The sequence below is a fragment of the Amblyraja radiata genome, chromosome 32 (genome assembly GCF_010909765.2).
Source record: "Amblyraja radiata isolate CabotCenter1 chromosome 32, sAmbRad1.1.pri, whole genome shotgun sequence".
NCBI classification, from domain to species: Eukaryota; Metazoa; Chordata; class Chondrichthyes; order Rajiformes; family Rajidae; genus Amblyraja; species Amblyraja radiata.
Genome location: NC_045987.1, coordinates 594,813 through 738,991, shown reverse-complemented (window position 1 = coordinate 738,991; position 144,179 = coordinate 594,813). Strand labels below are relative to the sequence as shown.

Here is a 144,179-nt window from a genome sequence, read left to right as displayed (position 1 = left end):
GTATCTGCGCCCTTGTTGAGGTGTTCCAGACCAGGACATCTGAGAGCACCTGGATAAAAGTCAGGCGGTCACAGGGAGAACATGCAAACTCCACATAGACAGCACCCGTGATCAGGATCAAACCCGAGTCTCTGGCGCTGTGAGGCAGCAGTTCTACCTGCTGCGTGCCATCCACAAAACACCAGGAAGAGCCCAAGCCTGCAGTCAAACTCACTGTGTACTCCCTACAGTCACACTCATCCTTAATATTACTGCTCCTCCTGGGTGGGAGATTGCAACCTTCATGTGGGCCGCCCTGTATCGACAAATGCAATCAACCCGGCGTGCATAATTAAATAAGATCAAATAGAACAAGTTGTCCCACAACTTTAGGCTGTGCACGCTGTACGCAAGAAGCAGACACGCTCCTCCCACCTCCTCTGCTCTAGTCCCATATGCCTGTGTCTAGGGGGCACAGCCTCACAATGAAAGGACATCCCTTTAGAAAGGAGATGAAGAGATGTTTCTTGAGTCAGACGGCAGTGAAACTGTGGAATTCATTGCCACAGACGGCGGTGGAGACTAAATCTTTGGATATTTTGAAAGCCGAGATTGATACGTTCTTGGTTAGCAAGGGTTAAGGTTACAGGGAGAATGCAGGAGAATGGGGTTGAGAAGGATAGATACTGTAGATCAGCCACGATCGAATGGTGGAGTAGACTTGATGGGCCGAATGGCCTAATTCTGTTCCTGCATTTAGTTTAAAGATACAGCGTGGAAACTCTGGTACAGCTCATCCAACCCAAAACGTCACCCATCCTGTTTCTCCAGGGATGCTGCCTGGCCCCTCTGGTACTCCAGCACTTGATGTCTATGTTTGGTATAAACTAACATCTCATAGAGTCATAGTCAAAGAGTCTTACAGCGTGGAAACAGGTCCTTCGGCCCAACCTGCCCACACCAACAACACTAGTCCCACCTGCCTGCGTTTGGCCCATATCCCTCTAAACCTGTCCTATTCATGCAGCTGTCTGGATGTTTCTTGAAGCAGCATCTGCAGTTGCTTGCTGGAGAGTGCTGGGGCTCTCTCTGGTGTCACTGCACTGGGCTGGGGTGTACAGCAGGGGGCAGTGTGGGACCAGAGAGAAAGACACTGCACCCAAGCACTGGGCCCAGCCCCGCTCTGCACACATTTAATAAAACAATTCACACTCTGGTGACATCCTCGTCAATCTACCCTGCACCCTTTCCAGCTTGACAACCTCTGTCCTATAACATAGTGCCTAAAACTGAACATAATACTCTAAATGTGGCCTCACCAACGCCTTATATAACTGCAACATGACAGCCCCCATCCTCAATACTGACTGATGAAGGCCAAAGTGCTGAAAGCTTTTTGACCACCTTATCTACCTGCGACTCCACCTTCAAGGAACTATGTACGGGCACTCCTAGATCCCTCTGCTCTCCATGTTCAAGCTACAAACAGCAAGGGTCCCGGTATATCACCCAGGACACCACACCCTCTGTGTTGTGTTGCCAAGTTATTTGTGGATCCACTTTGCCCACTTGTCCTGAACCCCATGAGCCCTAACCCTGTGGACCAGATTCCACAAGCAGGATCTGGTCAGATGTCTTGCTTCATTCAGTCCATGTAAAACACAGCTATTGTATCAGTATTGTGTTACCTCCAGAACCATTCAATCATTTGGTCAGATTACATCTGCCTTTGACAAGCAGGCAAGTCCCAGATTAGTCTGATTATTCCCTGACTGATCTTGAGTTTTCCCAATCATTTCCACACCTCTGAGACACCTCCCCCCTCCCCCCTCCCCCTCCCCCTCCACACTCTTCCTTTGAGCATTTAGTACCATTCCCATCCGCAGTTCAGTTGTTCACTCCACCGTCTCCAGAGACAACTTCACTTCTCTCGTTACTTTCCCGTGCAACCAGAAGGAGTCTTCAGGAAAGTCGGGCATTTTGAACAAGCTTACTCCAGAGTTTTGACAAGCTATGTGGGTGTAGACTCAAAACTGGTCCTAGAAGGGTCATTTTACTGATAATAGACATGCATTGTACATTCCACAGGAGATGCCACACTTGTCTTCTCACCTCCTCGCTTCCCACCATCCATGGACCACAACATCCTTCCAGGTGAAGCAGTGACTTGCTTGCACTTCCAGTGATGTTGGGAGCGTGGTGGTGAGCAGCCACCCCTCCCTGCCCAGTGACATTCCCACACGCACGGTCTCTCCATCCCATCACATCCTGGGGAAATTGGCCGGCCTGAGGGCACATTGGCACGTGACATACTTCTCCCCCCAGCCAACTTGTTGCCATCACAACACCAGTCTCACCCCAGGCTGCTTGCAACCAAACTCCCCCTCCCCTCCATCGGGCACTGAGACCCTGGAGAATGGGTGATGGACGGATATAATGGAGGTGTCGGTTGGACAATCAATAACTCTTGGAATGGGCGTTAGATCACCACGAGTTACTCAGGGATAGAGCACTGTGGTGCTGTGTTACTGTATCTGTACACTGTATCTACACTATACACTAACTATACACTGTATCTGTACACTGAACACACTGTATCTGCACACTGTATGCATTGTACACTGTATCTGTACACTGTATGCACTGTATCTGTACACTGCATACACTGTATCTGTACACTGTGTGGCTCGATTGTAATCATGTGTTGTCTTTCCGCAACAAAGGCTTTCCACTTGACCTTGGTCCACGTGCCTCCTATAACAGAGTGAGTGGCGGCGGTGTGAATGGTCTTGGGTGTGTTGTGTGTTGTGTGTTGTGTGTTGTGTGCTCTGGCAGGAAGGAGGGCGACAGGGCGGCCTGCCCGAGTTTTATACAAGTGGCACAGTAGTAACGTTTATTTCATTCAATATTAAAAACATTTGATACAAGAATTATAAAAATAATTTGGGCTCCCTTGGAGATGGGCTGGAGCTGGGGCACTGGCAGCCAGTGAGCCTGGGACTGACCAGGCACGAACCTGTGGGCACAGGCTGAAGCTGGAGTGACCGGTCAGTGCGGCACTTCCCCTGGCACTCGGTGTCTGCACAGGAACAGGACAGGGTCAACAAACACCCCCTGTGTACGCACACGCACACACACAGACATGTGCATATACACAGGTGTGTACACACGCACAGATGCGTGCACACATGTACACAGTGCCAAGCAGAGCCTTGCATACAGCAGGGTCAACAAACACCCTGCACACAGACAGACACACACACACATACAGTGTCTGCATGGGCACAGTGTTGGGTCTACACACACCATGCACGCATATACAGATACACACGCACAGACGCGTACATGCTCATCCCGCAGACATGTACAAACATGGACACACGTGTGCCAGAGATGCTGCCTGTCCCGCTGAGTTACTCCAGCACTTTTTTGTCTATCTTCGGTTTAAACCAGCATCTGCAGTTCTTTCCACAGACGCGCGCACACAAACGGGCACGGGCACGGGCACGGGCACACCCAGGCAAATGCGCGTGCACGTGTGCGGACGTCCAGCTCCGGCAGCGGCCGCTCGGCCCCTCACCAGTCGAGGCTGTGATTGGGCGCCGGGAAGCGGGGGCTGTTGTCGGTGTAGAATTGCGAGTACCAGCGGCGGTGGCGCACGATGGCCGAGTCCTCCTTCACCAGCAGCGGCCGCGGCATGTATGTCTTGTTGTTCCAGATCATCACGTCCCGCTCAAACTGTGGGGAGCGGGTCAATAACGTCAGTCCCACTGGCTCACCCCCCCCCACTCCACCACCCTCCACCTCCACCCTCCACCAACCTCCACCACCACCACCACCCCCTCCCTCCACCCTCCACCACCCCCCCCTCCCTCCACCCTCCACCACGCCCTCCCTCCACCCTCCACCATCCCCCACCACCCCACCACTCCCTCCCTCCACCACCACCCTCCACCTCCGCCACCCCCCCCACCCCACCACCCCCCCCACCCCACCACCACCCCACCCCACCACCACCGTCCACCACCGTCCACCACCCCCCCCTCCCCCCCCCCACCCCCCACCCCACCACCAACCACCCTCCCTCCTCCCTCCCCACACCCCCCCCCCCCCCTCCCTCCCCCCACCCCTCCACCCCCTACCACCCCACCACCACCCCCCCACCACCACCACCTCCACCACCCTCCACCACTCCCTCCCTCCACCCACCACCTCCCTCCCCACCACCTCCCCCCCTCCGCCACACCCTCCACCACTCCCCCCCCCACCACCCCACCACCTCCCCACCTCACCCCACCACCCCCCCCACCCACCACCCCCCACCACCCTCCACCACCCCCTCCCTCCCCACCCTCCCACCACTTCCACCACCACCCCTCCCCCTCCACCACCACCTCCCCTCCACCTCCACCACTCCCTCCCTCCACCACCACCACCACCCCCACCCTCCACCCCCACCACCCCTCCCTTCCCCCACCCACCACCTCCTCCCTCCCCCACCCCACCACCTCTCCCCCCCACCATCCACCCAGTAACCTGCCCCCACCACGTCTCGCTCGGATTGCACGGCCAATAACCCCGGTCTCCACTCCCTCCCCGGACTCTCAGGCTGATTGGACAGGGTAGATGCAGGAAACATGTTCCCCGATGTTGGGGGAGTCCAAAACCAGGGGTCACATTTTAAGAATAAGGGGTTGGCCATTTAGGATTGAGATGAGGAAAAACATCTTCACCCAGAGGGTTGTGAATCTGTGGAATTCTCTGTCACAGAAGATTCTCTGCCACATTAGAGGCCAATTCATTGGATGTTTTCAAGAGAGAGTTAGATTTAGCTCTTAGGGCTAACGGAATCAAGGGATATGGGGAGAAAGCAGGAACTGATTGTGGATGATCAGCCATGATCATATTGAATGGCGGTGCTGGCTCGAAGGGCCGAATGGCCTACTCCTGCCCCTATTTTATATGTTTCCAAGAAGGGTCAAGACTCGACCTGAAATGTCAATTATTCCTTTTCATAAGAAATGCTGCCTGTCCCGCTGTGTTACTCCAGCGTTTTGTGTCTATCTGCAGATGCTGGTTTGTACCGAAGATAGACAGAAAATACTAGAATAACTCAGCGGGTCAGAGAGCATCTCTGGAGAGAAGGATTCCCAATCACAGTCTGAAGAAGGTTTCCAGCCCAAAACGTCAACAATTACTTTTCTGAAGTGATGCTGCCTGACCCGCTGAGTTACTGCAGCATCGTGTGTGTCTCTCTCCGGTGTAAACCAGCATCCTACACATCATCCCCTTCATCATCACATCCTTCCTCAGATTTGGGGCCAAAACTGCTCACAATTAACCGCCCGGGAGCGCAGTGGTCATTGGGGTCAGCGTAGAGCCGGCGTGGTGGACACACTCACTCACCTGGATACACTCGCCCATGATGAGGGCCTTGGGGATGAGGGCGGGCATGTTGCTCTGGTAGTAGATGCAGTGGGTGACGCATTGGAGCAGCGGTTCCACCGGGGTCACGCAGTGTAGGATCACCCCACGGCCCAGGAAGGCATGGTTGAAGAGCATGTAGACCAGGCCCGGGCCCACCTGCAATGGCACGGAGCGGCTCACACACGGGACAGGACAGAGGGAGCAACAGGCCTGGAGGGGGGAGGTTGAGGGACGGGGGGGGGGGGGGGGGGTTGGAGGGGTGAGAGACGGGGTGGGGGGGCTGGAGGGTCACAGGGGGGGGGGGTTGGGGGGGCCACGGGGCATGTTAGGATGGAATTATATTGTATAACTATAAATTAAGTAAAAGGGTACAGAGAAAATTTACGAGGATGTTGCCGGGACTCGAGGGTGTGGGCTATAAGGAGAGGTTGAGTAGGCTGGGTCTCTATTCCTTGGAGTGCAGGAGGATGAGGGGTGATCTTATAGACGTGTATAAAATCATGAGAGGAATAGATCGGGTAGACGCACACAGTACTCTTGCCCAGAGTAGGGGAATCGAGAACCAGAGGACATAGGTTTAAGATAAGGAGGAAACGATTTAATAGGAACCTGAGGGGTAACCTCTTCACACAAAGGGTGGTGGGTGTATGGAACGAGCTGCCAGAGAAGGTAGTTGAGGCTGGGACTATCCTAACGACTATCCTAACAGGTAGACAGGTGAATGGATAGGACCAAACGCAGGCAGGTGCGACTAGTGTAGCTGGGACATGTTGGCCGGTGTGGGCAAGTTTTCACGTTGTATGACGCGAGGGCGTGGATGGGACATGTATTGGGTGGGACTGACCTGTCGGGCCACCACGTGTAGGTCGAGCAGCGGGCAATGCCAGCCCAGGATGTGCAGAGTGTGGTTCACCAGCATCCGCGAGCAATGTCTGTCCGGCACCGACTCCTCGCTCCACTGCACCTGCACCCATGTAGCTGCATTAGTGTAGCGCCGGGCCCACCCCCCTGCACCATCCCCCCTGCACCATCCCCCCTGCCCCATTCCTCTGCCACCCTCGTCCTTCTGCACCAGGGTACCTGCATTAGTGTAGCGCTGGGCCCATCCCCATCCCCCGCCAGCGCACCCCCCTCATCAGTATAGTAACCCGCTGCCCACGGACACACAGCGCCAGAGGTCACCCTGTGTGAGTGGGACCCTTTCCGCAATGAACCTCACCCACCCCCACCCCCACCCCTCCTCTCCCCCCACCCCGCCAAGGGTCAGATAATTGGCTTCTGTAAATTGTCTCTAGTGTGTAGGATAGTGCTAGTGGGCGAGGTGATCGCTGGTCAGCACGGACTCGTTGGGCCGAGGGGCATGTTTCTGTGCTGTATCTCTAAAGTAAACTAAACAAACGCTGCCTTATGTCGAAGCTCACCGCCCTTCAAGCCGCACAGACTCGCCCAATCCAGATCGCAGCAGCACCAAGGACAGAAACAGGAGACAATCCTCTGGAGATTCGACAAGTCAGGCAGCATCTGTGGAGCCTGTGGATGGGGGGGGGGGGGCTCATTGAAACTCAGAATCGTGAAAGGCCTGGATAGTGTGGATGTGGAGAGGATGTTTCCACTAGTGGGAGAGTCTAGGACCAGAGGTCACACTCAGAATTATAGGATGTTCCTTTAGGAAGGAGATGAGGAGGAATTTCTTTAGCCAGAGGCTGGTGAATCTGTGGAATCATTTGCCACAGAAGGCTGTGGAGGCAAAGTTAGGTGATATTTTTGTATGACAGACCTTGATTAGTACGGGTGTCAGGGGTTATGGGGAGATGACAGGAGAATGGGGTAAGGAGGGAGAGATAGATCAGCCATGATTGAATGGCAGGGTAGCCTTGATGGGCCGAATGGCCTAATTCTGTTCCTAGACCGTATGAACTTAATAATTCCTTACTTTCTTATCGACAAATACCTCATGCCTGATATTTGTGTGGGTGACAGTCATAGGCTGTAGAGGCCCCTCGGCCCCATGTCCATGCTGCACCCGTTGCCCATTCACACTAATGCCCCTCACTAGGACCGTAACCGTACAAGCTTCGCCTTGCCCCCCCCCCCCCCCCCCCCCCGGGCCCCTCACCTTCCAGTCGTGCCGCATGAAGCCCCAGCGGCGGCAGCGGGTGTTACGGAGGTCGGTGCCGCTCAGGATGGCCGGGCTGTGCAGGTGAGTGAGGTGTGCCACATCTGCCGCGTTCTCCGGGATCTCCTGCGGGCAAAAACGGTCAGTCTCAGCTCCCAGCGACCCCTCGGTCTCCTCCCCCCCTCAACCCCCCCCCCCTCCTCCTCCTCACCCTCACCCCCAACCCCCTTCACACCCAAACCCCCCTTCACCCACACCCTCACCCCCACCCCCTCAACCCCACCCCCACCCCCAACCCCCCCCTCCCCGCTTCACCCCCCCCCTCACCCCCAACCCCCCCACCTGGATGTGGCAGTTGATGAGGTGCTCGGTGTCTCCCCGGAAAACCCACTCTCCGGACTGGATCTCGTTCTGTACGGGAACGCTCCATCCCGGCTCCAGGCCGTCGCAGTGGAACCAGACGTACAGCGCCCCATTCACCTCGCACAGCGGCCAGCTCCGCACCCGGGCAAACTCCGGCACTGGGGGGGGGGGGGGAAGAGGGAGACCCCCACGTCACACACCCCATCACCAGGGTCACGTCTCCACCCTGACCCCAACCCCCACCCTGACCCCCACCCTCACCCTGAACCCCACTCTGACCCTGACCATCACCCTCACCCCCACCCTGACCCCGCCCCCCACCCCCACCCTGACCCCGCCCCCTGACCCCACCCCCCACCCTGACCCCGACCCTCACCCTGAACCCCACTCTGACCCTGACCCTCACCCCAACCCCCACCCTCACCCCAACCTCCTCACCCCCACCCTGAACCCCACTCTGACCCTGACCCTCACCCCCACCCCCACCCTGACCCCAGCAACCCCGGTCTCCGTTCCCCACTGACCCCAGTAACCCCGCTGTCACCTCTCTCGGCGTATGGGATGACCGTACACTTGCCGTCGTGGCCGCGGAACTGCCAGCCGTGGAAGGGGCACTCGATGCAATCGCCGATCACACGCCCGCCCACGGCCAGGTTGGCGCCCAGGTGAGGGCAGTAAGCGTCCACTGCGTATGCCCTGCCATCGTCGCCCCGGTACACGGCTAACTGCTCACCTGGCGCAGGTAGGGAGAGAGAGAGAGAGAGGTTATGTCACCCACTGACCCTGCCCCGCTGCCCGGCCCTGACTCTGGTGGGGGGTTGGGTTGGATGGGGTTAGTTTAGGTTTAAATTATTATTGTAACATATACCAAGATACAGTGAAAAGCATTTTTGTCGCTTGCTAACCAGTCAGCAGAAAGACTATACATGATTACAATCGAGCTGTCCACAGTGTACAGATACAGGATAAAGGGAATAATGTTTAGTGCAAGATAAAGACAGTAAAGTTTGATTTAAAATAGCCCAAGGGTTTCCAATGACGTCGATTGGAGGTCGGGACAGCTCTCTGATGGTTCAGCTGGGAAGAGATCGCTGTAGGAAGGAACTGCAGGTGCTGGTTTAAACTGAAGATAGACACAAAGTGCTGGAGTAACTGAGGGGGACAGGCAGCATCTCTGGAGAGAAGGAATGGGTGATGTTCCGGGTCAAGTGGGGATGGGGAATGTTTTGTTGTCTGGATGAATGAATAGAAACATAGATAATAGGTGCAGGAGTAGGTCATTTGGCCCTTCGAGCCAGCACCACCATTCAATATGATCATGGCTGATCATCCAAAATCAGTACCCCGTTCCTGCCTTCTCCCCGTATCCCTTGATTTTGTTAGCTCCAAGAGCTAAATCTAACTCTCTTGAATACATCCAATGAATTGGCCTCCACTGCCTTCTGTGGCAAAGAATTCCACAGATTCACAACTCTCTGGGTGCAAAGGTTTTTCCTCATCTCAGTCAGAAATGGCCTACCCCTTATTCTTAAACTATGACCCCTGCTTCTGGACTCCCCTAACATGGGGAACATTTTTCCTGCATCAAGCCTGTCCAATCCCTTAGGAATTTTAGACAAAAACGCTGGAAAAACTCAGCGGGTGAGGCAGCATCTATGGAGTGAAGGAAATAGGCAACGTTTCGGGTTGAGACCCTTCTTCAGACTGATGTGAGGGTGGGGGTGGGCCCCGGAAAGAAGAAAGGAAGAGGGGGAGACAGTGAACTGAGGGAGAGCTGGGAAGGGGAGGAGAAAGCCGGGACTACCTGAGATTGGAGAGGTCAATGTTCATACCGCTGGGGTGTAAACTGCCGAAGCGAAATAGGAGGTGCTGTTCCTCCAATTTACGATGGTCCTCACTCTACCTTCGATTTTCCAGCATCTGCAGTTCCTTCTTAAATCTTAAGAATTTTATGTTTCTATAAGAATCCTCTCATCCTTCTAAATTCCAGTGAATATAACCCCAGTCAATCCATTCTTTCACCATATGTCAGTCCCGCCATCCCGGGAATTAACCTGGTGAACCTACGTTGCACTCCCTCAATAGCAAGAATGTCCTTCCTCAAATTAGACCAAAACTGTACACAATACTCCAGGTGGGATCTCACCAGGGCCCTGTACAACTGCAGTAGGACCTCCTTGCTCCTAAACTCAAATCCTCTCGCTATGAAGGTTAACATGCCATTGGCTTTCTTCACTACCTGCTGTACCTGCATGCTTACTTTCAATACAATACAATATTATTTGTCATTTGAACCTCATTGAGGTCCAAATGAAATGTTGTTTCTGCAGTCATACAAACAAGAAAAAGACCCAAGACACAACACAATTTACACAGACATCCATCACAGTGAATCTCCTCCTCGCTGTGATGGAAGGCAAAAACTTATCCCTCCCCTGCACTCCCCATTCCCCTCCCAATGTCAGTCAAAGCCCCCGGCGGGCGATGGTAATTGTCCCGCGGCCATTTATGCCGCGCCGAGTGATGCAAGGCCGCACTCCGGGTCTTGGTGTTGGAGCCCCCGGCGGGCGCTAGCAAAGTCCAGTGGCCATTTAAAGCCGCGCTGGGCGGTGATGTAAGGCCCCACTCCAGGTACTCTTCAACCCCGCAACTCGGGCGGGAGAAGTCGCCGTTGCGCAAGCCCCAAAAAGCGGTCTCCCAGCAGGGACCCGCGGTGACTGATGTACAAGGACACCCAGGTCTCATTGCACCTCCCCTTTTCCGAATCTGACACCATTCAGATATTTGCCGCCTTGTTCTTGCCACCAATGTGGATAACCTCACATTTATCCACATTGTACTGCATCTGCCCACACACCCAACCTATCCAAGTCACCCTGCAGCCTCAGAGCATCCTCCTCGCAGCTCACACTGCCACCCAGCTTTGCGTCATCCACAAACTTGGAGATGATACATTTAATTCCCTCATCTAAATCGTTAATATATATTGTAAATAACTGGGGTCCCAGCACCAAGCCTTGCGCCACCCCACTAGTCACTACCTGCCATTCTGATAAGGACCCGTTAATTCCTACTCTTTGCCAACCAGTTCTCTACCCATCTCAATACCCGACCCCCAATACCATGTGCTCTAATTTTGCACACTCAATCTTGTGTGGAACCTTGTCAAAGACTTTTTGAAAGTCCAGATATACCACGTCCACTGGCTCTCCCTTATCCATTCTACTTGTTACATCCTCAAAAAATTCCAGAAGATTAATCAAGCATGATTTCCCCTTCATAAATCCACACTGACTTTGACCGATCCTGTCACTGCTTTCCAAATACACTGGATTTCTCACAACATGGTCATAAAGTCATGCAGCATGAAAACAGGCCATTCGGCCCATCATATCCCATCAACACTAGTCCCACCTGCCTGCGCTTGGTCCATATCCGCCTAAACTATTCCTATCCATGTACCAGTCCAAATGTTTTTTAAACGTTGCAATAGTACCTCCTCTAGCAGCTCGTTCCAGACACCCATCACCCGGTGTGAAAAAGTTGCCCCAAGGTTCCTATTCAATTTTTCCCCCCTCACCATTAACTAATGTTCTCTAGTTGTTAATTCCCCAACTCTGGGCAAGAGACTCTGTGCATCTACCCGATCTATTCCTCTCATTATCTTATACACTTCTATAAGATCATCCCTCATCCTCCTGCTCTTCAAGGAATAGAGTCCTAGCCTGCTCAACCTCTCCCTATAGCTCAGGCCCTTGAGTCCTGGCAACATGCTCGTGAATCCTCTCTGCACCCTTTCCAGCTTAAAAGCCCCAAGACAAGTGGTCTTGAACAGCCTTGCCTATTGTAGTTGATATTTGCAACATAAGGACATTTTTCACTGCAGTTCACACAAACCTCGCCAGGACGGAGGTAAGGAGCTCAGCAAATGTGGAAGCAGAACACAACTTGTGGAATTCCCATTCCAGTTCATACCCTGGAAATTAAATAGTGAACTGTCCTCTGGAATGCCTGAAACATTATTCCTCCCTTCATGTTACCTGCTATTCATGAACCTGTTTCTCCACATTCCTCTCTTGCACCCATTTCTGCAGGAATTCATTTCATTACACACACACACAAACACACACGTAGGCATTCATGGCCCTTAGAAATGCAGAAATCAAACAGCACCTAAGAACGAGATAACATTAAGTGCTGGAATAACTCAGCGGGTCAGCTTGTACGTTCTCTGTGACCGCGTGGGTTTTCTCTGGGTGCTCCGGTTTCCTCCCACACTCCAAAGATGAACAGATTTATAGGTTAATTGGCTTCTGTTAAATTGTAAAATGTTCCTTGTGTAGGATTGTGTTAGTGTGTGGAAATCGCTGGTTGGTGCGGACTCGGTGGCCTGAAGGGCCTGAATCTCTAAAGTCTATCTAGCCTCTCCTTGTAGTTAATACCCCTTAATGCCGTCAGCTTCCGCAGTACCTGCTCCAAAAATAGTGAGTGCGGGAATGAGGTGGATTGTAAGATCAGGAATACATCTTTGGCGTATGTGTGGTCCGTTCAAGAGTATAATAACAATGGGGTTCTGTTCTTGAAAGGCCACAAAGTGCTGGAGTAACTCAACGGGTCAGGCAGCGTCTCTGGAGAATACAGACAGTTGAACCTTCGGGTTGGGACCCTTTAGTCTGAAGAAAGGTCCCAACCCAAAAAATCACCTATCCATGTTCTCCACAGATGCTGCCTGACCCACTGAGTTACTCCAGCAGTTTGTATCATTTTTTGTAAACCAGCATCTGCAGTTCCTTGTTTTCCCATTTGAGACTTCATCAGAGTTCATTGTTCGGTCAAACTGTGGCAGAAACACAAATAGCCATGATTGGCCCTTTCGCCGACATGTCTGAAAATCAAAGAACTGTCGTAGCTAGGGCATCACGGTGGTAGCTCAGCGGTAGAGTTGCATCTCTAAACTAAGCTAAAACATTGCAGCCTCACAGCGCCAGAGACCCGGGTTCGATCCGGACCACGTGTTCTCCCTGTGACCTGCGTGGGTTGTCTCCGGGATCTCCAGTTTCCTCCCACACTTCCAAGACGTACAGGTTTGCAGGTTAATTGGCTTGGTATAAATGTAAATTGTCCCTAGTGTGTGTAGGATAGTGTTAGTGTGCGGGGATCGATGGTCGGCGCGGACTCAGTGGGCTGAAGAGCCTGTTTCCACTAGAAATCTGAAACAAATACAGAGAGTACTGCAAACACTCAGCAGGTCAAGCAGCATCTGTGGGAAGAGAAACGGCGTTAATGTTTCAGACTGATGATGCCAGATCTGCTGATTGCTTCAACGTTTTCTCCTTTAGTTCCACGTTGAGATGCCTGGTTTTCCCCGGCTGGTCACTGGGTGCTCGACATTCTGCAGCAAGTCCTGTGTCCGCTCTCTCGTGCCTGGCCTCCTCCCCCCCCCCGGATCACGGTCACACTGACCCATCTTCACCAGACCATCAGCCACGTGTCCTCATTCAGAGTTCGCCTGCGCACTGAACAAGGTTTTTCTTCTTCATTTCACTTCCATCCATCTCATTGGTGACCCTCGGACTATCTTTAATCAGACTTGACCTTGTACTAAACGTTATTCCCTTATCATGTATCTGTACACTGTGAATGGTTCGATTGTAATCACGTATTGTCTTTCTGCTGACTGGTTAGCACGCAACAAAAGCTTTTCACTGTACCTCGGTACATGTGACAAGAAACTAAACTGAAACTTTCCATAGACCTGGTGAGTATTTTCAGTTTTTATTTTGCCAACATTTGCAGCACTTTCTTAACGTTATTGTTTGTCATGAAATCAACGCCCCCCCCCCCCCCCCCGTGCTGTGTACGAGAGCAGCCGTTCGGCCCATCTGGATCACGTCATCTCCCAGCAGAGCGATCCCCATCAGTCCCATTCCCCTTACCCCGTCACCCCTGCATCTTAGACCCGCTCCCAAATGACAGTGACCCAGTCATTAGGACACGTGGGAAAACCAGAGCACGCGTGTGAGACAGTCACAGACACGGGAGAACATGCCAAGTCCACGCAGACTGAGCCCAGTCCCGGAGCAGAGGCAGTAGTTCCAGATGCCTGTGGCTGGCACAGCTGTAACCCGTGCTTGGAGACTGCGATGCTGCTAATCCGGAGACGGCCAGTTGTATCTGACTGCACGATATCCCAAACCTGCTCCCCATCTATGTGTTGCCGTCCCACCCAGCATCTGCATTCCGATTCCCCACGCCACATTCCTCTCACCAACAGCAGCATCCACTCCTGCAGACAGAGCTGTCACAGACCCACCCCCTCCCCGTCCACTGATTACCCATCTGAAGAAGGGTCTCCACCTGAAATGTCACCATCACTTCTCTCCACAGATGCTGCCTGACCCACTGAGTTACTCCAGCACTTTGTGTCTGCAGGCTATTGAACACTACAACTTCCAAATAATCTTCAAACTACATAGACCTGGGGGCACCAATCTAATCTAAGCGTTGCTTTTTATTATTGTTTTTCTGAATATACATTGAACATTTTTGATGGTGTTTACAGAGCACTATGTTTACATGTCTATTGTGCTGCTGCAAGTCAGGAATGTCATTGCTCTGTAGCGGACACGTGACAATAAACCACTCTCGCCTTGACCCAACCTCCTCACTCATCACAACCAAACCTGGCCACATCATTGATACGTGACCATCACTTCAATTAGTTAGTTACAGACACCAGGCCAGAACCTCACAGCCTACAGCCTTTGCAATTGACAAGATAAAGCTAGCACTCGGCAAGGTGCTGGTCAGATGCATCTTGTCAGCAGTTTTGGGCCCCATATCTCAGGAAGGATGTGCTGGCGTTGGAGAGTGTCCAGCGGCGATGTACAAGAATCATCCCAGGAATGAGTGGGTTAACATATGATGAGTGTTTGACAGCACTGGACCTGAACTCGCTGGAGTTCAGAAGGATGAGGGGGAACCTCATTGAAACTTACCGAATAGTGAAAGGCCTGGATAGAGTGGATGTGGAGAGTCTAGGACCAGAGGGCACAGCCTCAGAATAAAAGGATTTACCTTTAGAAAGAGACAAGGAAGAATTTCTTCAGAGGGTGGTGTATCTGTAGTTCATTCCACAGACAGCTGTGGCGACCAAATCAATGGATACAAGGTGGAGATAGATATAATTCTTTATTATTGCCCAGCACACTGATGCGCACACACACATCAGCGACTCTATTTCCTGTGAAGATTACGGAGATTCAGCATGTCAATGAGGATTTCCCTGAACTTCTACAGGTGCACAGTAGAGAGCATTGTGACTGGTTGCGTCGTGGCCTGGTTCGGCAACTTGAACGTCCAGGAGCGGAAATGACTGCAAAAAGTTGTGACCACTGCCCAGCCAATCACCGGCTTTGACCTCACCACCATCGAAGGGATCTATCGAAGTCACTGCCTGAAAAAGGCAGCCAACATCATCAAAGACCCACACCATCCTGGGCACACACTCATTTCACCATTGCCAACAAGAAGAAGGTACAGGAGCCTGAAAACTGTGTGGGGTTAGAGAATGTACCTTCTCTTAGTGTGCAGAAGGGAACTGCAGATGCTGGTTTAAACCGAAGACAGACACAAAAGGCTGGAGTAACTCAATGCGTCAGACAGCATTCTTTTCCTATTCCTTTTCTCCACAGATGCTGCATGACCCGCTGGGTTACTCCAGCATTTTGTATCTATCTTCGGTGTAAACCAGCGTCTGCAGTTCATTCCCACACTGAAGGAGGTTTACTTCACTTCTCAACAATGCAGAGTGATTGTGAAACCGAGTGCCGACGTGAGGTGCAGCAGGTGAGACACAGGCAGCTGCTGCTGTGGGTCCATGTAATCTGGCTTATCCACTCAGCCTGGAGCAGTGCCTGAGGGTGGAGAGCAACATCATGCCTCATGCTGACAGTCACAGCACACAAACTGGCCCTTCAGCCCGACTTACCCCTGCCCACCACACTGTAACACAGCTGGTATCATATGTCAACGATAGACACAAAACGCTGGAGTAACTCAGCGGGACAGGCAGCATCTCTGGAGAGAGGGAATGGGTGATGAGACCCTTCTTCAGACCATTTGCCTATGTTTGGCCCATCTCCCTTTACACTTTGCCTGTCCATATACTGTAAATGTCATCATCATTGTACCCATGTTTGTGGTATTCTCTGACAGCTTGGTCAATATATGCATCACCTTCTTGTAAAGAAATGGCAATGAGAGGGCGAGGTCACAGCAAAGTGACACAGGAACACATGGCCTTGTTCTCTAAACTAAAATCATAAGGCAACAGAAGAATTCAAAAAGTAACGGAAAATATAAGAAACACTGGGCAGGGTAGGCAGCATCTGTGGAAAGAGATGTTTCAGCATAGTTTATCGTGATTACACCTTCTCTCCAGAGATGCTGATGATGTGAACAGTATCTACTGTCTACAGAACTGATACACAACAGTAAATACGTGGAAAGTACCAGAGTTCTGTCCTACACTCGTGACAATTTATAGAAGCCAATTAACTAACAAACCCACACGTCTTTGGAATGTGGGAGGAAACCGGAGAAAACCCACGCGATCACAGGGAGAACGTACAAACTCCACACAGATAGCACCAGTAGTCAGGATCGAACCCGGGTCTCAGGCACTGTGAGGCAGCAAGTCTACTGTTGTGCCACCTTGCTGCCCTTTATAATCAATGTGCCAGAGCATGATGACCAGTAGAGAAGGCATTACTCTCAAGGTCCAGTTTACAGATGCCCCGTGTATCATGTGTTGTCTTTCTGCTGACTGGACAGCACACAACGCAAGCTTTTCACTGTACCTCGCTACACGTGACAAGAAACTAAACTAAACACAACCAAGCTGCTCACAAACTAAAGGAAGAGGTGCCATAGTTTAGGGGTTAGCATTTAAAGCATTCAGCCATCTGTTCTGCCTGAATGAAGTCAGTTTGGACACCACTTCCCGCAAGATCAACATGGTCTCTCAGAAATTAGGACAGGACTTGCACATTGGACAGCAACTCACAAACAGGAAAAATAACCAAAGGTACACAAAATTGCTGGAGAAACTCAGCGGGTGCAGCAGCATCTATGGAGCGAAGGAAATAGGCGACGTTTCGGGCCGAAACCCTTCTTCAGACTGATGGGGGGTGGGGGGGAGAAGGAAGGAAAGGGGGAGGAGGAGCCCGAGGGCAGGCGGATGGGAGGAGACAGCTAGAGGGTTGAGGAAGGGGAGGAGACAGCAAGGACTAGCAAAATTGGGAGAATTCAATGTTAATGCCATCCGGACGCAAGGTCCCCAGACGGAATATGAGGTGCTGTTCCTCCAATTTCCGCTGTTGCTCACTCTGGCAATGGAGGAGACCCAGGACAGAGAGGTCGGATTGGGAATGGGAGGGGGAGTTGAAGTGCTGAGCCACCAGGAGGTCAGGTTGGTTATTGCGGACTGAGCGGAGGTGTTCGGCGAAACGATCGCCCAACCTCCGCTTAGTCTCCCCGATGTAAATCAGCTGACATCTAGAGCAGCGGATGCAGTAGATGAGGTTGGAGGAGATACAGGTGAACCTTTGTCGCACCTGGAACGACTGCTTGGGTCCTTGAATGGAGTCGAGGGGGGAGGTGAAGGGACAGGTGTTGCATTTCTTGCGGTTGCAACGGAAAGTGCCCGGGGGGGGGGGTGGTGCGGGAGGGAAGGGAAGAATTGACGAGGGAGTTGCGGAGGGAGCGGTCTTTGCGGAAGGCAGACATGGGGGGAGATGGGAAGATGTGGCGAGTGGTGGGGTCACGTTGGAGGTGGCGGAAATGGCGGAGGATTATGTGTTGTATTTGCCGGCTGGTGGGGTGAAAGGTGAGGACCAGAGGGACTCTGCCCTTGTTGCGAGTGCGGGGATGGGGAGAGAGAGCAGTGTTGCGGGGTATGGATGAGACCCTGGTGTGAGCTTCATCTATGGTGGCGGAGGGGAATCCCCGTTCCCTGAAGAACGAGGACATTTCCGATGCCCTGGTATGGAATGTCTCATCCTGGGAACAGATGCGGCGTAGGCGGAGGAATTGGGAGTAGGGGATGGAGTCTTTACAGGGGGCAGGGTGGGAAGACGTGTAGTCCAGATAGCCATGTGAGTCAGTGGGTTTGTAATGTATGTCGGTCAGGAGTCTGTCCCCTGCGATGGAGATGGTGAGGTCAAGGAATGGTAGGGAAGTGTCGGAAGTGTCAGGAAAAATAACCAACTGGCAAGATATTCCCAGGAATCTAAAATGGTTAAAAAGCAACTAAATAAAATGGCTTGCAATATTCTAGCTGTAACGTTGGTGAGAGGACGTTCTCCGGAGGTTCACCCAATGTGATGTCGTTCTACAGAAGCCTCTGAGGTATTGATTCACGTGCTGAGACACAATGAGAGACCTTGTGTTGAATGAAACGATCCAATTACAATCAAAAACCATGATCAAGTACAACAGGTACTGCAAACAGAAAGGAGACAGAGTGCAGAATTGGTGTCACAACCGCAGAGAAAGTGCAAATAATAAAACACAGGGTCTGTAACAGGATGAATTGATGGCGTGCGGTGTCGGCAATACACCCTGCGAGAAGTCTGTTCAGGAGTCGTAACTATGATTACAAACAATAATAGGATATTCTCAAGGCAGAGATAGATTCTTGATTAGTGCAGGTGTCAGGGGTTGTAGGGAGAAGGGAGGAGAATGGGTTTGAGAGAGGATGATGGATCAGCCATGATTGAATGGCAGAGTAGACGATGGGCCGAATGGCCTAATTCTGCTCCTATCACTTTTGAACTCTCTCTTCCCGCATCAGCAGCTGGCGACCACAGCCCCATCGTGGTGACATTAGGAACCTGGAGGCAGCTTGGGGCAGCAGTAAGCAACAGAATCTTTCATCCCATCCTCCAGAACATGATATTCACTTTGTAAGGGCACACGGACTTTGTGTGTTTATCAGCAAAATGATCATTGGATCTATTACTTACCTGGTTACTAAAACAGTAATGGATGTTTGTGAAATAAATACACACGATACGTTTCAGTGGTGTGAAGCACTTTCCTTCCACACCAGCATGACATGTGTCTCCAACTGGTGTTACCCCCTCTACCCACACTATGCCTCACTGTACAAAGCACGCACCCACTCAGCTCTGTACCTGTGCCCATCATGGTATCTACACCACTCCATGCCAGTACCTAACCCAGCCAGGTATCCACAACCGTGCCCATACCTGCACCAACCCTCACGTGTAGAGTTTACTGGGCCTTGGCACGGATGGTCTTTGCAATGGGCAGTGATTGCTGGTGACCTGTCCATAGTGGCGGGCACAGAACCCACACAGGGGCACCCTTCAACACTTGTAAATACCAGGACAAACAGGGACAGGAGCCACCCCAGCCCACTATACCCACCCACCCACACCCCCCTCCCCTCCCCCTACACCCCACCATGTACATCAGAGATTGGTGTAGGGTCACAGCACTGTACACCACACCTGCACCCCGACACCAGAGTGTTGTGTGGGGACATATGACACCCTGCACCCCACTCTGCTGACCTAGGGAATCCCGTCAGTTACGGTGACACCGCTGTCTCCCCTCCATCGACCAGGAATGGAACAGGAGCCGTGAGTCTCAAGATGTTGGGTGATCTGGTCTGGTCAACGTGCTTCCATTCTGCCCACTCTACATGGGACCCATCCACAATGAAGCCAGCCCATTGCTACACAAAGCCTCCTCAACCTAACACCCCCACACACTCTAAACACAGGGCTGGTGAAACCGTTGCAGGATCACTGCCTTTGTAGTGAACCTCATTTATATCCAAACAGTTGATGAATCAATCTCAGCCTAAAAAATGCCAAGTCATTGGGTATTCGTAAATCAGAGATTGACAGATTAGTACAGGTGTCAGAGGTTATGGGGAGAAGGCAGGAGAATGGGGTTGGGAGGGAAAGATCAGCCATGATTGAATGGTGGAGTAGACTTGATGGGCCGAATTGGCTAATTCTGCTCCTATTTACTCCTTTGTAAATTATTATCAGACTTCTGTCCCCAATAATGAAATCCAATAGTTTGCTTGTCTTGAAACAAACTCCTTGCCCACACAAGGTACGCCTATGTTCAGAGGTTGTGTTGTTGTCAGCAGCATTGTTGTATTGTAGCCACACATCTACACTGCTGGCAGAGCATGCAAACACCCATGATCCCTGTTAAAGAAAGCTAGCAAGTTTATCACCATCTTTGCAATTTGTTCAAATGTCCTTAAGTTGCATTGGCCATTGTACAGTTTGTTTTAGAAAGAATTGCAGATGCTGGAAAAATCGAAGGTAGACAAAAATGCTGGAGAAACTCAGCGGGTGAGGCAGCATCTCTGGAGCGAAGGAATTGGTGACGTTTCAGGTGACTTTTCATTACATAAAATGTAATGATGGAACACAGCTTTTAAAACATGCTTCCAAAAACAACTGAATCCATGGAGATATAGACAGTGTTACAGGGCACACAGATTCAACACTTTCACTACAATGAAACCAAGATGTCTGCATTAACTAACAACGGGGCAATACTGGGGCGTTTCCTGGTTTAATTTATAAATGCTGAAGGAAGAAAGTTCTGAGTGGATCAAAATTGTGATGAGATGTTGCATTTCGGGATGTCAAATCAAGACATGACCTACACAGTGAATGGCAGGCCCTGGGGAGCAGAGGGATCTAGGAGTGCAGGTACACAATTCCTTTAAAGTGGCATCACAGGTGGATAGGGTGGTCCAGATTGGCCTGTGTCAGTCAAGGCATTGAATCTAGTGGATGGGATGTCAAGCTGCAGTTGTACAAGACATTGGTCAGGCTGCATTTGGAATATAGTCTAAATTTGTTATTACAGATCTCTACATCACTTTTAGATAATAACGGACAAAATCTGTTGTAACCGAGGTGTCTGTTCATATCGGGAACAAAGGGCAGAGTGTGACAGTTAGGTGATTGGAGCACATTTTGTCTCAGTGTGTTTCTCTTTCCTGTTTATAGTGCGTCTGGTTTAGTGTATGTTTATTGGCTATGTTTCCAATGCTGTACATATCTCCCCCCCCCCCCCCTCCCCCCCCCCCCCCCCCCCCCCGTTTTCTGTTATAACAAGGATCATTAATATTGTTTTGTCACCATGTTATAGGAAGGATGCTGTTAAGCTGGAAAGAGTACATGCAAATTTACGAGGATGTTGCCAGAACTCAAGGGTGTAAGCTATAGGGAGAGGTTGGACAGGCATGGACTTTATTCCTTGGAGTGCAGGAGGACGAGAGGTGATCTTATAGATGTGTATAAAATAATGAGTGGAATAGATCGGGTGAATCGAGTCTTTTACCCAGAGTGGGTGAATATTTGCATAAACTCAGATCTCCATCGGCCAACCTGGAGCAGCTCATGGCTCTGGTCCAGGTTAGTAGAGGGGTCGGGAAAGAGGAGATGGTGGAGGCATATATGATCACGAGTGGTACAGGGGGGGGGGGGGGCAGGAAGGAGAACAATGTGAAGGAGGACAGGACTGACAAGGTTCCACATGGTCGGCTGCTTTGGAAGGCTAGAACGCATGGGATCCAGGGAGAGCTAGTTGACTAGAGAATTGGTTTCATGGAAGGAAGCAGAGGGTGGTGGTGGAAGGGTGTTTCTTGGACTGGAGGCCTGTGATGACTGGTGTGCCTCAGGGCTCGGTGCTGGGCCCGTTACTGTTTCTGATTTATGTCATTGATTTGGACAATTGGTAGAAGGCTCGATTACTGAGATAAATCCAATGGTATCCTAGATAATGGAGATCATTGTCACAAATGACAGCAGGATTGCAAGTGGTCTGAGCAATGTTTAATTGAGTATAATGCAGATAAGTGCGACGTGTTGCATTTTGAGGTCAAATCAGGGCACGACCTACACAGCAAGTGGACCGTTCAGGTTAGGACTTTATTCCTTGGAGCACAGGAGGCTGAGAGTGATCTTAGAGAGTAGTATATGATCATCATAGAAGTGTACAAGATCATGAGGGGAATAAACAGGTAAATGCAGAGTCTTTAACCCAAAGAAGGGGAATCAACAATCAGAAGACATAGGTTTAGAAACATAGAGAATAGGTGCAGGTGGAGGCCATTCGGCCCTTCGAGCCAGCACTGCCATTCATTGTGATCATGGCTGAGAGGGGAAGATTTAATAGGAACTCGAGGAGCATTTTTTTCCCACCCAGAGGGTGGCGGGTGTCTGGAACGAGCTGCCAGATGAGGTTATTGAAGCAGGGACTATAACAACATTTAAAAGACATTTGGACAGGTACATGAATAGGACAGGTTGAGAGGGATATGGGCCAAACGCAGGCAAGTGGCACTAGTGTAGCTGGGACATGTTGGTAGGTGTCGGCAAGTTGGGCCGAAGGGCCTGTTTCCATGCTGTATCACTAATAAAGTGTAAACGGGTCGCCTGAAACCCCAGTAGAGCCCCCCCCCCACACACACACCCCACCCACACTCCCCCCCCACACACACACCCCCCTCACCCCACACACACACACTTCCCCCTCACCCCACACACACACACACTCACCCCTCACACACACACTCCCCACACACACACTCACCCCACACACTCACCCCCCACACACTCACACCCCCCCACACACTCACACCCCCCCCCACACACACACACACCCCCCCACACACACACACACTCACACCCCCCCACACACACACACTCACCCCCACACACTCGCCCCCACACACACACACTCGCCCCCCCACACACACACTCGCCCCCACACACACACACTCGCCCCCACACACACACACTCGCCCCCACACACACACACTCGCCCCCACACACACACACTCGCCCCCACACACACACACTCGCCCCCACACACACTCGCCCCCCACACACAACACACTCGCCCCACACACACTCACCCCCTCACACACACACTCACCCCCACACACACACACTCACCCCCACACACACACTCACCCCCACACACACACACTCACCCCCCACACACACACACTCACCCCCACACACACACACTCACCTCCCCCCACACACACACTCATCCCCTCACACACACACACTCACCACCACACACACACACTCACCCCCACACACACACACTCACCCCACACACACACTCACCCCCACACACACACACTCACCCCCACACACACACACTCACCCCCCACCCCCACACACTCACCCCCCACACCACTCACTCACCCCCACACACACACTCACCCCCACACACACACTCACCCCCACACACACACACTCACCCCCACACACACACTCACCCCCACACACACCACACACCCTCACCCCCCACACACACACACTCACCCCCACACACACACACACTCCCCCCCACACACCACTCCCCCACACACACCCACACGCCCCCACACACACGCCCCCCCACACACACACACTCCCCCCCCACACACACACTCCCCCACCCACACACACACTCCCCCACACACACACACACACTCACCCACACACACACACACACTCACCCACACACTCACACACACACTCACCCACACACACACACTCACCCACACACACACTCACCCCCACACACACACACACCCACACACACACACCCCCACACACACACACCCCCACTCCCCAACCCACACAACACCCCGCAGTGAACGGGTCAGGTGGGCGCGGGGGAGCGACATCCAGGTACAAGAAGCAACTGGTGAATGCCGCCGGTTGACGCTGCAGTTGAGCCGGTAGTTGTGTAATTATTGATTTCCCATCCAGTAACACGACCCGCTTGTTGCCTGCTGCCACCTGACTACAGTTGTGTATAAAACTCAATCACCGTGACGACTGCTCCTTAACCGAACAACACTCCTGGATGAATTTGTTCAATAAATGAAATATGATCATCCACAGGTTGCAGACCCTCAGCACCAGAGACCACAGAGTGACGCAGTGTGTGGACAGACACTTCAGCCCAACTTGCCCACACCGGCCAACATCCCTCTAAACCAGTCACATCCATGTACTTGTGTTCAAGAAGGAACTGCAGATGCTGGAAAATCGAAGGTACACAAAAATGCTGGAGAGAATCAGTGGGTGCAGCAGCATCTATGGAGCGATGGAAATAGGCGACGTTTCGGGCCGAAACCTTCTTCAGACTGATCCTTGTACCTGTCTGACTGCTTCATAAACCATCTCTACTTCAACAATTTCACCAAAACTCCACAAGCTCGCCCGGCTTCACCCACCTCCCCTGGAACTCACACGAATCCCATCCACAACTTCACTTACACGACGCAGCGCACACGCCAGTCCGGTCGGCTCAAGCCCCCACTGTCCCCGCTCCCCCCACCAACCCACAAACATGAGCGGTTCACCCGGCGCCCTCAATATCTCCCCCCAGCCCACACCCCCTTGTCCCCGTCCGCCCCACATTGACAGGTAGCTGATGGACTGTGGGCCGAACGGCCTGATTCCATGCTGTGCATCCATTCAGGCCGTTCTATCTCTCCCCCCCCCCCCCCCCCCCCCCCCCCCCCCCCCAATCCCATCCCCATCCATCCACTTACCGAAGACGGTGACGTTTTTGACGGCGGCGGCGGGCAGCTGCCGGGAGCCCAGGAGCCGGTACCACCCGTTGGGATAGACGGGAGGAAGGTCTCCACGCTTGCGGCGCCGCCGCACCTGGTTGGCGGTCTGTCGGAGGTCGGCGCCGGGCTCAGGGACGTAACCGACATCGTGCAAACAGCGGATGAGGTGAAGCGGCTTGAAGAGGACGCGGTAGAGCCACAGTAGCCCGAGGGCTAGCAGCAGAGACGGGCCGAGTAGCCAGGCTGTCAGCGGCGGCCCGAAAGGGGCCAGCCAGCCGCTCCAAGCCCACTCCATAGTGTCTGCTGCTCAGCTCTGCCCCACCGCCCATCCCAGCGCCACAGGTAAACCAGCGCCGCCCGCACCTGTAAACCCCGCCCCCCACACCTGTAGACCCCGCCCCCGCAGTCCCCGCCCCCACACCTGTAGTCCCCGCCCCCACACCTGTAGTCCCCGCCCCCACATCTGTAGACCCCGCCCCCCACCTGTAGCCCCCGCACCTGTAGACCCCACCCCCACACCTGTAGTCCCGCCCCACCTGAGCTTCAATGAGTTTAATTTTAGTTTGTCCAACCCCTTAAGAATTTTGTAAGTTTCTATAAGATCCCCCCTCAATCTTCTAAATTCTAGCGAGTACAAGCCAAGTCTATCCAGTCTTTCTTCATATGAAAGTCCTGACATCTCAGGACTCAGTCTGGTGAACCTTCTCTGTACTCCATCTATGGCAAGAATGTCTTTCCTCAGATTTGGAGACCAAACCTGTACGCAATACTCCAGCTGTGGTCTCAGGAAAGACATTCTTGCCAAAGAATGAGGGGGGGATCTTATAAAACTTACAAAATTCTTAAGGGGTTGGACAGGCTAGATGCAGGAAGATTGTTCCCGATGTTGGAGAAGTCCAGAACAAGGGGTCACAGTTTAAGGATAAGGGGGAAATCTTTTAGGACCGAGATGAGAACAACATTTTTCACACAGAGAGTGGTGAATCTCTGGAACACTCACATTCAACTGAATGGTTCTACCTCAGCTGCTATTGTTATTTATCTGTAATTTCTTTTTATATGTATATATTTTTACCTTTTCTTACATATTTAAAATTGCACTTGTGAATCGCACCGTGGGATTGACTTTTAAATTTCGTTGTACCATGCGCAATGATAATAAAGAGGATGGGGGGGGGGTTGAGAGTGGGGTGAGCGGGGGTGAGGGTGAGGATGGGGGGTGAGGATGGGGGGGGGTGAGAGTGGGGTGAGCGGGGGGGGGGGTGAGGGTGAGGATGGGGGGTGAGGATGAGGATGGGGGGGTGAGAGGGGTGAGCGGGGGGGGTGAGAGTGGGGTGAGCGGGGGTGGGGTGAGGATGGGGGTGAGGATGGGGGGGGGTGAGGATGGGGGGTGTGTGAGGATGGGGTGAGCGGGGGGGGTGAGAGGGGGGGGCCGGGGGGAGAGGATGGGGGGCCGGGGGGGTGAGGATGGGGGGGGGGTGAGGATGGGGGGGGGTGAGGATGGGGGGGGTGAGGATGGGGGGGTGAGGATGGGGGGGTGAGGATGTGGGGGGGGGGGTGAGGATGGGGGGGTGGTGAGGATGGGGGGGGGGTGAGGATGTGGGGGGGGGTGCAACAAGGACTGAGCTCAGGCCGGTACCCGGCGGAAGGAGCCATGGCAACGGGCGAGGGAGGCTGCGGATTGGCGATGCCAGGCCAATGGTGGGCGGTGGGCGGCGGGGACCAATGGTAAAGGGGAGCCGTCAGTCAGTCAGGTGGTGGTGCAGCATTGCAGCAGCTCAGCCCGGAGGAGAGGGGCAGGGGCAGGGAGAGAGCCAGCGCCGCATCCCTCGGCCGGACCGGACCAGACCAGACCATCCCACCCCGGACGATGCTGCTCCTGCTGCCGCTGCTCGTGGCCGCCTCTCTACTCCCGGCCGGAGCCAGCGCCGCGCCCAAAGTGGTGAACATCGGCGCCGTCCTCAGCACCAAGAAGACGGAGAACACCTTCAGGGAGGCGGTGGATGTGGCGAACCGCAAACATGGATCGCAGCGCATTCAACTCAATGCCACGGCAGTCACACACAAACCCAACGCTATCCAGATGGCGCTGGCTGTGTGCGAGGACCTCATCAGCAGCCAGGTAACCCGCTAACTAGCTGCGCTAACTAGCACTAACCACCACCTAACTAGGCCTCCTCACTCACCAGCAGCGGCCACCGGCAGCTCATAGCTGTAATCACCAACATTCTGTTAGCGAATAGTAACCGGCCACATTTCCCGTTTTGTATAATAATCCAATATCTATTGTTACAAAATACTAATCAGACATTTATATTAACCAGCATCTGTTGGGAAACACTGATGTACCATTGTTTATAATTCGGCACCATCGATGATCCGATGCTAATCTGCAATGTTGTCTTTTGACTTATTACTAATATATTTTATCAAGTTCCAGTCGGGAACATTTCCAGCATCATTAACTAGCATTATGGAGTCTTGGTTAATGAGGTTTTCTAGTTCCGACGACCGTATTAACTAGCGAGATTCATCGCCACAGAATACTAGCAGCATTTTAGTACTGACTATTAATTAACTAGCAGCATTTTCTGCCGCTAAACGGTACAGTGCAGCATTGATTAACGCAGCTGCTGTTAACTCTGGGTCAATGCTGGGATGGGCAGGTGGTGGAGACGGGGCTGGAGGTTTTATAACCTGCTGTCTGTACGCGCGGTTGATGTGTGACAACTCAATCCGCGTGACCCCACCTCACACACATATATTTCTGGTTATTAAAATTCTATTAATTGCAGACTTGTTTTTCCTCATATTTTCATGTGATTTAGTTTAGAGATACAGGGTGGAAACAGGCCCTCCCGGCCACTGAATCCGCGCCGACAATTTACACAAGTCAATTAACCTCCAAACCTGCAAGTCTTTAGGACGTGGTGGGGAAAATACCGGACCACCCGGGAGAACGTACAAAACTCCGCAGTCAAGATCCCCAGGATTGCCACTAGTTCAAAATCAAGGAAGTCCCTGCCTTCCCAGAGAGCAGCCACCCACACTCTGACCTCTTGTGCTGTTCATTCCCTGCAGCCTCTACTGAAGCCTCACATCTCAGCGTGGCCTCACCTTAGCTACCAAGTGGAACTCTGTTGCACCTGGATGAACCTTCTTCTGCTTCTTCTTCTTGCAGGATTCCAGCAGTGTAGACGCTGCTAAGCGTATTACTGCCCTCCACAGGTCAAAGTTTGAACTAAATTCTTACATACAGTCCTGTAACTTGCAGGAATTGAAGAACAGCCCTGGATATCAGTTGATGTTTCTCACTGTGTCCAAACAAAGATAAAACAGAAAAAGCCTCAACTCCAAGTCCTGTCAGTCTAACAAGCAATACTTTTCTTTCTACCCTATACTTTTTACATTCTAGGAAAACATGCTTAACTGCCTCATTACTCCCACATTCACACAAGCCAGAAACATGTTTCCCTACAATGCACAAATAGTAATTTAACCCACAGTGTCCCAACCTCAGTCTACACAGTTTAACTGAGTCCCTACGGGACAGAGATGTACAGAAACATATTTTCCTAACTTCAGATTGTATAGAAAAGTAGTGTCTAACCCTGACTTCTGTTTCCCATCCTCTCTGCCATTCTTTTGTTAAGCCCTCTTTAATTATTTCTCTCAGTTCCACTCTCCCCAATGATACATGGATATCTATTTCTCTTCTTAAACTCTCCTTTGCTATGAGGTCCACCTGGAGTTAGTGCACCATTGCGGCAGGGTTCGAACAGTGTGGCAGCAGCGGTGGTGCAGGGTTGAGGAGACCCGAGTTTGGCTGTCGATTGAGTGCAGCTGCAGGGAGGGACCGCGCCTGTCTGGAGGTTGGGAGAGAGAGAGAGGAGACACTGAGTAGTAATAGTGGGGAGATATTGTATTGGGGTATCGGCCGACGGCCTGGATAGGTCCGGTAAACGGTGCTCTGCCAATATTCCCTCCTGTTACAAAATGACAGGAGAGAGTGGGTCTAGTGGTATGGAGGCCAGTGGAGGAGAGGATAATGAAGGAAATGTTGAGAAGGAGTGGGAAACCGTGGGAACACGGGGTAGTCCCAGGAAGAGCAGCCGTAAAAGAAGGAAAAGCAATATTGGTGGATCGGAGAGTGAAGACAAGGAACCAGAAAAGGAAATTTCGTTAAATGTAGTGGTGAGGTTTGAAGGAGAAGGAGGAGTAAAGAAGATAGAGCCAATGAAGCTGACAAAAATAGTCAGGGCCCAGGTTGGGGAAGTAAAGTATGCAAGAGTGCTGGAAGATGGAAACATGCTAATAGGGTGCAACAGTGAGGCTCAAGCTGAAAAGGCAATGAAAATGAACAAGATTGACAAAATCAAAATAATCAAAGTAGTGAGAGTGGGAGAACGGAGGAGGGCAGGGTGTAAAGGGGTTATCTATGGAATCCCTCTCAAAGTCAATATGAGTGAACTGGTTCAGGAACTCAGGAAGATATGTGAATTAATTATGAATGCCAAAAGAATGACCAAAGGAGCAAAGAAAGAGGAAACTGAGTCAGTCCTGGTCGAATTCAAGACAGAATCCCTTCCAAAAGTGGTCCATTTTGGATTCATGCGATATAGTGTAAGAGAGTACATACCCAAACCAATGAGGTGCTTCAAATGTCAGAAATTTGGGCATATAGCTAAAATGTGCAAGGGGGCGAGGAAATGCGCAAGGTGTAGTGGGGACCATGAATATGGTCAGTGTGGAGAGCGGGTCAGACCAAAGTGCTGTAATTGTGGAGGAGAGCATAGTGTGGCTTACTGGAGCTGTGAGGTGATGAAACGTGAAGCTGAAGTACAAAACATAAGAGTGAAGGAAAAGGTCTCCTATGCAGAGGCAGCAAAAAAGGCTGACCCTACAAAACAGATGAATGAAAGAAGGATCAGGAGGGAGCAAGATGTGGGCATAATGGAAACAATAAAAGAAAAAGAAAAGAGAATATGGAAAGAAAAGAAAAACCTGGTTATATTTATAGCAGGAGCAATAAATGCGACAGCAGAAGTAAAATCCAAAACAGAAAGGATCCAAATCATTGTAAAGGCTGCAGTCCACCACTTGGGCATGGCAGGATTGAACTGGGAGGAAATACATGATGGTCTCAGTATCCAGGCGAGCCAAGAGTCAACATGTGTGGGTTAATAATATTAATGTTAATCCTACAATGGAATGCAAGAAGCTTGTTAGCCAATGGGCAAGACTTTAAGCAATTCATAGACAGTAGGAAGGAAAAACCAGATGTCGTATGTATCCAGGAAACCTGGTTGAAACCAAGTTTAGATTTTGTTCTATATGATTATGTTGCAGTGAGATGTGATAGGGGAAATGGGGGAGGAGGGGGTTGTGCCACTTTCATTAAAAAAGGGATACCATACAAGGTATTAGGAATTGGGCAGGAACAGGAATATGTGGTAATAGAAGTGTGGTCTGAGAGGAGGAAAATAGTGGTAATAAATTACTATAATCCATGTAAGCGATTAGAGGTCAATAAGTTACAGGAAGTAGAAGGCCAGAGCAAATCTAATGTTATTTGGTGTGGGGACTTTAACGCACATAATACATTATGGGGCAGTGGGAAGTCAGATAATAATGGACAGGTAATTGAGGAATTATTAAATGATGGTAATCTAGTATGTCTAAATGATGGAAAGAAGACCAGGGTAGATGTTAGGACAGGGAAGGAGTCTGTGTTGGACCTTACACTTGTTTCTAATAGGATTGCTGCTAAATGTAACTGGGAAGTATATGAAAAGGGTACCATAGGAAGTGATCATCATCCTGTGCTATGCAAAATAAATATTACTTTAACTATGAGTAAAGAAAACAGAAGTGGACGATGGGTGTTTGGAAAGGCTAATTGGGAAAAATTTAAGGAGGAAAGTGATAGATATGTAAAACCCATACAAGAAGAGACGGATATAGAAAACTTTGAGAATAAATTGTCAGAAGGTATCAAAAGAGCAGCATTAGTTTCCATACCTAAAAGTAAAGGAAGATCAAAAAGGAAAGCTGTGCCTTGGTGGGACAATAAATGTAAAGAGGCAGTGGGGAATAGAAACAGAGCATTCAGATTATTAAAAAGAACTCATAACTACCAACACATGATTAATTACAAACAGGCTCAGGCAATTGTAAGGAGGACTATAAGACAAACAAAAAGAGCATATTGGAGGAAGTATTGTGATTCAATTGGAAACACAACACAGGTAGGGGAGATATGGGGTATGATTAAAAAAATGGAAGGTGATAAAAGGGAGTGGAGTTATCCTATCTTAACAAATGGAGATCAAACTGTAGTCTCAAATAAAGACAAAGCAGAACTAATGGTTAACACTTTTAGTAGGGTTCACAGCTCCCACAACTTATCAGATGAAGGAAGAAGAGGTAGGGAAAGAACAAGAGAGGAAAATGTTGAGGCCTTACAAAGGAAAGGTATCACAGAGGACAAGTACAATATTCCATTTAATTTGGGGGAGCTAAAGAGAGCTCTGGCCAAGTGTAAGAACTTAGCCCCAGGGAAGGATGATATTTGTTACATAATGATAAAGCATCTAAGTGAGGAGGGACTCCAAAAGATACTTGCACTATATAACAAGGTGTGGGAAGAAGGGCGAATACCGGAGAGGTGGAAGGAAGCAATCATTGTGCCTATTAGGAAACCAGGGAAAGATGCAAGTAATCCAGTAAATTATAGACCTATAGCTTTAACAGCACACATGTGTAAACTGATGGAAAGAATGGTAAATGAAAGATTAATGCATCTAATGGAAGAAAACAGTATAGTGGCTAATTATCAGAGTGGCTTTAGAAAAGGGAGAGGTACTAATGATCCAGTTCTGTGCTTGGAAGATGATACAAGGAAAGCACAAGTTAAAAAAGAATCTGTAGTTACCATATTTTTTGATGTAGAGAAGGCTTATGATATGTTGTGGAGAGAAGGTCTTCTAATAAAGCTGCATTTAATGGGAGTAGGAGGAAATATTTTTAACTGGATAATGGATTTTCTTAACGGTAGAAGTATCCAAGTTGAAATAGGGTCAGACATCTCTAGTAAACGTGTAGTCGAGAATGGAACTCCCCAGGGAAGTGCGATAAGCCCGATCCTATTCTCAATCATGATCAATGATATATTTGCAAACATTCAACCAGAGATGGGGCGATCGTTCTTTGCAGATGATGGCAGCCTATGGAGAAAGGGGAAGAATATAGATTTTATCGTGGGTAAAATGCAGCAAGGGATAGCCCAGGTGGAAGAGTGGGGAGTGAAATGGGGTTTTAAATTCTCTATAGAGAAGACAAAGACAATGGTTTTCACAAGGAAGAAAATTAAAGAGGATGTCCAGTTAAAACTATACGGCAACAATTTGGAAAGAGTAAAAGATTTCCGTTTCCTGGGAGTCCATTTTGACTCCAGATTAACATGGAGGGTCCACATTACAAAAATAATTGGAAAATGCAAAAAAGCCATCAATGTAATGAGATGCTTAGCAGGTTTAGAGTGGGGAGCAGATATATTATCTCTGAAACATATCTATGTATCACTGATCAGATCCAGACTAGAGTATGGCAGTATAGCTTATGGGTCAGCATCTAAGTCAGTGTTGTCCGAGTTGGACAAAGTCCAAGCGGAAGCTCTAAGAATCTGTATAGGAGGTGTGCGGACGTCACCTGTATGTGCACTACAGGTGGAAACTGGGGAGATGCCGTTGAGACTGCGCCGCAGACAACTAATGGCTAATTACTGGCTAAGCCTTAAGGGTCATGGAGAGAACCACCCAACAAAACAGGTAGTACAGGAGTGCTGGGAGAGAGGGGTGGCTCAGTCTGGAAGCTTCGGCTGGGTTGGAGGAGGTGTGGCAAGGGACATGGAAGTAGAGGACAAAGAGTTCTGGCCTGCAGTATTGTGGCCATCTGTGCCAATATGGTTACTGAACATCCCAAAAGTTGATCTGGAGATATGGGAGGCAAAAAGGAGGGAAGAAAATTCGGACCTAAAAACAGAATACCATAACCATATATATAATAGATACAGGGAACACCTCTTAATTTTCACAGATGGATCAAAGGACCCAGTAGCTGATACAACAGGGGCAGCTGTGGTAGTGCAAGGGATGAATGTTGAGATTTGCAAAAGAACAAATAACTATTTGGCAGTGTATACAGTGGAACTGTACGCTATTTTGATGGCAGTTCGGTGGATGGAACAGGTGCAACCATGCAAAGTATTAATATGTAGCGACTCATTGTCTGCAATCCAGAGTATTGGGTCTGGTGCATCCCATAGGCGGCCTGACCTAGTGTATGAAATTCTACTACTATTAAGCCAAGTGACAAGGAGGGGCAGTGACGTGACTTTGTTGTGGGTCCCATCACATATTGGTGTGCTAGGAAATGAAAAAGTGGATAAATTAGCAAAAGAGGCCGTTAAAAAAGAGAACATATAGGTAAACCTACAATTATCCAAATCTGAAGGAAAACACATTGTGTGGAAGAAAATAAATCAGGAATGGCAACAATACTGGGAACAGGAGACAAAGGGGAGACACCTCTATTCGCTACAAAACAGAGTGGGCATTACAGCAAGAAGAGGGGGGAACAGGAGGGAACAGGTAGTATTAACAAGATTGAGGATAGGACACACTCACCTGAACAGCACATTAAAAATGTTGGGAAAACACCCTACTGGGCTATGTGAGGAATGCCATCACCCGGAAACAGTTCAGCATGCTCTAGTTGCATGTAGAAGATATGAAACAGAAAGAAGAGTTTTGATCAGTGAAATGAAGAAAATTGGAATGACAGAAATATCAGAAAAGAACATTGTAGAGTGTGGAGGGGAAGGAAAAGGAGTAAAGGTGTTGTTTAATTTCTTGAGGGCCTCTGGCCTTATAAAAAGGATCTAATGTAAAGACATGAGGACTGTGGAGTGAAGCCAGAAGGTGGCAGCAATGCAACATTGTGGATGCCGGCTGCCGTAAAACTCCAAAGAAGAAGAAGAAGAAGAAGAAGAAGAAGAAGAGGTCCACCTGCTCATTCCCCCTCACCCCAGCATGCCCGGGAACCCAACAAAAAGTGATGTTACACGCAAACCCAATTCTAGAAAACACACTCATGATTTCATTTAGAATGTCAGGACGAGCTTTAGATTTCCCTACTCTTAAAGTTTCAAGAGCAGCTGCAGAATCAGAACAGATGAAGCCAGTTTTAGAGAAGGCATTCTCAATCCACCATAGAGCCCATTGAATTGCCATTAATTCAGTCGTGAGAACAGAGCTTCCATCAGAAATGCGCCGGCCAATCTTCAACCCAAGCTGCTCCACATACACTCCAAACCCAGCTCTCCCACTAACTGGATCTTTAGATCCATCTGTAAAAACAATCAAAGTGCTCTCACTGATTGAATTAAGATATTCCACTATTCTTGGAGTCACCTCGCGCTTATATTTTTCTTGAAGAAAAGCAAGCTCAATAAACAGTTCAGGAAGAACCCAATAGGGCACAGGTAGCCTTATTGTATGCTCTATAATACCCCCTTGTTCCAAACCCAGCTTTGGATGAACCTTCCCTTCCACTCCACCCTAACTACCCCACCTCAACGCAATCTCCCCCTCCCACCCTATCCTAACTACCTGTTCCACCTCTCCCTCCCACCCCACCGGCATCCTCCAGCTCCACCCTAACTATGTCCCCACCTCCCCACCCCACCCCCATTCCTGCATCTCCACTCTAACTACGTCCCCACCTCCCCATCCCGCCCCACAGGCAGGTTTTGCTTGTTGCAGTTTGTCTGTTCGCAGGAGATGTAAATAGCAGGAAAATGAAAGGAGGAAGGAGAAATAAACATAGACAATAGGTGCAGGAGTAGGCCATTTGACCTTTCGAGCCAACACTGCCATTCAATATGATCATGGCTGATCATCCAAAATCAGTACCCCGTTCCTGCTTTCTGTCCCTTAATTCCTTTAGCCCTAAGAGCTAAATCTAACTCTCGCTTGAAATCATCCAGTGAATTGGCCTCCACTGCCTTCGGTGGCAGAGAATTCCACAGATTCACAACTCTCTGGGTGAAGAAGTGTTTCCTCGTCTCAGTCCTAAATGCCCGACCCCTTATTCTTAAACTGTGACCCCTGGTTCTGGACTCCCCCAACATGGGGAACATTTTTCCTGCATCTAGCCTGTTCAATTATTTAAACATTTTATATGTTTCTATAAGATCCCCTCTCATCCCTCTAAATTCCATTGAATATAAGCCCAGTCAACCCATTCTTTCATCATATGTCAGTCCCGCCATCCCAGGAACTAGCCTGGTGAACCTACGCTGCACTCCCTCAATAACAATAATGTCCTTCCTCAAATTAGGAGAGCAAAAGGGAGAGAGAGAGAGAGAAAGACACTGAAATTGCAAATTACAACCACTGTGGTTTCTGGAGAACATTCGTGCTCAGACAGGTTTGGGGACCATTTTGCAACCACGTTGAGTCCACAGAACAAAAGTGACCTTCCACATGTTCCCCCACCACTTCCTGTTTTTGCCTTACTGCATCTTTCCAATGGATCTAATCACATGGTCAAGGATTAGCACCACATTGTCTACTTGGTATAGTTACTGAAGAAGGGTTTCAACCCAAAACATCACCTCATTCCTTTTCTCCCCACAGATGCTGCCTGACCCGCTGAGTTACTCCAGCATTCTGTGAAATGTCACCTATCCATGTTCTCCACAGATGCTGCCTGACCCGCTGAGTTACTCCAGCACTTTGTGTCTATCTTCAGTGTAAAGCAGCATCTGCAGTTCCTCCCTACACATCAGGTCATCAAATTGAGGTATCCAGACTTTCAGTTTCCATCAGAACTACTCTATCTGATGCTGGGTCTGGTGCATCCCACTGACATGCTGGAAAAGTGATCCTCAGAGAAAAAAAGCAGAATATGGGAAGTTGTAACACTGCCCCCCGAAACAATGGTGAGAACAGCTGGACTGCCCAGTGTGATGGGAATCTGACCCTGAACTGTGCATCATTTATTTCTTGGGAGGGCAGGTCCACAGTGAATGAAGCTCATATGTTGAGCGGTGACCCAGAGCTTTACTGTAATTGTGTGTTCAGGTCTATAGATTAGTAGAGGTGCCTATTCTTGTGCTGATCTTTCTCTTTACACTGGCTGAAGGAAGGCTGATTCACAATCTGGGGGCTGATGCTAAGAGTATGTCAGTAATGCAGATGATGGACATTTTGGCAAATCGTACTCCTTTCTTCCTGATTCCATTTTGCATTGTAACGTGCACCGAGCTGACAGCAATAATAAACTATTGTGCCTAGATTAAACCTTACTTTAATCATATTACAACCAGTTTTACTGCACTCTTCTAAAATATCTGAAATATGAGCCATTGGGTAATTGATATCATCATTACTTAGTTTGTGCTGCTGATGGAATCAAGATTTATTCAAGTCAATGCATTTATTGACACAAAGCCAAGGTTAAGCAAAGGCTACTGTGGCAGGTTGCAGTGTTCTCTCCCACCATGTTCCATCCCTCTGCTGCCCAAACTCCCTTAGCAAGAGTGGCCCTTGCCCCGCCATCAATCTCCATGTCTCTTGTTGCAGCCAACCTATCTGGTGTCTTACATCCCCCACCCCCGGCTCTAACACCTCCCTACACATAAGACCATAAGACACAGGAATATAAGTAGGTCATTCAGCCCATTGAGTCTGCTCTGCTATTCAATCATGGCAGATCTATCTTTCCTTCTCAACCCCATTCTCCTGTCTTTGCACCATTATCAACCTCTGCTTTAACAATACCCAATGACTTCATATCAATGCCTCCACAGCTGTCAGTGACTATGAATTCCACAGTCATCACCCTCAGACTAAAGAAATTCCTCATCTCCATTCTAAAAATACATCCTTCTATTCTGATGCTGTGTCCTCTAGTCCTATACTCTCCCACAAGTGGAAACATCCTCTCCACATCCACTATATCCAGGCCTTTCACAGCTCGTGTTTCCATCACCCTCTCTCCCATTATCCTTCTGATACCTGAACCTACTCCTGGAGCCAGCGTATGCTCACATTTAAGCATCCATTTTCCTTTTGATTTCTAATATGCTTACCTACAAAAGTTTATCATCCAGTATTTCCCATTCTCATTGCAGATAACTATCTTCAATCTATTTAATGCTGTGGAAACAAAATACTGTCAAATGCAAAGATCGCTAGATTCTTGATTAGTGAGGGTATTTCAAAATTTAGTGGAACCTCCAGCTTGTCACACAACAGCAGTGGGGAACATTTTGGGTGGCACATTGGAACAGTTAGTGGAGCTAAGGTCTCACAATGCCAGAGACCCAGCTTCAATACTGACCTTGAATACTGACCATGTGGAGTTTGCAGTACGGCCCTGACAGCGAGGGTTTCCTCTGGGTGCTGCGGGTGCCTCCCACATCCCAATGATATGTGGGGTGGCAGGTCGATTGGCCTCTGTAAATTGCCCAGTGTGCAGGTAAGTGGCAGAATCTGTGGAGATTTGATGAAAAAATGGGAAGTTAAACACGGGGGTTAATGTAGTATGAATGTAGAGTGGTCGTTGGTGGTCAGCGTGGATGGTGAATTGCAAGGTCTGTTTTTGTGCTGCCTTGCTTTAATGTCATAGACTCTAAAACTCTTGTGGAAACGGTGACACAACTAAGGCCATCCACCTGCTGCCTTGATGTTTTACCTACCAACTTCTTTAAGAATGTTTTTGACTGCCTAGCAATAGACATACTGCAAATAGTTAACAGCTCTCTTCAATCAGGCAATTTCCCAAAAGCCTTGAAAACTGCAGTTATCAAACCTCTTTTAAAAAAGCGGAGCCTAGATGCCTCTATTATTAACAACTATAGACCAATTTCAAACCTATCTTTCATAAGCAAAATCATTGAGAAAGTTGTCCTCCAGCAACTTAATCAATTCCTGGCTTCAACTGGCTGCTACGACAACTTCCAGTCAGGATTTCGACCTCTTCATAGCACCGAGACCGCTCTTATTAAAGTTGTAAACGACATCCGTCTTAACACAGACTCTGGCAAAGTTTCAATATTAATGCTATTAGATCTCAGTGCTGCATTCGACACTGTTGATCACTCAATACTTTTGGACAGGTTGGAAAAATGGGTGGGGCTCTCAGGCACAGTCTTAAGTTGGTTCAGGTCATATTTACAAGATAGGAACTATTTTGTTTCCATTGGAGACTTTGTATCAGAACCAACCAACGTGACGTGTGGAGTACCGCAAGGTTCGATCTTAGGGCCCTCTTTATTCAACATCTACATGCTCCCACTAGGGCAAATCATGCGATATAATAATATTGACCACCACTGCTATGCCGATGACACTCAAATCTATGTAGCGCTATCACCAAATGATTATCGCCCCATAGATCTGTTGTGCCAGTGCATTGAGCAAGTCAAAGACTGGATGTGCCAAAATTTTCTCCAACTAAATAAGGACAAAACGGAGATAATTGTTTTTGGTGCTAAAAAAGAAAGGCTTAAAGTAACCCAACACCTTCACTCTCTGTCCCTGAAAACTTCAAACAAAGCCAGAAATCTTGGGGTCATTATGGATTCAGATTTAAATTTCGACAGTCACATCAAATCAGTAACAAAATCGGCCTACTATCACCTCAAAAACATAGCAAGATTAAGAGGACTCATGTCTGCTCAAGATTTAGAAAAACTTATACATGCCTTTATTAATAGTAGGCTAGATTATTGCAACGGTCTCCTTGCAGGTCTTCCAAAAAAAACTGTCAGGCAGCTACAGCTTGTTCAGAACGCTGTTGCTAGAGTTCTAACAAAGACCAAAAAATTTGAGCATATTACACCAATTCTTAAATCCTTACATTGGCTCCCTGTATGTCAGAGAATTGATTTTAAAATCCTGCTGCTCACCTATAAATCACTACATGGTTTAGGGCCAAAGTATATCACTGACATGCTTCCACTATATAAGCCTTCTAGACCGCTAAGATCTTCTGAAACCAATCTGCTAGTGATTCCCAGAGTAAATACAAAACATAGGAAAGCAGGATTTAGTTACTATGCAACAAATAGCTGGAATAAACTTCCTGAAGATTTAAGACTTGCCTCAACTTTGACCACTTTTAAAACAAGACTGAAAACTTTTATGTTTACTTTAGCTTTCAGCTAAATCTTAACTACATTGCACTTTTAACTTTTGCACTTTTTATAATGCATTTTTAATTTTGTTTTTCTTTTCTTTTAGTTCTTCTATTTTATTTCATTTTATTATTTCATTTATTGTATGACATGTTTTTATGTGAAGCACTTTGAGTCTGCCTCGTGTATGAAATGTGCTATATAAATAAAGTTGCCTTGCCTTGCCTTGCCTGTCTCGATAATTCCCTTTTGTTATATGGGAGAAGGGGGGGGGGTGTGTTGGATGGGGAATGATTTGTGCTACTCACTGGGCTAAGGGAGAGGAGAAGAGGATGGATCTGTGGGATTCTCATTTCACATGTATTTCACACACCTTTGTATGGTTCTTTCCAGGTGTATGCGATATTGGTGAGTCACCCACCTGGCCCTAGTGACCACCTCACGCCCACTCCAGTGTCCTACACGGCTGGCTTCTACCGAATCCCAGTCATTGGCTTGACCACACGCATGTCCATATATTCTGACAAGGTAAGGCTCCTCCAGTCATCACCAGCTACTTCCCTGGACTGGACATACTTCTTCACATCAGTTAGATTTACCTCTCAGGGCTAAAGGAATCGAGGGATAATGGGGAGAAAGCAGGAACGGGGTACTGATTTTAGATGATCAGCCATGATCATACTGAATGGCGGTGCTGGCTCGAAGGGCCGAATGCTCTACTCCTGCACCTATGTTACCTCACATAAAATGAGTGGTCTCTCTCATACCACAGATAAACTTTGTAATTCGTTTCATTGTTTTCAGGAGATAGACACAAAGTGCAGGAGTAACACAGCGGGTCAGGCAGCATCTCTGGAGAAAAAGGATGGTTAATGTTTCGGGTCGGAACCCGTCTTCAGAAGGTTCCCACCTGAAATATCATCCATTCTTTTTTTTCAGAAGATGCTGTTTGACCCTCTGAGTTACTCCAGCACTTTGTGTCCATCTTCAGTATAAACCAGCATCTGCAGTTCCTTTCTACACTCATCGTCTTTAAGACTGGTTGCAGTTTGATACAACCAAAGCACCGTTGAATTCTAATCTCAGACTCAGCCCTGGTGTTCCATTGTGTTGTCCACACTGCTCTCCTGAACACTTTGTTTCTGCACATCTGCTGCTATGATCACCAACATCTGCCATCAGCCAGATTCCAAACTTCATCAGAGGATTCACTCAGGATTAACAATCCAACTGATTATTGATTTCTCCAACTTCAAGTAACCCCTGCACTCCCTCTCGCTCCTTCCCTCCCCCACCCAAGTCACACCAGGTTCCCGTTCTCACCTAGCAAATAGCTAACAATGGCCTGTTTCCTTTATCATCGTAACCTTTCATTCATTTGTTCCATATTCCATCGTCTATATCTCTTGTTTCCCCTTCCCAACTAGTCTGAAGAAGGATCTCAACCCAAAACGTCACCCATTCCTTCTCTCCAGAGATGCTGCCTGTCCAGCATTTTGTGTCCATCTTCGATATAAAGCAGCATCTGCAGTTCCTTCCTACACATGTTATTATAATATCCACTCAGCTGGTGTGAGTGCCATCATCACAGACCCACATCACCCTGGCCACGCTCTCATCTCACTCCTACCATCAGGAAGAAGGTACAGGAGCCTGAAAACGGTGACCTTTAGTCTCAGGAGCAGCTTCCTCCCAACAACCATCAAGCTCTTGAATACGACAAATGGCAAATAAACTACGAACTCTTGGTTACACCAGGGACGTGGGCTTTTGTTTTGCAATAATATTGAGTTTTTAAAATAATTGATTGAACTTCTGTTGTTGATTGTGTTATATATGAGTACTGTGGTTACAGCTTGTACCGCTGCTGCAAGTAAGAATTACATTGTCCCGGTTTTGGGACATAGGACAATTAATCACTCTCCCCACCGAAGCTCTTGTCCAGTACAACAGGTAAACAAAGAATTACTGACATCTACTGTGGGAAGTTACTGGAATCTGTTTTGAGGGACAGTTTAGTTTAAGTTATCTTGGAGATCCAGAATGGAGGTTTAAGAGATTGGAATTTGACAGAGACTTTGAGGAATATAAAGGAGGAAAGAATTTGTGGACAATTAGAAGGGCCACAGAATGGCTTCAGAGAGTCAGATTAAAGAAAATCCCAAAGTTTTTTATAGCTATGTTAAAAGCGAGAGGATAGTCGGGGAGAAGATAGGATCACTCAAGGATACACGCGGGGATTTATGCGTTGAGTCTGGGGATGTAGGCGCGGTATTAAACCATGTCCTTCATGCCCAAGGAGAAGGCCATGGTCAGAGATCAGTGTGGAGATCATCAATATGCATGGTAGACAAAAGGCTGGAGAAACTCAGTGGGACAGGCAGCATCTATGGAGCGAAGGAATGGGTGACGTTTTGGGTCAAGACCCTTCTTCAGACTGATATTCTTCATCAATATGCGTGGGCAGTTTGAGATGAAGAAGGAGAAGGTATTTGGCCTCGTGAGGAGCATTGAGGTGGGTAAACTCCCAGGATCTGATGGGAGTTTATCTATCCCAGCTTATTGAGAGCGGCAAAAGAGGAGATTGACAAAGATCTTTGAGTCTTCTCCAGCCACAGGTGAGGTCCTCAAGGTCCTCTATGTTCACAGAACATAGAGCAGTACAGAACAGGAATCCCGAACATTTCAATCTTCTGCATCAGCCTACCATGAGGGACCTTATCAAAAGCCTTCCCAATGTATACAACATCCACATGTACAACATCCACGTGTACAACATTCATGTATACAACATCCAGTGCCCATCCTGTCTCACCTCCTCTAAATGGCAGATGAGTTGAACAGGTACTTTGGATCTGTCTTCACTAAGGAGGACACAACAATCTTCCTGATATAGTAGTGGCCAGAGGATCTGGGGTGACGGAGGAACTGAAGGAAATCCACATTAGGCAGGAAATAGTGTTGGATAGACTGATGGGACTGAAGGCTGATAAATCCCCAGGGCCTGATGGTCTGCATCCCAGGGTACTTAAGGAAGTGGCTCTAGAAATTGTGGATGCATTGGTGATAATTTTTCAATGTTCTATAAACTCAGGATCAGTTCCTGTGGATTGGAGGGTAGCTAATGTTATCCCACTTTTTAAGAAAGGCAGGAGAGAGAAAACGGGAAATTATTGACCAGTTAGCCTGACATCGGTGGTGGGGAAGATGCTGGAGTCAATTATAAAAGATGAGATAGCCGCACATTTGGATAGCAGTAACAGGATCGGTCCGAGTCAGCATGGATTTACGAAGGGGAAATCATGCTTGAATAATCTTCTGGAATTTTTCGAAGATGTAACTAGGAAAATGGACAAGGGAGAGCCAGTGGATGTAGTGTACCTGGACTTTCAGAAAGCATTTGATAAGGTCCCACAAAGGAGATTAATGGGCAAAATTAGGGCACATGGTATTGGGGTAGAGTGCTGACATGGATAGAGATGTGGTTGGCAGACAGGAAACAAAGAGTAGGGATTAACGGGTCCCTTTCAGAATGGCAGGTAGTGACTAGTGGGGTGCCGCAAGGCTCGGTGCTGGGACCGCAGCAATTTACAATATACATCAATGATTTGGATGAAGGGATTCAAAGTAACATTAGCAAATTTGCAGGTGACACAAAGCTGGGTGGCAGTGTGAACGGTGAGGAGGATGCTATGAGAATGCAGGGTGACTTGGACAGGTTGGGGGAGTGGGCATATGCATGGCAGATGATGTTTAATGCGGATAAATGTGTGGTTATCCACTTTGGTAGCAAAAACAGGAAGGCAGATTACTATCTAAATGGCGTCAAGTTGGGAAAATGGAAGTACAACGGGATCTGGGGGTCCTTGTTCATCGGTCTATGAAAGTAAGCATGCAGGTACAGCAGGCAGTGAAGAAAGCGAATGGCATGTTGGCCTTTATAACAAGAGGAATCAAATATAGGAGCAAAGAGGTCCTTTTGCAGTTGTACAGAGCCCTAGTGAGACCACACCTGGAGTATTGTGTGCAGTTTTGGTCCCTTAATTTGAGGAAGGACATTCTTGCTATTAAGGGAGTGCAGCGTAGGTTTACAAGGTTAATTCCCGGGATGGCGGGACTGTCATATGCTGAGAGAATGGAGCAACTGGGCTTGTACACTCTGGAGTTTAGAAGGATGAGAGGATATCTCATTGACCCAAGATTGTTAAGGGTTTGGACACGCTAGAGGCAGGAAACATGTTCCCGATGTTGGGACCAGAACCAGGGGCCACAATTTTTAGAATAAGGAGTAAGCCATTTAGAACGGAGACGAGGAAACACTTTTTCTCACAGAGAGTGGTGAGTCTGTGGAATTCTCTGCCTCAGAGGGCAGTGGAGGCAGGTTCTCTGGATACTTTCAAGAGAGAGCTGGATAGGGCTCTTAAAAATAGCGGAGTCAGGGGATATGGGGAGAAGGCAGGAATGGGGTACTGATTGGGGATGATCAGCCATGATCACATTGAATGGCGGTGCTGGTTCGAAGGGCCGAATGGCCTACTCCTGCACCTATTATCTATTGACCATCTGTCTGAAGAAGGGTCTCGACCTGAAACGTCACCCATTCCTTCTCTCCAGTGATGCTGCCTGTCCCGCTGAGTTACTCCAGCTTTTTGTGTCTATGCACAGCTTTATAAGACTTTGGTTAGGGTTCATTTGGAGTTTTTTGTGCATTTCTGGTTGCCACATTACTGGACGGATGTGGTGGCTTTGGAGAGGGTGCGGAGGAGGTTTACCAGAATGCTGCCTGGAATGGTTGGAGAGACTTGGATTTTTGTCTCTGGAATGCCAGAGTTTGCAATAAAACCAGACTACCCTGATTAACCCCATGCGGTGTGGACAAGTTGGGCTGAAGGGTCTGCTTCCACACTGTGTGACTCTAACTTCATAACTCAATGAGGTGGGAAGAATTTTATAGCAATTACAAAGACCAAGATTGCAAATGAAAAATTCCAGAATATAGAAGGGAGCAAAATGGGAGTGGAGGCATGCAGCCCGCTGTTAAAGACCAGAATGAAGGCCTTGGTCTGAGCCGGTGCCCAGACTGTGAGCAGTGAACACAAGGCAGGAGCGTGGGAGGTTGGCGAGTGAGTTATTTTTAAATTTCAAAACAGACGTTATTCAAGATATAAATATATACAATACATGATCCTTACAAAACTCCATCCGACATTCTCAGAGGCTATACATACATACGATACAGTTTCCCCAAATCACAATTTTTACCCCACACCCTTGCCACTCATGTGGCCCACTGGCGTGGAATCCCTTCCCTTATTTTGAGGGGCGTCTCCACCACACCCTGCCCCCCATGTCCAGCAGCGGAAGGCCACATCACCTGCAAGGATTGTTCGTAACTTGGTGTTGGGAAGGGAAGAAGGGAAGTCCCTCACCTGCCCTTTCACCTCTCACCTTTGCACTTTCATCACCTGCAGGCGTGTGTAACTTTGCACTCTTGTCAGTTTATCTCCTCTGCTCTTCTTTCCATTTCTTGTTCCCCTTGTCTCTCCATCTGAAACCTCTACAACCCTAACAGTTGCTATTTGGACATTAGGGCATCGGAAATGTTAGCTCCCTACAGAAACTGCTGGACATGCGCTCCAATCCTATATTGTGTTTTTAGTTTGATCCCAGATATGCGGGAGAGGTTTGATCAAGGAGACATGGTAATGAGGTACGGGACTGATCACTGAGGATGCCGAGTCAGCAACTCTCAACACTGAAGGGTTCTGGACACTAGATCACTGCAGGTATTTACAGAATAGGTGGATAAGATTATGAAAGATCAGGAAGTTGAGGATGAGATGGGATTGGCGCAGATGGGATGAGTTGGGGGCAATGATTATATTGAGTGGCGGGGCAGGCCTGGGGACTAAGTGGCCTTCTCCTGCTCATGCTGCCTTCTGCTTATTCTTCTTGTGCATTTAACTCACTTGTGTGTATCCATTATGTGACATATATATCATAGGTTTGTCAGTTATAGGGGCAGAATTAGGCCATTTGGCCCATCGAGTCTACTCCACCATTCAATCACGGCTGGTCTATCTTTCCCTCTCAACCCCATTCTCCTGCCTTCTCCCCATAACCCCCGACTCCCATACTAATCAAGAATCTGTCAATCTCTGCCTTAAAAATATCCACTGACGGCTTCCACAACCTTCTGTGGCAATGAATTCCACAGATTCACCTCATTCTGACTAAAGAAATTCCTCCTCATCTCCTTTCTAAAGGGATGTCCTTTTATGCTGAGGCTATGGCCTTTGGTCCTAGACTTTCCCATGGAGTCATAGAGTGATATAGCCACAGAAACAGACCCTTTAGCCGACAAAGTGTAGGATGGAACTGCAGATGTTGGTTTACACCGAAGATAGCCACAAAAAGCTGGAGTAACTCAGCGGGTCAGACACGTCTCTGGAGAAAAGGAATAGGTGACGTTTCGGGTCAAGACCCTTCTTCAGACCCGAAATGTCACCTATTCCTTTTTTCCAGAGATACTGCCTGACCTGCTGAGTTACTGCAGCTTTTTGTGTCTATCCTTTGACCCAGAAAGTCCATGCTGATCGTCAAATGTCTAACTATATTAATCCTCCCAGTACCCAAAACATAGCCCCCTGAGCCCTGGCAGTTCAAGATCAGATTTCTCATCTAGATATTCCATACATGTTGAGAGCTGCTGGCTCAGCACATTCCCGATTGTAATCACCCTGTGGGTGAACAGCTTCTATCTCAGATCTCTTCTAATTCTAGAAACCTGGGATGGGGAAACATGGATAGCTGACGTTTTGGGTTAGGACGTTACTTATCTGTGTTCTCCACAGATGCTGCCTTTTCTGCTGAGTTACTCCAGCACTTTGTGTCCTCGCATGCTCTAGTCCCTAAATCAACACTCTCTAGGTTAGATACCTTTGCTATGGGGGAACAAGTTTCTTACTCCCTACCTATCTATACCCCTCATCGTTTTCACATCTCTATCTCCACCTCCTCCGCTATAGGGAATGTTAAGGTGAGGGTTTCAGGCTATTTACGACTGAAATGTTCCAACTCGGCAATGTCCTGGTGAAATGTGTATGAGGAACTGCAGATGCTGGTTTCAACCAAAGATAGACACAAACGTCCTGGTGAATTTCCCCTGCACTCTCTCCAATTTGCCTGCTGTATGTTGTTACCGGATCTCGTGCACAAACAAAGAAGGTACATGTGACAATGTAATGTCAATGAATACAATCATGTCCCATGAGACCGTACTGACCACCACTCTGGACAGGACTCCACCTGTCCACCAACAAATCATCAATCACTTGACCCGCTTCTACCACCTGCCAACTACATGTGGGAGAAGGTGGACAAAAATGCTAGAAAAACTCAGCGGGTGAGGCAGCATCTATGGAGCGAAGGAATAGGTGATGTTTCGGATGAACTTCAGATGTCCAAGTAACTCATTAGATGGTGATTGGGAGCAGTTTGATGCTCAGTGACTGTGTCACAGGGTGAGTGTGAACATGTCACAGGGTGAGTGTGAACATGTCACAGGGTGAGTGTGACCATGACACAGGGTGAGTGTGATCGTGTCACAGGGTGAGTGTGACCATGACACAGGGTGAGTGTGAACGTGTCACAGGGTGAGTGTGACCATGTCACAGGGTGAGTGTGAACGTGTCACAGGGTGAGTGTGATCGTGTCACAGGGTGAGTGTGACCATGACACAGGGTGAGTGTGACCATGACACGGGGTGAGTGTGATCGTGTCACAGGGTGAGTGTGACCATGACACAGGGTGAGTGTGATCGTGTCAGGGTGAGTGTGAACGTGTCAGGGTGAGTGTGAAGGTGTCACAGGGTGAGTGTGAACGTGTCACAGGGTGAGTGTGATCGTGTCACAGGGTGAGTGTGAACGTGTCACAGGGTGAGTGTGACCGTGTCACAGGGTGAGTGTGAACGTGTCACAGGGTGAGTGTGAACGTGTCACAGGGTGAGTGTGAACGTGTCACAGGGTGAGTGTGAACGTGTCACAGGGTGAGTGTGACCATAGACCACAGAATGAACGACAATGGGACTTGTGTAAGTTGCAGCAAGCAAGCTGTACTAAAATCTTTCTTTGTCGGAGAGAGTCTATGCCTTGATTTGCTTTCTGCTAAACTAATGAGGCAGCTATTGAGTCAGCAAATGCCTTTTAGGCAGAACTGGATCCACTGGTTCCTTCAGCAGCTCAGATCAGCAAGGAACGGCAGGTGCTGGCATCCTGAGCAAGTGCTGGGACAACTCAGTGGGTCAGGCAGCATCCGTGGAGGGAATGGACAGACAGTGTTCTTGGTCGGGACCCTTCCTCAGACTGAATCAGTGTGAATCAATCTGAAGACGAGTCCCGGCCTGACACGTTGATTGTCCATTCCCTCCAGATGCTGCCTGACCCGCTCAGTTCCTTCAGTACTTTTGTTTTTTGTTTCTGATCAGAATGTAACTAGCAGCTTCAAACCAGCCCAACCACAATGTGACACAGCGAGCAAATGTGCAGCAAGGAACCGCTCTGCTGGCCCCATGCAGTGTGAGCAAGCGTGCAGCAAGGAACCGCTCTGCTGGCTCCCATGCAGTGTGAGCAAATGTGCAGCAAGGAACCGCTCTGCTGGCCCCCATGCAGTGTGAGCAAGCGTGCAGCAAGGAACCGCTCTGCTGGCCCCCATGCAGTGTGAGCAAGCGTGCAGCAAGGAACTGCTCTGCTGGCCCCCATGCAGTGTGAGCAAATCTGCTGCTCCCATGCACACAGACCAGCTGCGCTGTTCTAGTTTATTTTAGAGATACAGCATGGAAACAGGCCCTTCGGCCCACCGAGTCCATGCCAACCATCGATCATACGTACATCAGCAGTATCTTACACATTAGGGACAATTTACAGAAGCCAATTAACCTACAAATCAGTACGTCTTTGGAGTGTAGGAGGAAACCGGAGCACCCGGAGAAAACCCACGCGTGATATTTGTTTCTCCCACAGAGTATCCACCTGTCGTTCCTGCGCACTGTGCCTCCCTATTCTCACCAAGCCCAGGCCTGGTTTGAGATGATGAGGCGCTTCCGTTGGGGACACATCATTCTGGTGGTCAGCAACGATCACGAGGGCCGGGCCACACAGAAGAAGCTGGAGACACTGCTAGAAGAAAAGGAGTCAAAGGTTAGTGTGTCACCTGTGTGTCACTTGCCGAGTGTTATGTGTGTGTGTAGATATCTGTACGTGAACACATTCTCTCTCCATTATGAACATGGCTAACATATTGCTTAAAGCATCTCCCATGTCTTGAGTGGTACCTGACAAAACTTGTATTTACCATTCCACGTGCTTTATCATAATCAACATGTGATCTGCAGCAGGATAAGAACCTGTACACTGGAGCTGTGCAAAAAAAATAACTTGCAGCTCATCCCATAGACAGTCTACTTCTCCATCGATAAGCGAGTGTAGACCCCCTGGAGCAGCTGGAGTGTAGAGCTCAGCGCCAGTCCGTAGCCACACCAGCCAGGGCAATGCCAACGTCCACATCACACTGGACACTGCACGTGGACACATGCTCTACCTATTCACATTCCCTTTCCCAGCTCTGCTCCACAGATGGATATTGGTGAACCTCTCTCCTCCCCTAATCACCCTATTCTTCTGCCTGGTCCTTGAGCCAGAAGTGAAGCCCCTGCTACATCTCAAGCTTGCTTCAGTCTTCAGTAAGATCATCCATTGATTGCTTCAGATCCCCAAAACTCAACCATCCCAATCTCTGAGCATCCTCTCCTCCTGACTGGAGAATTCCAGCAACCACAACCCACATCATTCAGCACTACTTGCCTGGCCCTTTCTCCAGGGTGCTCTATTCTACATTCTCTCACCGGGAGAAAGAATCACTCAGAACTTTCCCGGCAAGCCTTCTTAAATCTTATTTCTCAGCGAGCTTGCTGCTCATTCTTCTGTGGGGCACATGGACACATCTCTGCTCACAGACAAAGCTCCAACACATGCGGGCTGCCTATGCTGTAAAGATGATGCAGCCTGAATGTACTCTGAGACAATTCCAACTCCAACACTTTGTGCCAACTTTCTTACAATACAATGCGTCATTTGACATTGTAATTGGCTGCTGTCTTTGCCAGTAAACCTACTGTGTTTCACAGAAAATGTTCTTGCTGTTTAGAAATCAACCTTTCCTATTCTTCCTGGCAAAGGACATAACCTACAATTAGTCACAATGTCTGCATCCTGCCCACACACTCAATCCCAATGAATCCACTCAGCCCCTGGCTGTTCATTCAGTCATTAGTTTAGTTTAGTTGAGAGATTAATCGCGGAAACAGGCCCTTCATCCCACCGAGTCCCCGCATACTAACACTATCCTACACGCACTAGGGATAATTTACACTTATACCAAGCCAATTAATCTACAAACCTGTACGTCTTTGGAGTGTGGGAGGAAACTAAAGATCTCGGAGAAAACCCATGGGGTCACAGGGAAAACGTACAAACTTGGTACAGACAGCACGGTAGTCAGGATCGAGCCCGGGTCTCTGGCGCTGCAAGCACTGTAAGGCAGCAACTCTACCACTGCGCCACCGTGTGGATTATGGGCCTGGACAGTGGAAGGCTACCAGTCACCTGAAATGGTCATTTAATCCTGCTCACTACTTTTTGTTCTTTAACTAATCCCCTATTAATGTTCATAGATTAGCCTGGCATGTAAGAACGTGGAATCATAGTTTATGCAACTCCCTTTCATGTGACACGTATTAAATAAATGATTTCCTGAGAATTCAGTTACATTATATCTACCGATACCAACCAAACCTGCTCTTCCATATTCGAGTACTTGATTAGATTTGCCCAATGTAGCTGTGTGTTGATTATTTAGGCTTGTGCATGTACCCAGCTGGGTTACCTTCCCGAGACAGCTGTAGGCTCTGGGCAGGTCACATTTAACCAGCATCTGTGGCAACCTGTGTCTAGCTTGTTTGTCCCAGGGAATGGGAAGCCTCGACCTCTCTCTAGCTTCGTAATTTGCAGCACTTCAATCCTCTCACACCTTCTGCTTTTATCTACCGCCTTTGTTCCGACCAACTACTCCTCCCACCCAGAATCTGTTTCCTTGCTTCTACCCCTCTGGCTCGCCCCTTCCCTTCCTGTCCTCCCTCCCCTGCCCTTCCCCTCCTCCTCCTCCTCCTCACTCCCGTTCCCTGCTCTTCTCCCCTCCCTAGTTTACTCCACTGCCCTCCCTTCTCCCTCCCTTCCCTCTCCTCTGTCTATCCTCCTCTCTCTGCATCCTCTTTACCTGAGTCCTATTTATGCCAGACTGTGCAGGACGGGGCAGTGTCTGTAACTGGGTTTATCACCCTCTGAATGGCCTGTCGCCTCATTAGACCAACACACCAGTGACTGAATGAAGCTCCAAACTCGGGGAGGGTTAATGTTGGCCCGTGTGTGGCTCTGGTCCCCACACTGCGGGAAGGATGTGGAGAGATTCACCAGGATACTGCCTGGACTGGACTTTATTAACTGTCAGGAGAGGTTGGATAAACGTTGATTGTTCTCTATGGAACGTCAGAGGCTGAGGGGCGACCTGATAGATAAATGTCATGTAGCAGAGGGCACAGCGTTAAGGTGAGGGGGAAGGATAAAGGAGATGTGTGGCCAAGGTTTTTACATTGAGTGTGGTACAGTCTGCCAGAGGACAAAAGCAGTTACATCAGCAATGTTTATGAGGTATTTAGACAGGCACAGGAACAGGCAGGGTATGAAGGGGACATGTGCAGGCAGGTAGGTTGGCATGTTGGCTAGCATAGACCGAGTGGGCTGAATGGCCTTGGTGGAGACATGTGCAGGCAGATAGGTTGGCAACATGGCTAGCATAGACAGAGTGGGCTGAATGGCCTGTTCCTGTACTGACCTGTTGCGTTGCAATGGGGTGGGAGCAGTGCCGCTAGAAGTTAAGCTTTAGCGCTCGTTGTCAGAACTAGGTGAGAGCTGGTGACTACCTTGGTTTAGGAGAAGTAATCTGGTTAAGGTTCAGCTAGTTTCCAGGTAGATCTAGACTAGTTTATCTGTGTGTCAGTGGATGGAGAAGTAATCATTCAGGGCGATCGATTAACCGATAGATGGGCTGGTTGTCCAACAATGTCGGGTTGGTTGGTTAATTGATTTGATGTTGGCCAGTTTAGTGAGTATCCATGATCTACCAGCCAGGGTTAATTAATGCAGATGGAGTGGAGTGAGTGGTGTTGGGGCTATTGATTGTATCGGTGGTATCAGTGATTGTGTGTAGTGGCAGTGACAGAGGAGGGGTCTGCATTGGAGAGAGGGGCTGGTGGTGGACTTTGGATAAAGTGATGTGAGACATCTGACCCACTGCCTCAGTGTGCATTGTGTTCAACAAGATGTGGGAGGAAACGGGAGCACCCGGAGGAAACCCACATGGTCACAGGGAGTACTTGCAAACTCCACACAGACAGCACCCGAGGTCAGGATTGAACCGGGTGTACCTGATGCTGGGAGGCAGCAGCGCTACCCGCTGCGTCGCTGTGCCGCCCAAGATTTGAATATTTCAATGAGGTTATACTGTCTAAACTCGGGGAAGGCACAGTACGGCCCCTTCATTCCAGGAACCAGTCCCGTGGACCTTTGCTGCTCACTCCTCACTAGGGATGGAGACTGAGCTCCAGATGTGGTATCATGACCACCACTGACCCTTCCTCCCCAGACCCCCCTCTGCTTCTCAACGCTCCACTCACCGTCCTCAATATTTGCGCAGTTTGTGAATGTTTTGTGACAGATGTTGAATTATCTGAACACTGACATTTAATACTATTCTGCACACCAAAGCAGATAACTTCTCCCACGTGGTTCTCTGGCTGCCTTACTTCTGCCTTTGGGATAACCAGCCCATCCTTCCCTGCACACATCACAAACTTGCATATCTCACTGGCCCTTTAGCCTGCGTAAAGACATGGGAACAGAGGAGACAGAACTATTTGGCTGATCCATCTCAGCACCAGATCCTTAATTCCTCTTATATCCAGGAATCTCTCCATCCCTCAATGACAGCCTACAGACCCCTCCCTCCCCAGTAGACTATTCCAAAGGTTCCACATTGGCCATTCTGTTGCCCCTAGTTCTAGAACATCAGCAAAGAGAAAATCCTCCTCACCCCCCCACCACCCTGTCCATCCTTGTAAACAGTGTACATGTCCATGAGATCCCCTCCCATTACTTTAAACAGAGGCCTAGACGACTTTTTAAATACCAGACCCAGTAACACAGCTGGTCATATCTTTGCTGCCCTTGCTCTGTAACAAGCAGGTCGTGTTTTAGATGGAGTCTAAAGTTGTCCACAATAATCGAGGTGAGGGTTTACCAATGCATTCCATAATATAGAAAGACATATTTACTCTTGTACCTTGTCATGCAGCAAAGTCTAGTGTGCCATTTGCCATCCATTACACGCACTATCCCTGCATGTTAGGCTTCAGTGCCTCGCACAGAAGTACGTTTCCCCATCTGTCACCATTTATAATATACACAGCTTCTCATTTTTACTGCCATTAATGTCGTTTGTTCACAGTCGACATTCTGACATCGATCCCTGACTTATTCCAATCAGCTGTTCTAGCAGCTTGCCAATTTATTGCTATCCTTTATTTTCTGTATATAGATCTTCTATACACACCCATCTGTCATTCTTTACCTTGATCCCAGGACTTTTTATGATGTGGCTTTTTATCAAAAGTCTTTGTGAAAAGACAAAATCAACCACAATCTTCTTCTTCCACAATCACATCCTTGGTTTGTGTAAACTGCCATGAATCTGAAGGATTTAGCAGAGGCAGCACCAGTGGTATCTCTGCATCACTTCACAATGCCCACACTGGCTAATCCGATTCCAAAGGGCAGGACTGCCATGGACCAACGTTCCACAAGCTTTGTTCAGCGTTTGACATCTTACTCTTCCAATGGCCAAGGGTTCTGCTGGCAGCCCGGAGGAGAGGCTGCTCGTACTTGGGAGCTAGCTCATGCTATCCAGTCAAAGAAGATGATACATGAATGCAATCAAACCTTCCAAAGTGCACAGATATAGGATACAACATTTAGTGCAAGATATAGGATTCAATTTCAGTTTCTAGTGTCTAGCATTCATAGTTTCAGTTTCTAGTTCCTATGATGTTCTAGCTCGGCATTGTACAGTAGAGCAGTGTAGTTGTGTGGGAGGTGGGTATAAGGCCCTTGCGTTACAAATGTTGACAACACAAGACTCAAGTTGCAGCTGGAGACTAAGATTGAAGTGTCCTCACTTCTGGCGTGGAGGCGACGCAGAGTGACCGTTTCCATCAGCTTGTAGACGGCCTAGACTTTAGCAGCAAGGCTGTTGGAGGAGGAGAGGTGCAGCACTGCAAGGCTGCAGGGGGAGGAGAGGGAGAGATATATGGCGGAGTAGACTTGAGGTGTCCACCAGTGGTGGGGTCACAGTTTACCTGTCCTCAGGATACAGGTGTAAGGGGAGTAAGGGGAACCAGAGTAGATTAGGATCCACGATCACTCTCGACTGGCAGCTTGTGCAGGCCACCTCCATGCCTGAAGCAGCTCCCGCTGTTGCTCTTGGAGTTGTTCTGCGATGAGCCTCTCGATGGAGGGAGTCCACACTACTCAGTGTCCAGTGTTCCTGCGGCCAACGTGACGGGACCCATCTGTCACTACTGCACGCACGCACGCACGGCTCTCTCCTGGATGCTGTGGTGATGTTGGCATTTCTCAGCTGCCCATGTACTCTTCTCTGCCCACACATGGGAGATGAGGCCATGAAGTTGTGTCCGAGGATCATCACTGACCGCTTGGACACCTACGTAGGGAATCATCACACCAGCTGACGGCAATGTCACTCCTCCTTCTGGGCGAGAGGGGGAGAGAGAGAGTGCGGGACAGTATGTGTGTGTGTGTGTGTGTCAGTGCAAGTGAGTGTGTGAGAGCGTGAGTGTGAGTGAGAGAGAGAGAGAGAGGGTCCACTGATCATGTCAGTGATCCAGTGTAATGAGGGTTTGGTGATCCTGTGGGTTGAATGGCTGTCCATCCCACAGGGTTGTTTGATTGTGTGATTCTTTATTGTCACACGTACTTGTTACAGTGAAATGTTTCTCCCATGGAGTGAGGGATGAGTGAATGAGTGAAGGGAGGGGTCTGGAAGCTGTCTGCACACAGATCTCAGAGCAAATCATCATTCAAGATATATTTATGAAAAGTTCTTCAAAACACTCATCATAATGATCATGAGCATTTCCTGTGAAAGAAATCGCCAGATGCTGGAACTGTGAAGCCAACATTACTCGGGAACCCCTCCTTCAGAACCTGGAACCCAGTTCCACATGGGACAATGCATGGAGCTTCTGGATTTACCTGAAGACGGATGGGTTTTCCTGGCCCAGGTGTGCGAGTGAGGAATGGCAGCCATGTCACTGATGGGCAGCAGGGCAGGCAGCTGGAGGGTTGTAGTCTTGGTGCTTCTGGCTGTGGATGAACCAACTGTGCACGAGCCCGTCCACACACTGATAGAGCTCAGCAGGAGTCGCTTAAAGAGAGAGAGAGCAAAGATCATGATTGGGCCCGCTGTGCATCATGAAGCAACCCAGATATCAGCTTCCGTTTCACAGAGTGCTGGAGTAACTCAGCGGGTCAGGCAGCATCTGTGGAGAACATGGATAGGTGACGTTTCACAGAGTGCTGGAGTAACTCAGCGGGTCAGGCAGCATCTGTGGAGAACATGGATAGGTGACGTTTCACAGAGTGCTGGAGTAACTCAGCGGGTCAGGCAGCATCTGTGGAGAACATGGATAGGTGACGTTTCACAGAGTGCTGGAGTAACTCAGCGGGTCAGGCAGCATCTGTGGAGAACATGGATAGATGTTACTCCAGCACTTGGAGTCAATGAGGGAATACATGTTCCTTGTATAAAACCCTTCTAATTGCAACTTAGTGGGCCAGCACCTCGTTGGATCGGTACATTTACACCAGACCCTGGCTATTGTGCAGAGAGTGACTCTCCTCCCGATACCCAAGCACCTTGCACTGCATGCTAGGCACCGATAGACGCCTGTGGGAGATTTCACTCGCCTGCGCTGGGACAGCTAAACCTTGTCAAGCTACTCAACACCACTATCTAGTTTAGTTTATGGTCACATGTACAGTGAAAAGCTGTGGCGATACGGGATCCTGCAATCTTTACCCCCTCCAGTGGCTGCGATATGTACTGCCGTTGTACATCTCACCTGCTCCCACAGCACTGCCCAACACCACCACCTGCAGGTTCCCCTCCTGCTCACACTCTCTCCTGATTGTAAATACAACGCCAGTCCTTCATCCACCCCCAGCAGTGGGAGAACTGCAGCAGCTCATGAAGGCAGACACCTACACCTCCTCCTCAGGGGCAAGTCGAGGCAGGAGATGGTGCCTATGTCAACAACTTGCCCACGTGACAAGTACATCACTAAAATCAATGTCATCAGTCATCCCTCTCACCACAGCGTTGGAATAAGACACCTCAATTGATCAATGGGTCAGAGACCTGTCTGAATGAATCAGGCAGTGAGAGGGGGAGAGCGAGATCTCCTTCACCACTCTGTCCCACTCATCCAAAACAAACAGATTACAGAAAATACTGGAGATACTCAGCAAGTCAGGCAGCAGCTATGGAGGACGAAAGAGTAAATGTTGCTCACCATGACCCTCCCCCACCCCCCACCCCCAACCCCCCACCACCCCTCTCCCTCTCCCCTCCCCTCTCTCCTCTCTCCCTCCCCACCCCACCCCCTCCCCTCCACCCCCCTGCATTAGACACCCCTCACTGAGGAAGCTACACTTCTTCCAACTGAAGAGAAATTCTCTCAGACATAAATCACCCTTCCTGCTTCACCAAGGGTAAACCATTCCTCCCTGTGGACGGCAGGGATTGAACGCTCCTCTCCGCAGCTGCAAGGGCTGGAACGTTGTTCAGAACCACTCAACATCACACTGGTGTACAGACATAGCTGGTGGCAGTAGGGGCTGGCTCTGCAGGGTACCCACCCCACACCACTTGCCCCCCCCCCCCCCCCCCCCCCCCCCGCATCCACCCGGTCCAGGCTCACCGGAAACACAGAGACGTCTCAGCCAGCAGAGGGAGAAGGGAGCTACTGCAAGTCTCAGCTGTGGTCCATGTTACCTCGGGCCCAGAGCACAGGCAGGGTCACGTTGGCAGCAAAGAGGTACTAAAGCACTCACAGCCCACGCCTTCTCAGCCCAGTGCCACAGAGGTGGCCAGTGTACCAGAGCCATTCGCACAGCGCCAGCTCACACCAGCATCACAGCAATAATATCATGCAGGCAGTGGTATAGGCACGCCAACCTTACTGTGACAGCACAGCAAAGCCAGGCTTCACGGCCAATGTCATGGACCCTTCCAGAGCCACTGACATGGTCCCACAGAGCCAGCCTCACGGGGAAGTGCCATTGTGTCCATATCACCCAGGCATAGCCACTCAACTATCCACCCAATGAGGAGCGGTTTTTATTTGCAAGCTCCAGTGTTACGTACTGACCCTGAGGAGGAGAGAGGGTTAAATTGCTTACTACACGTCATTTTCAACTGTTTTATAATATTCTTCTGTGTCTGCATATTTTCTCTGTGCACATTACTCATCAGAATAAAAAAAGGAACTTTGAAAACAAGGACCATCATTCGTATGACAGCAGGCGAGGACCAAAGGTATATTTGCATGTAGAATGCACGAGCCCACCAATCTTAAACTAACGGAGTGACCGAGCCACAGTCACATTATGACCCATGAGACTGTTCTGGTAGCACGCTGTTAGTTTCAAACAGATTCTTTGGTTTGTCAATGAGAATGGTTAAAGAACATCAGTCGTCCTACCTAACCAAATCTGGTCATAAGGACACGTGCATGTTGATTAAAGACTAACTTGCAAGTTTTAGAACCAAGCCATGACTTTTTCCTGAGACTTCAAATCCCTTTAAGACGCTATTTTGTTTTTTTTGAAAGAGCGACCAATTCCTTGTCAGGTTGAGATGCACTTTCCTGGTCTCTTCTACTCTGCCAGCTGCACGCGTCCTTTTTTGGTCTTGTTCTATCTTAGTTTGCATGCCCAGTCCAGACAAATCTGTAGCTCACTCTGGCTCCAGATGGGGCCAAGTTCTCTCATCGCCTTTAAGTGATCTTTGCTGGAGATCAAAGGCATCGTTGGTGGAAAGAGCCTGCAAAGGAAAGTATTGGACAAGTCGTGTAGTAATTCTGAATCCCTGCACCAACTACAGGCTGAGAAGATCCTGCAGTTTGAACCAGGCACCACAAACATGACATCCATGCTGCTGGAAGCAAAGGATTTGGAGGCAAGAGTCATCATTCTATCTGCCAAGTAAGTGTGAAACCACTCTGAAGCAAACACACCCGCCCCGCCACCCTGCTCTGCACCCATCTCTCATTCTGGATACTCTTCACGAGGCGGTGACCTGGTGACCTGCATCTTCCAGTTTCCCATTCCTCAAAGCCGGTCCGTATCCAGTTCTGCTTGCCCCGTCTCTGCCAAACCCACTGTGTCATCGCACACACCACCCGCACAAGCCACACCACCCGCACAAGCCACACCACCCGCACAAGCCACACCACCCGCACAAGCCACACCACCCGCACAAGCCACACCACCCGCACAAGCCACACCACCCGCACAAGCCACACCACCCGCACAAGCCACACCACCCGCACAAGCCACACCACCCGCACAAGCCACACCACCCGCACAAGCCACACCACCCGCACAAGCCACACCACCCGCACAAGCCACACCACCCGCACAAGCCACACCACCCGCACAAGTCACACCACCGGCTGTACAGGTCACAGCTTGCACATCGTCCCGCACACTACCCCAGCTCAATCACCCAACTTTCTCTTTCCCTGTCCTGACAGAGTCTTCAACTTGAAACATTAACTCTTTCACAGATGCTGCCTGACCTGCTGAGTGTTTCCAGCAGTTTCTGTTTGCATTTCAGATTTCTAGCATCTGCAGTTTTTCGTTCCCATTAGTCAGGGTTCCACTCAGTCCCGTCCCCCTAACACGGGCAAATACGTCCAGTTTAGATGGGGCATCTCGGTTAGCATGGATGAGATGGGCAGAAGGGCCTGTTTCCATGCCCTATCTCTCCACAATTCTATGACTGTAGAAAAAGAAGAGAAGGAAGGATTCCAGAACGGACAAGTGAAAGTTAGGGCAGATCATTGAGTTCTGTTTGATTGCAGGAAGCAGCTCCGAGACTTCCATCAATGCACAAGACAGAGGCAAGGGCTGGGGCAAGGGCACTGAGGGTGGAGGGGGGGGGGGGGCAGGGGCAATGGCACTGAGGGGACTGACGGGGGGGGGGGGGGGGGCAGGGGCAAGGGCAAGGGCACTGAGGAGAGGGGTCTCACACAAAGTCTTGAAGATGACAGAGTGAACCAGCATCTAAACTTCCTTCATTCTCCGGTGTGGTTTACAGGAACCTGGAATACATGGGTCACCTCATGCAGAAAGGTTGGGCATGATGGGCTTGTATCTGCCAGAGTTTAAAATAATGAAAGTGGACTTAATTTAAATATATAAGGTCCTGAGATGTTTTGACAGGAGAGCCAGAGAGGATCTTTCTGCTTATGAGTGAAACTAGATCAAGGATCACTGTTTAAAAGTAAGAATCTGGTGTTTTGGGCGGAGAGAAGGTGACAGATTTCCTCCTGGTGATCCGTGAGTTGTAACTCTCCACACCAACTGCTGGAAACAGGCGTGGAATATTTTTACGGCAGACTCTTGATAAGCAGTGAGCCGAGTCATTTGCTGTGGGGCGACTGGAATGTGGAGTTGATGCGTCTGTATGACAAGTGACACTATGCCAAGACACACTGAGGAGGTCAGGCAGAAACAGAGTTAATGTCTCAGCTCAGGAAGGTTCAGGGTGAGCTGCTGAGTACTCAGATCTCTGGCTTTTTCTTCTGTTTGATTTAAATCCTTAGACATTTTGTTCGACAATTCTGGTTACATTATGATGACAGAGAAAGGGAGAGAAAGATTCACTAAATTGAGGTGTGGCTAAGAAATGGGAACCAGCAGATTTTGTGGGAAGTTGACATTTCCCGTTCCAGGAATGCCTGGCTAGAAGGGTGTGTGGAAGTGGGGAGCAGCCTTGCAGGGAGGCCGCAGAGAGGAGGTTGATTCCTAGAGAGGGCAGTGAGGGAATGGGAATAGACGTGTGCCTGCAATGTCCTCATGGGTCAATCGTCCTCCATTAGAGAAGATACTGAACCTCACTGACCTCTCCAGTCACTGTGTCCAAGTGGTTAAAACAAGCCGCCTGTTGTGTTCTGATGTTGTGGAGAGGAGGTTCACCGTGACACACGGTGGTTGTGCACAAAACCTGACCTCAAATGTTAACCTCTTCCTCTCCCCCCCCCCCCCCTCCAGTGAAGACGATGCCGTGACTATGTACAAGACCGCCACCCTCCTCAACATGACCGGGCCTGGTTATGTCTGGCTTGTTGGAGAGAGAGAAATATCCGGCAGGGCCATGCAACACGTTCCAGAAGGTATGGCAGCACGACACCACTCTTGTGCCCTTCTCTCTGACATCCCTTGCATGAATGATCATGTTGCCCGTGATGTGTATCCAGCCCACCGTCTGTCTACTCCCCCCCATCCCCTTTGTCCCCCCGCTGTCTCCCTGCTGTCAGTGACAGCCAGTGCTGATGCAGGGACACACCCAGCTCTGGTGGTTTGCTTCACTTCCAGGTGTGATTGGCTTGCAACTTATCGACGGTAAGAATGAGACTGCTCACATTCATGATGCGGTTGGTATCGTGGCTCAGTCCATCCACGAGCTCTTTGAGAAGGAGAACATCACCGACCCTCCCAAAGGTTGTGTGGGAAACACCAACATATGGAAAACTGGACCTCTCTTTAAAAGGTGAGTCTGCACCTGTAACAATGCACCGTGGCAGCCACCGTGTACACCCGAGTGCATTGTTGCCCGTGCACTACATTGTTGCCCTGCACTGCATTGTTGCCCTGCACTACATTGTTGCCCGTGCACTACATTGTTGCCCGTGCACTACATTGTTGCCCATGCACTACATTGTTGCCCATGCACTGCATTGTTGCCCGTGCACTGCGTTGTTGCCCGTGCACTACATTGTTGCCCGTGCACTACATTGTTGCCCGTGCACTGCGTTGTTGCCCGTGCACTACATTGTTGCCCATGCACTGCATTGTTGACCCTGCACTACATTGTTGACCCTGCACTACATTGTTGCCCGTGCACTACATTGTTGCCCGTGCACTACATTGTTGCCCATGCACTGCATTGTTGACCCTGCACTGCATTGTTGACCCTGCACTACATTGTTGCCCGTGCACTACATTGTTGCCCGTGCACTACATTGTTGACCCTGCACTACATTGTTGCCCGTGCACTGCATTGTTGACCCTGCACTGCATCGTTGCCCGTGCACTGCATCGTTGACCCTGCACTGCATCGTTGCCCGTGCACTGCATTGTTGCCCGTGCACTACATTGTTGACCCTGCACTACATTGTTGCCCGTGCACTACATTGTTGCCCGTGCACTACATTGTTGCCCATGCACTACATTGTTGCCCGTGCACTACATTGTTGCCCGTGCACTACATTGTTGACCCTGCACTGCATCGTTGCCCGTGCACTGCATTGTTGACCCTGCACTGCATTGTTGCCCGTGCACTGCATTGTTGCCCGTGCACTACATTGTTGACCCTGCACTACATTGTTGACCCTGCACTGCATTGTTGCCCGTGCACTACATTGTTGCCCGTGCACTGCATTGTTGACCCTGCACTACATTGTTGACCCTGCACTACATTGTTGACCCTGCACTACATTGTTGCCCATGCACTGCATTGTTGACCCTGCACTGCGTTGTTGACCCTGCACTGCATCGTTGCCCGTGCACTGCATTGTTGACCCTGCACTACATTGTTGCCCTGCACTACATTGTTGACCCTGCACTACATTGTTGCAGCTGGGCATTAGTCCCACCTCTACCACTTTGTCCCATTGTTATTGTAAACTGTTATCAAGGTGTGGGATCGGATCCGAGGCCAGCTTTTATTGCCCAATCCCCAACACTATGTGAAGGCAGACAGACACAAAGTGCTGGAGTAACTCAGTGTGTCACGCAGCATCTCTGGAGGAAAGGAAAGGAACAGGTGACGTTTTGGGTGGGAACCCTTCTTCAGATTGAGAGGAGCACTGAGTTACTCTAGCATTTCGTGTCTATCTTCAGATAAAACTAATTGGGTAAAATGGCGCAGACCACAGCTGGCCGTCTGGCTGTAGTTCAGCTGCACAGCGGAGGCTGCAGGAGGTAGAGCTGAATGTATTATTCACCTGGAGCTGCCGTGACAGCACCTGTCCATGTCCAAGTAGGGCCAGAGGCAGCTGCTGATTGCCTGGCAGTGGGACTGTTCCTGTCGGGCAGTGATCCAGAGGATCTGTGATCCCATGGGCCAGGGATCCATTGATCCATTGGCCCAGTAAGCTCACCAATCAATGCTCCTGTGGTACAGGGATCCAGTGTGTCTGTGATCAGTGGGATGGCAGTCCTGTGATCCCTTGATGCTGTGGGCCAGTAATTTTGTCTAAGAAACAACTAGACAGGGACATGGGTAGTCTGAAGAAGGGTTTCGGCCCAAAACGTCACCTATTTCCTTCGTTCCATGGATGCTGCTGCACCCGCTGAGTTTCTCCAGCATTTTTGTGTACCCTAGGGACATGGGTAGGACAGGTTTGGAGGAATATGGACCAAACATAGGCAGGCGGGTCTAGTGTAGACGGGGCACATTGGTTGGTGTGGGAAAGTTGGGCCTGTCTCCACACTCTATGACTTTATGATCTACGATCCCTTGATGCTGTGGGCCAGTAATCTCATAGACCTGTGATATATTGGGCCGGTGACCCAGGCCACCAGTGACTCTAGTTCTCCAGCTGCCGGGACAGTGGCGCGTGTGTGAATGTACGCATGGCTTTGGTGCAATTGCTAAGATGGTATCCATGTGTCTCCACAGGGTGCTGCTCTCCACCAAGTACCCAGAAGGCTTCACGGGACAAGTGGAGTTTAACGATGAGGGAGATCGCAAGTTTTCTAACTACAGCATTGTGAATGTGCAGAAAGGAAAGCTGGTGCAAATTGGAGTTTATAACGGCACCAACGTACGTATAATCATCAGCCCAAGCCCACACTAGTGTCGTCTGTCATGACTGCAGCCGTGTGCTGCTGAGCTCCGGGGGGTGATAGCTGTCGTCACCCTGTCACTTATTGTGTTGGACATGGTGTTATCCACATTATTACCCGGCTGCTGAGAAATGTCCATTTTGGTTTTCTAGAAGATTTGCCTTGCTATTTTGTTTCTGTGTCAAGGTGGGGCAGGACCTTCAGAGTAAATGGCAGGGCTCTGGGTAGTTGTGGAGCAGAGGGATCTAGGAGTACAGTGACATAATGCTTTGGCAGTGGTGTCACAGGGGGGGGGGGGGGATAGGGTGGTGAAGGGTTTCAGTACATTGACCTTCATCAGTCAGGTTATGGAGTATGCAAGTTGGGATGTTGTGTTGTGACTACATCCCGATGGGAAACAGGAGGGCTGGGAAGACATTGGTCTGGCCATTGCCACTGGCTCTGCTGTGTTTGTGTCTGTAATACTCTCCTGATTCTGCATTTGGTCCATTCCACAGATTCTGCTGAACGACAAGAAGATCATCTGGCCAGGCAGCGAGTTAAACACTCCCAAAGGCTTTCAGATGTCAACAAGGTTAAAGGTAAAGACTGGCCAGAGTAGAGCACAAGCCTCACTTCTCAGTTGGACCAGCAAAGTGTGCAGCGGGTAGTGCTGCTGCCTCCAGTCACCCTGTTCAGCACTGACCTTGGCCGTTATCTACCAGGGGGTTGCACGTTATCCTGTGAACATGTGGGTTTGCCCCGAGTGTTCCGGTTCCTTCCACGTCTCACAGTTGTGCAAGTCAGTGTGTGAGTTGGCTGCTGTAAATGACCCTTGGGGCAGGTGGTCACTAGTATAGTGGTCGTTCATGCTGTGGTCATTAATGTACAGGTCACTAGTGTAATGATCACTAGTGTAGTGGTCACTAGTGTAGAGGTCGTTCATGCTGTGGTCATTAATATACAGGTCACTAGTATAGAGGTCACTAGTGTAGAGGTCACTAGTGTAGAGGTCACTAGTGTAGAGGTCACTAGTGTAGAGGTCACTAGTGTAGAGGTCACTAGTGTAGAGGTCACTAGTGTAGAGGTCACTAGTGTAGAGGTCACTAGTGTAGAGGTCACTAGTGTAGAGGTCACTAGTACAGTGGTCACTAGTGTAGAGGTCACTAGTGTAGAGGTCACTAGTGTAGAGGTCACTAGTGTAGTGGTCACTAGTGTAGAGGTCACTAGTGTAGAGGTCACTAGTGTAGAGGTCACTAGTGTAGAGGTCACTAGTGCAGTGGTCAGTAGTGTAGAGGTCACTAGTGCAGTGGTCGCTAGTGTAGAGGTCAGTAGTGCAGTGTTCAGTAATGTTAGTGACGAGCTGGAGGATGCATTCACTAGTCACCAGGTACATTCTGTCAATTGAGATGAGTTCTGTGTTTTGTGTCTGAGATTTATAGAAGTTGTCACTGACACACAGTTAGGAAGTACTTTCAATTTAAAACTTACCACAAGCCCGTGCATGTTTTATCTGGTGTATCACAAGATATTGGCAACAGTTTACCACTGGCTTATCTAAACCCACACAAAGAGCTGAGAATTATGGTTAAAGAGGATGCAGAATTCATGACTTTACACCATGGAGTGTACCTTAGACTGAAGCCCTGCAGCACAGCACATCACCATTCGTTCTCTCCACAGATGCTGCCTGTCCCGCTGAGTTACTCCAGCATTTTGTGTCCACCTTCAGTATGGGGTCTGGCATTGGCCATCTTTGGCACTGCATCCAGTCTGAACCACAGCACGGCAAAACACCTCTGGCTTTTGGGAAATATTTTTCAACCTCTGGTGAAACTGCAAAAAAATTACTCATTAATGTACAGTTAGAATAGTTACAGTTAGACTCAATCATGTCGCTGGAGTTTAGGAGGATGAGGGGACCCCATTAAAACTTGCCGAATAGTGAAAAGCCTGGATAGAGTGAATATGGAGAGGATGTTTCCACTAGTGGGAGAGTCTAGGACTAGAGATCACAGCATCAGAATGAAAGGACATACCTTTTAGAGAGGAGATGAGGAACAATTGATTTAGTCACATTTCGTGAATCTGTGGGATTCATTGCCACAGACGGCTGTGGTGGCCAAGTCAATGGATATGTTTAAGGCGGAGATTGACAGATTCTTGATTAGTACGGGTGTCGGGGGTTATGGGGAGAAGGCAGGAGAATGGGGTTGAGAGGGGAAAAAGAGATCAGCCATGATTGAAATGCGGAGTAGACTTGATGGGCCGAATGGCCTAATTCTGGTCCTGGAACTTGTGGATTTATGTTTGGATTTGATTTACTTTGCGCACAGATCGTCAGTATTTACCAAGAGCCGTTTGTATACGTGAAGCCGACCACGGCAGACGGGACATGTCAGGAGGAATTCACGATTCATGGGGATCCCATCAAGAAGGTGATCTGTACAGGGCCCAACGCCACTGTGCCCGGTAAGCCATGCATCTCAACACTGCATGGGCATGAGGTGGCACAGTCCCGTCACAAGCTGGCCCACACGTCTTGATGTACATATCCCTGGGGTGGAATGTGATTAGGTCTATTCCCAGGCCGTATCGCGCTCCTCTGCAAATTCATGCAGGATTCATCCATATATATGAATGAAAGATAGATCAGCCATGATTGAACAGCAGAGTAGACTTCATGGGCCTCATTCTGCACCGACAACTCATGAACTTTTACTGCAGAAACCTCTGTGATGTTAAGTCTGTCAGGCAGGTGTTGCAGGGAGCTTGGCCATTACTGGGGTAACTGGGCCACATTGTCCCCTGCAACCACTGGCATACACCTCTCCTCTGCTCTGTGCCCCTGTAGAGGCAGCATGTACATTGTGTCTATGGGACCCCTCCCCCACCACCCGCTGACTACCCACCTCCAGCTCCGGCCCTGTGGACGTCCACCTCCCTCCCACCCACCACCACCCCCACCCTCCCACCCCCGCCCCCACCCTCCCCTCCCCCACCACCCGCTGACGACCCACCTCCAGCTCCGGCCCTGTAGACGTCCACCTCCCATCCACCACCCCCAGCTGCAACCAAGGGCTCCCCCTTATCAGGCCCCAGGTGCACCTCCAACAGCCGGCTACAACAGGTTCCCACCCCAGGATCCCATTATCACCCTCCCCCACCCCCACCCACACCCCCACCCATGAGATGGACAAAGTGAGGGACACTGGGAAAGTAGACTAGAGACACCGGATCAGCCACGATTTTCTTGAATAGCAGAATGGGTTCAAAGGGCTGAATGACCTCCTCAACCTGTGTTGCTGATGTTCTAGTATTCTCCTGGAGGAGATGAACACTAGTTGTGGGAAAGCAAGTTGTGTGAGAGGTTAATAATGAGGGTCCTGACCGCTGGGGCATGACAGCTGCATTGCTGCACATTTCACCATCAGCCCACCATCCCCACCCCTTACTGCATTGAATGACGTGAGTTGCGTTGTGTGTCGTGCATGTAAACCATGGCCTGTGTGCGTTGTCCGGCAGGTTGGCCCATCGTCCCTCAGTGTTGCTACGGATTCTGCATCGATCTACTCATCAAGCTCGCCAGCACCCCCACGCTCAACTTCACGTACGAGGTCCACCTCGTCCAAGATGGGAAGTTCGGGACTCAGGAGCGAGTAGGTATCAGTGGATCAGCTGATCCATCACTGGCACCCTGGTGACCGGCTGGCAGATGCCCAGTGTGGGGGCATTGTACACTGGTTAGCTGTGTACAGCTGTCATTGTGGGCACTGCCACATGCCTCTCACTCATTAACCCAGCACTACCTTCACTCAGGCGGGTAGCAGGTGGAGACATTACTCAACCTGTGATTGTGGTGAGAGGGGAGGGTGTGGGGGGAGGGGAGGGTGTGGAGGGGAGGGAGAATATGGAGGGGAGGGGAGCGTGTGGCGGGTGTGGAGGTATGCAGGAGGGCTGGTGTTGTCTCTTGCATCTTACTCTCCCTGTCTGCTTCACTGGGCCCCGCCACTGATGGGAACGTTCCTCATGTCCAGGTGAACAACAGCAACAAGAAGGAGTGGAACGGGATGATGGGGGAGTTGCTGAGCGGGCTGGGTGACATGATCGTGGCCCCTCTGACCATCAATAACGAGCGCGCACAGTACATTGAATTCTCCAAACCCTACAAGTACCAAGGACTCACCATCTTGGTGAAGAAGGTATGACTGCAATGTTTGATCATCATCCAGCAAGCTCAACATTGGGCATCAGTAAGACCTAGGAATGCAAGAATTCCAAATTAAGTTGCCAAGCTTTTGATCTTGTTATCCCCTCCCTCCAGATTGCATGATCCATAAGCTCATTGAGAGATGGTTAATGAGAGGCTGAGTGGGTGGCACGGTGGCGCAGTGCACAGTTCCTGCCTCAGTGCCAGAGACTCTGGTGCGATCCTGTCTGTGTGCAGTTTGCACCTTCTCCCTGTGACCGCGTGCCTTTTCTCCGGGTGATCTGCATTCCTCCCACATCCCAAAGACATGCAAGTTTGTAGGTTAATTGGCTGTCTGTAAAATGCCCCTCGTGTGTAGGGAGGGGACGGGAAAGTGGGGTAACAGAACAATTATGAATGAGTGTTGGATGGTTGGCATGGACTCGGTGGAGTGAACGGCTTGGTTTCATGCTGTAGCTCTAAAATAAACTCAGGTGCGGAGGAGAGAGAGAGGTTGTGGGGGAGAGATGGGAAGGGTGTGGTGGAGGTGGAGATAGAGGTTGGGGGAGAGAGAAGAGAGATGGAAGAAACTCTTGAGATTGGGAAGTAGTTAATTATCGATGAGGATAAGTGAGAATGAGATATTTGACAGACATTTGTCTTCAAACAGAAGTGATGGCAGGCACAGGGAGGAGAAGTAACTGAGGCAATTTTGGGACGTGAATTAGAGATCTTAGATTGCGGTGTAGAAAGGAACTGCAGATGCTGGTTTACACTGAATATACAAAGTGCTGGAGTAACTCAGCAGGTCAGCAGCAGCGTGGGTGATGTTTCGGGTCAGGACACTTCTTCACTCTGCTGGAATCCCAGAGCTGTGGCAATTCCCCTTCCTTCTGTATGGGTGATGCTCTTTAACCCAGGGTCAGTCATGAACCTAGAGTGAGGCTGATGCTGCTTCCCCTGTTGGCAGGAAATCCCACGCAGTACACTGGACTCGTTCATGCAGCCGTTCCAGAGCACACTCTGGCTGCTGGTGGGGTTGTCGGTGCACGTGGTGGCTGTCATGCTCTACCTCCTGGACAGGTTCAGGTCAGTCGCTCCTCACTAATGCACCATGAGACAGGATGAGTCCCTTACTCAGTGACGTGGACACACACACAGTGAGCAATGGTGACATTACTAAGCTTCACTGTAGCACCAAGGTCCCCAAAGACAATCGGGAACATTGTGAGCTGTGGATGGGAAGGCGATCAATGATGCTCGGCACATTTATGAAGAGCTGCCTCAGCCTGGTGAATCTGTGGAATTCATTGCCACAGATGGCTGTGGAGGTCAAGTCATTGGGTATTTTTAAAGTGAAGATAGATTCTTGATGAGGTGAGGGGTTACGGGGAGAAGGCAGCAGAATGGGGTTGAGAGGGAGAGATTGACCAGCCATGATTAAATGGCGGAGTAGATGGGCTGAATGGCCTAATTCTGCTCCAATGTCTCATGACTGCTGTCTTTAATCAGAAGGGAAGGCTGCAGGTGGAGATAGTTATCACTGTCCTTGTGGTCCGGCCATCTGTCTGCTCACCTGGTTCCACCCCTGGGCAGTGTGGGGAATCGATACACGACACTGCCCCTGACTCGTGTAATCTAACGGTGGAGGCAAGAGGTACCTGTGTCCGAGTGGCCAGCGTGTCCTTCATTGCCGGCCATCTCTCGTCCTGGGACTGGTTAGACTTGGCCAGGGTAGTGGCAGCATCCCACTGCTCTGCTGGTCAACAAGGATCCAGCCGGTATCTCGGGGGCAGCTGCAGGTATAATGTGGGAGAGAGAGGGTGGGGAGAGAAAGGGGGTGATGGAAGTGAGAGAGAGAGTTTGGGAAGAGGGAGAGAGGGAGGAAACTATTGAGATGATGATGCATGAGGATAACTGATAATGAGATATTTGACAGACTATTGTCCCTTTCAAACAGAAGTGGCAGGAAGCACAGGGAGGAGAAGTAAATGAGGTCACTCTGGGCGGTGAAGCAGGGCTCTGAGAGTGCTGCTCCTTTGCCAGAGCGACAGCAATTCCTTTTCATTTGATGCTGCTGCAATAATAGTGAGGCTGGTCCCGAGCAGTGGAGAAGATTGTCCCATTGTATTCCTGGCAATCTGCTTCAGCAGGTGTGGAGGATAATGTGGAGTGGAACTCTCCCCTCCCCTCACCTCACAGCAAACCCTGTGTTAATATAGATGGCTCCACCACCCCTTCACAGCCGGGACATCCCAAACTCCCCACACGTCGCCCCCCCCCCCACACTCGCCCGTCACACACTCGCCCGTCCCCCCCCCCCACGCTCGCTCCCTTCCCCCCCCCACTCTCTCGCCCTTCCCCCCCCCTCTCCCCAGTCCCCCCCCCCCCCTCCCCTTCCCCCCCCCCCTCTTGCCCTCCCCCCCCTCTCTCGTCCCGTCCCCCCACTCTCTTCCCGTCCCCCCCCTCGCTCCCCCTTCCCCCCCCCTCGTCTCCTTCACGCCCCCCACGCCTCTGCTCCGTCCCCCCCCCCCCCGTCTCCGCTCTCCGCCGCCCCCCTCTCTCTCCCTTCCCCCCCCCTCTCTCTCCCTTCCCCCCCCTCTCTCCCTTCCGTCCCCCCCCCTCTCTCCCCTTCCCCCCCCCTCTCTCCCTTCCCCCCCACCTCTCTCGCCTCCCCCCCCTCTCTCACCTTCCCCCCCCCTCTCTCTCGCCTTCCCCCCCCCCCCTCTCTCTCCCTTCCCCCCCCCTCTCTCCCTTCCCTCCCCCCCTCTCCGCCTCCCTTCCCCCCCCTCTCTCCCCGCTCCTCTCCCCTCCCCCCCCCTCTCTCCCTTCCCCCCCGCTCTCTCTCCTTCCCTCCCCCCCCTCCTCTCCCTTCCCCCCCCTCTCTCTCCCTTCCCCCCCCCCTCCGTCCCTTCCCCCCCCCCCCCCTCTCCTCCCCCCCCCCCCTCTGCCTTCTCCCTTCCCCCCCCCCCCCTCTCTCCCCCCCCCCCCCCTCCCCCTTTCCCCCCCCCCCCCTCTCCCTTCCCCCCCCCCCCCTCTCTCCGCCCCCCCCCCCCCCCTCTCCCTTCCCCCCCCCCCTCTCCCCCTTCCCCCCCCCACGCTCGCCCGTCCCCCCCCACGCTCGCCCGTCCCCCCCACGCTCGCCCGTCCCCCCCCACGCTCGCCCGTCCCCCCCCCCCCACACTCGCCGTCCCCCCCCACACTCGCCCGTTCCCCCCCCCCCACCCTCTCCCGTCCCCCCCCCCCCACACTCGCCCGTCCCCCCCCCCCACACTCGCCCGTCCCCCCCCCCCACACTCGCCCGTCCCCACACTCACCTGACAATGCCCAGGAGCAGCCCAGAGGTGCGAGGGCTTGTTCCCACAACGGCTACACTCCACGCCCTCTCCTTTAACACCTTGTGCACCTTGTTCCTGCAGTCCGTTTGGGCGATTCAAGGTGAATAGTGAGGAGGAAGAGGAGGATGCTCTGACCCTGTCCTCAGCCATGTGGTTCTCATGGGGAGTGCTGCTGAATTCTGGAATTGGAGAAGGTGAGAGAAATGAAGGTCGGCCCTGACTGTCGGCGCAAGGCCTGGTTATAGCGCACTGTTACACTGGTTATAGCGCACTGTTACACTGGGTTATAGCGCACTGTTACACTGGTTATAGCGCACTGTTACACTGGGTTATAGCGCACTGTTACACTGGGTTATAGCGCACTGTTACACTGGGTTATAGCGCACTGTTACACTGGTTATAGCGCACTGTTACACTGGGTTATAGCACTGTTACATTGGGTTATAGCGCACTGTTACACTGGTTATAGCGCACTGTTACACTGGGTTATAGCGCACTGTTACACTGGGTTATAGCGCACTGTTACACTGGTTATAGCACTGTTACACTGGGTTATAGCACTGTTACACTGGGTTATAGCGCACTGTTACACTGGTTATAGCGCACTGTTACACTGGGTTATAGCGCACTGTTACACTGGGTTATAGCACTGTTACACTGGGTTATAGCGCACTGTTACACTGGTTATAGCGCACTGTTACACTGGGTTATAGCGCACTGTTACACTGGTTATAGCACTGTTACACTGGTTATAGCGCACTGTTACATTGGGTTATAGCGCACTGTTACACTGGGTTATAGCGCACTGTTACACTGGTTATAGCACTGTTACACTGGTTATAGCGCACTGTTACACTGGTTATAGCGCACTGTTACACTGGTTATAGCGCACTGTTACACTGGTTATAGCGCACTGTTACACTGGGTTATAGCACTGTTACACTGGGTTATAGCGCACTGTTACACTGGTTATAGCGCACTGTTACACTGGTTATAGCGCACTGTTACACTGGGTTATAGCGCACTGTTACACTGGGTTATACAGCACTGTTACACTGGGGCAGTTAATGTGCTGCTCTCTCCCTCTTCCCCCCCCCCCCCCCCCCCCCCCCAATAAACTGCTGCTCCTCAGTAACACAGTCACAGTAGCTTTGTGATCTTTAACAGTCCTGTCATTTTACTGCAAGGGCCAGCGGAGAAACATGAAAATATGGAAACTAGGTTCAGGATTAGGCCATTCGGCCCTTCGAGCCAGCACCGTCATTTAATATGATCATGGCTGATCATCCAAAATCAGTACCCCATTCCTGCTTTTTCCCCCAAATCCCTTGATTCCGTTAGCCCGAAGAGCATAATCTAACTCAGAGCGACCTAACTCGCCGTTTCTCACAAGTTAGACAGTGAGTAGATCCCAGTGTGAGCAAATTAACATCACTGACACACATTAACCTGGCCATTAATGCTGATAAAATATCCATTAATAACTGATTGAGAAGAGCAGCCGCAACTCTTACATAGGGTAAGTCTGAGGGTTAATAGATGCACAGAATGATTCCACACAGAACAAACTAAGGAGTAGGAAGGAACTGCAGATGCTGGTTTACACTGAAGATAGACACAAAATGCTGGAGTAACTCAGCGGGTCAGGCAGCATCTCTGGAGAGAAGGAATGGGTGACGTTTCGGGTCGAGACCCTTCTTCAGACTTTATACTAAAGAGTGACAGGTAAAAACAAAGAACTGCACATGCTGGTTAATATACAAATGGACCTTTGTGTCCTTGAGTGACAAGATAATCTGTTTTCAGTAGTGTTGTTTGATGTCAAGTCAAGTCATCGAGTTTATTGTTATATGCACAAGCATTCTCCGTAATATGTTTGCTGTTAACCCTGTTCAAAGCCATGGGAGGTTGGCTATTGATTACATGTCATCCAATCCAATAATATTAGAGGTTATTTATAACAAAGCATGCCCATCAAAAAGCCTTGGCACTGTCAATATAAGACTCAAAGCTAAGAAATTTGGAGCATTCAGGAGATTGGTGGGTTTTTGTTGGTTCAGGATTTAAAATGTTTTCGAGTGAAGGTGGATAAGGTGCAGACCAGTGAATGGGACAGCAGGACTGATGGGCTGAATGGACCTATCCTGGTCCTAAATACAAGAGAGGACAAAACAAACATTGGCTTCATGGACGTTCAAGGATTATTGAGCAAATTAAAATCAGAAACACTTCAGATGCCGGAGATGGTGAAAAAACACAGAAAGTGCTGGGAACACTCAGCAGATCGGACAATAACTATGGAGAGAGGAATTGGGCCAAGCAGGTCCCAGACCCTTTGTCAGAACTGGAATAGAAAACAAATTGGGTTTCAGTAGCAGGGAAGGCTGAGGAGGAAAGGGTAGAACAGTGGGAATATCTCTGACAGGGTGAGTCCAGATGAATTAGTCTGAAGAAGGGTCCTAACCTGAAATGTCACCTATCCATTGTTCTGTACAGATGCTACCTGACCCGCTGAATTACTCCAGTACTTTGTGTTGTGCTCTTTGTTTCTACATTCTGAAATGGAGTGGTGTTTGAACAGCTAAGAACCATAATATGCAGTGTGTGGGAGATATCGAGCAGAGAAGGTATATTAATAGAAAGGACCACATTAATCCAAATCACAGGTGGATGAATGGTAAAACTGAGCAGTCCAGCACAGACAGAGAGAAAGTGTGAGTTCTGCAGGCTGCACAGGTGGAAGATGAGTGACTCAAGCTTGTGACTGACCTCAGTCTAACAAGAGGCCACATACAGAGGTCAGAGGGAGTGGGATGGAGAATCCAAGTGACAAAACTGTTTTGTGATAGCTCTTCTTGATACAGAAATCCACCCAAAACTGGAACAGCTGTGGGAAGAGAGAAGTGAAGCATGAAGACAACACGGAGAAGCAGGGTGTGTGTGTGTGAGGTTAGTGCGGGGCGACGATCCTACAACTCTAACTTGCTGTCTCCTCAACCTATACCTACAGGGGCTCCAAGAAGCTTCTCGGCTCGAATCTTGGGCATGGTTTGGGCTGGATTTGCTATGATCATCGTCGCCTCCTACACCGCCAACCTGGCAGCTTTCCTGGTGTTGGACAGACCCGAGGAGAGAATCACTGGAATTAATGACCCCAGGGTAAGATCACTGCTCTAAAGCCAGACCACCATATCACAGAGCTAGACCACCATATCACACACACACACACACACACACACACACACACACACACACACACACACACACACACACACACACACACACACACACACACACACACACAATCACACTCCCACACAAGTTACACCCACACACACTAACACCGTCACACACTCACCCACACAAATACACACACTTGCACTTCCACATGACACAGCCGCACACACACACACACAGATGGACACCCACACACGGACACCCACAGTTGTGGATCATCAGACTGCAGGTGATCAAGGCTGTCATTCACAGATTACTGGACATTTCACAGAATCAGAGATTATGCAGATTGGCCTGAGGAAAGACCTGTGTGAGGACTGGCTGTGGATCGGGCTTGGGAATTTACCCGCCACTGGCTTGCAACGTAATAGAAACAGAGAAAATAGGTGCAGGAGTAGGCCATTCGGCCCTTCGAGCCTACACCGCCATTCAATATGATCATGGCTGATCATCCAACTCAGTATCCTGTACCTGCCTTCTCTCCATACCCCCTGATCCCTTTAGCCACAAGGGCCACATCTAACTCCCTCTTAAATATAGCCAATGAACTGGCCTCAACTACCTTCTGTGGCAGAGAATTCCAGAGATTTACCACTCTCTGTGTGAAAAATGTTTTCCTCATCTCCTAAAAGATTTCCCCCTTATTCTTAAACTGTGACCCCTTGTTCTGGACTTCCCCAACATTGGGAACAATCTTCCTGCATCTAGCCTGTCCAACCCCTTAAGAATTTTGTAAGTTTCTATAAGATCCCCCCTCAATCTTCTAAATTCTAGCGAGTACAAACCGAGTCTATCCAGTCTTTCTTCATATGAAAGTCCTGACATCCCAGGGATCAGTCTGGTGAACCTTCTCTGTACTCCCTCTATGGCAAGAATGTCCTTCCTCAAATTAGGAGACCAAAACTGTACGCAATACTCCAGGTGCGGTCTCACCAAGACCCTGTACAACTGCAGTAGAACCTCCCTGCTCCTATACTCAAATCCTTTTGCTATGAATGCTAACCTACCATTCGCCTTCTTCACTGCCTGCTGCACCTGCATGCCTACTTTTAATGACTGGTGTACCATGACACCCAGGTCTCGTTGCATTTCCCCCTTTCCTAATCGGCCACCATTCAGATAATAGTCTACTTTCCTGTTTTTGCCACCAAAGTGGATAACCTCACATTTATCCACATTATACTGCATCTGCCATGCATTTGCCCATTCACCCAGCCTATCCAAGTCACCTTGCAGCCGCCTAGCATCCTCCACACAGCTAACACTGCCCCCCAGCTTTGTGTCATCCGCAAATTTGGAGATGTTGCATTCAATTCCCTCGTCCAAATCATTAATATATGTCGTAAATAGCTGGGGTCCCAGCACTGAGCCTTGCGGTACCCCACTAGTCACTGCCTGCCATTGTTAAAAGGACCCGTTTACTCCGACTCTTTGCTTCCTGTCTGCCAGCCAGTTCTCTATCCACATCAATACTGAACCCCCAATACCGTGTGCTTTAAGTTTGTATACTAATCTCTTATGTGGGGCCTTGTCGAAAGCCTTCTGAAAGTCCAGATATAACACATCCACTGGTTCTCCCTTATCCACTCTACTAGTTACATCCTTGAAAAATTCTATAAGATTCGTCAGACATGATTTACCTTTCATAAATCCATGCTGACTTTGTCCAATGATTTCACCACTTTCCAAATGTGCTGCTATCCCATCTTTAATAACTGATTCTAGCAGTTTCCCCGCTACCGACGTTAGACTAACTGGTCTGTAATTCCCCGTTTTCTCTCTCCCTCCCTTTTTAAAAAGTGGGGTTACATTAGCTACCCTCCAGTCCTCAGGAACTACTCCAGAATCTAAAGAGTTTTGAAAAATTGTCACTAATGCATCCACTATTTCTGGGGCTACTTCCTTAAGTACTCTGGGATGCAGCCTATCTGGCCCTGGTGATTTATCGGCCTTTAATCCATTCAATTTACCTAACACCACTTCCCGGCTAACCTGCATTTCACTCAGTTCCTCCATCTCATTTGACCCCCGGTCCCCTGCTATTTCCGGCAGATTATTTATGTCTTCCTTAGTGAAGACAGAACCAAAGTAGTTATTCAATTGGTCTGCCATGTCCTTGTTCCCCATGATCAATTCACCTGTTTCTGACTGCAAGGGACCTACATTTGTTTTAACTAATCTTTTTCACTTCACATATCTATAAAAGCTTTTGCAGTCAGTTTTTATGTTCCCTGCCAGTTTTCTTTCATAATCTATTTTCCCTTTCCTAATTAAGCCCTTTGTCCTCCTCTGCTGGACTCTGAATTTCTCCCAGTCCTCTGGTAGGCTGCTTTTTCTGGCTAATTTGTACGCTTCATCTTTTGTTTTGATACTATCTCTGATTTCCCTTGTTATCCACGGATGCACTACCTTCCCTGATTTATTTTTTTGCCAAACTGGGATGAACAATTGTTGTAGTTCATCCATGCAGTCTTTAAATGCCTTCCATTGCATATGCACCGTCAACCCATTAAGAATCAATTGCCAGTCTATCTTGGCCAATTCACGTCTCATACCCTCAAAGTTACCGTTCTTTAAGTTCAGGACCCTTGTTTCTGAATTAACAATGTCACTCTCCATCCTAATGAAGAACTCAACCATATTATGGTCACTCTTGCCCAAGGGGCTACGCACAACAAGACTGCTAACTAACCCTTCCTCATTACTCAATACCCAATCTAGAATAGCCTGCTCTCTCGTTGGTTCCTCTACATGTTGGTTTAGAAAACTATCCCGCATACATTCCAAGAAATCCTCTTCCTCAGCACCCTTGCCAATTTGATTCACCCAATCTATATGTAGATTGAAGTCACCCATTATAACTGTTTTACCTTTGTTGCACGCATTTCTAATTTCCTGTTTGATGCCATCCCCAACTCTGCTACTACTGTTAGGTGGCCTGTACACAACTCCCACTAGCGTTTTCTGCCCCATAGTGTTTCGCAGCTCTACCCATATCGATTCCACATCCTCCAAGCTAATGTACTTCCTTTCTATTGCATTAATCTGCTCTCTAACCAGCAACGCTACCCCACCTCCTTTCCCTTTCTGTCTATCCCTCCTGAATATTGAATATCCCTGGATGTTCAGCTCCCAGCCTTGGTCACCCTGGAGCCATGTCTCCGTGATCCTAACTATATCATAGTCATTAATAGCTATCTGCACATTCAACTCATCCACTTTATTACGAATGCTCCTTGCATTGCGACACAAAGCCTTCAGGCTTGTTTTTACAACACTCTTACCCCTTATACAATTATGTTGAAAAGTTGCCCTTTTTGATTTTTGCCCTGGATTTGTCTGCCTGCCACTTTTACTTTTCACCTTGCTACATATTGCTTCTACCCTCATTTTACACCCCTCTGTCTCTCCGCTCACACATTTAAGAAACCCTTTCTCTTTAACTCCATCCTCAACTATCCCATTTGACACCCCACCCCCCTTATTCAGTTTAAAACCACCCGTGTAGCAGTGGCAAACCTGCCTGCCAGAATGCTGGTCCCCCACCTGTTAAGATGCAATCCATCCCTTTTGTACAGTTCCCCCTTACTCCAAAACAGATCCCAGTGATCTAAGAATCTAAATCCCTGTTCACATCCACATAAAACTGCACAGCATCCCACACTACACATCCACAGCATTCTCATCATCTCCTTGGAATTCACACAGTAAAGTAGCAGAGAATTCCCACACTAAACCTGCAAAATTCTCATCCCTAAATCCAGGTGAGTATCCCGCACCCATGCTCCTGTGGACGTGTGGTGCCTGTGGACAGTATCCCAGGGATGTGTGCTGTGTGTGTGTGAGTGTGTGCTGTGTGTGTGTGTGTGTCTGTGTCGGTGTGTGTATGTGTGAGTGTGTGCTGTGTGTGTGTGTCTGTCGGTGTGTGTGTGTGAGTGTGTGCTGTGTGTGTGTGTGTCTGTGTGTGTGAGTGAGTGTGTGTGAGCACTGTCTGTGAATGTGTGTGTGTGTGTGTGTCGGTGTGTGAGTGTGTGTGAGTGTGTGTGTGTGTGTGCGCGCTGTCTGTGTGTGTGCTGTGTGTGTGTGTGCGCTGTCTGTGCTGTGTGTGTGTGTGCGCTGTCTGTGTCGGTGTGTGTCGGTGTGTGCTGTGTGTGTGTGTCTGTGTCGGTGTGTGTCTGTGTGAGTGTGTGCTGAGTGTGTGCTGTGTGTGTGTGAGTGAGTGTGTGCTGTGTGTGTGTGTGTGTCTGTGTCGGTGTGTGTATGTGTGTCTGTGTGTGTATGTGTGAGTGTGTGCTGTGTGTGTGTGTGAGTGAGTGTGTGCTGTGTGTGTGTGTGAGTGAGTGTGTGCTGTGTGTGTGTGTGTCTGTGTCGGTGTGTGTATGTGTGAGTGTGTGCTGTGTGTGTATGTGTGAGTGTGTGAGTGTGTGCTGTGTGTGTGTGTGAGTGTGTGTGTGTGTGTGCGCTGTCTGTGTGTGTGCTGTGTGTGTGTGTGTGTGTGTGTGTGCGCTGTCTGTGTGTGCGCTGTCTGTGTGTGTGTGTGTGTGTGTGTGCGCTGTCTGTGTGTGCGCTGTCTGTGTGTGTGCTGTGTGCGTGTGTCCCACTGTGCCGGTGATTTGAGGGTTGTTGGTGTTCGTTCCCAGCTGAGGAACCCGTCGGATAAGTTCATCTACGCCACGGTGAAGCAGAGCTCGGTGGACATCTACTTCCGGCGCCAGGTGGAGCTGAGCACCATGTACCGGCACATGGAGAAACACAACTATGAGAACGCGGCGGACGCCATCCAGGCCGTGCGGGTCGGGTAATGTTCAGCGCTACCTCCGCACACTGCGCTCCGCACACAACACTGCGGCTGCTCTGGGATCGCGAGTCCACACTAACAAAGTAAAGGTCACAAAAGCATTCAGATCCGGTTTAAAAACAAAAATGTGGAAAGACTCAGCAGGTCAGACTAAAGTTTCCACAGAAGCTGCTTGACCTGCAGAGTGATGTCAGCATTTTCAGTTTATATTTCGGATTTCCAATGAACTCCCTCCAACTGATCCGCAATTCCGTGTCCCTCACCATCTTCCAGTCCCGCCTCAAGACCCATCTCTTCACCTCTGCCTATCCTTAGCCCCACGTCCCCCTCCCTTTTCATCTGTGCATCAATTGCCTCATATTGTGTTTTGAATTGTATTCTTTCTTTACTTTGTGTACTAGTCATGTCTCTACTATTTATTTCATTCCCCTTACATGTTTTTCCTCTACCTGCTAAATTTTTGTAAGGTGTCCTTGAGCCTCTTGAAAGGTGCCCATAAATAAAATGTATTATTATTATTATTACAGCTGACTGTGATGCACAGATACAACTGCTGCTCATCAGAAGCTCTTTTATTCCAGGAAACTGCACGCATTCATCTGGGACTCAGCAGTGCTGGAGTTCGAGGCTTCACAGAAGTGCGACCTGATCACCACGGGAGAGCTCTTCTTCCGGTCTGGCTTTGGTATCGGAATGAGGAAGGACAGTCCGTGGAAGCAAGCTGTGTCACTCGCTATCCTGAGGTATGCTCATGCATCAGTACTGGCATCATCAAAGCTGGCCCTCATCCGCACAAACAGGCCTTCAGTGTGTAGTTACACATCCTTCTCTCCTGCTCGTGTAAACTGGGCAACACAGCCAGATCCCTGTGCAAGTATTGCATGCAAGGTCCATGGCTACTGGCAGGCTCTTTATTGGCTCGTGTTGCCTTAGGTTGGATGGCTACTACATGACAGTGATTCCTCAGTGCAGGGGTTCACAAGGTTGAAGCTGATGTGGGACCTGTTCTCCAATGAAGAGGAGAGGCTGGAGGGTCAAAGGTTCACTTGGGGAATGCACCGTGTACATTCTCAGGACACTCGGTGGCTAATTATTTTAAATGTCTTTCAGTTTCCATGAGAATGGCTTTATGGAGGATTTGGACAAGACCTGGGTCAGGTACCAGGAATGTGACTCACGCAGCAATGCTCCAGCAACGCTCACTTTCGAAAACATGGCAGGTAATTGGCCGCTGAGTGAGCCATGCATCTTGCAGAGAGCTCCAGTTTAACAGTAGAGAGGAGAGAATGTCAGAGATGTAATCCCCTGCGAACCAGTGCAAGACTGAAGCCCTCTGATCTCAGTGCCACTTGTCCAGCAGGCGTGAGCTGGGCACTGGACAACTGCACCCGGCACTGCCCACTGGTGCCCTGATAGCGACAACATCAATAAATATAGGCAGGTCATTTAATGACCTAATAAAGGCTGATGGTTCAGCTGCCCACAATATTGTGAGCAGTGAGCACATGATACACAGTTGAGGCAGGAATGTTTGGATTTGCATCCATTGGACAGTGAGGAGTTGATGTTGTATCTCCTGTGGGTCACATGGGAAGATGCAGCGGTGAAATGCGGGGTTTCTGGGGAGATCAGGAGTTGGACCAGGAATGTGAAAGACCAACGCCTTTGGCATGCAGGTGGGTGAAGAAGTGGAGGTGGGTTGGTGGCCTCCATGAATCTCAGAGTGGGCCGTTCAATGAGTGGGGAAAGATTGAACGAATGGAGAAGGTGGGCATGTGACAGAGTCCATTACATCTCTGTACTGTGCGTCTAGGGACCACGAGCGGGTCAGACCCTACTGTCCTGGACACTCATATGTGGCACATACATGTATGTGGCACACACACACACACACACACGTGGCAGGCTGGACATGTGACTTGCTGCAAGTTGTGTCACCTCTGAGTTAGAGTTTCACTTTGGAGAGTTCACATACTCAGTAGCCTTTCAGCTTGTGCCTCTTTCTTGGCCTCCAGGTGTCTTTATGCTGGTTGCTGGAGGGATTGTGGCAGGAATATTCCTGATATTTATTGAGATAGCCTACAAGCGCCACAAAGACGCTCGCAGAAAGCAGATGCAGCTGGCCTTCGCCGCTGTCAATGTCTGGAGGAAGAATTTGCAGGTATGTTTCAGGAGAAGGTCCCAAATCCTTTGCGACTCGTCACTGAGGTAATTGTAGGCACACTGCCAGGTTTGTGAACCAGCTCAACAATAGGGCAGTGGTGGAAGCACTGGGAATTTCACAGCCTCGGCACTGCAGGTAAGAGTGATGGAGCGGTGATGGCCTGCCCAGTGGGCACAAGAGCTTCATTATATGGACAACGTTACAGTGAGGACCCACTTGCCATGTTTATTACATTTGTGGATGAAATTCAAAAAGTTCTATCATTGACAGCACTGCATTAACCTGGTTGAAGTAATTTACGTGACTGATTAAACGCGTTGCTCCCTGTGAACAGAACGACACCCTGTAAATGTCTTCATGTTTTAATGCATTAATTAGCTGTAGTTGGCTGGCAGTTGCCTGTATATCTGCCCCAACGTTGCATTATCCCGTGACCCCTGCATGACCCCTCCAGGGACATGATGTGCTCCCACTTGGCCAATCTGTAGACACATCCTGCCTCCTGACGCTGTGTGGCTTCAGTGCACGACCTCTCCCCTTGCACCTTGAGCACCTTGTGGCTGCCGTTTCATGTGTGATGCATGTGCACATGTGTAGTATGATCCGGGCCACCCACGGTATTCTCAGCAATCCTTGTGCATGCTTTGAGGCAGCAGAGATCGCAGACTCACACTGCCAATCTAGTGCTCAACAATTCTCACCATGACACGGGAACACAGAGCTTGGCAGCTGGAAGAACACTCTCCCCGCAGGACTGACAAAGGACCGACAATTACCTGCAAGTCTGTTGGTGAGTTCTTGGATGTAGAGTTGCCGATGGTGCGGTGTTTCGGAGATCTTCACAAAGTGGGAGGCTGAAGTTTGCGTCTGAACTTTAGTCAGAAGCTGCTGCAGCTGGAGCCGGTGACAATCCCCAGGTCTAAAGGCAGGGAGAGTAAAAAGAGGGTTTGCATTAGAGGAGGAGGAGGAGAAGGCCGGTTATCGAGGGCTTTCAGGGACAGATCCCCAGCACCCATGACAACAAGGAGCAGTGTGTCCAGTAATGCGAGGCGTGGTTAATCTAGACATGCAATGCTGCAGCCATATGTGCAGCCAGGGAATGCGGCGGGACTGTGTTCTCAGTGGCAGTGAAGGTGAGAGGCCAGGCATTCCTACATCTCTCAGCCTGTCAAAACTTGTACCACATCAGTATCTCAAAACATTCAATCACTCTGCATACAGCCAGTCTGCACCACTCGTAGGATTGACCGTGGTCATTGCTGGTACCCTGAGAGCAGCCACCACCCTGTCATCCTGCACAGTCCAAGCCTGTGTCTGCAGGAGAGGTGTTGGACAGCGAGCATCAACAACCTGCCACTGCACAGAGGTCTCTTGCTCTGAGTGTTGGAGAATGTCTCCAAACATACTGCCCCACCCCATGCTGTAACCTGTACATCATGGTGGTGATGTGTTGTCTGCAGCACTGCAGCAATAGCTGGAGGGTGGGTCAAGGAGGAGGGAGAGGTTGCCAATGCCAAATGTCTCTCTTTGACTGGCGGGTGAAAGGATGAGCGATTAGATTATGATTGTGGTCCCCATCATATTCTCCCTGTGTCACTCATCGACTGGGTGTGAGGAGGTTCTGGTGGTGGGCTGTGATCAGGCATAAGATATACTGTTTAATAATCATATTTACTCCTAATGACAAAATGCAAATTCAGAACCAGTCATCAAAGGTGAAATGAAAACAGATAATGCTGGAAATACTGAGTAAAACACAAAGTGCTGGAGGAAGTCAGTGGGTCAAGCAAGAACTGTGGAGGGAATAGACAGATGACATTTTGTGTCGGGGCTGATGGAGTAAGGGGAGAAAGCTGAGGAAGTGAGGTGGAAATGGGGCAATACCTGGCAAGTGATAGGTGGATACAGGTGAAGGGGGGGGGGGGGGGTTGATTGATTGGCAGATGGGTGGAGTAAGTGACAAAGGGGGGAGGTGAAAAGAAGACAAAAGGAAAGAATAGGAGGAATTAAATGTAAAGGCAAAGGGAAGGATATGAGTGGAAGGGGATAGGGAGGGAAAGGAGGGGGATGAAAGATGAAATATGAGACTGGGGAATGGTAGATGAGCGTCAAGTCAAGAGTGTTTTATTGTCATATGTCCCAGATAGAACAATGAAATTCTTGCTTGCTGCAGCACAGCAGAATATGTAAACATAGTACATAACGGGAGAAAAAAAATTCAGTGTGTATATACGCACATGCACACATACTCAATAAACAAACTATTATAGTGCAATAATAATAATAGTCTATTGAAGTTCAGAGCTTATTTGTTGTTGTGTTTAATAGCCTGATGGCTGAAGGGAAGAAGCTGTTCCTGAACCTGGACGTTACAGTTTTCAGGCTCCTGTACCTTCTTCTCAATGGCAATGGTGAAATGAGTGTGTGGCCAGGATGGTGTGGGTCTCTGATGATGTTGGCTGATGATGGGAGGGAAACACTGAGCAGGTCAGATAGCAAAGCAGCATCGATTGAAAGATAAATAGAGATAACATTTGGAGTTTGATGAAGAATCTTGGACCTGAAACGTTAACTCTTTTTCTCCCATGCTGCCCGACCTGTTGGGTATTTCCAGCATTTTCAGTTTTAATTTCATACTTCCAGCATCTGCGCTTTATCAAAGCCAAAGTACTACCTTATTTCCTGGAAGATCCACCCCTCTTCCACCTCCAAAGGCTAAGAAATAAAATTTTGGGGAGAAAGAAACAGCATGCTGGGGGAACTTATCAGGTCAGGCAGCATCTGTGGAGGGAAATGGACAGTTGATGTTTCGGGTCACGACCCTTCATCAGGTGGAAGATCACCTGCATAAAGAAGTGAGGGAGATGGGTAGTAATTTGACCCTATACTTGCTCTCTACATTGTCACCTTTGGTCTTTAGCTGTAAACATTCCCAGCCCAGGCGAAGGGTCCCTGGTCTGTAGGGAATTCAGAGACAGGCTAAAGGTAACTCACTGTAAGCCTGCTGTGACTTCATCAAAACACACTTGTTTAAAAATCCATTCAGAAAATTCCAAAGAAAAGGTGGTGTTTTATTGAAAGTCAGGTTAGTGGGGGAGAGCTATTTGGAGCACAGTTCTTGGTGTGGCCACTAAACTGGTCTCATCTCAGCTGCATTTCTTATCACTTTGTTGACCCATCAATAGAAGTGCCACAGGCAATATTTGTCTGCTGTGGGATTTTAAACGTTATTGAACTGATGAACCTGAGTTGGTATTTACCCAGCCTGTTTCCCTGCTAGTTAAAGGGCCACTCAAACACTCATGTTGGAACCTTTTTCCTCGCTCGGACATGGGCCATGTGTCTTCACTCATCTAGCCTCAGGGTTATTGCAAGGTGCTGCTGCTAATTTCTGCCATATCTCGCACCTTACTGCCCACCTATGCCTTTGGCTAATCCCACAAACTACATATGCAAAGACTCCGCAAGAAATGCAACACCTGTCCCTTCACCTCCCCCCTCGACTCCATTCAAGGACCCAAGCAGTCGTTCCAGGTGCGACAAAGGTTCACCTGTATCTCCTCCAACCTCATCTACTGCATCTGCTGCTCTAGATGTCAGCTGATTTACATCGGGGAGACTAAGCGTAGGTTGGGCGATCGTTTCGCCGAACACCTCCGCTCAGTCCGCAATAACCTACCTGAACTCCCGGTGGCTCAGCACTTCAACTCCCCCTCCCATTCCCAATCCGACCTCTCTGTCCTGGGTCTCCTCCATTGCCAGAGTGAGCAACAGCGGAAATTGGAGGAACAGTACCTCATATTCCGTCTGGGGACCTTGCGTCCGGATGGCATTAACATTGAATTCTCCCAATTTTGCTAGCCCTTGCTGTCTCCTCCCCTTCCTTAACCCTCTAGCTGTCTCCTCCCACCCTCCCATCCGCCCGCCCTCGGGCTCCCCCCCCCCCCCTTTTCCTCCCTTCCCCCCCCCCCCCCCCCCACCCCCCATCAGTCTGAAGAAGGGTTTCGGCCCGAAACGTCGCCTATTTCCTTCGCTCCATAGATGCTGCTGCACCCGCTGAGTTTCTCCAGCAATTTTGTGTACCTTATGCAAAGACTTATCTGTGTATCCTTCAGGCCACAGAAACAGGTAGAGTGGGTGCAGAGTGCTCCAGGCTCCTACAAAGTGCAGGCATTCAGAGGCAACACTGTCATTCCCACAGATATCTCCTTCCAAGGAACACCTGGCTGCAAACCTGCAAGTCTTCATGCCACATTGCACAAAGATCATGCCCATTCTGAGCATTGCTTTTCACCAGCCTATCCTGGCTCCTCAGAGACCCTTAAATTGCCCTCTGCACCCCCCCCCCCCCCCCCACCAATCAATTGAAGGAGTGAGGATATCTTTGAAGGTTGAAAGCAGGGGATCCAGTGACGTTATAGTTGGATTATGAAACTCAGAATCTGCTTATTGAAGGTCATTGCAGGTCGCCAAGGCAAGAGAGAAGTGTTATTTGGACAAGAAAAGCAGAGTTTTGGATGACTAGTTTGTGGAGAGGAGGACAACCACATTGATGAACTTCCCTCCATTGATGAACTGTACAGGGCCAGGAAGCGAGCGGGCAAGATCATCTCTGACCCCTCCCACCCTGGCCACAAACTCTTTGAATCTCTTCCCTCTGGAAGGCGACTCCGGACTGTCAAAGCTGCCACAGCCAGACAGTTTTTATCCACGAGTAGTTGCTCTACTCAACAGCCAAAAATCTGTAGCCTCCCTTTGATCTGGTATTTTGTTGGTTCACATGCTTGATCAATGGTGTTTTATCATTAATGTTTTATTATTATTATTAATGTTTAGTGTTTTCTGAGTCATTCGTAACTGTCACTGTATGTCATGTTGTCACTTGTGGGCGGAGCACCAAGGGAAATTCCTTGTACAGGTATGTGAATACTTGGCCAATAAACTTACTTACTTTACTGACACACGACTGACACAAAGGCAAGCATTAGTTTCAGCAGTGATCAGCTAATGGAGCAACAATGCCAGAGGATGTTGCAGTGCTGGGAACAAGAGGTCTAGGTGATGCTGCAGCTAAGTGCTCTGTGGTCCAATGAATGGTAAAGATACAAAGGCCAACATACAGCAAACAGCCTGGCTCTGCTTCTGTCTCATTCAGATTATTGGAGAGGAAAGGAGTTGACAGCTTGGGGTCAGTGTTTGTAACACCACAGCTTCAGTCCTGCAAATATTTAATTGAGAGAACTTCTGCTCATCCAGGGCAAAATACTAGTGAAGCAGTCTGACAATTTAGAGGCGGTGGAGAGGCCGAGGAAGGTGGTGGCCAGATGAAGATGGTAATCTTTAGCATAATGTGGAAGCTAATGGTGTTTTCAAATAGATGAGACATTCTAATCTGCCAATACTATTGTAGTTTTTGTTTACAACCCTTTGCAGGAAGAGATTTCAACTTTTGATTGATGCAGACATTGAAGAATAAATTAGGTGTAGGTAATGGGGCCACATCGGGCATAGGCTATTAGCCTGCGGAGAATACTCATCATGGTGAACTTTGTTGTATTGGCACATTTATGTACTTGTGTAAGAAGGTTAACTGCAAGAAAATTATTAAAGATAATTGATAAGGTGTAGAAGCTATGAAGAAAGAATGAAAGAAAGTCAGTTGACATTGTATCCTGGCAGTTTTGGAAATAATATCATATAGCCTAAAACAAATATGAATTACTCCAATGTTGAACTCCATTTTCTCTTATTTATTTTCTTTCCAATCATTTCCTGTCTTTATGGAAGTTGTGTATTATAATTGGTGGGACGTTTACGTGTGTAACATATGTGACCAATGAAACGGGGTGCAACAGATTATTTCACTGAACGTGATTCTTACGGGGCATGTGATTTTTGTAGCTCTCTGACAATGAAATAGGACATGGGATAGATTTGAGGAGGATAGTGGTGGTGGGAGTTGTCAGCCTGTGACAATAAGCACGGAAGGCAGCTGGATTTTTCTTATGTCAAACAGGGATATGTAAAAAACCTAAGCCTGTTGGGTTGAGATTTTACAATTTCACATTGATTGAACATTGTCATGATTAGGGCATGATTATCTTCAAATAATATACTGTGATAAATTCTACCTTTGCAACAGTTTAAACGTTGATACAGACAAACATACTTTCTGATTTTTTATAGTTTGATGAGTGACATATTTTCAGTTTGTAATCCCTATTTACATTATAAATGTGAAAACTGCACAAAACGTCCTTCAGAAGGAGATTGTGTTCACTGTTGTAATAAGACTGGTTTCTTACACCTGTGTGTGGTATGGGCATGTGTTGGTTACAGGAAGACAGCAACAGGAGATGTATGTGCAATGTGGTAAAGGATCCTTGTTGTTAAATTTCCTCATCATCACAACTCCTGCATTCTGAATATACAAATCATGTCAGGCCAGGGGTTCAATATCAGATTCTGATGAATGCCAGTTTCTAGAGGGGCCATCCTTCATATAGAGTAAAAGGCAGAAGGCCATGCAGTCCGATGGCCTTTAACGGCTCGATCATCAAAATTCCTTCAACTGTTTCCATGTCTCTGAAAATTGTTTTAAAAAAACTCTCTGATCAGATACAAAAATATTTGAAGTAGATTTAAACAATTAAAAAATACTTAAAAAGATATAAACACACACACATAATTAAAGAAATAATTGAGAATTAACATAAAAAGACACTTCCTTCACATAGCTTTACTTTCCAGGTCAGTGGCTCTGTTCCGATGAATGGGACTATGCATCGTAGTCAGTTGTGGTTGACATAAAGCTTAGGGGACAAATGGCAAGTGTCCAGGCCCTCATCTCACCAGAGAAGTCTGTTCCAGCACCTGGTGCTGAGCTCAGTAGCTGAGAGGAGACCAGATCCACCGGCATCTGACCACGAACACACTTGTACCTTCTGCACCGCAGTGCACAGGCGTGGAAGTCAGGAAGGTTGGTAAGCCATGAAGAGGATGTCACCAACAGTTCTCTATCAAAGTGCCTGCAAAAGGTGAGCATATTGCAGCCCAGTGCTCTGCCCGCTTACCACGCAATGTCAGAGAAGAAAATGAATTTCTGAGGAAGAAACAAAGAAGCAATTGAGGAATGATTGGGTCAGGCAACAACAGGAATGCACTGAGTCAGGTATTGGGGTAACTTCTACAGTGAGCAGACTGAGGTCCTAATACTTCTTCTAAGATCAATGCTATATCCTGAGTCCGTGCATTGCACAAGAAGCCAAGTCATACAAATCTCACTCTCTTGGATACTAAAGTGCCAGTAATGGTAAATGGATGAGTCTAAATGGATGATACTGATTTAGCATGATCAGCCGTGATCACATTGAATGGCGGTGCTGGCTCAAAGGGCCGAATGGCCTACTCCTGCACCTATGTTCTATGTTTCTATGAAATTATAGAAATCGGCAGGCTGCAAAAGTGAGAGGTTGCAGTGTTGTGGCTGCATTAGTGACTACATTGGAGCTCGAAGTGCAGCCTGCAACTGTCATTGAACAGAGGAAGCAGATGTGGGGGATGCTGCACTCGGTCGCTGTGGTTATTGTGAATTAACAATGGCAGACCTGACTGGGCAGCTTCACTTGCAGACTGTTCAATCAAACGTGAATGAGGAGCAGGAGTAAGTGCAGAGTTCTTCAGCTGCAGCTTCTTCAGCTCTCATGTTCTTTATCTACACCTCTCAGCTCTGTCCACCTGAGCTTTCTACCATCAGCTGTTGCTGTTTATAGAGGATTTTTTAACAGGATAGATTACAAGGATAGGCCAGGGCAAAGCCAGGGGGAGAATGATTAGGATCTATTAATCACATTGCTCTTGATTAATGGTGCATGTCTTGAATTCATGAGACTTTTGTGTTGAAACGGAATTTTGCTTTAGCTTTGATATAATTGACATGACTCCTCTTACTCACTTAAAATTACACAAACTAACCATTTAAAGGGAGGCAAACAGTAGTAAGGCCTATCGAACCGTTGAAAGGACATTTATCTCTGAGGAAGCATGAGAAGAACAAAGCAATATCTGACAATATTTATCTTTTCTTTAGTTTTAATTTTTCTTGAAGTTTAATTGACCATATTTTCACCAGGTTGCAAAGTATTAGATGTTGATGCCGAGGAGACGCGATATGTATTATTAATAGACTCTGACTCGCTGTTACGTTAATCACAGATGGTCGCAATGTGTAGTGATTCATTTCTACTGGAAGTTGATGCTTCCTTTATATTGGAATACTTTTATACGTCTGTTATTAGTTGACAGACCTCCCCATTCACCAATCTGTTTCCTTCAGACCAATATCTGAATTTTACAAAACAACTGCAGATATCTCAACAGAAAATGCAGTTGGTCAGGTACGGCTGTGGAGGGAGCAAGTATCTCAAGCATGAATGCAACATAAGAAAATGTATTGATGCACCTAATTAGCTGGGCAAAACATGATTCCTGTAAGATATACTGTTGTTGCTTGCAGAATATAAATTGTTCAGTCAAATCAAGTCAGCTATATTTGTCACATACACATACAAGATGTGCAGTGAAATGAAAGTGGCAATGCCTGCAGATTGTGCAAAAACTACAGAACAGAATAGAACAGAATCAGTATTTACATGTTAGAAAATAATTTTTTACAAAAGACACAACACAACAGTAAATTAGTACAGTAAATTAGTCCCTGGTGAGATAAGATGACAGCGGAGGCGTTTGCCTGACCATAACAGCTGGAACAGTCCGTTGCTGGGGTGGTGGTGGGGGTGGGGGTTCTCCATAATGTTGCTGGCACTGGATCTGCACCTCCTGGTGTATAGGTCCTGCAGGGGGGCGAGTGTAGTTCCCATAGTGCGTTCGGCCGAATGCACTATTCTCTCCAGAGCTGTCCTGTCCTGGGCAGAGCTGTTCCCAAACCAGATTGTGATATTGCCGGACAAGATACTTTCTACAGTCCCAGAGTAGAAGCACTGAAGGATCCTCGGAGAGACTCTGAATTTCCTCAGCTGCCTGAGGTGATAAAGGCGCTGCCTGGCCTTACCTTACTTCAGAGCTTTGCAGAAAATCTGAAGATGTAGACTCAATTATTTCTGAATTTTAAAAGTCGGTCTACTCCACTCCAGTGCTCATCCTTCTTCACTGATGCTCATATTTTGGGAGGACATGTCTCACTGGCTTTGCATCAGTATATTAATAAGGTTAGAATAATTAAGATCTTAAATGCTAGGAGCAAAGACAAGATATCTTTCATAGTTCAGAAAGAGCATAGCATGTAACTCCATCTGATTTCTGTGGAAGCGCTGGATTCATTTGTATCTGTAATTATATCTCCTGAAAAGCAACTGGAATAATATGATCCACAAGAGCAATTATTTATATTGACCTACAAAAAGAGGAAGTGTAGAGACGATCTTTTAATCCAAAGTGTAGAGAGATATTTCTCTCTGAAGTCCTGAAATGAACTTTTAATTTGTGCAAAGAGAAATTACAAAGTCATCAGCGTGGGCTATACGAAGAATGATCTTCATTAGCTTATGGAATGCAGTAAACATTTCTCTTGTTCTTTTACAAGGAGGAACATTTGATTTCAGTAGACATTTAGATGAAGATCTTAGGTGATAACTAGGTGAGCCATCAAATTTGATGAAGGCATTGAATGAATGACTCTAGGTCAGGCACTAGATAGAGCAATAGATTTAAGAGGAATATGTTTAAATTACCTAATACAATAGTAGTAATCTATGTGCTAACATTTGTTTCATATTCCTTCACATGGTTTAATATTAATACATTTAAGTTAACTGGTCCATACCTTAATGAAAACATTGGTGGATGAAATTTCAGATGAACATATTTGTTGCTAATATTGTTCTGTGCAATTTCCAACCTTGGCTGCCTCATTTTATAATTACGGGTTCTGAATATAGAAGAGGGGCCAGCACGCATGTGGAAGGTATGAAAGTGCCGAGATCTCTGCTGTGTTCTTCATCAGTGAGTCTTCCATCACATGGAACTGACACACAGCCATTATTCTGACAAAAGTGAAAACAAATAAGGAAATTAAAGAAGAAAGTGAGATAACACAAAGGCTGTTCTCTGTCCTTCTTTATTGTTGGGTTTCCCATTGAAGGACATGTAAATCACATCTATCACTGATATATATTGTAGCTCAGCAGTTTCAGTAATCAATCCAATACATAATATTCATGGCTCTATTGTAAATGTACCTATTACAAACTCTCCTTGCTCGGGTGTTTATTTTTTAGCGTCCTGATTGTGCATCAAGCCACGTATCTGTTTTTCAGCGCTTGTCTCTCTCCCCAAGTCTTTCTGAGTTTAAAAGAACTCGTGCTTTGCTTCTAAACTTGACAGACATCAGCTGCATTGACACGCGTCATTGTACTCTGGATTCCACAGTTCAAAGCTCAAGATTAGAAATCTCTTGTTTATATTTCTATTTTGTTTGGAAACAATATAGCATCTATTAATGGATCCAAGTTAATGAAGAGTCTGGGCTCCACACAGAAAATAGTGACTGCTGACATCTCAGTCTTAAGTAAATGAACACGAGCCTATTGGCTCCTTCACTCATGGTTATTAAATGCATCCTTCTGCATTCTTTAAAAAAGACTATTCTTCAGGACATCAAAGGAGGAATCAGTTTGGAACAAGTTATTCAATGAAGGAGCCTGGTGGTCGGCTCAAAATAATGTGTCTTTCATGGCTTTTCACAGCAAAAGAGGCAGAAGGAATAGAAACATGTTAACTTATGAATAAGGATTATGAATAATATTTTAATGGTAACATTCAGGTATAACTTATTTTGCTTTAAGTTTATTTGGATTTAAATTTTTTATAGATTTTATTTTATTTTTTATAAATTGTTTTGGAAATCATACAAAGAACACGAGTGTATTAGTGACTAGTGCACTACATACATGAAGGTTCATACATTCTCATCTTCAAGATCTGAGTCACGTTCATTAGATTCACTGCTCTTTCACAAATCTCAGCTTGCGGTGAGGTTTTTCCTTTGATTTACCATTATTGCTGCTCGACAGTTAGGCCCTCCTTTGCCAGTTGAACAATGTGGGATCCTCAAAGTGATTAAATCATCCTCTAGCAGTCAGTTTGTTGGAACTGCCTTTCTTGGGCCTGGTTACCACAGAGGTTTGTCAAGCCAATTATCTGTAGTGTACAGCTACTTGATTTCTACTTGCCACTACAAATATTAGACAAAGGTAGATTATAAATAGCTACTATCGACAGAAAGAAAGTCAATAACATCAAATATATCTGTTCTAGGATAGAAAAAATGGTAGCCCAGAACCTGACCCTAAAAAGAAAGCAGCATCTTTTAGATCGCTCACTTCAACACTGACCTCCAGCTTCAAGAGACGTAGGTCTTCCAAAGACACGGTAAGAGGATCTGGGACTCCTTTCACCATACCATGAGTCCATTAGCCCAAAGCTCATTCAGTACTATTACATAACCACATCACCACATGCCCATGTGATACAGCTGCATCGCATCCTTAACACTGGGCAAAGGAATCACTGGGGGAGAACTCCAGAAGTGTTGATAACATCCTTGAATGTTTATGTCTGACACTTGTTCTTGCTCTCATTGCCATTGTTAGTTGCCCTGGTCTTCAGCTCTGTTCTAAAAAGTATTCCCTATGCTTATTGTTGATCCATTCATGATGAGAGTTAAATCTTACAACTGCCACTAGAGTCTGAGGTTCATTGCCAAATCCATGGACTTCATCATTTCTCAGCTTCATGTCTTCTGCCATGTCCAAGCATTAATATTTTAGCTACTCCCTTCAAATCATGTTCTTTATCATTCCAAAGAATCATCCTTCACCATTTGCAAGGATCATGTTCTTTCAGCTGCTTTTTGATGATGGTGATGATGAGGATGAAATTTCTAAATTAAGTCACTGACATGACCTTTTTTTAACTGTGATGATTTAATGATGTAATGATGTTTTGACTTTGTCTTTCTCTCTGCAGACACTTGTGCTTCCTTTTAGATTTCATCTTTTACTTGACCAATTTTACCAAGTTCTTGTTGAAATTCATCTTTACCGTGACTTGTTTTTGCAAGGTCAACAAAGTCATGCAATTGTCACACATTTTTAACAAATACAGCCTTTTATGTTGACATCATCCACTTCCTTTTTGGATGTATTTTCCATGGATTTATGATCATCAGCAGTCCCACACATAAATATTATCTTTCAAAAGGAATAGTATATATGTGGGAAATGAGGACAAATGTCTTGCTAGTTTTAGCATTCACAGTGGGTATGAAAGTAGAAGCTGGAGCCTTCAGTAAACGTGCATTCACACAAGAGTGATCTAAATTCAGGTTGTACACTCAAACAAAATTTGGTGTCTATATTCAGCTACATTAAATTTGAGTTTCACCTGCCAAATTAGATTTCATTTGCTGCAATTAAGCTTAACGTACAGGTACATGCAGGGTGAAATTTCCCCAATATGAAGAGTAAAATTAATTTTATCTACATTAGCAACAGAACTAAAAGATTGCAGAAATGCACAGCTCTGAAATGTAGTATCTGAGAATATATTCTCACACTTGTAGGGAAACAAGCATTTCCTGCTTTTCATTAATGTATGAATTTGGCTTCTAGATGTCATAACATTGATGCCATGTACATGATAACATCATTAAACCATTTTAGCTATTCAGTCCTTTTCTGCTTCTACTGTAAGTTAGCAGTATTCTTTTCACAATCTTTACCTTCACTGAAGATTTAGTTTAATATCTTTGCTCCCCATTTTAATTGATATTTATAAAACAATTAATGTAAGGCAAGTAAATTATATCTAAATCACAGTCCCTAGATCAATAGTTGTCTCAAAAATAGAAAAAATAGATATAGATAGCCCATGAGAACCTGACCAGGTTTGACAATAGCATTAGAAGAAATGTAGCCAATCAAGGTCGCTTAAGATAAATGATAAATATTAACGGGACCTAGACAGGAAATAATGAATGAGACTGCCTGAACAATAACAACTGTATGCTTGATAAAAGCTACATTTCTGAAGTGAACACTTCTACTAACTATAGTGCAGATGCTGGTGCACTGCAATGTCATTTCTGTTCTCAAGGACCGTTGCGTTGATTGTGAGTTGAACACCATTTATCAGATCCAAGAATGACTGTCCAATTGAGGAGAGGAATAGTGTTGGATGTTGACAAGGGAAATACAGTAGATAGTGTGGTACATGCCTTGTGAATCCATGCTCTCTCCTGATAATCAAGCGACTGTGCTATCGGGTAGTTTATCAAATCGTCAAATTTGGTTGGATATATTCATTGAGTTATCATCTGATGACCTCCTGCCTCCAACTTCATCCCTCCTGTCAGGGATTTGGTTAGTTGATCTTTCCATCCCGTAGGTCTTTAGCGATCTTAAACCAACTGTGAAGTGAATTAACACTTCATTACTCATTTGGATTGTTCCTGATTGTCAAGTCAAACAGTAATTTAAAATCCATTTTTTTATTCCCTCAATTATTTATCTGCTGTATTTTCTGCGGGCATCCCCTGGAAATGAATATAATTCCTTTAACTTGAAAGGTTGGTTACCTTGGCCCTGAAATGATTGCGTCATTTTGCTTCTCCAGTTGCCCTTACTTTGGAACACTTGTCATATTTGTTGGGACTGTTTTCTTTCTTAAATTAAGGTATTGCTTAACAGACATGTTTATTTCAAGAGTAGGGCTCCCAGTTGTCTTCTGTCCTTTTCCTCTGTCTGCCTCCTTACTTAGAAACCCAAGTTTCATTTGCATCATTTCACCAGTGGCATCTTAAATTAATTTTGCTTTTACAGTGTTTTGATCTTCATATAATTAAAGTCAGACAAGATGATATATAATAGTTGCATGATGAACTCCTTTCCCATTCCCCTTAATTGTACACTGTGCTATTCTTTCAGATCTTGTTTAGAAAATTTTAATGTACTTTTCTTTTAATTGAACAGCATTTTACTTTCTAAATAAAATAAAATGCAAAATGACCTGTCTTGTCTGTCAGCCTGGTTTATGTGCTTTCCTGTTCTTTGATATGCACTGAATGATTTCATCTTCAACCAAGTCCAAGTTGCAAACTATATGTGTTCTTCATACCCCTCTGCTCCATTGTGCAATATGCCTGCCGGCTGTCATTTCTTAGGCACTGTGACATTCCTCAAAAAGAATCTTGATATATATTACAATTTTGTATTCTGTTGTTCTGACAAAAAAACATATTTTCTCCTTGCTTTCAGACTGAACAGTGATGCTTCTTCCTGCTTCTCCTTCTTTAGATTAGAAGGTTGTCTTCCCAAGTAACAATATAGACCTTTGGGAATTGCTTCTCCACCTCAGTCTGGCTGTCTAGGACTGACGCAAAGACCAGAAGGCTAGGCTTGATAAATTGAATATTCATGAAAACATAATTTGATTAATCTGGTTGTTTTTCTCTTTGAATGATGAATGATGTATGATCTGGTTATGTGAATAATGGTGACCTCACTGGATCGTGAGGAATGGATACTATATGTAAAAGTTTTAAAGTTCTTGCTTTATTGAAGGAAAGGATGTTGATGCAGCAGACTCTGGTCCATATTTCCATGCAGGTTGTGAAAATCATTGGGTATTTACTTATGTAAGACAGCAATCTTATATTGACTAATAGATCAAAACCATCATGAAACAAGTTTTAATGTAATAGATACTAGTATTGTAATTTGTCCTTTTTAAAATTAAGAAATAGTATTCTAATTGCAGATAAGCACAATTATTTATCTGTCATGGTTGGATAAGCAAGACAAGATGTATTATTATTGAAACAAACCATTCAAAAATAAAAGTTCATCAATGCTAGCCATGTGTCTAATAATGAGTAGAATATAGATGCCTACAATGAATGCATTGATAAAAATGGATGGGTTGGACTGGAATTATTTATTTGGGTGAGATGCAGCCCACAGTAAAGACTTGTTACCTCAGTAATGGCACTCAGCATCTTTATCCTTTAATAAATGGGAGTAAACATAGCCATCAACATTTTTTTCTTAGTGCAATGGCAGTAATTTATTTTTGTGGAATACAATTAAAAACATCTGTGGATCTATTGTAACATTTTATAAAAAAAGAGCTGGGGATGAAAATGTGAGCATAGTGCTCTGAGAGAACAACATATGATCCGGAAAGTTCCACAAGAAAAAATAGTTTCTGTGATCCTTTTCAGTATATTTATTCCACTAAATAACCATTGGTCGCTGGTTTAGAGACAGTAAAAGCATCTATTAGTGTTAATGTCATTTAGCATTATTTTTGAAAAGCTCCATTCTCTGAAATGTTTCAGGGATTCCCAGTTTACCTTTTGATTCTGAACCATCTCATCCTCAACTATGAATTTGACTATGAAATATAACAAATGTCAAAAATATTAAACAGTACACTTGGTTAACTTTGTGCAATAGTGAAGACAATGCTGGGCCCCGTACATTTTTCCATGGTGCAGTGTTGGGTCAGACACCGATTTAAACACTATGGCAGATATTTTAAGTACATAACTAATTAGGACTTCTGAAGAGAAATGAAGATAAACATGAATGGCTCATGATAAGATTGTTTCCCCAGATGGTTAGATGCCTAATCAGCAATCCGTAAAGGGACTGCTGGAGAATTTCCCCCAAAGGTAAGATTTCTGATAGGCTGTGAAATAATGTCCCCAAAGTCATCTCCCCCAAAAGGTGCAACTGTTGGTTGGTTAACTGGGGTAGTGAACAACTCTCCCGATTAAATCAGTGATCTTCAGCAAGTTGCCCAGTTGATGCCCACAGTTCACCAAGAAAATACCAACCCGGCCTGAATCTGGACTTGGTTCTGGACATTTATCTCTCCTGTTCAACAGGCATCAAGCCAGCATTGCCAACATAGTACCCAACTTGTGTCCAACTCTCATCTCCACATTCATTAGCTCTGCTGAATGCAAATATTAGATTCCCATTTCCTCCATGAGTAAATAAAATGTCAAGCTAACAGTTTGACAAATTCAGTTTATGTGCAGTGGAGTTGCTGGTTGCCTGTAAGGTTGAGCAATGACAAGTAGACATCTAGGATGAAGGCCACACTAATTGTTCTGTGTACTTGTGGAAGACTAGTTCTAATTCCTCTCTCTCTCTCTCTCTCTCTTATTTTACAGCAGTACCACCCTACTGATATAAGTGGGCAACTGAATCTCTCAGACCCTTCTGTCAGCACAGTAGTGTGAATCTTCCCACAATACAGATGTTTAAAACCAGAAAGAATTAAGCAACTCAAGAATTATTATCCAACAGCGGTAGACTTTAGAACACCAGCAGTAAGCAGAGTGAAAGGAAAGAAGAATCAAAAGATACCGTGGAATCACAACAGAATCATCAGCATTAGCTTTTTCTGCAAAACTTCAGTGTTAAAGTTACTGAAACTTGTGTGGCCTAATCAGAGGAAAGTTGCACATATTGCCAGTATTTTATTTGCTTACTCAGCCTCTGGTATTAGATATTCATCAAACCAATCAGCAGAATTTCAGCATTTCTCACTGACCATCAACATTAAAACTGATGAATAAATTGGGTAGCTCCATGGTTTAGTGGGTCCCTTGGGAATCTGCCATTCATCTATCCAAGAGTAGTGCAATGACCGTCTGAATTACTCTAGCACATTATGTCTTTATTTTGTAAACCAGCATCTGCAGTTCATTGTTGCTATTAGTGCAATGATACTGCCTGGCTCTTGAAGTAATGAGTACAATGGGGTTGGTGCGTGTAGGCATCAAGCCACAACATAATACAACCCTCTGCTCTGTAGAAATTGTCATTCACTTGACGGATGTAATCAGGGAGTCCACAAATAGGGTAAGTGTGAATGAAGAAAATGATGATGCTGGTGCAATAGCTGGCATGTTTCTGAGAGGCAAAGCAGATAATGTGTGGGGGAAGAGAGCAGATTTGTTGTGTTTTGACAGTTGTGCCAAATCTAAACAAAAATAATTTTAAAGACTTAAAGCATTGTATTGTGAGAACAAAATTTGAATTCACACATTTACTGCACATATTTTAATGAGGATAAGATTAACATATCTTTCACTTGCTAACATTAGTGGATAAGTCTGTTGATATATCAAAATGTACATCAAAGATTAAGTAAAACAACATGATTGAAAGATTATGATTTAAAAAAAGACATAAAATGTCTTCTTGGAACATTGCAGCAGAGGTTATATCTGGTGTTTGGTGAATTAATAACCAGGGATAGAATCTCAGGATCATGAACAGATGATTAAGAGGATGAGCAATGGCAGTGTGTGTGGGGGGAGAGTTAGATGAGGTGTTAAACAGAATCGTTCAGACATGTATTTTCATTGAAGTGGCTATTAAGGCACACACATTTAGAAACGTAGAAAATAGGTGCAGGAGTAGGCCATTCGGCCCTTCGAGCCTGCACCGCCATTCAATATGATCATGGCTGATCATCCAACTCGGTATCCTGTACCTACCTTCTCTCCATACCCCCTGATCCCTTTAGCCACAAGGGACACATCTAACTCCCTCTTAAATATAGCCAATGAACTGGCCTCAACTACTTTCAGTGGCAGAGAATTCCACAGACTCGCCACTCTCTGTGTGAACATTTTTTTTCTCATCTCGGTCCTAAAAGACTTCCCCCTTATCCTTAAACTGTGACCCCTTGTTCTGGACTTCCCCAACATCGGGAACAATCTTCCTGCATCTAGCCTGTCCAAATCCTTAAGAATTTTGTAAGTTTCTATAAGATCCCCCCTCAATCTTCTAAATTCTAGTGAGTACAAGCCGAGTCTATCCATTTCATATGAAAGTCCTGCCATCCCAGGAATCAGTCTGGTATATTTGATATATAATTGCTTATGTAAAAAGAAAATAAAGGTAAATAGAAAAATACGAAGTGGGATTCTAGTAGATAATTATTGTTAAAAGTAAAACTACTACTAGCATAGAATTGACAAACCTAAAGCTCCTTAATTGTCATTTCCGTGACAGTGAGGAAAACTGCTTCAGAATTATATCAACTCTTTTGTTAAGGTTAAGAATAGAAGATTAAAAAATCAATGTGTGAGATGCATGAAGAAAAGTCCATACCATGCACAGTATCAGAGGAAACTGCAACACCTAAAGAATGCCACTGTAACAGGCTGACAACATGCCTACATAACTATAGACTCAATTCAACAATGCACTAAATTATATGAATCAACCAATATTTTAACGTAAAATCCAGGCATCAAATGTCTGGGAGCAAACTAAAAAAGTGATGCATTAATAACTTTGCTTTTCATTGTTTTAATGTTACTCCAACTCAACGGACAACATTTACCAACAGGATCTGAACATATACGCCCTATATCTCATGGCTTCCTTTCAATATGCCAACCAGTGGTATGTGTAAAACTATCAAAAGGCTATATAACTTTTTGTGGAATTATTTTAGTCTCTCCACTGCTGTGCTTGTTCCCAAAGAAGGGCAGGTGCAGTTTGGGAATCCAGTGAAATTTTCTGTTGAGGAATTTGTGCTGATTTTATCGAACACAGTTTTTCTGGATGAAGCGGGAAAGATGATGTTTGTCTGCTGATCTTTCATCTTAAGCATTAGACAGATTTAATATATTTAAACTAGAGTAACATGATTTCAATACAATCACCATGATTTCCTAAGCTATGCACTGTTAATATAATTTCCCAGAATTACTCATCAAACATTGAAAGAAGGCAGGAGATTAGAATTATTAATTATAAAGCTCTGAAATGTATATTTGCTTGTTTATTGGTGCTATGTTGTGTATTTTGAGGGAACCTTTGGCAGTTTCGATAGAGTTATCCTCTATTTGGTTATTCTGCAAGGAGTACATCTTAGAATCCCACTCAGGAAGGACAAGTGTGCAACAAAACTCTTGAGATGTCGCCCAGATGTAAATTTTGGCAAGAAGGCAGGAATGGATGCCCAGAAATCTCCAAGATACCCAATGCTTTTTCTTAATATGTTAATTATTTTGGGGGGTCCTGGTATATCCATGGATTGGGCTGATAATATGCTCCAAGGAATTGAAATTTTTTTATTTATGAAGGACTTAATCAGAGTAATGAAATGCTAAATTGTTCACATTGACATCAAGAATCAGAAACGATTGGGGGTAGGAGGAGGAATCTCGATTCCACAAAGGTAAAAATCTGTGATCCGAAAATCACCACCAGAGAGAGTGGTGGGAAAAGATTCAACTGTTACTTTCAAAGAAAACTGGTTGATACTTTTGGGAGCAAAACATTATAGGTGCATAGGGAAAGAGCTGGGGAATGAGATTGACTACATTTCTCTTGCAGAGAGGAAACAATTAAGGGGAACAGCCATTTCTGTTTTGACAATTCTAAAGTTTTATTCATGAATATGGCAAAGAAAATATTAAGAGATATTAAGTTGGGTATGGAATTGAGAAGAAGAAATAGAATATCTAAAATCCTACATTCTGTGGGATCCTACATCATACTTTCAAGTTTTTGAGCACTGTTAATGAAAACATCCCACACCATAGTAACAAAATCACCCATACTCTTCAATGCACAGCAAAAACTCCATTCAGTGGTTTATTTTCATCTTTTCCTAAACAAAATTTATGTGCATTATTTTATAATTCATAAGTTATTTAAAATTATGACATGAAGAGCTGAGTAGATATGAGGTATAGTTATTGACTGACCTTGCCCAAGGATATTTATAAAATTAAACAGAACAACTTATATAAACTGCCGTTATTTACTTGCAGAGCTATATACACGCATTAGTAATTGCATGCCTTCTATACACGCAGCACATTTCTTCTCATCTGCACAGTAAACTTCCCACTGTAAATTTTATTTTCCTCATACATAACTAATAATTAGTTATGATTTGCACCTGGGAAAATAATGTATAGAGGGATGCTGCAGGTTTTTTTTTAATATATGGGGATAAAAATCTCTTAGGAATTGCCATGTGATCAAGTGCCAAAATATTTGTGAATAGGATAGAAATTATTCCATTTTTCCATGATGAGAACTAGAAATACATGAAATCATTTTTTATATTTGATTTGAAAAATGGTAATTTCTGATTGTAAGTCAACACTGGGAAGTTAATGTCATACTTGTTTTGTTTGAGAAATGCTTGTAGTGGACTTATCCTCACTGTTGCAGGACATTGTAGATGATTCAACCTGTATTATTCACCATGCAAGTAGATAATGTACAATAAAACAAAACATGCTGGAATATCTCAGTAGGTCACGCAAAATCAATGGAAAGCAATTCATGTTCACAGTCAATTAACTTTTATCAGAGGGAAATAAGCTAAAAATTGCAAATAGGGGGAGTGTGGAACAGAAGAGATGCTCCGTGGTATGAGAATTTGAATGACACAAGTGGCGATGGTGCTTGCTGAGAGAGGGTAGTTAAGGTGAGTCTGGAAGAGGAATAGATAGCAGATGAATGAAATCAGAGGAGAAAAGGGGAAAACATTGAATGCTAGGGACGTGAGAGAGAAGGCTGGAATGGCTAATTATGTGAAATTGTAGTTTACTATTAATTTCTGAAGGCTGTATTGTGATGTTGGAAGATGAGGTGTTGTTGCCCAAGTTTTGTCAGAACTTTGTCTCCCACTGTACTTTGATTAGACTTCCTCCTTACCTGCTTCCAAGAAGGACTCTGTTTCTCTGTCTCCGTTCTATCATCTTCCACACCAGTGTTTCCAGTATGGGGTTTTTTCTTCGACCACAGTTAATCAGGCATGTATATTCCAATTCAAAGAACAGCACCTCATCTTCCAATACAGAGGAGGTAATTCTTTACCACCCTCTTTTAGTTGGCACCACCGCCTGCCTCCATCTGATGGCCTGTTCTACCTGCCCTGCTTCTCAGTTTCTGTAACAAAATAACAAAACTAGTTTCATTTCTAAGTCATTTCTAAGTCTGCCTAGTTCTGATGAAAGATTATCAACCCATTAACTATTTTTCTTCACCCACAGATGCTGCCTGATCTGCTGAACATTTCCATCATTTTTTGTTTTATTTCAGATATCTGGAATCTCCAGTATCTTGGTTTTGAGTAATGTTTAGTATTTGAAATTGTTTACATTAATTCATGTACATTTGGTTCAGAACTGGGTAGATAAATTGCATGGTATTGAAAATGGACACACTTTTTCAACAATTCTGAAATAATAAAAATAATTTAAAAAGACGTTTGTCATTTATGTAATGTTGCAATGTAAACATTTTGAACCTTTGACTTGTGGTCCATGGATAATTCTTATTTTGATATAAAATGATTCCTGTTCTGCAAAACAGATAACATTGATAATTCATATAGAACACATATCAGATTGAACTAAAATGCCATGAGGATGTCAGAGCAAACTTGACCGTTACGTGGCAATATCATTTTAGCAGTCAGGGTTAATTCTAACTTAATCAAAGGATTAAAGTCTGATTCAGATGGCATCACCCTCAGGAATGGCATTTCAGGTCCAGAAGGTGAACACTGGGACCACAATGGAATGCTACTGGTTATCAAGTAAATAGTGGTGTATCCAGACATAATTGCTATCCAGGAAGACTGAAGGGGGGAGATGCCAGGCATAGATATGGCAGTCCATGGGTTTCTGTGGGATTTTGAAGTATACTACTGTTTCATCCGGACCCACATTTCCTGGGTCTGTTCCTGCCCACCAGCGACCTCATCTGGTGAACTTGTGATTGCTCAGTCTATGCAACTAGCGATTAAACTCACACATTAGATTGCATTGTTGACCGATGACTGTTATTGGATCGTTGCATCATTGAAAGGGCCCCAAACACGGTCTGATACATTGTTATTATACCACTTATAGTTAGCCTAGGTATCAAGGCAAGTGCGTCAAAAAAAAGCTGCCTTCATTTTAACTCCACAAATGGCTTATTCTCAGGTACACCATGTGAAAATTATTCCTAAAGTAGCTAGAAATCTTGCTTCCAATAAATCTTAACTTTACTATTAGCACTACCAATAGTTGGAAAGCTAGCATTGAAAATGTTACCATAGCTATATTGGTAGAGGCAACTAAAGATAGATATAACCTTATGTTTATTTTTTTTAAATTCTATACCGGTGAGATGTTTCTTCAGGTTTGCTTTCAGCCAAAGTTGCAGTATTGGTTTCCTTGCTTTATAGTTCTTCAAGATAACCTATAGGGTGAATGCAGGATATTTAGAAGGGCTTACCTTTTAGTTCAGCAGAACACTTGGTAATAAAATGGTTATTTGTTTATTTACAGGGAAAGATGAAGAAAGTGAAATGCCATCAGGGAAGACTAATTTTAATTAGATAAGACCTGGAAAATATAGACTGTGATCAGCTACCTTCTGGCAGCTCTACACCCAACTTGGCAGACATTCAAAAGTGAAATAAAAATTTCATATAATAATATTAAAATAATAATAAAGGCCAACATATTCACATGAGGGTGAAAGGTTAAGGACAGTAAATCTTATATGGTATTCTGGTCGTCGCATTACAGGAGGAATGTGGAGGCTATGGAGAGGATGCAGAAGAGGCTGGATTAGAGGATTTTAGCTATAGGAAAGGCTAAAAAAACGTGGATTATTTTATCTCGCCAATCAGTGGCTGAGGGAGACGGGAGAAGTTTATATAATGAGAGGATAAGATTGGATACACAGTCATCACCGTTTCCCCAGGGAGGAAATGTCAAATACTAGACAACGTAGCTTTAAGGTAAGAAGGGTCAAGTTTAAAGGAATGGGGCAAGTTGCACAGAATACCTGGGATGCACTGCCAGGAGAGATATAGGATATGCACAGGATAATGGCTTCACATAGGCTCATAAATGTACAGAAATAGAGGGATATGGATCATGTGCAGACAGAAAGGGTTTCTTTAATTTGTCATCTTGTTTAGTGCAGACAATATGCAACAAAGGACCTTTTCCTATGTTATATTGTTCTATATTCAAAATGTCTAAGGTCCATGTCAAGTGAGATTAAGGTATAAAGGGAAAAAAATGGATCATAAAGATACAGAGAACTAAAAACAAGGGAGGCCTTTGAGAAATATATAAATTGTATGGGAGTATTTAAAAGGAAATTGGGAAGGCAATGAGACAGCAGGCAATATTAGGGAAAACACAAAAAAAATTATATGTATATTAAGGGCAGAAGGATAACTAGTTAAAGAATTAAACCCATTAGTGACCAAAATGCTACCTGAGATAGACACAAAATGCTGGAGTAACTCAGCGGGTCAGGCAGCATATCTGGAGAAAAGGAATAGGTGCATTTCCTGCTACCTACTAAAATGCTACCTGACCTGAGTGTCTCCAGCATTTGTTTTGTTTCTAAGGCAGGCGTGCCTTCAGTCAATTATTGCCGAAACAGAATTTTCTTAGCTGCTAGTACATTATTCTCTACCTTGCTTTTAGATTGCTTTGTTGCTCTGACTGCTTGTGTATAGTGGTGGATAATTGTTAAATATTCATTTTTATTGACCAAATTCCTCATTACAGCTAGTGCAACTGACCTCAAGGTTTCAAAATCATCTATTTGTACATTTTGTTTGCAGCAATTCATGATTTGCATGACAAATCAGATACCAGGTGATTTTTTCCAATGAATATTTCTGAACTAGCATTTCTGCTGTTTGGGCACACATCATACAATTTCTAGAAGATTTCTGTAACAAATGGTATTGCTCTACAATGTGAATCACATCAGGAGCCAGGGATTTTCAAAAGCATTTATTTTTGAGTGAAACTAAAAAAAATCAACTGTGTATTGTGAACAAATGTTCAGGAAAGCTTAAGGATGAAAATATACAGTACAACGTTAATGACCTGGCAGACTCAGGACTTTAGTCGTGCTGAATTGGCAGATTTTCCAGACCACTGAATGCTTTTTCAATTAATACTCCAATACACTTTTAATGCACCTTTTAAGATGATATTCCGTATTTTACATCTTCCAATGAACCAAGTTAAGTTTCAGGGGATAATGGAAATCGGGACACAGGTGAGTGAAAAGGGAGCCTGGGAACTGGGCCCCCCATGGATGGAAAGTGAGAGTGGTCACCCAATCCCCATTGAGTGCAAAGGGGTCAAGGGAACTGAGGGCATCCACGGGAACATGAGAGTTCAGAGAACATGGAAACTACGGCCCTTGTTAACTGAAAGTATGGCAGACATCACCGGCTGAGCCTGATGCCCAACCACTGGGATTCACAAATAGTTGGAAAGCACCCTATCAGAGTTTTCGTGTATTAAATAATAAATAATAGCATGTTATTTTCAGTAAACAGATAAACCCATCAACGGATGACCTTAGAATTAAAACAGCTTTCTGAAGAAATACCAGAAATGGTAAGTTTTGGCATAATTCTTTGAAGTCCAATAGATGTTTGTGCCGCGTTCATCTTGAAATCCAATTTTCTTCCGCAATTGTCAATTATAATATTTTCTGCATATTCCTAAATCACAAAAAGATTAGTTACTTATTTAGATTTAGTAATAAAGTGAAAACAAGGCGATTAAAGCTTCCTTCATACAATGAACTGTGACCTACCTGCAAATGGGTTAAATAACCTGCTCCTATTTGTTTCTCACAGCACTAAAAACAATTTAATGCGGCTGAAGATAGGTTTAGCTCTGGGCAGAGAAAATATGGCTATTGCTTTGCACAGCAAGACCCATTTATGTTGATCCCATTTTATTTTCCCCATATTTAGTTTATAATGAATGCCAACATCCTCTCTAACACAGAAGGCTGAAGCTCCCAACATGACACTCAGCTTCTGGCAAATTTCTACTAGGGAGCACTCAGAACACTGAATATTGCTAAATAGCGTTTATTATTTTCACAAATCTTATTTTTATATCTGAGTATAATTTCGTGTTAACTATCCACAATATTTATGACCTTGAAATAATCTCATCAGCGGTTACCAACCTAAAGGTTCCCACTCATTCCCATCCAACTCTGCAACAGCTTTAAAAAACGAGCATTGATAAATTAACAGGTCAAGTTGTTTTTTCTTGTGAATATGCCCCGATTTATCATTATGTGCTGTGCAATACCAGATTTTAAATCATTCATTTATTCCAGGCATGCAGCCACTTTCCTTAAGTTATCCACATCTTTGAAAAATCTCAAACTCACACGAGTTCCCTGCATGCAGTGAAGTTCAATGTACATGTGGATGTTTCAGGTGCAGGAGCTATATCAATTATTTCACTGTTCTGAGCATTGTTAACTACTTTTCACCATAATTGTTAAAATACAGTATTTTAAAATCAATCAAACTTACTGTGATTGAAGCAGACAAGATTAAATCATTTTGTTTTGTAAAATACTTTAAATCCATCAAGGAAATTCTGGTCATTGACAGTTAGAATAGAAGCGCCTTCAAAAATCCTCTCCTTTGCCATCATTATTACTGAAGCCTCTTCCATACTAAATACCTCTTCTGCATTATCTGAGAAGGAAAACAAAGTAAATCACATAAGAAAGGAACTGCAATGCTAATTTACACTGAAGACACAATATGCTGGAGTAACTTAGCGGGTCAGGCAGCTTCTCTGGAGAAAGGGAATAAGTTACATTTCAGAACGAGACCCTTCTTCAGTCTGATTCCTTTTTTCATTCTCCTATTCCTTTTCTCCAGAGACGCTGCTTAACCTGTTGATTTACTCCAGAATTTTGTGTCTATCTTCAAATCACACAATTAGTTCCTTTTCATTACAGTCGTGTGTTTTTTGAGATGTTTCACTCTGTTTTCACCCACCTACACTCTGATACATGGTTCTGTATAATCTGTTATTACAAAATAAAAGGATTGAATAAAAAGCTAAAAACACCCTCTCTGGAATGATATTGAATAATCTATGAATCTTCTTAAATTGATATTGATATATTGTCACGTGACACAGTGAGATACTGAGATACAGTGAAAACCTTTTATTTATGATATCCATGCAGGGGAAGGTGAAGACTATTTAGTTAGTTGGCATTTTATTTCATTGTCTCAAAAAAATCTACTGAAATTCACATTTACGTTTTCCAATCTTAAAATACAATCAGGCTCAATTTTAATCTTAATTATCTCTCTTCTCATTTCAGAGTACTGTACTACTGTTACTAGGATCTGAGATTTGGGGATTGAAATCTATTATGGTCAGTTTTTTACATAATTGCTGCAATATATCGATTTAAGATTTCTGAATCCTTCCTATGATCAGGTTTTTTCATTCTTGCTTTTAGTCAAGTTGAGAAGGAAGACAATACCATTAGAATAATGACTTGGCATTGCACATTTCCAATTCGAGTTAGGGGAGGGAATGGGTTTCCGTAAAGACAATATTAACAATATTGAGAAGCAAGGCTTCCATACACATAATACAGATTTCTAAGCAAGCGGGAAAACTTATTATACATTTTGGAGTACTACAATATGACATTTTCTGTTGCTAATTAACTGAAACTAGTCGCACAATGAATTCTGTACGCTCTTTTCAGAATAATCCCTTATTTACTGATCACCTTTTATTAACCAAATATTGGAGACACAGAACTCAATTCATGGGATACTAACCTGGACAAACTGGAATACACTTGGAACAATCTGTGCCATCCTTCTTTCTGGCACATAGGTCCTGGCAATTTTGCACAGCAATACCACACACTATGAAAAAAGAGATACATGCAATTCAATGAACCTTTGCTTTCTTATATTTATATAACATTTCTACAAATGTTCACAATCTATTCATTGATTTAAAAAGAACAAATACATCAGCAATCATACCTTCAGTAAATGATGTTTTTACAATCCCAATGCAATTACACAATTGATCCTCATGGCCACATATTGGTCCAGGAAATTCTGAAACGCATACTGTAAAGCAACCAGTGTCATATTGAAGAACAAAATTAAACAACTCTGGAGACAAAAATTAGAAAATAATTATTATAAAAAAGAATATTGTCATCTTTTCTCAAACACCCTTACATTGGCTTCATTAGCAAAACCATTATTTGAATTTCACTTTTTTCACCTTTTATCATTTTGGTCAGCCAAATTATTACTTTATTTACTTGAGCAACTAACACAATAAAAAAAATCTTAATTTAAAATTCTCCATAAAATCTGAATGTTATTCTTAAGTTATTCATTTCTTTAAAAAGGGAATATGTGTATTATTCCATTGACCATTGATAAAAATACAGTTCCAGTATAAATTCCTGCTACAAATGAGACCCGAATGGCCTGAAAATAATGCTGCAACTAAGATTAGTATTTTGCCCATCAAATCTTTACAGATAAATTCTGCAACCCTAACACGGCCACATATTTTCAGTTCATTTATACAACTACCCCCCTTGTTCATAATCACCCTGAGCTTCCCACAATGCCAAGGATGCATTCCCAAAACAGTCCTGAACAACCCCAAGGCTAGAGCTTTCCCCCCCAGTCAGAAATGTCAGCTGTTTAGTTAAATCTTTCCGACAGTTAAAATCAAAGTCAAAGTCAATTTTATTCGTCACATACACCCAAAGGTGCAGTGAAATGAATTTGCCAGCAGCGGTACAATTAAAAAAGAACACACAATACACAATACGATTTAACACAAACATCCACCACAGGATTCTTCACTGTGGTGGAAGGCACAAAGTTCAGTCAGGCCTCCTCCTTGTTCACCCATGGTCAGGGCCATTAATGAGAAATTAATGAGAATAACAAATAATATTAATGATTTGGACGAGGTAATTGAATGCAACATCTCCAAGTTTGCGGATGACACGAAGCTGGGGGGCAGCGTTAGCTGTGAGGAGGATGCTAGGAGGCTGCAAGGTGACTTGGATAGGCTGGGTAAGTGGGCAAATGCATGGCAGATGCAGTATAATGTGGATAAATGTGAGGTTATCCACTTTGGTGGTAAAAAAAGGAGAGTAGACTTTAATCTGAATGGTGGCCGATTAGGAATGGGGGAGATGCAACGAGACCTGGGTGTCATGGTACACCAGTCATTGAAAGTAGGCATGCAGGTGCAGCAGGCAGTGAAGAAAGCGAATGGTATGTTAGCATTCATTGCAAAAGGATTTGAGTATAGGAGCAGGGAGGTTCTACTGCAGTTGTACAGGGTCTTGGTGAGACCACACCTAGAGTATTGCGTACAGTTTTGGTCTCCTAATCTGAGGAAGGACATTCTTGCCATAGGGGGAGTACAGAGAAGGTTCACCAGATTGATTCCTGGGATGTCAGGACTTTCATATGAAGAAAGACTGGATAGACTCGGCTTGTACTCGCTAGAAATTAGAAGATTGAGGGGGGATCTTATAGAAACTTTGGGCAGGCTAGATGCAGGAAGATTGTTCCTGATGTTGGGGAAGTCCAGAACAAGGGGGTCACAGTTTAAGGATAAAGGGGATATCATTTAGGACTGAGATGAGAAAAACATTTTTCACACAGTGGTGAATCTCTGGAATTCTTTGCCACAGTTCTCTGCAACTGTTGAGGCCAGTTCATTGGCTATATTTAAGAGGGAGTTAGATGTGGCCCTTGTGGCTAAACGGATCAGGGGGTATGGAGAGAAGGCAGGTACAGGGTACTGAGTTGGATGATCAGCCATGATCATATTGAATGGCGGTGCAGGCTCGAAGGGCCGAATAGCCTACTCCTGCACCTATTTTCTATGTTTCTATGAGTTAATTAATGTTCAAAACATTATAACGGATGAATAAAAAGAATAAATTAAAGTAATACATTTAAGTAAGAAAAGAAGCTTACCTTCCCCCATTGTTCCTCTATCTGTACCCTACAAACCCCATTTCAATCAATCAGTTCTCATATCTTACACCCAGTCTGACTGATGGTGATGCTGGAAAATCTCAGCAAGACTGGATCAATCCATGCATACAAGTTCTCTACTTGCAAGGATAGTGGAACAATATCAGTCATGGCTTTCAAAGTGAATCAGATAGGCACTTGAGGGATAAACAATCTTAAGTCGAATTTAAGGACAAATTAGGTACAAACAGATGATTTTTTTACCTGCCGGGGTATAGATGGTCGAATAACGATTGAAGGTAAAAATGGCTGAGGCATCAAGAAGATAAAACACTTTGGGTCTCCAAGTCTCCAGTATTCCAGTGCATGCCCTTCCTTGCTGCAAGCATTCACGTTTGGCTGCATTCAGATTAGTTTTCGAAGGGTAATCATATGGAGGTTTTAATGTCAGCCCCATCCTCTCTTTTTTCTGAAACCAGTCCATATCTGAAAGGTACATAGTTCTAAGTAAATCTTGTGAGCTTGTGAATCTCTGATTCATCTGGAAAGCCATTTTAGGGCCGTGAACAGTGGTAAACAAAAGGTGTAGGGAGGCCTTTCTCTTCTATCGCCTATCACCTAGTGGCCTCAGTCTCAGCACTCCCTCTTCCCCTTCCTACCTGGCTCCATGTGTTAATTTCTCTTCCCCCTCTCCTCCCACCTTATGGTTGCATCTATGACTACTAGCCTCTGTCTCTCACCTCCCTTCCATACACTGGCTAACCTCTCCACATTCTCAGTCTGATGCATGGTCACAACCCACGATATCGACCACTCCTTTGCATCTACAGATGCTGCTTGACCCGCTGTTCTTTCAATAGTTTTGAATTTGCTCCAGATCCATGCATTTTAAGTCCCTTATGTTTACATCCTACTATTAATACTATTAATTACATCCTACATCCTTCGGTGGGCGGCGTGACTCTCGTCAGCAGCGGACTCTGCAGTCCGTCTGTGTTTTATTATTTTTTTGTCTCGTTTTTATGTAGTTTTTGTTATTTTTTTTGTTGGGGTATGGGTGTGGGGGGGTGGGGGTGGTGTGGGGGGAGGGGGTAACTTTAAAATCTTTCCCCTGCACAGGAGACCCGACCTTTTCTTTGTCGGGTCTCCGTTGTCGTTGGGGCTGCAACGTGGAGCGGCCTCCAACAGGAACGACCTGGGGTTCCAGCTGCGGAGCTGCCGACTACTCACCGTCACGGGGCTGACCGAGTCCGGAGTGGGTGGAGCTGTGGTTGAGCACTGCTGCCACCCGACCTCCGGAGTTTCGGAGGCTGCAACTGCGGGTTTGGCGGATGGCGGTACCGGGAGCCCGCGGGTCCCTGCTGGGTGACCGCTTTTTGGGGCTTCCGCAACGGCGACTTCTCCCGCCCGAGTTGCGGGGTTGAAGATTACCTGAGCGGGGCCTTACACCATCGCCCCGCGCGGCTTGGAATGGCCGCGGGACTCTGCGAGCGCACGCCGGGGGCTCTAACACCAAGACCCGGTGTGCGACCTTGCATCACCCGGCGTGGCTTTAATGGCCGCGGGACAATCGCCATCGCCAGCCGGGGGCTTTGACTTTGACTCTGACTCTGACATCGGGGGGGGGGGGGGGGGGGGAGTGCAGTGGAGAGATAAGTCTTTTTTGCCTTCCATCACAACGATGTGATGGATGTTTGTGTAAACTGTGTTGTGTCTCGGGTCTTTTTGTTTTGTAATGTATGGCTGCAGAAACAATATTTCGTTTGGACCTCAAGGGGTCCAAATGACAATAAATTGAATTGTATTGTATTGTATAACATATTTTGCTACAAATGGATCTTCAGTCAAATTACCCCTGCGCAATGTTTGCCAATTCTCATTTACTTACCCTTCATTGATTTACAAACAAAATGATTTTCTACTGAGCACGGAATGTCTGTTAACAGCCCAGACTTAGTATCTATTTGAACACAGTCTTTTAGGTCTCCCCTCTGAAGATCTTTTCTGAAATATCTTCAATGCATAAAACATGAATGGATTAAAATTAAAACTAGAATTAACTGATAAGTATTTATGCATTATTTGATAATGACTATAAAGAGATATTTATCAGTGATAAGGCGACACAGTGGCGAAGCTGGTAGAACTGCAGTCTCATAGTGTCGGGTTCGATCCTGATCTGGCGTGCTGTCTGTGTGGAGTTTGCGCATTTTCCCTGTGACCACATGGGTTTCCTCCAGTTTCCTCCTACATCCCATAGACATGTGGGTTTATAGGTTAATTGGCCTCTGTAATTTACCTCTAGTGTGTAGAGAGTGGATGAAAAAATAGGATAACATAGAACTAGCATGAACAGGTAGGTGATTGATGTTCAGCATGGACTCAGTGGGCTGAAGGACCTGTTTCCTTGATGTATCTCTAAATTAAACTAAAGTATTTACATTTACATTGGGTTTAAATCGAAGATAGGCACAAAAAGCTGGAGTTACTCAGCGGGACAGGTAGCATCTCCGGAGAGTTCAGGTCGAGGGCCTTCTTCAGACGAAATGTGTAAGAAGGAACTGCAGATGCTGGTTTAAACCAAAGATAGACCCAAAAAGCTGGAGTAACTAATGGTTTGGGACAATTGGAGGACCTGAAAGGTACTGTATAAAACCAAGCTTCTCTTGAATTGCTTTAATTGAAATGGGTTTAAAAAGGATTTTCGAGGTGGTTACCGGGGCTGGAGAGTGAGTTGTAAGGAGAGGCTGGATCTTTTTTGTCCTGGTGTGCAGGTTGCTAAGGGCTATGCAGAAATATATAAAATCATGAGGAACATAGATAAGGTGAACAGTCAAATCTTTTCCCCGGGGTAGGGGAGTGAAAAAGTCATGTTTTAAGGTGAGAAGGGAAAGATTTAAAAGGCCCTGAGCGAGTGTGCATACATGGAACAAGCTGGCAGAAAAGTAGTAGAGCAAGTAGAATTACAACATTTAGAGGATACTTGGATAGGAGCTCAGATAATAATAGTTTGGAGGGATATGGGCCAGGTGCTGAATAGGACTAGCCATGGTAACAGGAAGAGTAGATAACAAGAATTATGGCCCTGTTCCACGATGCGAGTTCATTCAAGAACTCTCCCGAGTTTAAAAATAAATCAAACTCATTGTAAGCACGGAGAATGAACGTAGCGGGTACGTCGGAGCTTGGGGACGTCTCTTAGCGGCTCGTAACGCTAACGGCAGGTACTCGGGAAGACTCGCTAACGGCAGGTAAGCTCGGGAAGACTCGTGAAGATTTTTCAACATTGAAAAATGTCCACGTTTTTTCTCACCAGGAGTTTTTTCCACACGAGAGCCCCGAGTACCGACGAGTGGCCATTACCGTAAATCTCCGAGTTCGAATCAGGGCAAACTCGGGAGAACTCTTTGAATGAACTCGTAAAGTGGGACAGGGCTTTAAGAATCTTAACATCAAAGGTTTACAGGAAATCCGTGATATCAGTTTAGTACCAGTTTGGAAGTAGGCAACAAATTAATGAACGCACAACTTCAAGTAATTGCGTCATTTTGAACAATCTGGTTCTTTTGTTGTTACTCTGCTCCTATCTAACCATTGAATTAAAAATAAATGGATAAAGCAACAATTATAATAACAGTAACAAACTCACGGAATCAGGGCAACATTCAAAGGATCATTTGTTGTCCAGTGAAAATCAGATTCAGCTGCACGATCATTGAGTCCAGTCCAATAAACTCCAGCGGCTTCCCTTGTGAACCAATTCTGTTGTAAAATAATTCAATTTAAAAGTTGAATTCTCTTCCTTTTAAACAGTCAACCCTGACTGGTCTGAGGAAACTATATGATGAGAGCATGTCCATAAACTTGATTGTGACATGATTGAGAGTAGTATGAATAGCTGTCACAAGAGAAAGTTACACTTGACATAGTTTCATACATCGGATCCTTGCTGGAATCCTACATGGCAGTTTGCCATTCACAGACATTTTGGAAAGCTAATCCATGCCTCTATTGAGGACACTGAATATTTTCTTGCGAGATATTTTGGCATCAGAAGAAGCAAATATGCTATCAGCTTCCCCATGAGAGTTACACACCTGTTTTTTTAATCAACATCATCTAAACTGGCTAAGACAAAACCACTATGTACGATATATTTTATTGTATCCTATTAAAAAATTGTTAAAATTCCCCTATTCCCCCCCCCCCGCACACAAGACACACCGGGAGACATACATTCAGGCACTCTGGAAACAAAAAGTCCAAAGAAACACACGAGCTGCTGGCAAGGCTGCCGCACACGGCGCCATCTTGGGGGGGGGGCGGTGGGAAGGGAAAATCAGATATTCAGCTGCTCATTTTTATATTTACCTTTTCTTCTATGGTGTCCAGGTAGAGTAATTCAGTGCCTCTATAAGCCCTACAGACATTTAGTGCTTTTTCCCAAGTAGCAGTGAAAGTAGTACTCCAAAGGTAACAGTGATCTTTAAAAATGTGCCAGTTGGGATCCCCTGGGCAATTAATACCATCTGCATAAAGAAACAAATAGATAAACATCTCAGTGAAAATGCTCAGAATAGCCCCTGCTTTAAAGTAATACAGGTTATTTATAAAAGGAAACATTTATAAAAGGAAACATATAAAATGTCAGTATTTCTGAGAATAGCCATCTCTACAAAAACAGACAAACTTTATGACAAGATCTTCATTAAAACAATGTATTAATGCAGAAGAAACATTATAGTTCTTAAAGTAATACTAAAAATTACGTCATATCCTTCCACTAATGCAAATTACCATCCATTTAGTATGTGCTTTACTTAAACTCAAGATTTAAAGTGCTTGGAATGACAGATTGTTCTTCAAATCTAGTTCTGGCTGAAGTTCTCTTGGGGGCTGTTGTGAAGCTGCGATTTTCTGACTGCAGGTTTTGTGGTAAATGTCTGCTTGTGTCAAACAAGAAGCTTCTGGCGCAGCGGTAGAGGTGCTGCCTTACAGCGCCAGAGATCCAGGTTCATCTGGCAATTTTTTGCCTCCCCCAGGAGATCACGAGGTTCTTGGGGTGGAGAGGGGTGATAGCGGTATAAAGGGGAGGGTAGTGTCTTGTGTTCTGTGTCTTGTGTCTACTGTTTGTGGGTAAGTGTGTCTGTTTAGTGTTCAGCCATGAGCGAATGGCGGTGCGGGCTCGACGGACCTGGTGGTCTACTCTCGCACCTACTTTCTATGTTTCTATGTTTCTATGTTCATTCCTGACTATGGGTGTAGTCTGTGCGAAGTTTGTACGTACTCCATGTGACTGCATGGCTTTTCTCCAAATTTCCTTGCACATTCCAAAGACATACATGTTTATAGGTTAATTGGCTTCTGTAAATTGCCCCGAGTGTAGAAAATGCAAAAGTGGGATAACATAGAACTAGCGTACAGGTGATCAAAAGTTGGTGTGGAATTGGTGGGCTGAAGGGCCTGTTTCTACATTGTATCTCTAAACTAAACTAAACTTTATGGTAGTTTGGATGATAATCTCTGCCTTTTCCACCAATCTGGGATACCTGATCTGTGTATTGTCATCGTTGCCATAAGCCAAATCTCCATTATATAATGTGGGCCACATGCCAATTATATCTTCACCTCTAACTTGAGGCAAATCTTTGGCATCTCTTTTGCGGCTGAAAACCAGTTTATTTTTGGCTACCTGCAGTTATCTTCTTACACTCCTTTGTTCAAGCAGCCTCTGTGCACAGGTAAGCACATTTCTAGTTAGTTTGTTCACACTCTATTACTCAACATCCCTTGGGTTGAGTGCTGCAAAAGCCAGGATGCTCAAGTAGGAGAATGACTAATGATTGAGCATTCATGGCCATTCACAGCATTCCTGATTTTACATAATTCTCTGGAAAGTGAGATACTGCTTCCCATGTTCAAACTGCCAGTTCTCTTAGAATATACAGTTGTCTGTGGTTAACTACAACTTATTTATAGTCACTGGAATGCTCTACCTTTGAGGTTTAGAATATTTGTCAACAAATGGATGTATGGTAAAAAGGTCTTCCTCCCAAAACAATTAAGGAGAGGGCTGGATTAACCAAGCAATTGCAGATTTGTTAGTTTAAGTTCAGTGTTTGGCAAATATTGGTATCCATTCAAAGAAATGGGATAACCTCAACTCCGAGCATAGAAGTTGGGAGGTCATGTTGCAGTTATATAAGACGTTGCTGAGGCCACATTTAAAGTATTGTGTTCATTTCTGGGCAATATAGGAAATATGTTGTTGTTGGAAAGGGTTCAGAGATTTACGAGGATGTTGCCAGGACTCGAGGGTCTGAGCTATGGAGAAGGTTGAGGCTGGGACTATTCCTTGGAGCGCAGGAGGATGAGGGGTGATCTTATAGAGGTGTATAAAATCGTGAGAGGAATAGAAACAGAGTCCCTTGCTCAGAGTAGGGGAATCGAGGACCAGAGGACATAGGTTTAAGGTGAAGGGAAAAAGATTTAATAGGAATCTGAGGGGTAACTTTTTCACACAAAGGGAGGTGGTGTGTGTGGAGGAGGTAATTGAGGTAGGGACTATCCCAACGTTTAAAAAACAGTTAGACAGGTACATGGATAGGACAGGTTTGGAGGGATAGGGACCAAACACAGGCAGGTGGGATTAGTGCAGCTGGGATATATTGGCCGGTGGGCAAGTTGAACAGAAGGGCTTGGTTTCCATGCTGTGTGACTATGATTCTGATCACGGTACAAAATATCTGCTTATATCTGCTGACTCCAAGCAGAATTTCCCTCCTTTATCTTGAGCAGTCTTACCTTCTCTCTGGTACACAAAAATGCTGGAGAAACTCAGCGGGTGCAGCAGCATCTATGGAGCGAAGGATTACCTTCTCTCTGGTTAGCCTAATTTTTATTGCAGGTATAAAACGCTTTGAGATTTTCTTTAACCCTATTCACCAATAAGTTTTTCATTATTTTCTGTTTTTTATTGCATGACCAACACAAATCTCCATGAGAGTGGACAGGACACATATGTGAGTTTTAATTTACATGCAGAATAATCTACATCTTGATTACACTTGTCGCTGACCAAGAAATCACAGTATCAGGTCTGCTGGCATTAAATTTGCAAAGTTTACTGGAGAAATTATAATGAATGTGTAATTGATTTTTTTAAATTTACAATACCAGATATCTTTAGTAAAGTTAGAAACCAAGTGCTTATATGTTTTCACTAATTATCTATCATGTTTAAATCCATTTTCCATTTCACCCATATCTCCCTTCAAACCTTTGTTAATGCCTTTAAACCGAAAACACTTAAGTTTCAGATCCAAATTTCTCACCCTCAATGTGAAATTCTATAATGCTACAATTACTTTCCCCAACAGGATCAATCATTAAAAGATTGTCCACTCCTCAATATGAAGTTTGGCAACTGCAGTGACAAGGGTGCCATGGATGAAAACGGGCAGTCAATACAGGGACATAAGTTTAGTTTAGTTTATTGTCACGTGTACCGAGGTAGTGAAAAGCTTTTGTTGTGCGCTATCCAGTCAACGGAAAGACAATACATGATTACAATCGAACCATTTACAGTGTATAGATACATGATAAGGGAATTACATTTAGTGCAAGGTAAAGCAAGCAAAGTCCAATCAAGGATAGTCTGAGGGTCACCAAAGAGGCAGATAGTAGTTCAGGACTGCTCTCTGGTTGTGGTAGGATGATTGCCTGATAATAGCTGGGAAGAAACTGTCCCTGAATCTGAAGGTGTGCGTTTTCACACTTCTGAACCTTTTGGCCAGTGGGAAAGGGGAGAAGAGGGAGTGGCCAGAATGCAACTCATGTTTAAATCCTTGATTATGCTACTGGCCTTGCCGAAGCAGCGCGAGGTATAAATGGAGTCAATGGAAGTGAGGTTGGCTTGTGTGATGGTCTGACCTGCGTCAACAATTTGCTGCAATTTCTTGCGGTCATGGATGGAGCTGTTCCTAATGCAAGCTGTGATGCATCTTGATAAAATGCTTTCTGTGGTGCACCTGTAGAGGTTGCTGAGAGTTGTAGGGGCTATGCTAAACTTAATAAGCCTTATAAGGAAGTAGAGGCTTTGGTGTGTTTTCTAGATCGTTGGTTCAATATGGGTGGTCTAGAAGTTGTTGGTGATATTGACTCCAAGGAATTTGAAGTTTTCACCTATCTCTACTTTGGTGCCATCAATGCAAACTGGGATATGTGTATCACTACACTTCCTGAAGTCGATCGCTTGCTGACATTGAAAGGTTGTTGTCTCGACACAAGGTTTTCGATCACCTTCCTGTACTCCATCTCATCATTATTTGATATCACAATCCGGTGTTGTTTTCTAATTATTCTTGTACATGGCTTCACAGTCGTGGGTGCACAAGGAGTAAAGAAGGGGGCTGACAATGTAGAAACATAGAAATTAGGTGCAGGAGTAGGCCATTCAATATGATCATGGCTGATCATCCAACTCAGTATCCCGTACCTGCCTTCTCTCCATACCCTCTGATCCCCTTAGCCACAAGGGCCACATCTAACTCCCTCTTAAATATAGCCAATGAACTGGCCTCGACTACCCTCTGTGGCAGGGAGTTCCAGAGATTCACCACTCTCTGTGTGAAAAAAGTTCTTCTCATCTCGGTTTTAAAGGATTTCCCCCTTATCCTTAAGCTGTGACCCCTTGTCCTGGACTTCCCCAACATCGGGAGCAATCTTCCTGCATCTAGCCTGTCCAACCCCTTAAGAATTTTGTAAGTTTCTATAAGATCCCCTCTCAATCTCCTAAATTCTAGAGAGTATAAACCAAGTCTATCCAGTCTTTCTTCATAAGACAGTCCTGACATCCCAGGAATCAGTCTGGTGAACCTTCTCTGCACTCCCTCTATGGCAATAATGTCCTTCCTCAGATTTGGAGACCAAAACTGTACGCAAAACTCCAGGTGTGGTCTCACCAAGACCCTGTACAACTGCAGTAGAACCTCCCTGCTCCTATACTCAAATCCTGTGGATATATTTAAGAGGGAGTTAGATGTAGCTTTGTGGAACACCAGTATTGAGGATTATCGTGGAGGATGATTAGTCGCCTATCCTCACTAATTGTAGTCTGTTGGTCAAGAAGTCGAGGATCCATTTACAGAGATGAGTGCTGACACCAAAGTCCTGTGAGTTTGGTGATGTTTGGATGGTATAATGGTGTTAAAGGCAGAGCTGTAGTCTATGAATAGGAGTCTGACATAGGTGTCTCTCTTCTCCAGGTGTTCCAGGGATGAGTGTAGGGCTAGGGCGATGGCATCATCCGTGGACCTGTTGTGGCCGTAGGCGAACTGCAGTGGGTTGAGGCTGCTGGGTAGACTGGATTTAATGCGTTCCATAATTAGCCTCTCAAAAATGTCATAAGATCCCAGTCAGATGAGGTAGAGTTTGAATGTGCATGGCTTAAAGTTATAACACCCCACGGGTCTAGCACAACTTCCTCCTGCACCCAATCCAGCACGGAGAATTAAAAACATTAAATATTATGTGCCATCGGTCACCGAAACAAGCAGATTCAAGGCAGTGGAGATCTGGATTATAATAAACATTGGGACAAATTCTAGGAGGCTCCAAAAACTAATCAATAAACATGTACTCCATCAACTAGGACTAGAATAACCAGACAGACTTCTTGTAGTGTTGCTACAATCCCTGCCATCAGTGGCGCTCCAGATATGCCGACTGCTGTGCGCAGGACTCGAGAGGCTGTTTGGGGGAGGGGGGAGTAAACTGCACTCTTACGACAAGCTTATGATGTAGAGGAAATCCCATTCTGTCATCCGTTTGCGTTTTCTTTCCAACACGTTGCTGGTCTATTGAATCGCTGGATTTGAAAGTCGGGGCTCAAATTCAAGGCCTTCAAAATCACGATCGCAAGTTCAGGCTAAAACAAAAGGTATGTAGGATATTTCTTTAACATCTTATCTAGTTTTTGGTGTGATTTAATTTTAATCTGATGATGCAAAATAAGTTAATTAGGCCCCGATATCGGCAAAATGATCATTATCCGTATTGTGTAATTGTCTATCCGTGATCACTATTTTCATGCTAAATATCTGACTAAAAACTTCCACAATACATACAGATCGGATTGTGGCCGTCGCCATGTGAAATCTGTATGTATGTCTGTGTAAAACGGCCGTTGTCCTCGTTCACAGCTTTTGAGTTGTCAATAGGGTGATTTCACGAAAGGTCACTGGAGCGTAAATCCCCACTCACGTGACCGAAAATTTTAACTGGGGGACAAGCGTCACTTCCGGTACATGTTAGTGGATGGGAAAACACGCACTTTCACACCCGTTAAAAACATCGAAAACGGCCAGGTTTTGAGCTGCAATTTACGGAGCCAGTCGGGGTGACCGTGAGGAACAGCTACCTAAATTTACAGTCCAAAAAAAAGATAGAAACTAAGGTAAATACAAGAGGGAGCTGAAGGTGTAAACAAGGCGGAAGTGCTAGCGGACTTTTTTCTTGGAGATTTAAAGATCCAAAATATGGGGAATTATCGCGTTTGCTCGCTGCATTTCATCAAAAGTGGCATTATTGACTTTTTATCTTTATTCATTTGTTATATGAAAAGTATTAAAAGTTAGAAACCCGTCAGTAAAATTGCAAAATCGCCCATGGATCTCGGATGGGTTTTAACATGCAAAATGAACACGCTTCTGAAGCTCCATTTACCATTTAAATAATCGTAAACTTGCATCTCAGTAAAATTGATTTCCAAACGCATTGAGAGTTTACGATTATTTAAATGGTAAATGGAGCTTCAGAAGCGTGTTCATTTTGCATGTTAAAACCCATCCGAGATCCATGGGCGATTTTGCAATTTTACTGACGGGTTTCTAACTTTTAATACTTTTCATATAACAAATGAATAAAGATAAAAAGTCAATAATGCCACTTTTGATGAAATGCAGCGAGCAAACGCGATAATTCCCGATATTTTGGATCTTTAAATCTCCAAGAAAAAAGTCCGCTAGCACTTCCGCCTTGTTTACACCTTCAGCTCGCTCTTGTATTTACCTTAGTTTCTATCTTTTTTTTGGACTGTAAATTTAGGTAGCTGTTCCTCACGGTCACCCCGACTAGTACAGTAAATTGCAGCTCAAAACCTGGCCGTTTTCGATGTTTTTAACGGGTGTGAAAGTGCGTGTTTTCCCATTCACTAACATGTACCGGAAGTGACGCTTGTCCCCCAGTTAAAATTTTCGGTCACGTGAGTGGGGATTTACGCTCCAGTGACCTTTCGTGAAATCACCCTATACAGAACAATAGGGAACAAGATGATAATTTCCTAGTATGAAAATGACCATAACCTTTTTAATACTGAAGATATGAAAGTGAATATTAGGTGAATATTAAAGTTTTTTTTTAATGCTTTATCTGGGGATAAATTACAGGCTTGATTTTTAAAATCTCAACATTTTGTAACATTCCTACTTCTTGCCACCTCCAATCTTCCCGTTTCTCCACTCCTCGCATATAGTAGGTATGTTGCAAAGCCTACCTGAAGCGTCCTTGAAAATCTTCCGTTGTGGGTGTGCGCGATTTTGGCGCCGTTTAGAGGGGGCGGGTTTAAAACGCGATTTTCTCTAAGCTGTTCCAATCGAAAATGTTCAGCCTAGTTAATTATTAACGAAAAATCGCTGGAAGACCCCGTCGCAAAAGCTATTATTAGGTTTAAAGGCCTTGAATAATAGTTATAGTAGTTTAAAAATCAATCTTTAAACCCGCGACCGTCACCAACCGCTGGGTCTCATAAAGCAAATAGCAGAAGTTAGGTTGTATATTTTTACATTAAAAAGGGCTTCTAAAGATCCCGTTATACAAAGTTTACTATTGCGAGCAGCTCAATTTGGGCCCATTATATCGCGCAGTATTTTTCTGGGCATTTGAGGGCACAAATCTACCGCAATGTGAACGTTCTAAACCAGCGCGTTCCACAGGATCCCACTGGAAAGCTGATTTAAATGGGCATTTATTTACAGCAATTAAACACTAAATTCCTTCCATTTGGCCTATAAATTAATGTAAATGAGATTTAAAAATCATGTTTTATTGTGAATTATTTGTGAATATTATTTGGACATTTAGGCTATTTAAAAATGTTAATCATTTATTAAGAAATGGATAGATGTTTAGATCTAGTAATTGAAGTCTGAAATTAGCTACAATTAGGTAACTAACTAATTATATGCTTTAATTTCAGGTCATCCAAGTAAGATTATTTTATATTTGTTTCAGAATGCTTCAATCTATGATAACTGAAAATTTCATTCAGTTCTCTTAATTTTTAAGAAAGTTATGGGCTTTTGACTGTTCACGATCACAGCTTTTTTGTTATGTCCATAGAAAATCAATAGGGAACAAGATGCTCATTTCCCAGTATGAAAATGGCCATAACTTTTTAAATACTTGAGATATGAAAGTGAATTAGGTGTCAAATTAAACTTATTTTTATGCTTTATCTGATGGGATAAATTACAGACTTGATTTTTAAAATCTCAAAATTTTGTAACATTGCTACATATAGTCCCCCCATTGGTTACCCTCATCGATGAGCTATGTTAATACTGTACTCAATACGGAATTGAGTTTTCTCCAGACCCACTAAGCTGGAAAGTGGGTCTGGAGAAAAGGCATCGATGACATCTGAGGAAGGGTTTCCACCTCGTTTAAATTCCATTTGGAATATTTTGGAGGACCAAGAAACCAAGTTTCGACCCGAAACGTCACCTATTCCTTCTCTCCAGATATGTTGCCTGATTTGCTGAGTTACTCCAGCTTTTTGTGTTTGTACTCATTTAATGGAAGTACCCCCACAAGTTCAGCTGCTGGATGTTTTATTGCGCTGTTGTCACATGTTATGGTCTACAATGCACACTTCTAGTAGGTGTTCATGGGCTGATCAGGAGCAGTCCACCAGCTGCAAACACTCCATCTAGGACCAGAACTGACATTCATGTTCCCCAAAACACTGTGGCTATAATTAAAGACACTGCGTACAAATAAATCACGTTTGGATCTGAAGAAGGTTCTCGACCTGAAACATCACCCATTCCTTCTCTCCAGAGATGGTGCCTGACCCGAGTTTTTGTGTCTATTGTCAATTTTTTCACGTTCTCCGAGGCTAAAAGCGTTGTCACGGACACTGCTTCTACAGCAGCCTGCGTGTGATGCCCCCCATGCCCGCACCTGTAGAGAGAAGCATCGCTGCCGCCACGACCGCTCCTGCCGCCACACTCAGGCTGCCGCCCGGGCGCGCCATTACCAACCGCCGCCGCCGCACGTGACGCCGCCCGGGCGCGCCATTCCCAACCGTCGCCGCCGCCGCCGCACGTGACGCCGCCCGGGCGCGCCATTCCCAACCGTCCCAACCCAACCGCCGCCGCACGTGACGCCGCCGCACGTGACGCCGTTCGGGGCGCAGGCAGTTGTGCCGCCGCCGCCGCCACCGCCATTTTGCTGCTGGTAATTGGCGGGAGATCTGCCGTCACGCCGCCCCACCCCGGCCAACGCCGCCCTGCGATTAGATGCAAAATATGAACCACCTATACACGCCGATGATGAACAACCCGCAAACACTAATGGTGCACATGTCAGAAGTAGGATTCTCAGATTCGTCGCATAAATTATTTAGATTATTGGAATCAGAGTAAAGAAGGCAGTTACTGATACAAATGTGCTCAGTTGTCAAAATGCGAGGCTCACATGAATGTTTTCCCAATATAAGTTTATTAGAATTTGGCATTACATAAGTTAGTATTGCGAGAGAAGGGTTAATAGGGATGGTTGATTTATACTAGAACTCTGAAAAATATAACTTAGAAAGAAATAAGGTGTCAGCAGAAGCCAGACTGCTGGTAGAAGAAAGTAACAATATACAGGACACAGGGAACTTCTAGATAAAGAAGTAACAGATAAAAACTCCAGCAGAAACCTTTGACGTCAGGAGGTGTTCCGAGACGTTTCTGGGCGTTCTCGTGGGAATGTGGGCTTTATGTTATGATTGGACGAAGCTCGATGGGGAGACATGAGGTAGTGACCATAGTGAAGAAAGGTATAAAAGATAGATACAATCTCCATTATTGTGTGTCTCTAGAGGATGATAGAGGAGAGACAACCCTTTTCTGCGCAGAAATGTAATAAAGGAAAACTTGTTTCTTGACCTTGTCTCTGAAGAGTTTGTGATTGAATTTGTATCTCACAGTATTGAGGTAAGATTGTACGAATGATGATGAGTCAGTGTATAGGAGGGAGATCAATCGACAAACTGGATGGTGCCAGTTAAACAAGTTTGCTCTCAACTTCAGTAAAACTCAGAAACTGGGGAACGGATTGCTGACTTTAGAAGAGAAAGACCGAGGATTCACGAACCTGTCTTCATTGACGGGACAGTGGTGAAGAAAGTCAAAAACATCAAATTGCTGGGTGTGCATATCTCTGATGATCTGTCCTGGACCCAACACATTGATGCAATCATAAAGAAAGCCTGTCAACTCCTCTGCTTAGAAGATTGAGGAGATTCGATATATCAACGAATACTCTCTTGAACTTTCACAAGTGTACATACAGTAGGGATCATATTGACTGGTTGCATCACAGCCTGGTTTGGCAACTCGAATGCCCAGGAACAAAAAAGATTACAAAAAGTAGTGAACACTGCCGTCCATCCTGGATACACCTCTATATCATCGAAGGGATCTACAGGGGTCATTGCCTCGAAAACGGCAGCCAACATCTTCAGATACCCACACCAGACAGACTATACTAACCATTAATTAGCTGTGCAAATTAATTGTACGTTATCCAACTTTTACATCCACTTCCTGCATACTGGGGCCAATGGATAGGCCAATTAATCTACAAGGTTTGTACTGCATTAGCTGGAATATAACTTTCAAGGATGCATTCACTGACATTTACCATGAGTATGGCTGTTGAATTTCCCATTGCATTATATGAAGGTCCTTGGTGCATGGCCCTAGGATTGGCTGCTATGAGTCTAAACTCCCACCATCATTGAAGAGTCACCTGGTACCTTTGAATAAATTGAATCTCGCCATTCCCTCCACCCAGACCTCTATCATTTTTCAATTACCCAGTTCAAAATAAGTTCCAGATTCCCAGTTAGAATCTGTTGCACTTTGAGGGTTTGGGTAGTGCAGGTTAGTCATATGGTTGCCCCACAAGAAAAAAACAAGCAACAATATACATATTATTTTGCACCAGAACATCAATGTATTGCCTTCTTCAAAAGCAACAGATATAGGTTAATTGCATACAGTGATCAATATGCAGAATTTCCATTTTAAATCATGTTAACCCCCTGTGTATTCTAGGAAATGCACAACAGGAGTTCCTAAAGCTAGAGGGCAAATCTAATAGAACTAAAACTCTGAACCAAATGCAAGCTTATAAACAAGTGCAGCATCCTATTGATTTGGCTTAGAGATTGAACAAATGTTTACACATGTCTGCAGGTCAATTTGGGTGGAGTAGTGAATAAAAACTGAGCTGTCTTTGACATCTGCATCCTGAAAATAAACTAAAAGATCAGATAAAATTTCTGTAGTTCTTTTTTGTTTTGTCAGTTAAATAACTAATGGGAGGAAAAGAAGGTATTAAGATCGCCATCATCAGTGATGGCATAACCAACATAAATTCAAAAGACAAGGCTGAAATATAACAATCACCACACAGAAATTCTCAAATGATTACTATTCACTGTCTATACATGGTGTTCAGTTAACTTCACTCTCTCCACGTGTAAAAGAATAAGCTGAGCATCTATTTTAAATACAATAATTCCCATCATCAAAAAAACCATGACAGGCACGTGTTGGAAGCTCCCCAATTGTTTATATGAGTGCAGTTCGAGAAACTCAGTCCATCTAAGCCAATTCAACTCAGTCCACCCAATACAACTCATAAAATTCACAATTTCCATTAATTGAAGGTTAAGGGCATCAGGAAGATGGAAATACCATTACTTCCAAGTTCCCCTTCAAGTTGTACATCATCCTAATTTGGGCCACAATTGCTTCAATGTGTGAGCAAAATCCTGAAACTGTCTAATAGAAATGCTGTGGCCCGGTTACCAGTTGCAATTCACTTAAGGATTGTGAAACCTTGCTAGCTGGCTTCCCTATCTGAATTTTTTTTAAAGTGCCGTTTGTTCCAACTTTAAATGCTCCAATATAGCAATTTAGCAGTGTGAATTTTAATAACTTGTCCATCTATGCCAACTTCAATCCTTCAGTTTATGGTAATCTGAACATCTCAATGGGTTACTGCCAAGACCAGCAGCCCTTCGTAATCAAACCAAAACAATGTCTACAACAGATACTCTGGTCAGATTTAGTGAACACTGGGAGTTATATTTAACAGGAGCTGTTTATTACCAGAATTAATGAAGAACAATTAATTGCTGTTCTGTTGTTTAATTGTCCTAAGTGTTCCAAATCTTGATGTCACAGTGTTATATGGTTATGTCAGATGAACTGCAAAGTACAGCTAAAATTGAAGAGATAACATTATAATATTATGTGATGTCACAATCGCCTAAAGCATTTGTAACTGATGCCATATAATACATCACTTTGTGTCACCTGTGGTGTTTGGGGACCTTAAAGTACAGCCAACACCACTGCCACCATGGAAGAATGCATGTTTTATTTTATCTTGTTTTCCATTCTCATTACTTTGCCTTCAGGTAGGAAGAATCACACATTTATTTGCACAATCACTGGAAATTATTGTTCATGCAGTACTTTGGTTTGACATACCCTACTTTTGTAGAATGTTAGCTATCTGTAAAGATAGTAGTGGAAGATAATTTAAATCTTAGATATTGTAACAGAAACGATGTCCAGAATTTTTAGATTTTGCCAGCTGCCAACATAACCACATAAATGCCAGTTCAGGGCATTGGCATATGCATGTCAGACCTATAACATTCGTCATAATCCAAGCCAATGGTTTAAACTGTTAAATTGGAAAAGGCTGCATGAAGACCAGCTTTCCATCTGCATGGATTTTAATTTACTTTGAATTATTAGAAAGATTAAAAATAAAAATAATTGCAGACACTACAAATCTAAAAAAAAAGGAAACATATGGAAACACTCAGCAGGTCAGGTAGGATCTGTGGAAAATGAAAGAAAAAATGTTTCAGTTTGAAGATCTTTGACAGAATATTTTGATTGTTTCAAGCATTTTTGTTTGGAAGACTTTGCTTACCTTCCATTTTTAGTATAGTTGAGAGCTTTGGAATAATTTTAATACATAAAAATGAAAAATGTATCATTTATAATAGGATCCTTTTTGGTTTTTCTAGGCTTTGCTTCTGAAACTCATGAGAATTATAGAACAATACCTATATTTAATTTAGAAATAAATTCAAATTTCTGTGCATTTTGTTGCTATCCAAGTATTAAGTAAATATGGTAACTGCAATGCATAGAAAAGTAATCAAGATTTCTCTATGGAAACTGCTACAGTGTAAACATTGACAATTAGACCAGAAATGGTTTTATAACTCTTTATTTCTGTGTCAGTCCCATGTCCCAATGCACCAAGAAATATCACACACTTAATTTTAAATTAATCATATTGTGTAATACTTTTTAATACATGCTCCCTTTTCTATATGAAACTAAAATGCTATTTGCTTTCCCTTGGTTGAAAAACAAAAACAACAATTTACATTTATATAATACCTGTATGGCCAAGGTGGCTAACAGGAACATCATGAAATTAAAAATTGACAGTGAGCCACAGAGGACAGCAGGTGAGAATGCTATACTCTTAGTCAATGAGACTAAGTTTTGGAGTAGTTAATTCAAGAGCACTTGGAAGAAAGTTTTCTAAAGCCTCGAACTAAAGGACCACACAGCTGGAACTACAGAGCTTGTATTGGTATTAGGGCAGGAATCTCCTGGGGGAATTGGGGAGAGGGGGTTCTGTCTGTAACACCCCCAAGGACGACAGATGGCACAATGGGCTAAGTGTTCGGCTGGCAACCTGAAGTAGCTGGTTCGAATCCCGCTTGGAGTGCATACTGTCGTTGTGTCCTTGGGCAAGACACTTCACCCACCTTTGCCTGTGTGTGTCCTTGGGCAAGACACTTCACCCACCTTTGCCTGTGTGTGTGGATGTAATTATGTGAAGCACTTTGGGGTCAATGCAAGTTGACTAAAAATGTGCTATATAAATAATAAAAAGAAAAGAAAGAAAGAAGGATTCTCAATGATCCCATTCCTTTCTCTGGATCTCTGAGGAACAATGCGTAAACTTTGGAGGCTATTTTCTTCCTTTGTCAGAGATTTGTAATTTTCTGCAAGCAGAGCTACAGTCGAAATTCCTCTGTTCTTACAGATCAAGTCACTGTCGTTCTTAGCTCCTGGCCTCCAAATCACTCTGGGAATGTTGCATGGCTCAATTGTAGCCTACTAGTGCTAGGTGTTTCTCCATATAAATTGCTGTTCATTTGGCCTATTGAACTCTTGCAGTACCAGTATCTGACCTGGGGCTTAATAGTGTCAGGTGTCATGTTGGATCTTCCTCTTTCTTTTCCTTGTTAACTCTGCGATAATAAAAGCAGAGTGTTGTCATGTATTGCACCCACACAAGTGCAAACCATAACAAGTAAAATAAAGGCCATACCATTAGCTTGTATGGTGTCTCAGTTGATTGTGATTCTTGAAGTTACACTTTTAAAATAAAGTCTTTTGTTAAAAACTTATTCCTGAACCATCATATGTGCTAAATCTCTTAAACTGTAAATCACTTTTTCATATGCACACAACCATGGCTTTTATTGTAGACAAATAAGTGCTTGTGTACACCTTTAATAAACATACATGTCACTTGGCAGGAAAATGAAATAATGCTGTTCAACATTTTAAAGTATGCCACAAAAAAAGCAGGACTAGGCGACGTTAAACATGCTTTTAACTGCAATCAGCACTAACCAAAATATAACAAAACACGCAAAACCTCACAAATATGTATGTATTGTCTTTTAAATGCATGTATTGACCCGAAACGTCGCCTGTTCCTTCGCTCCATAGATGCTGCCTCACCCGCTGAGTTTCTCCAGCATTTTTATCTACCTTTGATTTTTCCAGCAAGTGCAGTTCTTTCTATAACATATTGTCTTTTAAAGGTTTTCTTCTGATTTCTTTTGAGCTCAAAAAATTAAAGAAGCTTGTTCAATATGTGTGATAATCATAAGAACATATTTAATGTGTACTAATAGGAAAATGACATAGTTGATGCCTTCAAAAGACATTTTCATGAATGAAATCTGCGTGCGAAATCCAGGCATCATTGGCAGTAGGTAAAACTGGGATAGTTTCCTGCAGATTGTTAATTCTTTGCATGTTTCTATGTATGAGATAGCATCTGGCCACTGTTTTGAAATGCTATATGTCTAGTTTAAGTTGTACATTTCATCTGTTCATTTTGCAATTTGATCTTTTTTAACTTTTGATCAAAGGTTGGACAGAAATTGAGAATGCAACAACCAATCTTCCACCTACATCTGCTGCAGTGGAAATAATTATCAATGAACTTCCTACTTCATCAGTTACCACTTCTGCTACAGTTACTTCTTTCGCTTCCATTCGTTCTTTGTCTCCAAATACCACTAAGTCTGTGGCCATTGCTGATAGGAAGGTGAGCAGTTCACATCACAACACACATATCAAAGCTCAGGCACATTTCTTAGGACTACATTAAATGGACTACACATTCACTGTAATAACATTTGAATATGTTCCCCTGCATTAACAGGTTAATGAAGCCTAAATGAGAATCATATTACCACTATGTTTGTATTGGTGATGTAGCTTGAATTATCCACATTTCAGAAATTAGAATACCTTTGGTGGTATCTTAATTAGGAGCACAGCAGCCATTTTTTTGGAAACTAGAGCATTGGCCCTGATTGGTTTAACAGTTGATGATTGCATTAACAGTTGATGAAAAAGAAACCTACTAAAATTAAGTGTTTTAATTATTTTTGTGAGTTGGAGGAGCTGTTTCCAAGGCCTGTCATTCTAGCATGAAAGCATAATTATGCTTCTATGGTTTAATACCATTTATACAGTAACTCACTGCAAGTTCTTTCAGGATTGATATAAAGATTGCTGATATTATCTTTCTTTTTTATTCCGGATTTTAAATCATATATTGTGTTTTTGTATATAATTTATGATGCTTTTATGTAATATACTAAGCTTTTGGTTGGACAGGCTAGATGCAGGAAGATTGTTCCCAATGTTGGGGAAGTCCAGAACAAGGGGTCACAGTTTAAGGATAAGGGGGAAATCTTTTAGGACCGAGATGAGGAAAACATTTTTCACACAGAGAGTGGTGAATCTCTAGAATTCTCTGCCACAGAAGGTAGTTGAGGCCAGTTCATTGGCTATATTTAAGAGGGAGTTAGATGTAGCCCTTGTGGCTAAAGGGATCAGGGGGTATGGAGAGAAGGCAGGTACAGGATACTGAGTTGGATGATCAGCCATGATCATATTGAATGGCGGTGCAGGCTCGAAGGGCCGAATGGCCTACTCCTGCACCTATTTTCTATGCTTCTATGTTTCTATATGTATTTTATGGTGTTTTATGGAGTCTGCAATAAAATGTAATTAAAAAAATAATAAATAGACATTTAGTGCACCAATTAATGTGCCAGCAACATTAAGGAAGTATATATCTTGTTCAATTTGGAGTATTGTGAGCAGTTTTGGGTTTCATATCTGAGGAAGGATGTGCTGACGATGGAGAGGGTCAAGAGAAGGTTTACGAGAATGACCCAGGAGATGATTGGGTTGACATGATGAGCATTTGACGGCACTGGGCCTACACATGCTGGAGTTTAGAAGGATGAGGGAGGACCTCACTGAAACTTACCACGCAGGTCTGGATAGAGTGGATGTGGAGAGGATATCTCCACTAGTGGGAGAGTATAGGACCAGAGGGCATAGCATCAGAATAAAAGGACGTACCTTTAGAAAGGAGATGAGAAATGTCTTTAGTCAGAAGGTGGTGAATCTGTGGAATTCATTACCACAGACAGATGTGGAGGCCAAGTAATTGCATATTTTTAAAGCGGAGATTGACAGATTCTTAATTATTCGTATCTCAATTATGCAATATGGTTGGAACACACACATGTCCATTCTTTCCACTTTACTTGGGCGCATTTAAACTTAGCTGAAGGTAAAGTAATTATGGAATTCCGTGGCAATGAAGAGTAAACGAAGGAGTTATATCATCTTAATTAATGTATGATTTGTTGTGTGATATATTGGTTTATATCCCAATGTGTACTTACTTTTCTCCTTCATCAGATTCATACATTTTTTTGATTCTATTTATAGTACAGATCTGACAAACCGGTTCCAAGAATGAATAAAGATCGTAAGTAATGTAATAATTGTATTAAACAAAACAGATATCCAATTGTAGCATTTTTTATTTGGCAAATATTTTTTGTTTGTGGTCAAACTATGTTCATCTTGATTCATTTATGGACCTTTGACTGTATAATCAAAGGCACATTTTTAATGTAGTGCTGGATATTGTATTTTGATATGGCATATTTTCCTGCAGTATCACACCAACAGCAAGTTGAAAGCAATTGTCTGCTGTAAATTCTTTAGGATTCCCATAATATATATGAAGTACATTTGAAGTACTGAAGCATGTAAGGTCATGGGCTCTGTGCTAGGTAAGAGGTAATTCTGCCCTCTTCTCTTCTCTTCTCTCCTCTCACTGTCTCTCTCTGTCTCTCTCTGTCTCTCTCTGTCTCTCTCTCTGTCTCTCTCTGTCTCTCTGTGTCTCTCTCGCTGTCTCTCTCCTATTGGGGAAATGTCGAATTGACATTCTCCAATAGATAATTGCTCATCATTGTTTTTTTGTATTATTGCATTTTATACCATTACTTTAAGTTTTATGGTAAAACATAGTTTTAGTCCTTCCTACACGCACTTCCCATCTCTGAGTCCCTCATTTTTTATTTACCTCCTTCTTTCCCCTCCCACCATCCCCTTCCATGTATATATATCTCCTTCTGGTTTTACATTTGATTCCTCTTCCCTCCTTATTTGACACCCCTTTGTCACATTTTCACCTCTAGTCTTTGTCACTTACTCCACCCATCTGCCAAACACCTCACTTGTATCCACCTGTCACTTGCCAGGAATTGTTTCATCCCCCACTTTTTTCCCCCAGCTCCCCCCCCACTACAATTAGTCTGAAGAAGGGCCCCAACGCAAAACGTTGCCTGTCCATTCCTTCCACAGATACTCCCTGACCCATTGGGTTCCACACTGTGTTTTGCACAAGATTTCCCAATCTGCAATTCCTTGTGTCCCCTTGCCAATGTGTTTTTGGGAATCTCACTGATCTACACCAAATTCGATATATTGCACTTACAAGATAGTACATTCCCAATCAGTACTGTCAAAATTTCAAACATAGAACAATGCTGCACAGGAACAGGGTCCCTCTGAATATGATGGCAAGCCAGTTTTAAATCCATAATTCCAAGTCACCATGGATCCCATGCATCTTAATCATCTGGTTCAACCTATCATGAGGAATCTTGTAAAGTGCCTTGCCTAAGTTGATGTTGATAACATCTATTACCCTACCCTCATCAATCATCTTTATTACGTTCACAAAAAACTCAATCACAAAAGGGCGGCATGGTGGTGTAGTGGTAGAGTTGCTATCTTACAGCGCCAGAGACCTGGATTCGATCCCGACTACAGGTGCTTGTCTGTACGGAGTTTGTATGTTCTCCCTGTGACCTGCATGGGTTTTCTCCAAGATCTTCGGTTTCCTCTCACACTCCAAAGATGTACAGGTTTGTAGGTTAACTGGGTTGTTATAAATGTAAATTGTCCCTAGTGTGTGCAGGGAAGTGTTAATGTGCGGGGATCGCTGGTTGGTGCGGACTCGGTGGGCCAAAAGGCCTATTTCCGCGCTGTATCTCTTAAAACTAAAAAAACTAAAACTAAAAGTTTGTAAAGCATGACCTGCCCCACATAATGCCACACTGACTATCCTGAATCACCCCATGCTTTTCCAAATATGAGTAAATCGTATCACGAAGAACCCTCTCTAATGCTTCTCCACTACTGATGTCAATCTCAATGGACTACAATATCCTGGATATCTCTAGTTCCCTTCCTAAGTAAAGGAATAACCGGCCTTCAATCCTCTGGAATTTCACCTGAGGCTAAAGACAATATAATGATCTTCATTCATCAAGGCCCCAGGAATCTCCTCTCTCAGTAACATAGGATAGAACCCATCAAGCCAGAGGATTTATCCACAAATATCTTTCAATAGAGGAAATAACTCATGAGCATGAAGAAGAACATTTTTGCTTGGAGTCTGTGGATGTAGGCGACGTATAAATAGAGTACTCTGCATTTGTATAAATGAGTACTAATTCACTTAGGAGAAGGAAACGGAGTACTGTGAGATCAGTGTGGAGAATACAAATGTGCAAGGGCAGTTTGAGACTACGACAGAAGTGTTGGGGCTCATGGGGAGCATTAAGGTGGATAAATACCCAGCATCTGATGGGATTTGCCCCAGGTTATTGAGAGGACTAAAACCTAGACAGAATTTTAAATACTTACCAGTTGAGACAAACCACCACACGTGGTCAGAAAGGCAACAATATGTTGGCATTTATTACTGCAAGGTTAGAGTGAAGAAATAAAGAAGCATTGTTACAATTATATTGGGACTGGTGAGTACTACACCTGGAGTACCACATAAATTTTGGTCCCCTAATTTAAGTAAGGATATATTGGCACTGGAGATAGTTCAAAAGAGATTTACTAAGCTCATTCCTGGGGGAGAGGGTTGTCCTATCAAGAGCTATTAAATTGTCATAGAATCATACAGCACAGACACAGTCCCTTTGCAGATCATAAAATAACCATCTATACAATACCATTTACTAGCAGTTGGTCCATAGTCTTCTCTGATTTGGCAATTCAAATGTTTCACCAGATGCTTCTTAAATATTGAGAGAATAGCTGCTTCAAGCCACTTTTTAGTCAGTGTGTTCCAGATCACAATGACTTTCTGGGTGAAAAAAATATTCCTCAGATCTCTAAACCTTTTACTCCTCTCCTGAATCCCGTGCCCTCTGTTCTTAGATATTTAGGGATACTGTTCTTACTATGTATCTATGCTTCTCATATTTTTTTACACCTGTCAGCTTTCCTCTCATCTTCCTGTGCTTCAAGAAAAATAAACCTACCTATCCATTCTTCCTGGATAAATAAAATATTCTGTTCCAGGCAATGTCCTATGCACCCTCCCCAGTGCAATCATATTATTCCTGTTGTGTAGTGACCAGGATTGCACACATAATTCCAGCAGCAGCCTAATCAATGTTTTATAAAGTTGTACCAAAAGGTCTTTGCTGTTATATTTTGTGCTGTGGCAAATAAAAGCAAGCATTCCATATGCCTTTTTTGCTAGCCTATCCATTTGTGCTGCAACTTCAGAAATTTGAACATATACTAAGATCCCTCTATTCCTCAATGTTCCCTGGAGCCCCACCATTCTTGATATATCTTATCTTTAATTGGCTCATCCCCCAATATGCATAATTACTTATTTAGCAGGATTAAATTTTGTGTGTCATTGTCCTGCCCAATTTACTATTTGTAGCCCTTCTCACACCACCAATTTAAAGAAATCAGGTTTCTTTAGAAGGATGCAAAATGATATAATTGAAATATATAAGATACTGAGGGACCCAACAGGGTAGATATTTAGATTTTTCCACCAGAGGGAAAATCTCAAATGTGGGAACAAAATGATAATATTTTGGGTGATCATTTAAAACTGAGATGCATAAGAACTTCTTGATAAAGGTGTTCAATCTCTGGAAGTTTCTATCCTGCAGGGTTGTTGTGGGTGTCGCATCATTGTGAGTATTTGAAGAGGAAGTAGATAAACTTGTGAAAGATCAAGAAATTTAAAGTTATGTAGAAAGGGAGATAAGAGTTGGGGCAGATTAGCCAATATTATATTGATTAGGAGGATGGGAATCTCTGGAATTCTCTGCCATCTCTGGAATTCTCTGCCACAGAAGGTAGTTGAGGTCAGTTCATTGGCTACATTTAAAAGGGAGTTAGATGTGGCCCTTGTGGCTAAAGGGACCAGGGGGTATGGAGAGAAGGCAGGTACAGGATACTGAGTTGGATGATCAGCCATGATCATATTGAATGGCGGTGCAGGATCGAAGGGCCAAATGGCCTACTCCTGCACCTATTTTCTACGTTTCTATGGGCTTGAGGGGCCAAGTGGCTTACTCTTCCCCCTTTTTTACAGTATGTTCATGTTCTTTATATGAAGAATCTCAGTTTGGTCTCCTATTGATTGCTGTTTCAGTAACTGATCTGCTTCTATACCTAGATTTTTACACTTAAATATATAAGGTACACAAAATGTTTGTGCCAAGGAATTAATCAGTGGAACCTAAAAGTTGAAGTGAATTATTCCATATTCTCCGTTTTCTGAAATCAATTTAATTTTAGACCGTTAATTAGCAATATCACAGTAGCATCAAAATCAGAGGTGAAAATCACAGAACTAGTTTGAGAAACTGACCTCAATGAATAGGGTCTGAAGTACAATAGATGACCATGATGACACTTAGCTAAATGCAACCGTGCTCAGAATTGGATGGTGATGAGAAAAAAATGGTTCTTGGTTAATGTAAATCTGGATGTGTCATAGTTCACTGCATTTGCTAGTGTCTTGCGTGAATTTAAGATAACAGGTGAACTTGTTCCTTTTAACTGCAAAATTAGATATAGAATGTTTATTTATCAATTCTAACATAATTATAATTAATTGTCATTCTATTATAATTTGCTTAGTAACTGAAGATTGTGACTGCTCGTATATGGTGACGGAGGGGAATGAGAGAGCTGTTGTGGCAGTACTTGGTCTGCTCTCTCTGCTCTGCATCATTACCACAGTTGCAGGAATTGTGCTTCTCATATACCCACGTCTTCTCCACAACTGCCTTCAAAAGCTGTAAGTAGCTTGTTGAGATGTAGGAACAGTAGATGAAATGTGTTACAAAATTAACATTCTTCACTGGTACTGATTAGCATGCCATAAGATTGGCAAATGACAGTCATAATAATTTACATTTTATGTATTTTTGTTCCTGGCATGCTGCTTCATCTTTTGGAAGGATAAATTGGAGTTTTGGCACAGAAACGTGTGAATTCCACTAAAATCTCTCTCCATTATAATTGAATGGAAGAAAACTCTGGGGGTGAATGCTACTATTCTGCAATATCAATGGAAAACTCTCCAGGCAAAGTTTATATGAAATTTATGAATGTATGCAGCCACACTGTTTTACATAATGGTAGAGCAAAGAGCAAATATGTCTTGTGTTGAATATATCCAACTTGCTGACTTAGCTGCCTGGAGCAAACGTGATGTCTTGGGATATAATTTATCCTTATTATGGGTCATTCTGCAATGTTGTTATCGTAGCTGCTAATGCAATGACTGATTCCTTAATTTCTGGGATATTTTCTTATATCCTGCCAAATGGTTCTGGGAGGATGAATGGGATTCATTACAACAATATCCGTTTATCCTTCAGCCATGAAATTACTTTTGAGGTCTCCATTATCTAAGTCTATAAGCAGTTAGAAGATCTGTGAAGCTCTGTAATATTGCTTTTCAATTCAGTCATTTAGCATTCTAGAGCCTGGTTAAAAAGGTTAAGGTCTCCTGAGCAGTAAAATTTGGATAGGCCTACACTCTTTGTAATGGTTATGAGTTGCATAATTAACAGAATCTGAGTGGTGAGCTTCTTCAAAGTTGCTGGCAGATATTCCATGTTTATTTAGAAAGTGTCAAAATACTCTGGGTAACGTTAATGTACTGAAACCATCGTTCTCTTATATATAGAGTCTATGAAATACAGTATGAATGAAATACATTTTTGTAGGTGGCTACTGCTGTGCCTTTAAGGTGAAAATAAAATAAAAGGACTTTCTGAAGAAGAACTGAAGAGCTTTCCTATTGTTTTGACTAATATTATCTTCATAGAGCAACATCAAAATAAATTATCTGGTCACTTAGTTCATCACTGACTGTGAGAGAATATGGTGACATCTCCCCATATTATAACATTTTAAAAGTTATTACAGGCTATCCCTGGGTTAGGAATGCCCGACCTATGGATACCCATACACATGAACAAGTTTCCATAATATTATTACATTCAAAAGTCTGATGTACTTTTATATGTTCATTCCTATGAAAGGCAGAAGTAAAGATAGACACAAAATGCTGGAGTAAGCGGAACAGCCATCATTCCTTCTCTCCAGAGATGCTGCCTGTTCCGCTGAGTTACTCCAGCATTTTGTGTCTATCTTTGGTTTAAACCAGCATCTGCAGTTCCTTCCTACACCCAAAAGCAGATCTAGTTTGCTTTTTCTTTCCACTTGTAGTAATAGTTCTTTCTTATCAGTCTTACGAGTTTTTGATGTCATTACAATACTGTGAATTTATGTTTACTATATTGAGTCATTTTTGTATTTTACTACTTATGAACAAAAGTAACTTAAGGACGTAGTAAAAAGGAAATCTGTTCTTGACTTGGGCTGAATTAGCTTCAAGGCACTTTGTCCAAAGACAAGGTGGGAAGTGGTTAGCTGTGGATAATTGAAGCTGGTCTATAGATCAGCCTTGGTCTGTGAATGGTGAATCAAACTTGAGGAGCCAAATGGCCTACTCTAGTTAAATACAATGCCTGTCATTTCCTCTGTGCTTTGTGATCTGTGCAGAATATCAATGCTTAGGATTTGTAAAGTTAAAAGGAAGTGAGGCTGATTGATTGATTGGGAGATGGAAATCAATATATTTTTTAAAACTGAACAATTTAATGAATGTGGCAGAAAGATGCTTCTGTAAGCAGAACTTATATGCTAATATATTGCTGTATTGATTCAAGTTTCACATGAATCGAGCATGCAAACGTGATGGCTTAATTATCCAGCACTTTTTAAGCATCCCAGAGTTACCACATGGCACAAGAATTTGCATGAAATTGATATCAAATTTCCTGTAATTTACATAAACTCAGTTAGCTTGCATTATATGTACATATATTATGTTATGTGTCCAGCATTATTCTATTATGTTTTGCCATGCATTTCAAATGTATCTTTGTTAGTTTGCCTGGCAATTGCCACTGACTTATTGTGCAGGCACCTAATTAATAATCCCAAAACATATTTAAGTATCATCACTGAGTTGGAAAATTGAAACTCTGGTAACTAAATACTTCTGGAATAAAAATCATCTGTCAGTAATTGTCATTTTGAAATGATTGGATTGATTTATGAATTCAATTGGTCTACGACAGTTCTTTAGCAAGATAAATTTGTCCTTACCTTGAGCGATCGATATGCGACTTCAGTGTAAGACCTGCTCATGTTGATTCCTAACTGACCTCTGAAATAGCTTAGCAAGCTACATAATGTTACAGTGGTACAAGACATTGGTGAGTATGCACCTGGAGTATTTGTACAGTTATGGTCACCCAGCTGTAGGAAAGATACCATTAAGCTGGAAAGTGTAGAAAATATTTAGAATTCAGACCTTTTAATTGTACTGACAATGGAACTATAACAATTCTTACTATAGCAGCACCTTACCAGGTCTGTAATTGCAATATATAGATGAATATATATATATTTTTTAATATGCATAATACTAGAATTTTTTAAAAACTGACGTCCTTAGCGCAATCAAAGACACAGTTCATAGAAGTTCATATTTGTTGAGGCTGTCATCAACTCTAGAGAGAGGTCCTGAGCTACCATCGACCTAATTGGAGACCCTCAAATCATCTTTAAGTGGACTTTACCTTCCACTAAATCCTGTAACTGCACAATGTGGATGGCTCAGTTGTAATCATGTATATTCTTTGCACTGACTGGATAGCACACAACTAAATGCTTTTCACTCAATCCACATGACAATAAACTAAATTAAACTAAACTAAAACTGAAAAAACTAAGCTAAACCTGAGCTGTATTCAAGAGCCTGATATTCTGTAGTATTCAAGAGCTTGGGTAGAAGCTATTCTTGAACCTGGTGATCACGTATTTAGGCTCCTGTAAAGTAAAATAAGAGCATGGCCAGAGTGGTGTTGGTCTTTGATGATATTGGCTTCCTTCTCGAGGCAATGCCTCCCTTTGATGGTGGGTAGGTCCGGCAGTATCTACCAGTCTCTGTAATCACCTTCTCATCTGGGAATTTGAGTTGTCCAACCAGGCAATCAGTCAGCCTGCTCTCCACTGTAGACCTGTAGAATTTCAATAAAGTATTTGTTGACATACCTAATCTCAATATTTTAAGGGCATAGAGGGGTGGATGAAATTTATTTGTGATTGCATGGGCCCAGGACAGATCTTAAGAGATAAGCAAGCCCAGGAACATCAAGCTGTTGACTCTGCTCAATGCTGTCCCACTGCTGAAAACAGGTTCATGGGTACTTGGCATTTTATTCCTGAAGTCAATAATCAGTTCCTTGGTATTTCCTGACGTTGAGAACAAGATTGTTGTTCTGGCACCATTCAATTACATTTTCTCTCCCTCTCCTGTACTCTGGCTCATCGTTACCCATTATTTACAAGGATCTTGCTAGGACTCTCGGGCCTGAGCTGTAGGGAGAGATTGAGCATGTTTGGATTTTATTCCTTGGAGTGCAGGAGTATGAGGGGTGGTCTTATCAATGTGCATAAAATCATGAGGGGAATAGATAGGGTGAATGCCAGAGGAGTAGGTGCTTTCACAAAGTCAAGGTTGACTAGGAAGACCAACAGGAAAATATGACTGTGTTCGTGAGGGGATGGCCTTGCAGAGGTTTATAAAAAAATATGAGGAGCATAAAATAGGGTATGTAGTCGCAGTCTTTTTCCAAGCTAGCGGAATCAAGAATTAGAGTGCATTGGCTTAAGGTAAGAGATGAAAGATTTCGTAGAATCCTGATGGGCAACTTTTTCACACAGAGGGTAGAATAAATGGTATGAGCTGCCAGAAGAAGTGGTTGAGGCAGGTTCAAAAATAACATTTAAAAGACATTTGGACAGGTACCTGGGTAGGAAAGGTTTAGAGGAAAATGGGCCAAATCATCTTTATGCTGAGAACATCAATGTTCATAATGCAAATTATGAAACGCACAATTTTAGAGTAAAAAAGTCCTACTTTTGTGCTAGAGTAATATTAATTATTTTAAATGCAAACCCATTCCTATTACCACACTGTACTTCTGAGAAAAGTCCATTAAAAAATGGGACCACCGTTCATCTTATTTCTTGTTGATTGACTTTGTATATTATTATATTTGGTGCATTTGTAACTTTCTAGAAAATCATTTTACTAATTTACAGTTTCTAAGCTTTGAGTTGGTTTTAAAATAAACATATCTTGCAAAAGATATGTCAATCAGGAAATGACCATTGTTTGAAGGCTTTCATTTAATTTTACCTTAAGATCCCCCCCCCCCCCACCCCCCAAGGTTGAGTAACAAGAGATGTTCTGTGAAAATCCATAACGCCAATGGTACATGGGGTCTGACGAAAGATCCCTACCCGTAATGTTCCCTTTTCTCCAGAGACACTGCCTGACCTGCTGAGTTACTCCAGCACTTTGTGTCTTTCTATGGATCATCAAGCTCTGTTTTTGAAGAAAGAAACCTTCAGAATATGTGCACTTAAGATAAATCTTTTATACATATTCTGATGATTGGTTTTTCTCATGAAAGAATAATACTTATGTTTCCATTGATGCTACCTTATAGAAGTTATTTGTCAAATAAATATTCATGTTAAAAGTGCTCCAACCAAAACTCCCATAGTTTCCAAGCCTTACATTTCAAACTTTTATTACAATAAGACGAATTATAAAACCTCTTTGTTGTATATTTCCATGTTACCACAGTTAAAACAGTGGATGGTTGTGTATTGTACTGGGGAGTTTATCCCTGTAATTGTTTCTTTAATTCCTAATCTTCTGCTTTTAATGTTTCAGATTTCTGCTTTCCGTTTTTGACTCTTTACCTTTCCTTTTACAGTTGTTCATACATTGCCGCCAGTTGTTCCTTATCACTTTAAAATGATTTTAAAATCATCAATTTCCGTACAGGTCTTTCGAAGGTCGAATTGTTGTTCGATAAACTCTTTTAATGTGTCCAAAATTTCATTATCAGTTACATTCGGCGGGGCCCACCTTCCTTTCACCAGTGTGGGTCATTGTTCATTTACTTTACTTACCATGATGTTGCTTTAAAATTTTATGAGGGCTCGAGTTGTGAACCAATTTACCAGGTCAGTAAACTATCTTGGATTACCACTGGATCATTTAGACATTGATATTGGATCTCGAGCCTGCTATTCAATTGGAGGTTTAAAGATCTTGTGGAAGCACACCTATGATGATCAATGGCTGAGGACCTTTAATAAAGAGGAGTCTTGGGCACCGGTGTTGTTTTGGTGTCCAGTGGTCTCGCCGTTACTCCTCCAGCAATCCTGCCAACTATGCCAATTGTTTGATCACTGGTTCACAATGATTTGCCAAGTCCAGAAAGGTGCAAGCATAGCATTTAAAACGTTTTATTCAGGCACAGTGGTTACATTATATCAGAGCAAAGCATTAGATGATTAGAAGATCTGCAGACCATAAATAAAAACTGAGTATAACATAACTAACAGACAAAAGACTGTGGAATCACAATTAAAAACTGAACATAGCTAACAGACAAAAGACTCTGAACATTCAGCTGAAATCAGGTTTCCTTATTTAGAGGATGATTAGGATGTAACAGGCTCTCAATAGTTGTGGTGCCTCTTACTGGCTCAAAAAACAATCACTCGTGCTGTATCCCTTTCTTATTGATCCTGATCCCAAGGAGCTGGTGGGCCATTACTTTCAAACCATGATGGGGTTGTTGTTCACAGTCTGTCTAGGTTCTTATTGGTTCTTTGTCTCTGTGTTGAAGTTCACAAACTGTCCTTTCATGGAGTTAGCAGTTTGTAATAAATAACCCCATCCATCCTCTGATCTGCAGATCCCGGCAATTCTTTGCAAACCCCAACAAAAGTGGAACAAAGCTGTTTTTCTGGCATTAGACAGGAACCTGCAAATGTTGATTCAGAGAGGCTGTTTGCAGGTAAAAGCACATTGGGCAAGTGGGAGTATGAGGGGGAATTTTGTGTTCTACCCATACCCTGTTTCTGCCTTTACTCAGATAGGCACAAATGAAAATAAAGCAGCTCGTAGATCAGTGGTGAGTCTATCGTACAAGTTGGTTTATTGAAGGCCTAAATAATGCGCAATAAAAAACACTCTTAGAGAACTCAGTGTTTCAAATGGATTTAAAATGTCAATGCCAATTGATCAATGCCTCTGTAACCTTTCATCTGTGTCTTTCCCCAAAGTTAACTCTAATCTTATCTCTGTATGGAGAATTGGTGGGGTCAGTTTATTAAAAAGGGCCATTAATTGCTGAGTGGTGACAAAGAGCAGCTGTAATCTCAAGATTGCAATGGATAAGAACCTAAACAGAACTCAAAAACTAAACCCCTTCAATAGACAAGGAGGCCTGGTTTTCAACGGAGTGTATTCGTTTTAGCTATTTTAATGAAGCTGTTATGTGAAAGTTAAATACATTGACACTTCCATTTATTACCTTCTAATATCCTATATTGGCCATTTTTCCCATCAAGCTTCCCCAGTATGTAAGCTCTAGGGTTAAACAGACTATAACCTACTTCCTTATAATTTCCAAATTTCTGACAACAGGGAGGATTTAAGAATAAGATGTTCAGGGCCAGTATATTCTTGTTAGAGTGAAGGGTAAATCTGGAAGATTAGAGAATCCTAATTCATAAGGGATATTGAGGAACTGGTCAGGAAAAATGAGCCAGGTGTCAGGTGTAGGAGGCTGGGATTAACAGGAGTATAAGAGATGTCGAGGTACACTTTGTACCATTTTGGTGTTTGCTGAATTACAATCTTTGTTCCATTCTACTGTTTCGCACTACCCTTGTTTATTATTGTATTTATCATGACAATGCATACTGTTTACTCTGAGTTTCATGTAAGCAAGAAATTTAATTGCACCTTGACAAGAAATAAATCTAATCTAAGAGGGAAATTAAGAGCGCAAAAAGAGGACATGAGATAGCTTTGGCAGATAAGGTAAAGGAGAATCCTAAAACGCACTATAAGTATATTAAGAATAAAAAAGTAACTAGGTAGATAATAGGTCTTCTTAAGAATCATTGTGGTCATCTACATGTGGAGTCACATGAGATGGATGAGATCTTAAATTAATTATTATCATCTGTATGTGGAGAAGGTCATGAAAGTTGGAAAACTCAAAGAGAATAGTGATGTCTCAAAACATCCACATTGCAAAAGAGAAGATGCTAATGGTCTTAAAGCGCTTAAAGGTGATTGCATCCCTGGAGCCTGATCAAATGTATCCCTGGACATAGTAGGAAGAAATCGCTGGGCTGTGGCAAAGATATTTGTAGCATTGTTAGCTATTCTAAGAGACAAGATCTACCTGTATTTGGAAATACAAGAACTGATTCGGGACCAACCACAACTCCATCAGTTTTAAGAGTGTTTTGAATAGGGTGAAGGCTGGAACATGTGGGAAAGCCCTAATTTGGGTTAAGGCAACTTTATTTAGGCAGGAGCTCGGGAAGGTGCACTGGGAACAATTGTTATTCAGTAAGTCTACATCTGGCATATGGGAGTCGTTTAAAGACTAGTTGATCAAATTTCAGATACGGCATGTTCCAGTGCGGAAGAGGGATAGGATGGCAAAGTAAGGAAACCTTAGATGACCAAAGAGGTTGTACATTTGGTTTTTTTAAAAAAGGAAGAGCATGCAAAGTTTGTGGATGGAGTCAGACAGGGTCTTGAAGGATATAAGGCGAGAAACTAAACGAATACTTTGCATCTGTTTTCACCAGGGAGAAGGACATGGAGGACAGTGAATATGAATGTACAAGGGGAGTTTGAGATTAAGAAGGAGGAGGTGTTGGGGGTCTTGAAGAGCATTAAGGTGGATAATCCCCAGATCCTGATGGGATTTATTGAGAGAGGTAGGAGAGGGGATTGTAGGAGACATAAGGAAAATATTAGTGTCTTCCCCAGCCACAGGCGAAGTCCCGGAGGACTCGAGAGTTGCTAATATTCCTTTATTTAAGAAGGGAGGTAGGGAGAATCCAGGGAATTGACATGATTTATGACCTTATGGAATTGTAGGCTGATGTACCTCATGTCAGTGGTGGGAAGCTATTGGAGAGGATTCTTCGGGATAGGATTTACACCCAATTGGAAGAGAATTAAATAGGGTCAGTCAACATGGCTTTGTACATGGCAGGTCAGGTCATAATAACTTGATCAAGTTTTTTGAGGAGATGACAAAGGTGATTGACATGGATTGACATTCTACATGGATTTTAGTATGGCATTTGATAAAGTCCCCCCATGGTAGGCTAATCAAGAAGATTATGATGCATCAGATTAACAGTGACTTGTTTGTATGGATTCAGAACTGGCTTACTGCCAGAAGACGGTGGGTTGTGGTGGAGGGACAATATTCGGGCTGGAGGTCTGTGATTAGTGGAGTTCCACAGAGCCTGTGCTGGGACCTCTGCTGTTTGTGATATACATATATATAAATGACTTGGATGTAAATGTAGACGGGTTGGTTTTCAGTTTGCTGAGGTCGCAGACTGTAAGGAAGGTTGTCAAGACATACAGTGGGATGTATGTCTGATGTATGTTAGATCAGCTGCAGAAATGGTCAGAGAAATGACAGATGGAATTTATTCCGAGCAAGTGTGAGATTTTGCACTTTGTGAGGTCAAATATAAGTGGAAACATACAGCACAAGAGGTCTTGGGGTCCAAGTCCATAACTCCCTGAAAGTGGCAACACAAGTAGATAGAGTGGGTAAAGAAGGCAGATAGTATGCTTGCTTTCATAGGTCAGGGCATTGAGTATAAGAGACAGGCAGTCATGATGCAGCTTTATAGAACTGCATCATGCTGCAGGCTTGAGGCTGCAGCATGATGCATTTGGAGTATGGTTCCGCTTGCCCCCATTACATGGGGAGGCTTTGGAATGGATGCAGAGGAGGTTTACTGGATTAGGGGATATTAGTTACAGGGAGAGGTTGGACAGACTTGGATTGTTTTCTCTGGAACGCTGAAGGTTGCGGAGAGACCTGATAGAAGCATATAAAATTACGATAGGCATAGATAGAGTAGATAGTCAGAAACTTTCTCCCAGAATGGAAAACTCAAATGCTCGTGGGCATACCTTT

The 144,179-nt window shown here is 45.1% G+C and overlaps 3 protein-coding genes across 10 annotated transcripts; 1 reads left to right on the top strand and 2 right to left on the bottom strand.

Moving 5' to 3' along the window:
• Positions 1-2,849: 2,849 nt before the first annotated feature.
• Positions 2,850-24,857, bottom strand: LOC116990775 (cholesterol 7-desaturase-like). The gene is made up of 7 exons (XM_033048729.1): positions 24,513-24,857; positions 8,430-8,618; positions 7,865-8,043; positions 7,523-7,648; positions 6,251-6,370; positions 5,386-5,562; positions 2,850-3,717 (listed from the first exon to the last, which is right to left on the bottom strand). The coding sequence occupies exons 1-7, from the start codon at positions 24,826-24,828 to the stop codon at positions 3,556-3,558; spliced, it is 1,269 nt and encodes a 422-aa protein (XP_032904620.1). The 5' UTR covers positions 24,829-24,857; the 3' UTR covers positions 2,850-3,555.
• Positions 24,858-26,301: 1,444 nt separating this feature from the next.
• grin1 (glutamate ionotropic receptor NMDA type subunit 1) lies at positions 26,302-97,068 on the top strand. Of its 8 annotated transcripts, none has more exons than XM_033049277.1 (21): positions 26,302-26,655; positions 39,133-39,267; positions 47,760-47,936; positions 56,461-56,523; positions 57,091-57,191; positions 59,265-59,386; positions 59,589-59,763; positions 61,897-62,041; positions 62,561-62,644; positions 64,379-64,514; positions 65,568-65,701; positions 66,080-66,244; positions 67,202-67,320; positions 69,651-69,763; positions 72,580-72,728; positions 77,447-77,604; positions 78,186-78,347; positions 78,715-78,824; positions 79,620-79,765; positions 91,103-91,216; positions 96,027-97,068. In XM_033049277.1, the coding sequence occupies exons 1-21, from the start codon at positions 26,404-26,406 to the stop codon at positions 96,093-96,095; spliced, it is 2,829 nt and encodes a 942-aa protein (XP_032905168.1). In that variant the 5' UTR covers positions 26,302-26,403; the 3' UTR covers positions 96,096-97,068. The 8 variants fall into 8 exon arrangements, with proteins under 8 accessions (XP_032905168.1, XP_032905171.1, XP_032905167.1 ...); XM_033049280.1 differs by lacking the exon at positions 96,027-97,068 and adding an exon at positions 94,102-94,716; XM_033049276.1 differs by lacking the exon at positions 96,027-97,068 and adding an exon at positions 91,814-92,828.
• Positions 97,069-103,691: 6,623 nt separating this feature from the next.
• LOC116991016 lies at positions 103,692-109,272 on the bottom strand. The gene is made up of 5 exons (XM_033049285.1): positions 108,962-109,272; positions 106,715-106,804; positions 106,502-106,591; positions 105,218-105,385; positions 103,692-104,380 (listed from the first exon to the last, which is right to left on the bottom strand). The coding sequence occupies exons 1-4, from the start codon at positions 109,248-109,250 to the stop codon at positions 105,243-105,245; spliced, it is 612 nt and encodes a 203-aa protein (XP_032905176.1). The 5' UTR covers positions 109,251-109,272; the 3' UTR covers positions 103,692-104,380; positions 105,218-105,242.
• Positions 109,273-144,179: the final 34,907 nt, after the last annotated feature.

What these genes read in the sequence shown, in the direction of transcription:
- LOC116991016 (XM_033049285.1), bottom strand. Translation starts at nt 109,250, where the DNA reads ATGGCTTTCCAGATGAATCAGAGATTCACAAGCTCACAAGATTTACTT. An exon ending in AAAAACATCATTTACTGAAG is followed by an intron (nt 106,592 to 106,714) that starts GTATGATTGCTG and finishes CTTTTTTCATAG; the next exon opens with TGTGTGGTATTGCTGTGCAA. An exon ending in GTGTATTCCAGTTTGTCCAG is followed by an intron (nt 105,386 to 106,501) that starts GTTAGTATCCCA and finishes TTTCCTTCTCAG; the next exon opens with ATAATGCAGAAGAGGTATTT.
- grin1 (XM_033049276.1), top strand. Translation starts at nt 26,404, where the DNA reads ATGCTGCTCCTGCTGCCGCTGCTCGTGGCCGCCTCTCTACTCCCGGCC. An exon ending in GCCCAACGCCACTGTGCCCG is followed by an intron (nt 64,515 to 65,567) that starts GTAAGCCATGCA and finishes GTTGTCCGGCAG; the next exon opens with GTTGGCCCATCGTCCCTCAG. An exon ending in GTAGGTCTTCCAAAGACACG is followed by an intron (nt 91,217 to 91,813) that starts GTAAGAGGATCT and finishes TTCTCTCTGCAG; the next exon opens with ACACTTGTGCTTCCTTTTAG.
- LOC116990775 (XM_033048729.1), bottom strand. Translation starts at nt 24,828, where the DNA reads ATGGAGTGGGCTTGGAGCGGCTGGCTGGCCCCTTTCGGGCCGCCGCTG. An exon ending in TACACGTGGTGGCCCGACAG is followed by an intron (nt 5,563 to 6,250) that starts GTCAGTCCCACC and finishes GTGCCATTGCAG; the next exon opens with GTGGGCCCGGGCCTGGTCTA. An exon ending in TCATGGGCGAGTGTATCCAG is followed by an intron (nt 3,718 to 5,385) that starts GTGAGTGAGTGT and finishes CGCTCCCCACAG; the next exon opens with TTTGAGCGGGACGTGATGAT.